The sequence below is a fragment of the Plecotus auritus genome (assembly GCF_963455305.1).
Source record: "Plecotus auritus genome assembly, chromosome: X".
Taxonomy (NCBI): domain Eukaryota; kingdom Metazoa; phylum Chordata; class Mammalia; order Chiroptera; family Vespertilionidae; genus Plecotus; species Plecotus auritus.
The window spans coordinates 63,014,241-63,158,419 of record NC_137784.1 but is presented as its reverse complement, the minus strand read 5'-3'; positions in this window follow the sequence as shown (position 1 = coordinate 63,158,419).

Here is a 144,179-nt window from a genome sequence, read left to right as displayed (position 1 = left end):
ATGATATCAAGCTCATTATCCTTGTCAAGCTTTGGATAACCAAGAAGGGCAATGCCAGTTCTAAACCTAGACAGGTCAGTTCATTAGCCCTGTCACTTAGTTGTTCTAGGAGAAGAAAAATCTCTGAATTAAATCTAATTTTATGACTTAAAAGTGATTGTTATGCCTCACATCTACCTCTTCTTTCAACAAATAAATTGGTCACTGGTCATAATGACCTTCTAAATATGACAACTTGAAAGAGTTCAATCTTTTCAACCAACTTCATTGTTGGTGTCTGACCAATTGAGAAAATCGCATCATCCTCTTCAATTGTAAAGAATGTTCAGTCTGTCTTATGAATTAATGGCTTGAAATCAGTTTCAATAAATTATATTTACATTTTAATTAACCATTTCAAGAAGACTAAAATGTTGCGTGTCTTTCCACAGCCTTTTACCGACCTACAGAATTTGATCTAAAGTAAGTTTTATGTTGAAAAAAAGGGAAGTATTTTTACCAGAACTCCATCCCTAAGGTTCACCATTTATGAAATGAACATAATAGCAGTGATTAGCACATGTGTGAAAAACTTAAGATGGTGTTTAGTGCCAAGTAAGCATTCAATAAATGCTGGTATATTATTATATACTAGTGGCCCAGAGCACGGATTCATGCATATTGAAAGGAAATTAATTAGGATAAATATTTTAATATTGCTATTCACCATTTATCTATAATATGTGTCAGATATGAATGAAAATTAGTAAAATGTATATGAAAATAATATATAAATTGATTAATAAACAATAACAACATGATATATAACAACAAAGACATGATAAAAAAACAATAAAACATGATATAAAACAACATTGATAAAAACAATGACTGATAAATTGATTAAACTTATTCTAATATCTCCCTCTGTACCACATTAAGAGTAAAAACACTTTGAGGGTGCCTGACTAATTTTCCTTCTGATGAAATATTTACAACTTTAACTTTAACATCACATGCTCTTCAAACACAAGAGAAAGCAACACATAACTGATCATGTACGAAAACAGGTTCAGGAAGGAATATTCCTATGCTGTCTAGAATTTATCCTTGTGATTTCTTTTATTTTTAATAAATCTTTATTGTTCTGATTATTACAATTGTTCCTCTTTCTTCCCCCAATAGCTCCCCTCCACCCGGTTCCCACCCCAACCTCTGCCCTTACCCCCCCCCACTATCCTCATCCATAGGTGTAAGATTTTTGTCCAGTCCCTTCCCGCACCCCCCACACCCTTTTCCCCCCGAGAATTGTCAATCCACTCCCTTTCTATGCCCCTGATTCTATTATATTCACCAGTTTATTCTGTTCATCAGATTTTTTATTCACTTGATTTTTAGATTTACTTGTTGATAAATAAGTATTTGTTTTTCATAATTTTTATCTTTACCTTTTTCTTCTTCCTTTTCTTAAAAAATACCTTTCAGCATTTCATATAATACTGGTTTGGTGGTGATGAACTCCTTTAGCTTTTTCTTATCTGTGAAGCTCTTTATCTGACCTTCAATTCTGAATGATAGTTTTGCTGGGTAGAGTAATCTTGGTTGTAGGTTCTTGTTATTCATCACTTTGAATATTTCTTGCCACTCCCTTCTGGCCTGCATAGTTTCTGTTGAGAAATCAGCTAACAATCGTATGGGTGCTCCCTTGTAGGTAACTAACTGTTTTTCCCTTGCTGCTTTTAATATTCTCTCTTTGTCTTTTGATCTTAGCATTTTAATTATGATGTGTATTGGTGTGGTCATCTTTGGATTCCTTTTGTTTGGGGTTCTCTGCACTTCCTGGACTTGTAAGTCTATTTCTTTCACCAGGTGGGGGAAGTTTTCTGTGATTATTTCTTCAAATAGGTTTTCAGTATCTTGCTCTCTCTCTTCTTCTGGCACCCCCATAATTCAGATGTTGGTACGCTTTAAGTTGTCCCAGAGGTTCCTTACACTACATATTTTTTTTATTCGTTTTTCTTTTCTGGTTGGGTGTTTTTTGCTTCTTTGTATTTCAAATCTTTGACTTGATTCTTGCAATCCTCTAGTCTGCTGTTAGATCTCTGTATATTACTTTTTATTTCAGTCAGTGTATGCTTAATTTCTAGTTGGTCCTTTTTCATATCCTTGAGGGTCTCGCTAAATTTATCAGCCTCTTCTAGAAAATTCTTGAAAAACCTTCTAACCGTGGTTTTGAACTCTATATCCAGTCATTTGCTTTCCTCCATTTCTTTCATTTGTTACCTGTTTCTTTGTCTTCGCATTTTGGCTACTTCCCTGAGTTGATAGAGTGGCTTTGTGTGCTAGGTGTCCTATAGGGCCCAGTGGCTCAGCCTCCCCAGTTACCTGAGGTGGACACTCTTGGTGCACCCCTTTGTGGGCTGTGTGCACCGTCTTGTTGTAGTTAAGCCTTGATTGTTGTTGGTATCACTGGGAGGAATTGACCTCCATGCCAAATGGCTATGAGGATCAGCTGTGTCTACGCTGGGAGAACTTCTGTGCTGGAGACACCCTTATGAGTCAAGACTTGCAAAAGCCTCTGTGCTCAGCCTGGATGGGGCAGAGTCTCAGGGCAGAGCAGACAGCAATGGCTTCCTGTGAGCCCTTTCCTAAGAGGCCCCTGGGTCTCAGTGTCCCATGGTAATCACTGCAAGCACATCTGAGAGAAAGCCACCCTTGAGTTTTGCCCACTGCCAGACTGTCCAGTTTCTCCCTGAATGAGTCTGGGTCCCCAGAGTCTCACCCAGAACTGGAGTTCAGAGTAGTCGGGAGCTTTTGTCTCCCTCCCAATTGAGAAAGCCAGCCGCATACTCAGTTGCCAGACCTCTCCACGCGCGCCTCTGTACCTCTGCCTTCTGAAGCTCCTCTGAGTCTCAGTTTGCTTTTCTCTTTCCTTCTAGTTGTAGAATTTCCACTCAGCCAGCCTTCCTGTGGTTCTGGATGATGTCCGTTTTGTCTTTTAATTGTAGTTTTGAAATTGTTGTGCAAGGCAGCAGTTTAGGTGTTTACCTATGCCGCCATCTTGGTTTCTCCCCTGTCCTTGTGATTTCTTAATAGTCATCGCAAATGCTGGCATCATGAGAAACTGTCTTCAAATTAAGTTAAATGGGAGGCCAGTGTCAGGCGGGGACAAATCAATTCTTGGAATCAGAACAACCTCTCCTTCCACAGATCCTGTTAATATTTCAGCTTCAATTATGTTAGGTCGCAATCTTTTGATAATAAAACTAGTACCATTACAAAGGCCACATTTACTATTAAGATTTCTCAGTAGCAGATGATTGCACCCACTTTCAATTTTAATTTATGACATGGCATTCCTGAAGGAGTAATACTATTAAGAAATTTGATGGGAAAATGTTCCTTTGTGGCATCATCTGTTGAATTGATGGAATACTCAAATAGGTATGAAAATCTCCATCGAGTCTATCCAAAATTTCTTCATTTAATTTATGAATATGCTCATTTTTAGACAAAGAATCACAACTTTAGATATATTTTTAATATTATCTGTAGATATATTATTTCCAAAGGTAGCTTCAATAATAGATCCGTTACAAATAATTTCACAGGGGATTTCAATAATATCCATTATGAGAGCTTTATATGTATTGCACATGCAAGAATCAATGTCTATTTTTAAATTACCAGTGCATGTCATACGTACCGGCCAGTCGGTTGGTTGGATGGTAGGTCACTTAGCCTTTTATATATATAGATTATAATCTTGGAAAACAAGCAGTTATAATATATTTGAAATCTTGTATGACTAGATGAGAAAAACATACTTATATAGTCATTTAATCAATTTAGTACCTATACATTCAATACTCACTACAGTTTAAATCAGTTTTGGGAAATATGTAGCACATTAGCTATTACCTGTCACCCACCCAACTACTCCCCTAAATATCTGGATGTTCATAGAATTCTTTTCTATAAGCAAAGACACGATCTATAGCTCCCTCTCAACTGAGTATGCCACTATTACCTATTTAGATGTGGCAAACAAAACGAAATCCATTTGCAATTTCTGGCTGAAATGATCACATGTTAGTACCGAAAATGTAACAAAATGCAAGGTAGATGGCTAGCTAGCAAATATTAATGATCCATTATAAAGGATGTTAATGATTCATTAATGTATCTATTACAAGACTTCCAGGTACTCACTAATATAAATATTTTAAAGCCTACCAGTGGAAGAAAGTTTATGATTGAACAAAAGGAAAAAAAATGAGAAGATAAAAGAGAAAAAATAGCAAATAAATTACTGAGGGATTCAAAGAGAAGCCATGAAAAATTTCTTGGAAATGAATTTGTCATTTCACTGTGATTGTTCTAATTGGATTGAGATAAAGTGTGTAGAAGTATTTCAAAGAAATTCACATATTCATATTTTATTACCCAGCAAAAATATTCTAGCTGTGTTTTATGATATTCTTGTCATATCATTGGAACCAGCATATGTCTATTGTATGTTGCTTTATTTTTATTATATTTTTCATGTCAGTCTTCTGAATTTTAGTGCATCTTGCAAGCTAAAACATTAATATAGAAATATATTTGAAGTAATATATTTAATGTGAAGAAATATTGTATTCAACAATCTTTATATATTAAAAGATATGCAATACAAAATATTTAAAATTTGCTCTTGCCAAGTTATACAAAATATAAGGATATTTTTAGCTTTCTTCTGTTTCTTGCATGTATTACAAATATTATTCTAAATTAAAGTTTTCTGAATATGTGAGAAGTATAAAAAATATCAAGGAGTGAGGCAGGGCATGTTGAGGAAAATATCTATTTTATAATTTTGAGTCAGGGTAGTATAATGATTTACTTTAATAAATATTTTAATTTTTATTTCATTGCTTATATTTCCAATGTCAACATGATTTTTTAAGAGAATCATAGTGGTTTTTTTTCTGTTAGAAAAGACTGATTATACCTTCTTTCAAATATAAACTACATAATGTTAGAATTGAAAAGCACCTCAGAAATCATCGGCCCAACTGTCTCATCTTATATCATAAAAGCTTAATATGTAAATTGTCCCCTTGGGCGGTTGTTCACCTGGGAGGTCGACCAGGAAACCAGGAGCTCCACTGCTTGCTATGACATACGCAGACCACCATGGCAGCACGGAGCATGGCAGACATTGGTGATGTGGCGCTGGCAGTGGGCAGCAGTGGAGGTGCTGCCAGCCTTGATGGGTTCCAATGAGAGTGGAACTGCAGTAGGATGGTGGTGCAGGTGAACAGGCAGTGCCAGGCTTAGGCGGGTGCGAGTGGGGGCCTGATCGCCCTGCTGATTGCCCTGCAGATGGCAACCAGCGGTGGTGGCGGGGGGCAGGGCCACTTCCCTGCACCTAGGCACTGAGGGAGCCACGCGGGGGACCCAGCCCTGATAGATTGCCTGCAGGCTGGATTGTGGAGCAGGTGAGGGGGCAGCATCAGGCCAAAGCAGGGTGCCAGTTGGGGCTGTGGGGCTGCAAGACTGGGGGTGCGATCTGGGGCTGAGAGGCTTGGGACACAAGCTGGGGCACAATCTCCACAGGCCACCCGAGGGACCCTATCTGTGCACAAAATCATGCACCAGGCCTCTAGTTTTATATAAATTTATAGACATTTCCCAATATAATAAAGAATTTGTCCTTGTGATTTCTTAATAGTCATTTTAATATAATAAAGACAAGCCCCTGTAGAGGAGACATGATTTGTTGAGAAGAACATGGGCACTGGAGTTAAACAGACTTGGGTAAAATCCAAGCTCTGGCATTTAAAAGTTCAATAATTTGTGCAAGTTATTATAACTTTTTTAGCAAAGAAAGTATGAACTAGGCATGATAATTCCCATCTCAAAAATGGTTATAGAATTTATACAGTAGATTGCATGAAAAGCACCTCATAAATAGTAGGTAGAAAAGTAAGCATTTTTCTATTCTTTTAAAATTAGATTTTGGAAGAAAACAGAACCTAGGGCACCCACTGATGACAAGGAAAAAATTTTAGCTCATTTTCATCATAGTTGTGAGGAATAAAATTGTTTCATGTTTGTTAGGCATTAAAATGGAATGACTATCCTTGCATGGCTAAATTTCCATTAAATTCATCAAATGTTTATTAAATATATACTCTGTGTACAGCACTCTGTGAGGCTACTGTGGGATGGAGGGAATTAATAGCTTTTCAAGAAATGTACAAACTTTATAAGCATATGATTATAAAAATCTTAACTCCTAAGCTAAAGCTTATGCAATGTATTGTTAATGTGGCTCAGTATGAAGTACAATAAAAAAAAAACATCTTTCATTTATATGTAAAATGTGTGAGGTGTATATTATATATGTGCATATATGCATCCATATCATATCATATCTTCTTTGCATATGTATCTAAATCTATTTGAACATATGTATTTTTGTTAGGACATTTTTAAATATTCTAAATCTTTTTTTCACAATGCTTATAGTAGATGAGAAGTTCAATTTATAGTAAAATAATGAAGATTTTTAGTTCATTGGTGTAAGATTGTCTGTCCTAGGCCCTCTTTTTATGGTAGACTAGAAGACCATTGCATGAATTCATGCACAGGTGGTGTCCCCTGGCCTGGCTGGTGATCGGGGCCTTCTTGCCCAGTCCAGATTGGGGCTGATCAGGCCGGACGGCAGTGGGGGAGGGACCGCGGGAGGTTGGCCAGCTGAGGAAGGTTGACTGTGGGAGCGCACTGACCATCAGGGGGCAGCTCCTGCATTGAGCATCTGCCCCCTGGTGGTCAGTGCACATCATAGCTACCAGCCGGTAATCTGGTTGTCTGGTCTTTCTGCCATAACAGTCGCTTAGGCTTTTATACATATAGATCAGACAACCATCTCAATAGTGCTTGTGTTAGAAAGTGTGTGATTATATCAAGTCTTTGAAACATTCTTAACTGTGTGCTCAATAATTTCTAGGACTAATTGCATATCACATATATTATACTAGAGGCCCAGTGCATGAAATTCGTGCATGGAGGGGGTTTCCTCAGCCTGGCCTGCACCCTCTCCAATCTGGGACCCCTCAGGGGTTGGATCAGGCCTAAACTGGCAGTCAGACATCCCTCTTACAATCCAGGATGACTGGCTCCTAACCACTTGCCTGCCTGCTTGCCTGATCACCCCTATCCTCTATGCCTGCCTGTTTGATCACCCCTAACCTCTCTGCCTGCTGGCCGGATCACCCCTAATCCCTCTGCCTGCCTGATCGCCCCCAATTGCCCTCCCTTGCCGGCCTGATTGCCCCTAACTGCCTCTGCCTCAGCCTCCACCTCCATGGCTTTTTCCAGAAGGAAGTCGGACATCTGGAAGATGGCCAGTCGATTCGGTCTAATTATCATATTATCCTTTTATTAGTATAGATAGATTATATAGGATAGGATTGCTTAAATGTGGCTGAGCCTTTTTCAGAAGGAGGAGATGCTCTTGGCAGACAAAAACACATAATCCCTATATCTGGACTGATAGCTAGCCATATGCACTATACTGACAAACAAGTCATTAAAAAATTGCATCACTTTCTTACACCTTACACCAAATAGCTATTGCCCTTAAAACCCCTCCTCAACTCCCACCTTAGGTTCTGCCTTCACAGTTCACCCAGATATGGTTCTGATTGGTCAGTTTCTATGCTAGTCAGCATCTCCGGGACCATCTCCAGGCCTGATCATAGAGGCAGGGCTGATTAGCAGCCACCCCAGGCTGCTGACAAGTGGGCTGAACTGCTTACCTCTGGGAGAGAGATAGAGGCTTGGCTGCTGGCGAGGCCGGGAGAGAGAAGGAGGGTTTAATCACCCTGCTTCTCTATCTGGGCCTCGCCAGCAGCCACTGCCACTGTGGATCAGCCCAACCTCTCTCTCTCTCCAAGAGGTCAGCAGTACAGCCTGCTCTCCTGCTGAGTGCGCAGCCTGGCATTCGGTCAAGCCTGTTCATTGTGGATGTTCCAACCCTGGCTCTTTATATATATAGATGAGCATTTTAATTTATTTTTAAAATTATGGTTGACAAAATATTACATTACTTTTCATACATAGTTATTGTGATATTATTGACTATATTACCTGGGCTGTACATTACATTCTTGTGACTTATTTAGTTTTAACTTTGTACCTCTTATTCCCCTTTACCTTTCTTGCCTATTGCCTTACCTCATCAGTTTGTTTTCTGTATCTGAGTCTCATTCTACTTTGTTTTGATTTTTTGGTTTTTTTTAGCCTCCTTGTATACATGAAATCATGTGATATTTTTCTTTCTCCATTTGACTAATTTTGCTTAGCATGATATTTGTCAAATTGCACAGGAATCAATGGATAATTGTATAAAGTTAGAGTGTCAGAATAGATTGGAACAAACAATAAAAGAAAAAATAAATGACTCATAAAAATAAAAATAAAATATTTCTACTGCAATTCCATTAAAAAGGTGAAAAGACAACCTATAGAATGGGAGAAAATATTTACAAACAATATATCTTGTAAGGATATAATATACAAAATATATTTTTAAAATGCATAAATCACAATAAAAAGAAAAATTACCCAATTAAAAATAAACAAAGATTTGAATAGATATTTCTCCAAAGAAGATATTAAAATGTCCAATAGGCCTACTACAACTTATGTTTGACATCATTAGTCATTAGTGAAATGCCAATCAAAACCACATACAATACCACTTCTTGGCTGCAGTGATGATATAATAAAAAAGGCAGAAAATAACCAGGTTTGGCAAGAATGTGGAGAAATTGGAACACTGATTGTGAGAATGCCACACTTTTCACCTTTCATTTTTAATTATTAAAAAACAGTTTGATAATTTCTTAATAAATTAAATAGTTAACATTTGGCCCAGCACTTCTACTCATAGATATGTACCCAAAAGAATTAAAACATATTTCCACACAAAAATTTATACATGAATGGTCACAGCAGCATTATTTATAATAGTCAAAAGGAGAAAAAAATCAAAATGTTCATAATTAATGAATAAACTACTGATGGATACAGACAGAGTATCTTCGTAGAGTGACAAAAATGTTAATTAGGTAGTGGCAATGGTTGTCCAACTTTGGATTTTTTGAATATACAAAAATCAATTTAATTGTACTTTAAAAGGTTAATTATATGGCATGAGACTTATGTCTATATTAATAAAAGTAACTTGGTGGTTTTCAAAATTTGTTTTAGCAGTAGAAACCTTCTTATTTTTAATAGCATCATACAAAGGACTCTGATAAATGCATGAACAAATAGGAGCTGAACTATGTCTTTTGAAGTGGGAGATGGAGGGTTCATAGCAACTTCTTTTGGCTTTTCTCCTGTTCTCTAGGACAGTATTTTAAACAATTGCATGAAATACAGGGGTCCACATAGTTTGAATACTATTTGGCTAAATGTAATGCAAAGTTTTGTCCACCTTTCAAAATCTGTTTATTTACTTCTTCTTTTTTTTTTTTTTTAGAGAAAAACAGTTTATTAACATGTATACCTCATGTATACATGGGTGATACCAAGGAAAAAATTAATAACTATCAGAGGTGGTTTAGAACTTAAGTTTAAATACTTACCATCTTTAGCTGAAGACAAAAGAAAGGGTGTGGAGGAAGCCAGTTATGGAGAGGTGACCAAGAAAAGTATGGTAAACAAGAGTAGCTTTGCTATGCAGATTTAAGCTGGTGCCTTCTCTATTGATGAGTTTCTTTCTTGTGAGTAATTCTCTTCCTGGTACACAGAGAGACACCCTTGCAAATAAAGGTTTCCTTTAAGTGCAAATTTTTTCTTATAAAAGGGTAACTTCTGTTCAGAACTTCTCCTATGTCTACTATTTCTCAAAATAATCTTTATGCTAAAGAGACATATTTTTGGTTGGAATAGTCTTTTTATTTTTTTCATTTTTATTGAATTTATTGGGGTGACACTAGTTAACAAAATTATACAACTTTCAAGTGCACAATTCTACAACACATAATCTGTACACTGTATTGTATGTTCACTACACCAAGTCAAATCTCTGGCCATCACCATTTATCCCCCCTAAACCCTCTCCACCTCTTCACACCCCCTCCACCCAGCAATCATTACACTGTTGTCTGTGTCCATGTGTTTGTATAAATATAATCTAATTGGACAATTTCAAATTAAGTGACTGATTAATTAAATCTTAAGTTTACTTGGTCAGAAACTGACTAATATAATCAAAAATTACAATAATTTTGTACATGAAAATTAACATTAGCTAAACCACAGTGTAATCTAGCATTGTTGTTAGTTTGAACAATGAACTCTGTTTAACACTGGCCTTCTTCCTATATCATGAAACATTCAATAGGGATATCAATTTTTTCATATATCTTTAATTTCTACTGAAGTCTTAGAAATTATATGTGGAAGACTATGTGAAACTTTTTGTGAAATACATTATGTGATAACTAGAGGCCTGGCGCATGAATTCGTGCACCAGTGGGGTCCCTCGGCCTGGCCTGCAGGCTCGGGCTGAAATTGGCTCTCCAATATCCCCCGAGGGGTCCTGGATTGTGAGAGGGTGCAGGCCAGGCCAAGGGACCCCACTGGTGCATGGTCGGGGCCGGGAAGGGACATGGGAGGTTGGCCACCCAGGGAGGGACCGCGGGAGGGCTCCAGGGCGTGGCTGGCCTATCTTACTCAGTCCCAATCATCTGGACCCCAGCAGCAAGCTAACTTATCAGTCAGAGCGTCTGCCCCCTGGTGGTCAGTGCACATCATAGTGAGCGGTTGAGCAGCCTTAGCATATCATTAGCATATTACAATTTGATTGGTTAAACGGCTGTCTGGACAACCAGACACATAGCATATTAGGCTTTTATTATATAGTATGGAGTTGTAACCAGAATATATTAAAAACTTGTTTCATTAATTAAGAAGAAAATATGTTTAAAAAATAAATGAGCAAAAAATGTGAAGAAGCTTTTTATGACAGAAGTTATACAAATAGGCAATGGACACTAAATAATATTACACACTCAACAGAATGGCTAAAATAAAAAATGTCTGATAATAACAAATGGTAGTTATGATGTGGAGCAACTGGAATTCACACATGCTGCTAGTGGGGATATAGAAAGTGTGCAGCCACTTTAGAAACAAAGCTTTGTGGTTTCTTTAGAGTTAAATCTACTGTACCATTCAGATTATCTACTCAAAGAGAAAAGAAACCATAAGTACACACAATTTCAAATTTGAAATTAGAAGAAAATAATACCACTTATAATAGAACACAGAAAAACCAATGATTGGGTATAAATCTAGCATAATATATAAAGCCTATGTATGAAAAACTACCAAACACTTATAAAAACAATCACAGAATATATATGTAAAGCAATGGAGTGATGTTCCATGTTCATGGATTGGAAGACTCAATATTTTTAAGATTACAATTCTTCCCAACTTGATCTATAGATACAATGCAATCCCAGTCAAAATTCCAGGAGGCACTTTTGTAGATATCAATGCATCAATTACAAAGTTTATATGGAAGAACAAAAGACTTAGAATATTCAGGATAATACTGAAGAAGAAGAACATAGTTGGAGGACGCACACTACTTAATTTCAAGACATAGTATAAGGAAGCAGTAACTCAGTCAGCATGGTACTGAAAAAAAACACACACAGAAAAGAAACACACATACACACACACACACACACACACACAGACTCATATGTATCAATGGAACAGAATAGAGAGCCCAAGAACAGACTCACAGAAATATACTTGACTACTTTTTTACAAAAGAGCAAAGACAATTCAATGGTAAAAATACATTATTTTTAAGAAATGGTGCTGGAACAATTGGATGGCTGTATGCAAATAATAGTAATAGTAATAATAACAATTTAGACACAAACCTTACACCTTTAACAAAAATTAATTCAAAATGGATCATAGACCTGAATATGAAACACAGACCTACAAAAATTCTGGATGATAACATAGGAGAAACAATAGGTGAACTTGAGTGTGGCACATTTTTTAGGCACAATACAAAAAGCATAATTTATGAAAGAAAAAATATAATAGGACTTTATTATAATTAAAAAATTCTGATTTGTGTAAGACAAGCCACTAAATAGAAGAAAGTATTTGCATATTTGAAAAACATCTAATAAAGGACTGTTATCCAAAATATAAAGAAAATATACAGATGGAAAATAAGCATATTTAAATATGCCCCACATAATACATTATTAGGTACTTTAAAATTAAGAGAATAAGGAAATACCATGCAAAACTATTTGAATGGCTAATATTAAACACATACACACACACCTGGCAATACCAGCTTGCTAAAGAGTATGTGGAGTGACAGTTAATCTCAATTATTGCTGTTGGTAATGCAAAATTGTAAAGCCACTTTGGGAAGCAGTTTGGCAGTGTCTTACAAAACTAAGCATAATCTCACCATGTGATCTAACAATAATGCTTCTAGGTATTTACCCAAATGACTTTTATGTCTTCACCCAAACTGACATGTGAATGATTATAGCAGCTTTATTTATAATTGCAGAAAATAACCAACAAAATAAATCTGGAACACATTTAAGATATCCTACAATAGATGATGGATAAATTGTCGAAAACCCATATAATGAAATAGCATTCAGTGATAAAAATAAATGAGCTTTTAAGCCATACAAAGATATGGATGAATCTAAAATGCATATTGTTAAATGAAAAATGCAAGTCTGAAAATGCTACATGACTCCAATTATATTACAATCTATAAAATGTAAAACTATAGAGACAAGATACAGATCAGTTGTTTCCTGGTGTTTGATGGGAGGGAGGATAGAAATGAATACCTGAAGCTCAGGGAATATTTTAGGACAGTAAAACTTTTCATACAAATACTTGTGGAAGGCTCAATGATGACTTTCAGAGGATACCGTATTCATGTTCACATCCCCATAACCTATGAATGATACTTTATGTGGAAAGAGAATTTACTTAGTAAGGGCCTTGTTATATGGAGGTTATTCTAGACAATCTGGATAGACCCAAACAAATCATAATACCCTCATAAGAGAGAAGATAATGTGAAGACAGAAGCAGAGAAGAGATTTCAAGATGCAGTGTTGCTGGTTTTAAAAATGCAGTGAGCAGCCACAAACAGTGGAATGAGAATTGGGGATCTAAATGGTGGAAAGGCAAAGAAAGAAATTCTCCCCTAGAACCTTTGGACAGATGACTTGCTGACATGTTGATTTCAACCCTTTGAAACCCATTTTATACTTTTTATTTTTCATTTTACTTTTCAATTACACTTGACATTAAAAATTACATTAGTTTCAGATATACAGAATTGTTGTTAGACATTTACATAATTTACGAAGTGATTACTCTGATAAGTCTAGTACCCATCTGGCACCAGATGTAGTTATGACAATATTATTGTCCATTTTACCTATGCTGTTCTTTAATATGCATGTGACTATTTTGTAACTTCCTTGATCTCCAGAACTATCTACACTAATAAAAGAGAAACATGCAAATTGACTGTCCCGCCGCTATGCCCACCAGCCAATCAGGAGTGAGTATGCAAATTAACCCAACAAAGATGGAAGCGGCCACGGAGCAGGAGGCTTGGGTTGCCCCAAGCGACAGAGGAAGCCAAGCTTCCCGCCCAACCAGGCTGCTGCTGGAGGACTGGCTGGGGGCCTGGGTCGCTGGAGGAAACACAGGCCTCCAGCTGGCTCTGGCATCTGCTCAAGGAGTGGCTGGGGGCCTGGGTTGCCGGGGGGTGTGGCCAGTTTGAAAATGGCCCTCAGCCCCTTATCCAGGCTGGTCACACCCCATGGGGTGAGGGTCCCTGCTGGGAGGCATGGCCACACCCCCATGGAGTAAGAGTTCTCACTGGGGGGCGTGGCCAGCCTGCAAACAGCCCCCAGCCCTTCACCCAGACTGGCCATGACCCCATGGGGTGAGGGACCCCGCAGGGGGCATGGCCAGCCTGCAAACAGCCATCATCCCCTCACTCAGGCTGGCCAGGCACACCAGCGGGGACCCCCACCCTGAAGGGGGTGTGGCCAGCCTGAAAACGGCCCTCAGCTTCTTACCCAGGCTGGCCAAGCCCCCATGGAGTAAGAGTCCCTGCTGGGGGGCATGGCCACACCCCCATGGACTAAGAGTCCCCACTTGGGGGTGTGGCCAGCCTGCAAACAGCCCTCAGCCCTTCACCCAGACTGGCCATGACCCCATGGGGTGAGGGATCCCGCAGGGGGTATGGCCAGCCTGCAAACAGCCCTCAGCCCCTCACTCAGGCTGGCCAGGCACACCAGTAGGAACCCCCATCCTGACGGGGGTGTGGCCAGCTGGAAAATGGCCCTCAGCCCCTCACCCAGGTTGGCCACACACCCCCAGCAGGGAACCTCACCCCATGGGGGTGTGGCCGGCCTGAAAACAACCACAGGCCCCTCACCCAGGCCGCCCCACACCCCAAGGGAATACCCACCCTGATCCGGGACACACTTCAGGGCAAACCAGCTGGCCCCCACCCATGCACCAGGCCTCTATCTATACTAATAAAAGGGTAGTACTCTAATTAGACTGGGAGACCTTCCAGGAGACCTTCCAGACGTTCTTCTGAACAAAGCCATGGTGGTGGGGCTGAGGTAGAGGCGGTTAGAGGCCAAGAGGGGAGGGAAGTTGTGGGTGATCAGGCTGGTGGGGGGGCATTGTGGGTAAGCAGACCAGCAGGGGGCCAGTTGGGGGCAAGCAGGCCATCAGTGGGGGTCAGTTGGGGGTGATCAGGACATTGAGTGAACAGTTTGGAGTTAACAGGCCAGCAGTGGGGCAGTTGGGGGTGAGAAGGCCAGTGGGGAGGAAAGGTGAAGGCAAGAAGGACAGCAGGGGGGGCAGTTGGGGGTGAGCAGGCTGGTGGCAAGGGGCAGCTGGGGACGAGCACACTGGCATGGGGGGCAGTAGGGGGTGATCAGGCTGGCGGGGGGGGGCACTTGGGGGCAAGAAGGCCAGTGGCGGGGGGCAGTTGGGGGCGAGGAAGACGGCAGGCAGAGTGGTTAAGGGCTATCAGGCAGGCAGGCAGGTAGGTGAGCGGTTAGGAGCCAGCAGTCCCAGATTGCAAGAGGGATGTCCAACTGCCAGTTTAGGCTCGATCCCTGTAAACTGGCAGTAGGACATCTTTCAAGGGGTCCCAGATTGGAGATGGTGCAGGCCAGGCCTAGGGACACACCCACCCCCCCTGCTCAAATTTCATGCACTGGGTGACTAGTAAGAAAATAAATGTGTTGAGTGGTTTTTATTTTAATTTATTCGGTGATTCTTTATTTTTTCTTTTTTAATAATTTTTATTGATTTCAGAGAGGAAGGGAGAGGGAGAGATAGAAACATCAATGATGAGAGAGAATCATTGATTGGCTGCCTCCTGCACACTCCCTATTGGGGATGAAGCCCTGACCAGGTATGTGCCCTGAACAAGAATCAAACCATGACCTCCTGATTCATATATCGATGCTCAACCACTGAGCCATGCTGACTGGGCTGATTTTTCTTTTTTTTTTAAGATTTATTTTATTGTTTAAAGTATTACACATAGTAGTACATATACCTCCATATTTTTCCCCATTGACCTTACCCCAGCCTCCCTTACCCCCTGTTGCATAGCCTCATCTCAACCCCACCAGTGTCTTGTGTCCATTGGTTGTGCTTATACATGCATACAAGTCCTTCAGTTGATCTCTTTCCCCCCCTCCCAACATGCCCCAACTTTCCCACTGTAATTTGACAGACTGTTCGATGCTTTACTGCCTCTGTATCTATCTTTTGTTCATCAGGTTATAATGTTCTTTATTTTCCATAAATGAGTGAGATCATGTGGTATTTTTCTTTCATTGCCTGGCTTATTTCACTTAGCATAATGTTCTCCAGTTCCATCCATGCTGCTGCAAATGGTAAGAATTCCTTCTTTTTTATAGCAGCGTAGTATTCCATTGTGTAGATGTACCATAGTTTTCTAATCCACTCATCTGCTGATGGGCATTTAGGCTATTTCCAAATCTTAGCTATGGTAAATTGTGCTGCTATGAACATAGGGGTGCATATATCCTTTCTGATTGGTGTTTCTAGTTTCTTGGGATATATTCCTAGAAGTGGGATTACTGGGAAAAATGGGAGTTCCATTTTTAGTTTTTTGAGGAAACTCCATACTGTTCTCACAGTGGATGCACCAGTCTGCATTCCCACCAGCAGTGCACGAGGGTTCCTTTTTCTCTGGATCCTCACCAGCACTTGTTTGTTGATTTGTTGATGATTGCCATTCTGACAGGTGTGAGATAGTACCACATTGTCGTTTTGATTTGCATCTCTCAGATAATTAGCGACTTTGAGCAGGTTTTCATATATCTCTAGGCCTTCCTTCTGTCTTCTTTCGAAAAGATTCTAGTTAGGTCCGTTGCCTATTTTTTTATTGGATCATTTATCTTCCTTCTATTAAGTTGTATGAGTTCCCTGTAAATCTTGGAGATTAAACCTTTATCAGTGATAACATTTGCAAATATGTTCTCCCATACAGTGCGTTTTCTTATTGTTTTGTTAATGGTTTCTTTTGCTGTGCAAAAGCTTTTTATTTTGCTGTAGTGCAATTTGTTTATTTTCTCTTTAGTTTCCATTGCCCTAGGAGCGGTATTGGTGAAGAATATCGGCATATGTCTGAGATTTTGCTTCCTGTGGATTCCTCTAGTGTTTTTATGGTTTTCTGTCTTATGTTTAAGTCCTTTATCCTTTTTGTGTATGGTGTAATTTGGTGGTCTAGTTTCATTTTTTTTTTCCATGTATCTGTCCAATTTTCCCAACACCATTTATTGAAGAGACTGTCTTGACTCCAGTGTATGTTCTTGCCTCCTTTGTCAAATATTAATTGAGCATAGTGGTTTGGGTCGATATCTGGGTTCTCTATTCTATTCCATTGGTCTATATGTCTGTTCTTGTGCCAGTACCAGGCTGTTTTGAGAACAGTGGCTTTGTAATACAGCTTGAAATCTGGTATTGAAATCCAACCTACTTTATTCTTCTTTCTCAGGATTGCTGTGGCTATTCGGGTTCTTTTTTTATTCCAGATGAATTTTTGGAGAGTTTTTTCTAGGTTTGTGAAATATGCCGTTGGTATTTTAATGGGGAGTGAATTGAATCTATAGATTGATTTGGGTAGTATGGACATTTTAATGATGTTGTTTCTATCAATCCATGAACATGGTATGTTCTTCCATCTGTTTATGTATTCCTCTATCTCTTTTTTCAGTGTCCTGTAGTTTTCTGAGTACAGGTCTTTTACCTCCTTAGTTAAGTTTATTTATAGATAACTTAATTTTTTTGGAGCGATGGTAAATGGGATTGCTTTTTTAGTCTCTCTTCCTATAAGTTCACTATTGGTGTATAGAAATGCCATAGATTTCTTGGCATTAATTTTGTATCCTGCTACATTGCCATATTTATTTATTAAGTCTGTTAGTTTTTTGATGGAGTCTTTAGGTTTTTTTATGTACAATATCATGTCATCTGCGAATAGGGACAGTTTTACTTCTTCTTTTCCAATTTGGATGCCTTTTTTTTCTTCTTCCTGTCTAATCACAATGGCTAGTACTTCCAGTACTATGTCAAACAGGAGTGGTGAGAGTGGGCATCTCTGTCTTGTTCATGTTCTTAAGGGAAGTCCTTTTAGTTTTTGCCCATTGAGTGTGATGTTGGCTTTGGGTTTGTCATATATGGCTTTTATTATGTTGAGGTATGATCCTTCTATCCCACTTTGCTGAGAGTTTTTTATCAAAAATGGGTGTTGGTTTTGTCAAATGCTTTTTCTGCATCAATTGATATGACTATGTGGTTTTTATCTCTCAATTTGTTTATGTGATGTATCACGTTTATTTATTTGCGGCTATTGTACCATGCTTGCATCCCTGGGATTTATCCTATTTTGTCATGGAGTATGATCTTTTTGATGTATTGCTGGATACGATTTGCTAGAATTTTGTAGAGAATATTGGCATCTATGTTCATGGGGGATATTGGCCTGTAATTATGTTTAATTGTGTTGTCTTTATCTGGTTTTGGTATTAGGGTGATGCTGGCTTCATAGAATGATCTTGGAAGTGTTCCTTCCTCTTGAATTTTGTGGAATAGTCTGAGGAGGATAGGTTTTAGTTCTTCCTTGAATGTTTGGTATAACTCCCCTGTGAATCCCTCTGACCCCGTGGTTTGTTTATTGGAAGCTTTTTGATGACTGCTTCAATTTCTTCTATAGTTTTGGCCTATTGAGATTTTTAATTCTTCCTGATTGAGTTTTGGAAGGTTGTATTTTTCTATGTATATGTCCATTTCCTCCAGGTTGTCCAGTTTGTTGGAATGGAGATGTTCATAGTATTTTTAAACAATCCTTTGTATTTCTGTGGGATGTGTTGTTATTTCTCCTCTTTCATTTATGATTTTGTTTATTTGGATCCTCTCTCTTTGCTTCTTTGTGAGCCTGGCTAAAGGTTCATCAATCTTGTTTATCCTTTCAAAGAACCAGCTCTTGGTTTTGTTGATCTTTTTTATTTATTTATTTATTTATTTTTTGGTCTCTATGTCGTTTATCTCCACTCCGATATTTATTATTTCCTTCCTTCTGCTTACAATGACCTTTTCTTGTTGCTCACTTTCTACTGCTTTGAGTTGTAGGATTAGGTAATTTATTACCATTGTTTCTTGTTTTTTTTGCAGTAGGCTTGTAGAGCTATGAACTTACCTCTCAAGACTGCTATCGCTATGTCCCACAGATTTTGGATTGTTGTGTTTTCATTGTCGTTTGTTGCAATGATGTTTTTTATTTCTTCTTTTATCTCTCTGGTAACCCAGTCATTGTTTATTAGCATGCTGTTTAGTCTCCATGTGTTTGATTTTTTGAATTGTTTTTATTGTAGTTGATTTCCAGTTTTATGCCATTGTGATCTGAGAAGATGCTTGATATGATTTTTATTTTCTTGAATTTGAAGAGACTTTGCCTGTGACTCACTGTATGGTCTACCTTTGAAAATGACACATGTGCACTTGAGAAGAATGTATATTCTGAGGCTTTGGGGTGAAATGTTCTGAAGATGTCAATTAATTCCATCTGATCTAGTGAGTCATTTAGGATTGATGTTTCTTTGCTGATTTTTTTTTTTTTAGAGTATTTTTCCAATGGTGATAGTGAGGTATTAAAGTCCCCTACTATGATTGTATTGCTGTCAATCTCTCTCTTGGTATCCTTCAGAAGTTTTTTTTATGTATTTAGGTGATCCTCTATTGGGTGCATATATGTTTACCCGAGTTATTTCTTCTTGTTGGATTGCTCCCTTTAGTATTATGAAGTGGCCTTCCTTATGTCCTTCACTTTGAGATCTAATTTGTCAAATATAAGTATTGCTACCACAGCCTTTTTTTTTATTTCCATTCACCTGAAAAACCTTTTTCCATCCCTTCACCATTAGTCTCTGTGCATCTTTTCTTCTGAAGTGGGTTTCCTGTACTCAGCAGATATATGGGTCATGTTTTCTTATCCACTCAGTTACCCTATGTCTTTTGATTGGGGCATTTAATTAATTTACATTTAAAGTTATTATTGATTGGTACTTGTTTGTTGCCATTTTTATTCTTTACCTCTGTTTTCCTTCTTCGCTTTCTATTTCTTCTTTTTATAGCAGACCCTTTAGCATTAATTGCATTGCTGGTTTGGTGGTAATAAACTCCCTTATTCCTTTTTCGTCTGTGAAGCTCCTGATTTCACCCTCAACTTTGATTGATAGCATTGCTGGGTACAGTATTCATGGATTCAGACTCTTCCTTTGCATGACTTTGTATATTTTATTCCATTCCCTTCTGGCCTGATGTATTTCTGTTGAGAAATCATTCACTATTCTGATGATGGATCCTTTGTAGGTAACTTTCTGTCTCTCTCTGGCCACTTTTAATATTCTTACTTTGTCGTTGGTGTATGCCAATCCTATCTAATAAAAGAGAAATATGCAAATTGACTGTACCTCCACTACACCAACAATCCACGCCCCCGCCAATCAGGATTGAGTATGCATATTAACCCAACCAAGATCGCGGTTAATTTGCATATCCAGGAGCAGAGTGAAGACTGAAGACAGCATATAAGGAAGCCAAGCACTACAGAAGGTAGTGAAGTTGTGGAGAAGCAAGCAGGGTGGCAGAGAAGAGAGGGAAGCATGCAGGGCGGTGGGGATGGGAGGGAGGCAGGTGGGGTGGTGGAGAAGGGAGGGAAGCAGGCAGGGCGGCAGAGACCACTGCAGGAAGCCCTATTCTGGAGGAATCTCCCTGCAACAGGCCTCTAGTTTAATTATAATGTGCCTTAGCATCAGTCTTTTGGAGTATATTTTTTTGGGGACTCTGTGAGCTTCTTGGATTTGTGTGAGTTTTTTCTTCCTGATATCAGGGAAGTTTTCTGTCAATATTTCTTCAAACACGGTTTCTATTTCTTGCTCAGTTTCTTCTCCTTCTGGCACCCTTATTATGTGGATGTTGTTTTGTTTTGTGTTGTCCCAAAGTTCTCTTAGACTCTCCACCTGCTTTATATTTTTTTTATTCTAGAAGTTTCTCTGCTTAAGTATTTTTTCCTACCTTGTCTTCTAGCTCACTGATGCAGTCCTCTGATTCTTCTAGTCTACTCTTGATGCTTTTTATTGAGTTCTTTATGGCAGTGATGTCATTTTTCATTTCTTCTTGGTTCTTCTTCATTCTCTCTTGGTTCTTACACATATTGTTGAATTTGTCTTCCATTTTTTTCATCCAACATATGACCATTTTTCTGAATTCTTTCTCTGACAGGTTGCTTGCCTCCATTTCATTTACTTCCTTTTCTGGTGTTGCCTCCTTTTCTTTCATATGTGGGCTGTTTCTTTGTCTCCCCATGATCTCTCTTCTCCGGGTGTCTGGTTATGTAGTTCTCTCTCTCCTGCATTAATTTAAAGGCACAAAATACAACACAACAAGGCACTGAACACAAATGTATTCATGATACTAATAATCCCAAATAAAGGTAACCATCAGAGAAAAGATAATTAGGGCATAAGAAAGAAAGAAGAAGATAAAAAAAGAGAGATAAAAAGAGAAAAAAAGGACCTCAAAAATGAAATTGGGAATAGGGAAAAAAGTAAGAGAGAAAAGAAAGATTACAAAAAAGAAGTGGGGAAAAAACTATTTATATGGGGATAAAACTCTAATAGAACAGCCACTAATCCCAACAAATGCCAGCAACAAATACCTAGAGATGAATGCAAACTACAAACCACAATTAATATCAAGCGAGGCGAGGGAAAACAGAAGCAAAAATCAATCAAAAACCAAACAAAATACAATAAGAAAAAGCGAAACAATATCACAAACAATATAAAAAAAAAACAATATAATCAACAATCAAGCAAATAACAGCAAAAGGACAGAGAGAAAAAAATTTGGATAGTGAAGAAAGAGAAGAGAGTGGTGTGTATGGACTTAGAGCAGGGGATTGGAAATTAGATATATAAGTAGGGTGAAATTTTAACAGGGGGTGAAAAGGAGGAATATGGAAAATCTAGAGCAGGAATAGGGTAAGAGAAACAGGTCAACAAAAGGGGAATAGTTAGGAAGAGAGTGTTGGCATAAAGGCAAAGTTGAGATAGAGTAAAATTATGCTAATGGAAAAATGAAAATAGAATGTAGACCAGTGATTACAAAATAAAATAAAGATAAAATAAAATGACACTTTTAAAAAAAGGTAAAATAGTAGTAGTAATAATACTGATTAAAAATAAAAAATGTAATAATTAAAAAGGTAAAATCAAGTGAGGAAAAAAGAAAAAAATTAGTTTTTTAAGTAAAAGATGAAAAAAAAAATAAAAATAAAAATGTGCAGTAGTGAAGGTCATTCACTTCTTCTACTGTTCTGTTTGGCACGCCTGTTTCTTAGTCAGGACAGTATTGAAGATCCCTGCATTCCACTGCTCCTCAGTCTTGTAGGCCACAGTCCTGCTTTTCAAGCAGGCAGTACTTCTTTGTTTCTTTTATTCCTTTATACGTTTTTACACAAGAGTCAATTTGTGTTTCAACCTCTGGGTGGCAGTGTTTCTGGATTGATCTCGGGGTCTATAGGTCCTCTCTAGCTATTGTTTAGATATTGTTTTCCCTGTGGCACTTAATACCAGTTTGGGGGAATGGGCTGCCCCAGAGCTGGTTCTCTGATAGTTATTCCCCACCCTGATCCCCAGGTTCCACAAAAACAACTTTCCCCTGCAGTCTCTTAGGGTGTCCCCAATTGGGTGATCCTATGTATTGGGCTTAGTAATCGGAAGCAAGGATTTAAAGAGGAAAACAAAATGGAGCCAGAGTAAGTACAAGAACTCCGGCGCTGTGCACAAGTCTGTGCAGTCTTTTTTTCCCCTTGGCTCTAAGCTGCCGTCACACACTTAAAATTTTTAGGCTGCCCTTTTGCACCCAGTTCAGCTATGGGTTGCTTTTTAGAGTTCTCTTTTGTTAGCAACCCTGCGGGTCCCCTTCTACATTCGTGGATCACACCAGCTCGAATGGCCATGGACTTTTCTGGGCGGAGACTTCCCCGGATCTTCCAGCTCCCACAGTGTGAGTTTCTCTCTCCTGCCAGGACCACAGACCTCACCTTATCCCAGGCGAAATCTGACCTTTCCGTGAGAGGGTGCAGAGCTCCTCCAAATCTGCGTGCTCGGGCTGCTTGGGGACCCATGTTCCCAGGTTTGCAGCTGTTTGCTCAGTGCCGTTATTGTAAATTCCCGGGATTTTCAGGCTTCAGACAACATCCACTCTCCCCTTCAAGATGGTGTGGTCTCTGAATTCACTCATTTGTCAGCATCGAGGAAAAGCAGCTTCTTTTTCTCAGGCCAACATTAGTGTTACCTTCTTTAACTAAGGTAAGTTCTGGGATGTTTGGGGTAGTAGGGAGAGGTATTATTTCTGAGTGAAACCCAAAAACCTTTCACCACATGCCAGGATTTTAACAATAGTCTCCTAACTGATATTTCTCAGCCCAATAGGGTTTTCTGCCAGTTCATTACGCTATAAAAAAAAAAAAAATCCTTTTTTTTTTCTTTTTAATAGATTTTATTTTTTAGAAGTTTTAGGTTCACAGAAAAATTGGACAGCCAGTGTATAGAACTACCTTATCCTCTTCACCTTTCTTCCTTTATTATTAACAATTTGCCTCTTATTAATATCTGTGTGTTAGTCTATAGTTATAAGACTTAGTATTATAATTATTAGTTATTAGACTTAGTATTACAACTATCTTAGCATAGATCTTTAGTTTATTTTTATTTCCTTAGTTTTTACCTAATATCCTTTCTCTATGGGTTATGGATATTAAAAGATAAACCTAGGCACATTAACATTTTCAATAGGTTATTTGAACAATTTAAATTAGGTAGTGCCAAACCAGAAATGGTTAGGAGTGCTCTACCTATAGGAGGTAGGGGAAAGGTTTGTATAGAGAAAATGTGGAAGCAAAGAACAAAAATTATTTGACTATAGCTCAAGAGCTGTCTTATTTGAGAAGCCTAGTTGGTGTTTGTGATTGGTTGTACTTAAGTTTTAGTTTCTTGGATATTAGTGCATTGGCTTTGACTTGGATTTTGATTTGCTTCCAAAGGCTACCAAGGCATTAGAGCAGCTGTGGGCAAACTACAGCCCACGGGCCGGATCTGGCTGTTCTATCCGGTTCTCTTGCTCTCCCCTCTGCTCCTTTACTTTGAATTTATATTAGTTCACACAAACAGTCCATCCATGCTTTTGTTCTGGCCCTCTGGTCCAGTTTAAGAACCCATTGTGGCCCTCGAGTCAAAAAGTTTGCCCACCCCTGCATTAGAGGGACCTTAGTATGGCCTCCTTGTTTAATTAATTTAACATAGGATCCCATCACAGAATACCACATTAAATTAAGTTATCTTGTTTACTTAGGTTCCATTTGGCTTGTGACAGGTTTTTAGACTTCCATGGTTGTTGTTTTTTGTTTTTCTACTCTTCGTTTTTTATTACCTTTACAGTTCTGTGGGTTGCTGCTGAGGTATTTTGTAGAAATTCCTTAATTTTACTACTTAATATTAAATATTCACTTTTTTCATGTTGAGTTGTATTAAATAAGTCTAAATCTCTGTGTACTGCAATTTTGAATTTTTTCTATAACTCCAAAAGAATGTATTTTTACCTGCAGTTAATATGTGCTCCATAAGTGAATGCATTTCCATTCATTTAAAATTAGCACTGAATGTTTATTAATTTGCCCTTCAAATTGGTTATTGTTATATTGACTTCATCTTGTTATTTCAACATTTAATGACTGTTTTTTAAAATATATTTGTTATTGATTTCAAAGAGAAATGGAGAGGGAGAGTGAAAGAAACATCAGTGATGAGAGAGAATCATTCATCAGCTGCCTCCTACATGCCCCACACTGGGGATTCAGCCTGTAATCCAGGCATATGCCCTGCCTGGAAATCAAACCATCACCTCTTGGTTCATAGGTCCACACTCAAACACAGAGCCACGCTGACCAGGCAATGGCTGATGTTTTTACGTAAAATAATCCTTGCAAACAAGATGTAAACTTTTCTATGTTTATTAAACCACTGTGCACTTTTCTCATGAGCTATATAAGAGTCCTAAACAGTCCTATTTGTTTTACTTCTCCAACTCCTGGAAGTGAGGATCTGAGTCTGTTTTTCTCTTCTGAGTCATTCTGTACTGGATAATCCACAATTTCTCTTTGTAGTGTTGTTGATAATTTAGTTTCCTTGTCCATAATATGATGAATTATGTTCTATTAAAAAGAACTAAGATGTATGGGCTCTTTATATATTTTGGAAATTAACCTCTTATCAGATATATCATTGAAAAATATGTTTTCCCATACAGTGGACTCCCTTTTCATTGTGTTGATGGTTTATTTTGCTTTTTATTTTGATGTAGTTCCATTTGTTTATTTTCCCCTTTGTTTCTCTTGTCCTAGGAGATGTGTCTGCAAAAATATTGCTATGAGATATGTCTGAGATGTTGCTGTCTAAGTTTTCTTCCAGGAGTTTTATGGTTTCATGACTTTAACAACTTAACAAAGGCAGACAAACATTCCAATTAAAAAATGGGCAAAAGAGCTAAATAGACACTTCTTCAAAGAGGACAAACAGATGTCCAAGAGACATATGAAAAAATGATCAGTCACTAATCATCAGAGAGATACAAATTAAAATGACAATGTGGTATCACCTCACACCTGTCAGAATGGCTACCTTCAACAAATCAACAAAAGAAAAGTGCTGACCAGGATGTGTAGAAAAGGGAACCCTAGTACACTGCAAGTGGGAATGTGGACTGGTACAGCCACTATGGAAAACAGGATTGAATTTCCTAATAAAATAAAATAAGGAACTTGCATTTGATCCAGTGATCCCACTTCTAGGAATATATCCTAAGAATCCCGAAATACCAATAAAAAAAAAATATGAAACCCTATGTTCATAGCAGCACAATTTACAATAGCTAAGATCTGGAAACAGCCCAAGTGCCCACCAATAGATGAGAATACAAAAAAGCTGTGGTATATTTACACCATGAAATACTATACAGCAGTTAAAAAAGAAGGATCTCCTACCCTTTGAGACAGCATGGCTGGACCTAGAGAGTACTATGCTAAGTGAAATAAGCCTGTCAGAGAAAGACAGGTATCATATGATCGTGTCTTTCTGTACTGGAATAGGTGGAATCTAATGAACAATATTGATGAACAAAATCGATCCATAGACATGGAATCATGGAACAGACTGATGAATCTCAGAGCGAAGCGGGGGCTTGAGGGGCGGGGAGAGGTTAACCAAAGGACTTGTATATATATATATATATATATATATATATATATATATATATATATATATATATGTGTGTGTGTGTGTGTGTGTGTAACCCATGGACACAGACAATAGTGCTGTAAAGGACTGGGAGGTGGTGCTGGATGGAGGGGGTCAATGGGTCAAAAAGGCGATATCTGTAATACTTTCAACAGGAAAGATATTAAAAAAAAAAAAGAATAATGAACACGTTCATCACAGAAATCGGACAAGGTACTCAGGATATAATATAAAATATAAATCCTCCACAACAAAATTTTATATTTGACTCACATTGATAACTTTAAAGGACTTTAAAATATTTTATTATTTTTAATCTACAAAAATCTTCTGAAGTAGTTATGTCTCATGATAGTCTCATTTTATAGAAAGGTTTATTTGTCAAAGTTCATAGTAAATGTATGTGTATCAGACCTGAAACTGTACCACTTCTTTTCTGATACTTATGCTTTTCCTCTTCTTTTCACTATATAATTTTTCAAGTTTGCAGTTAATAAAATATCATTATATAAGGCAGAATACCACCTAATCCAGGGGTGGGCAAATTTTTTGACTCGAGGGCCACAATGGGTTCTTAAACTGGACCAGAGGGCCAGAACAAAAGCATGGATGGAGTGTTTGTGTGAACTAATATAAATTCAAAGTAAAGGAGCGGAGGGGAGAGCAAGAGAACCCTCCGCTCTTTCGGCTCCGCGGGCTGGATAGAACAGCCGAACAGGCCGGATCCAGCCCGCGGGCCGTAGTTTGCCCACGGCTGACCTAATCTCTCATTTTTATAAAGATAAATTATCAGATGAATAATAGGTGTGACATTATTTGTATTAATAAGAGTTATTTTTAGAAACTTATATTTTATTGTTATTTCTATTAATTTTAGAATAGTACATAGTAGTTCTTAGTGGCATGTTTTTATAAATGATATTTGGTTATATGGGAGATAAAGTTCATATTTCAAGTTACTCAGATATAAAATTGAAAATGCCAAAATTAACTTTAGTGGTCTCCTACTTTAGAAAAGAAATTAATCAAGAACACAAAAACAGATAGCAGCCTTAAAATATTTTGGATATTATTAAAAGGCACCCTTTAGCCTTCAGACTCAAGTGTTTCCACAGTTGTCTACATAGTCAACCTACCTTCTATTTCTTCTCAGTACTTTCCAGTCTGGATATTATTATAGATATTACTTTAAAAACAAAATGAATTTAAACAAAATTCTATCTTCTCTTTGCTTCTACACCAAAACATGTATTCCTGATTTCACTGTTTCTTCATTTGATACATTTTGCCTACACCAACTCCTTCTCCTCATTCATTCTTCTGGGTTCAGTTCTAAGACTTTTTTAAGACTTTAAAAAATATATATATTTATTTCAGAGAGGAAGGGATAGGGATAGAGCAATAGAATAATCCATGATGAGTGAGAATCATTGATCGGCTGCCTCCTGCATCCCCTCCACTAGGGATCAAACCTGCAACCCAAGCATGTGTCCTGACTGGGAATGAAACTAAGACCTCCTGGTTCATAGTTCATTGCTCAACCATTGAGCCACTCTGGTTGAATTTAACTCACTCCTAAGGTTCGAAATAGCATCTTCAAGTTGACAATTTCTGAGAACTCCTAATTTATATCTTTAACCCCAACCTGTCTATTTGCCTTCATATATCCAGTTACATAAATCCAACTGCATTATTTGATATATCCCCTCAGATATCTTATAGACATTTTAAATTTACCAGGCCCAAACCAAAGCTAGTGTCCCCATCCTAGTCTAATCAGAGTAGGTCTGTCACCTCAAGAAAGAAAAAAAAATAATAATACTATTGGATGAAATTACAAAATTTCAACATATAACTAAAAATTCAAATTTTGCAAACTTTTTATCTGCCATCCTTACTTAATCTGATAGCCTCCAGTACATCAGTACCTTCCTGATTAGTTTGCTGGAAATATTAGCTAATGTTATTTTCTGTGTGAAATTAGTAAAGTGTGTCAACTTTTGAAAGATCAGCATAACTCAGTGAACCAATATTTTTCCAAATGCCCAATGTGTAGTATTATAGAGTCATGCATGAGCAAACTATACACTCACTCAAAGGGCAAAACAGATCAATAGTTTTTTTTATCTAATAGAGTATAAAAAATTGATTTTTTGCCTGGCTGGTAGCTTAGTTGGTTGGAGCATCATCTTGTACACCAAAAGGTCCCAGGTTCAATTCTTGGTCAAGGTACATACCTAGGTTGGGGGTTCAATTCCAGGTTAAGGATATACAGGAGGCAGCTGATCAAAGTTTCTCTCTCACATGGATGTTTCCTCTCTCTCTCTCTCTCTCTCTCTCTCTCTCTCTCTCTCTCTCTCTCTATATATATATATATATATATATATATATATATATATATATAATCTCCTTTCCTCTTTCTCTAAAAATCAATAAAAACATATCCTCAGGTGAGGAAAAAAAGAACAACAATGTTTATTTATTTAAGAGTCCATATTGCAACTAATTTTAAACAAATTACCACTTGCATCTTTTCCAATTATGTATCTTTATGAATTTGTTTTTCTTTATATACTTCAACTGAAACAAAATATTTCAATGAATTGAATGCAGAAACAGCTATGAGAATTTAATAAGAATTTAAGTCTATTCTATTACATGAGACATTAAAGGTATTTGCAAAAATGGGAAATTATTATACTCTTCTCTTTATTTTTTAATTTTATAAAACAATTATTTTTATGAAATATGTTATTTTGCTAATACAAACTGGGGTTGTTATTGTTATATTTAAAAAATTAATATGTATACTTGTATATTTTAAATTATTCAGAACCTTTTTAGATGTAATTGATTAAGGATTGAGATGAGATCACACTGAATTCAATAGATGGGTCCTTCAGACAATGACTGATGTCTTTATAAGAAAAGGAGAGGGGCCGAAACTGGTTTGGCTCAGTGGATAGAGCGTCAGCCTGCGGACTGAAGGGTCCCGGGTTCGATTCTGGTCAAGGGCATGTACCTTGGTTGCGGGCACATCCCCAGTGGGGGGTGTGCAGGAGGCAGCTGATCGATGTTTCTCTCTTATCGATGTTTCTAGCTCTCTATCTCTCTCCCTTCCTCTCTCTGTAAAATATCAATAAAATATATTAAAAAAAAAAAAAAGGAGAGGGCACACAGAGACACGGAGAAGCAGGTTATGTGAAAATCGATGAAGGCAGAGATTGGAATGATGTGTTTATCCAGGGTACAGCAAGGATTGCTTAGGGCTACTGAAACTAGAAGAGGCAAGAAACAATTGTTCCCTAGAGGCATCAGAGGAGACAAGGCATTTCGGGAAACTTAATTTCAGATTTCTCACCTCCAGTACTGTGAGAGAATAAATTTGTACTATTCTATTTTATTTTTTAAAATATATTTTTATTGATTTCAGAGAGGAAGGGATAGGGAGAGAGAGATAGAAGCATCAATGATGAGAGAGAATCATCAATCAGCTGGCTCCTGCTCGCCCCACACTGGGGATCGAGCCCATAACCCGGGCATCTGCCCTGACCAGGAATCAAACCATTACCTCCTGATTCATAGGTCAATGCTCAACCACTGAGCCACACCAGCTGGTCAATATTCTATTGTTTTAAGCCACCAAGTTTGTGGTAATTGTGTTGAAACCCAGGAAGCTAATCCAGTCCTTCAGTTTAGATTTTTGTGATCCAAGTTATGCATTTTTGTTTGGGAAGTTATTTAAGTCATATTTTCTTCATTCTCCTCAATTCATTCTCAGTACACAGAATTTTGATTTTTTTCTATTCCTAATAATGCTTACTCATCTAACTTAAATGATGCTGATGAGGTCTTTTTACTGCAAAGTTACTTTTATTTCTTTGTAATGTATATTTTGTAGGGAGATACATTGAGACAATGAAAATATTTTGTTCCTTATTAAAATTTTCCCCATTAGTTTTAGAAATTTTTGCCTGAAATAATTACCATGATGGCTATTAAAAAGGAGACTTTTACTTCCAACTTTTATCCTACATTTTTATTAGTTACCCTACTACTATAAGGACAATATTTTTCTTCTTTGATTAATTTATTGATTAATTTGTTTATATCAGTTTTGGCTCATAGAGTCCCATTCTGTTCAATTAGTTATAATTTGTATTATCATTATTTATTTTGATACTTAAGTTGTCTCTAATTTGTTCAATGAAGCCCCTTCAAACTGGTTTTTCACTTACTTGCTTTTTGGCACATACACACAAAATAAAGTTTCAGGCTCTTCTTGTGTTTATCCTGTTCCATTCTTGGAATCAGCCATTTTTGTAAAATCAAAACAAAATGAAAAACCCTCTATCTTAGTAGGCAATGGTATTTAGAAACCAAAATCTGAGTAGAGTTCTGCTCATTGATATGAGGTAGGACTGTTCCGATACAGAACTGGAAATATGTTTGCATGTGACTTACACACACCTCTAATCTATCACTGTATGTATATAGAAAACTATGAATTCACAAAAATAACTTTAATTCCAATACAAAATCACATTGTTCAGTCTAATATTCTGTCTTTCCATATCTGAAACTTCCTTTTCTGATAGTAAGTAATATGGCAACTGTTACCCTAACTATAATCACTTATTGTCTTAATCTACCCTCTATGTAAGCAATCTCAAATTGCTGCTTTCAATCTTCACTCCCTTCTCCCCCATTATCACTTCCCAGCAAGCATATGCCTGCCTCCTTGCCTACTTGGGCACCAAAATTCCATGCTGAGCCATTCTTCATTCTGCATGGATCCCAACATTCTATGTTAAGTCACCATGGCCACCTCATCTCTCAAAATTGCACAGATGCTAATCTTACTTGACCTCACCTAATGATGAATGCCTCTTAATAATGTGTTTATTCAGGAAGAAAGGTAGATAAACTTTTGTATTTTAAAGAATTGTTCAAATTCTCCTCTCTGAATTTTATCTCATCAAGGTTCTGTGATGGATTGAGTCTTTGCTTAACTTTTTTACTCAACACTCAATCTTGTTCTATAATAGTTATTATTTTTTAACATTGCACCTATATAAATATAACAATTATTATTTTTAGAAAATTCAATATTAACCTGATTTTAAAAACTGTGCATATACTCACAACCAGTTTGTATATAACCGCTGAATTTGAGCAAATGATAATTCAGTAGCCCAGTCAAAATTATCAACTTGGTATGCCAGAGCCATGGATTAATTGTTGGTTTATATAAAGATGTCCTTGCAATCTAACCAGATTAACAATTTAAGAAAAAGTCTTGCACAGAATACTATAATTCTTTTATATGCCTGAATCTTTGAGAGATGATGAGTTCCTAGTGTTCTGTAAAAAATGTGCTTAGCTACTAACAACATAAAAAGATAAAGCTCAGTACCTATAGAAGAGAGAAATGTTTGTAGTTGCAGAATCCCAGGCATGAGAGAGATTAATAAATTGAGTCTAGGTCACAGAAAGATTTAGGAGCATCAAAATATTCTTTAGCAACATCAAGAGACTATTAAGTATGGGTGTTCTTTGTTTTTAAGTGGTAAGGGTTAAGCAATTGCCCATGTGGTAATAGCAAGTAATATTATGATTGCTCTGTCCAGATTATTTGTATATGTTTCCCTTTGCTTTTTGTCCTCAGGGCTGGCTCTCTTGGTACATTATTAAAATCCTCCCAAAATTGAATACAATTTCCCTTTCTCTCCTCTCAAACAATAACAGTAAGAATAGCAGCAGCTGCTCCAAATAAATATTAGTATAATTAGTAATATTGAATAAATTGTGGAACAGGGGTATAAAAAACTAATCACTTTATATTTTCTGTATCTAGATCCTCCACAAGGCTGGGTGTTATAGAAAATGTGCATCAATTTTGGACCCCAAAATATAAAAATTTAATCTAGCATCTTCCACTTATTTTCTGCAGACTTTTGGAAAGTTACCTGATCTCTCTGGATCTTGATTTTCTCATCTAAAAATGCAATGGACAAACACTCCTTCTTACATAGTGTTATTATGCAATTAAATGACATATTGCATTCAAAGTGCTGGGCATTGTGCCCAAGTTGCATTAGGTTGGAACTTGGGCTTTGAATATACCCAAAGGCCCTTAAAAAAGAAAGTAAGCCAGGATCATTTTTGGCTGTAGTTAGAACTATTACTGACACAGAACTGTACTCCCACAGTGATGGCCAACAATACAAATTTTAATCTCCAGACACTCTACAGAATGAATTTCTATCCAGCTTAAAATCAGTATATAAAGTGTCCAAAAACACTGTGTGTGTGTGTGTGTGTGTGTGTATGTGTGTGTGTAGGGGATAAGGATGTGATGATAATAAAGGGTCAAAGGATAGACAGAAAGATGCTAGGCTTTTCTGATTTGTCTTGGTTCTTCAGTGCTAGGTATATAAAAATGTCATACTTATTTCCAGGATGATACATCACAGATGATATAGGAAAATTCCCACAATTATAGGAAAAAGAGACTAATGCTCATTGGGAGAAAACTATCAATTTTATAAACTGTAATACTGGACTAGAAGCAGAAGCTCAATTAGTTAAACTTTATGTATCCAATAGAAGTTAGGGAGAAGACTGTCCACAGACCAGTACACAAGTTATGACTTCAGATCCCTGTGATTGAGGCCATGATCTCATTCAAGATTCTTAAATACTAATGAAGAAATAACTCTTAATACACTACCAAGTTTTGCTCTAATTAACTCAGAAATTGTGCAGAGATAAACTTATAAAAGGTAAAATTTTTTTGTACCTGTGTTAGGGTATGACTAGGAAAAAATATGTTTTTTATTGAAATTTTAAATGAAAATGCAAATGCTACTTATAAATAACCTATGAAACTCTAATGGGTTCTAGGAAAATGATATAGTTCTATGGAATCCAGTTTTGGGGAAATAACCCTCTGCTTTAGAGTGCTCACTAAATAGTTACTGTAGCTTCTAGAGCTACCTTATTTAAAACCAAATTTACACTCAGAAAATAGTTCTAGTACAGAAGTTCATTGGTTATTATGCATTGAAATCCATTTCTTATCTACACTTATGTATAGCAGTGAAATTTAAAGCAGTCTTGCCATCACTTCTTTTCAAGTTATTGACCACTTATTTTAATATTATAGGAAATTACATATTAAAAATAAGTAAACTTTTTTTTTTAAATATATTTTATTGATATTTTACAGAGAGGAAGGGAGAGGGATAGAGAGCTAGAAACATCGATGAGAGAGAAACATCGATCAGCTGCCTCCTGCACACCTCCCACTGGGGATGTGCCCGCAACCAAGGTACATGCCCTTGACCGGAATCGAACCCGGGACCCTTCAATCCGCAGGCCGACGCTCTATCCACTGAGCCAAACCGGTTTTGGCAAAAAATAAGTAAACTTTTTACATATATAGGGAAATTTAAGTGTATACTTTTCCAAATGTATATAAGTACGAATGGACACTTATAAATACATAATTTTTAATATATTTTTATTGATTTCAGAGAGGAAGGGAAAAGGAGAGAGATAGAAACATCAATGATGAGAGAGAATAATTGATTGGCTGCCTCCATCATGCCACTTACTGGGAATCCAGCCCGCAACCTGGGCATATGCCCTTGACCGGAATCGAACCCGGGACCATTCAGTTGGCAGGCCGCTGCTTTATCCACTAAGCAAAACTGGCTAGGGCATAAATACATAATTTTATGAATTTATGCTTTATTACCTTAAATGGTACAATGAAAAAAAGTGTTTCATCTATATGTCATATTTTGAAGTTAAATCACCAACACTGATTTTACTTACATCAAAAAGATCTCATTCTGGTAATAGCTCAATTAGCTTGACATGACTAAGAAAAATTCTCAGGCCTTAAAAAAATTCCATTGAGAAACACTTTGTGGGGAAAAGCATAGATTTATAAACAACCAAATGCTTTCAAGAAAGAAAATCATGTCCGAAACATATTGAACATATTTGAAGATGCTATTGGATTGGTATATACATTTTGAAGGGATATTACATGACTTTCAAAAGCATTTATCAGATTTACACATCAGAGGTTAATGTCAAAGGTATGCAATCATGAAATAGAAGAGAAATTAACTATTGAATTAAAAAGTGGCTAAAGGGCAGGAAATAAAGAAAAACAATAAGTTGAAACTTTGAGCTAAAAATAGCTTATCATTTGATACTGGCGCAAGAAGAAAAAAATGATCTCAGAAAGTTTTGCTTTCTGAGAGTTTTTACAACATATTTCCTAAGCACAAAATGTGTTACATTAAATTGTAAGAATGGGAAAGCATTTACTTTTAAACAGGTTCATATACCAAGTATCTTTGACATATTCTATGATTTCAGATTTGATTTTTTTAAGAATTTATTTTACCTGTATTAATGCAGTTCCAGTGATGTGATTATATATATATATATATATATATATATATATATATATATTCCAAATGAGATTTTATTAAAAATAACCCTAATGACTTTCCAGAAGCCAGTCATCTTGTCTTTCTTCTTCACTGCACTGTTGCCCTCAGATGACTTTTTAATCCTAGCATTTTCATGATGTTGAATTATTTGCAAAGACACACTGGATCTATACCCAAATTTGCCTCTTTATTTATAAAGTGAGGGTTTGGACTAGATGATCTTTACAATATTGAAGAGGATTGGAACATCACTCTAAGATATGCTACTTTGGTATAGTTGTTATTTTGAGCTGAAGACACTTGTGAAGCAGCAAAAGCAGGAAGGGCTCTCTGGCTTCCCATTTCTATATAAAACAAGACATAAATTTTCCCATGACAAAAGTGTTTTTCTATCAGGAAGAGGAGAACATTCCTACCACCAGAGCTGAGGAATTGATGCCAAAATAAATCTGTACAAACAAATATACTAAAATAATACTTACTCACCATTAGATTCCTCTATATATTTCCCCATCACTTTCTCACAATTTTCCACCCTTAGCCCAAATCCCATTTTCCTTTGTCTGATCACAGCTTCACACTTTATCATTATTTGTTGAAATGGTATAAATTTGTCAAACCTATCTGCTTCTTTGGATCTAAATTTCTTTTCCATAAAGGTTCTTAGCTCAGGTCAAAATATTGAAATCAAATACAATTTTCTTTTCTCCAGTTAATCTGTCTTTTGTCAGTTTAACTTTAGGCCCAGTCACAAAACCTAAGAGGATAAAGGAAAAATCTTTCTTTCCCTACAGTTCCTTCTAAGTCTCAAGCAAGTTACCAATTTTTAGTTGTAGTGAGAATTTATAATCAAATGCAAAGGAATTAAAACTATTTTACCAAATTATAAAATAATTAGACCAAGAAAGTTACAGAAAACTTTGCTGGATGTGGACCAAGGCAGGAAATGTTTTCTTCCACCGTATCATGGGAAACATATTTCAAGGATACACGCATAGGAAGATGTGATTTATTGGAGTGAAAAGAAAGGACTGCCTCCAAGTGCCCAATGTCTCATCCACGATCAGGTGACTCAGCTCCACATCTCTGAGGATGAAGTCTAGCCTTTGGGGCCTAAAGCCTGCACTTGTCCTCACCAAGCCCAGGGGGAGTGCCAGGACCTAGAGTTTTTATGCCATTAGCATGGCATCTAAGGCTCTGGTATTTCAGCACAGTCTCTGTTCTCATCCCACTTGCTTTCCTGCTGCTATCTATGGTCCTGCAGCTGCCACATCCAGGCCGGAAGGGTTGTTAGGAGAAAGGTTGCAGGAGGGAACCTCAGGCCTTTGTTAAGCTTTGATTATATTTCCTTGGGCTTGGGAGAGAGGAAACTTTCTTTCAAACTAAAAAATCTTCTTCCTAATTATTTGCAGGCTTGCACTGGGTCCTCCCCCTATCCAATCTCTTTCCAGGATCTTCTGGGACTTTGTACCCTTATCTTATGCAATGCTTTCCCCAGATTTACCCAGGCTAGACTCTTCCCCATTATGGTTACCATTTTGGCTTCTACTGCACATGCTTTAGCAGAGGAATTTCCCTCTGGCTGGTTCTTGCTTCCTCCAGGAGTCTGTGGGAATGGACTGGTTGTTCCCCTGGGAGGTTGGAAAGCAGGTCTTTCCTGTCCACTAGGATGCTTTGAGTGACTGTGAAGTTGCTGCTTCCTAGTTAGTCCTGCTTAATTAGGTGTCTAGTTCCCTTCTTTTTTATTATCACCTAATTAGTTGCCTAACAAACATGAGTATCAAAAACAAACAAAAAATTATGTTGCTTTATTTCATAAGCTAATTTTCTTTAAAATTAAGATTTTCTTTGTAACTAATTATATCAGAAATATTGTATATTTCTTGAGAAAACTGAACAAAATAATTTCTGTAAATATTAATAGACATCGTTTTATAACATGTGACCTCATGAACGGTGGATTATATAAAAGTTCTCATCCACATGGCATTTATTTCTCATATAATAATTATTAAATAAATATATTTATTCAGATGTTGCTTTAATTCCTTGACTAAAATTACATGAGAGCCTAGTGCTTTCTTTGTAAGAAAAGTTTGTTAGATTCTAATTAAGGTTCTGCAGAGATCAGGATTTATTTTTCCTAAATGAATCAGTAAATTTATTATTTTATCTGTACTCCATACAGCAAAATTTTCTTGAAAATATATGCACACATATTTCATAGAGGTACAGATAAAAAAGAGACTATACTTTAGAGAGGAAAGATAAGGAATGACTTATTATAAATATTAAATATTTGTGAATATTAAAATTATAAATAAGGTTCATAATTTATAAGAGACCTTACCAGTATACTAATCAGAAAGTGATTATCGTATATATTTTAGACATTGTTTCTCAGCCTTTAACATGAGTTAGAATCATCTAGACCCTGACCTCAGTTTTTGATCTTGTAAGATTGTAGTGGGGGCCAAGATTTTGCATTTCTAAAAATTTCCTAGGTGATGTTGGTGTTGCTGGTCTGAGGACCACACTTTGATAACCACTCATCTAGGACAATTATTTCAAACTTCAACAACAAAACTATTTAATTTAGAATCTTAAGAAAAGTAGAATCCTAGTCCCCACACCTAGGAGAGACTGACTCAGTAGATCTGCAGTGGATCCCAAATTTCTATATTATCAAAATACTTCTCTCATGATTCTGACAATCAGTTAGTTTTGAGTGTTTTCCTTTTATTCCTTTATGTTACCTGATCTTGATACTTCTTTGGACTTCACATAAAGTAAATGTTTCTTCCTAAAGTGTATTGAAAATCAAGTGAAATAGAAACTTGATTCATCTAAGCCTATAGGGAGACTTTGTGATAAAGTAGCATCTGGAAGCTCAGAAAACAAATATTGCAGTATGTGGATTTCTGCATAGTTTGAAAAAACAAATGAAATGCTTTATATCATTGATCAGACTAATTGAAAAATAATTAGTTGTTATTTGTTTTTTGCATAAAGGAAAAACTATAATGGTAGATTAAGAAATATCACATGGAGAAGGCCAAAGACACTTAAGGTGATTACAATGTACTGATGATAATAGAAAATCAGGGCAGTGAAATCCTATTATAAATTGCTTCCCTATACACTATGGATTTAGTAGATCAAGGTATGTCCCAGGTATACAGAGGTATAATTCATTTTTCTCACACTTATATGGAGAGCCTTTTACAAAGAATAAAGCAAAGCAATCATAAGCTTTGGGGGACTTCTTTAAATCATTTTTAAAGACTTCGTTAGGTTTTATATTTAAGCTTACTGTAAAAGAGGGCTCTCTGAAAATAAAGAAGTTGCTAACTTCTAAGAAGGCAGTTTTCAAAGATTAGGTAGTTACAGGGGTAATTTCTACAGCTAACAAAGGTAAGATTATATCTAATTTCCAGGAACCATTTAGAAGAAGAGTGAACAACTAATGATATGACTAGGAAAGGAAATGTTTACAATTTATGAAGAACTAGAGGCCCGGTGCATGAAATTTGTGCCTGGGGAGGGGTGTCCCTCAGCCCGGCCTGAACCCTCTCCAATCCAGGACTCCTGCGGAATCAAGCCTAAACCAGCAGTTGGACATCCCTTTCACAATCCAGGACCACTGGCTCTTAACTGCTCACCTGCCTGCCTACCTGATGCCCCTAACTGCTCCCCTGCCATCCTGGTCACCCTTAACAGCCTCTGCCTGCCTGTCTGATCACCCTCTAACTGCTCCCCTGTGGGCCTGATTGCCCCCTAACTGCTCCCCTGCCAATATACTGTTGGGTACTGTTGGGCCTCTCTCTGTGGGGAGATAGCTGTCATGACCCGCCCACCCGCCACATTGTTGCTGACCGGTGGTCTGGGCCTCCCTCTGTGGGGTGATGGATCCAGGCCTAGGCTCCGCCCTTGATCCCCACCCACAGGGAGGCCCTGCCCACCCTGCTGGGGCTCTGCCATTTGTCCCCACTCACAGGGAGGCCCTGCCCACCTGACCTGGGTTCTGCCATTGACCCCCGCCAGCCTGATTTCTCCCCAAACTGCTTGCTCCCCTGCACTGGCCTGATCATGCCTGATCTTGCCCCTAACTGCTTGCTCCTGGTGCCCCTAATTGCTTGCTCCCCCACGCTAGCCTTATCTCACTGATCTCGCCCCTAATTGCTTACTCCCCTGCTGGCCTGATCGCCCCTAACCATCTCTTCCTTGGCCCCCACCACCATGCCTAACCACTTCTGCCTCAGCCCTGCCACTGTGGCTTTGTGAGGGAGGAAGTTGGACATATGGAAGATGTCCAGTCCAGGCGGTCTATTTAGCATATTACCCTTTTCTTAGTATAGATAGGGAATGGCTCTCCACAAATTAGGAACAGAGTCATGAATATTTTGTGTTTGATACTTCAAAATATAGTGATTTTATTGTTTGTTTTTCTCTCTTTTCTTCATTTCTTCTATCTCTCTTTCCAAACCCCACAAACATTCACAAATGATTTCCTTGCAATATTAGAAAGGTAAATTAAGATTATACGTGGAATTACCTCAAATAGTTTACACTGATCTAATAACTAAAGATGAATTAACTGGGGTTGATAGAAGTTTTGTTTTGTTTTTAAGTCTCACTTTTTTACTTTTATTAGGCTCAGATATTTACTAAAGGTATTCAGAGATTCTTCACCATCTTGGTCCCTTTGCCCTGCTCTGACTCCCCTTTGTCATAACTGGATATCTCTGTGTCTAGCTTTTCTGTACCAATGGAAAATTAATGCTTGTGGCCTTGTCTTTTGATTCTGATACATATTTTTATATTTTATTTATTTTATTTTAATATCAAGTAAAATTTATTATTTTGGGTGTTGAAGTAGTTTTGACAAATCATAGAAACATGTAACTACCACCACAATCAAGATACAGAACATTTGTCACCCCTAAGGAACTAAATTATAATCTTTTGCATCAATCCCCCGCCTCTTGGCATCCATCTCTATAGTTTTGTCTTTACAAGAATCTATATATATAAAAGCCTAAGTGACCATCACAACCGAATGGATGACTGAACAGGCTGTGTGGGGAGACTAGGCCAGCAGGGGGGTTAGTGAGAGATGACCAAATGACTGAGCAGCAGGCTGCATGGGCAACCAGGCCAGCAGGGGGGTTAGTGAGGGGTGACCAAACAACTGACCAGCAGGCTGCATGGGGTGACCAGGCCCACAGGGGGGGCAGTTGGGGGCAACCAGGCCAGCGCAGGGGGCAGTGAGGGGTGATCAGGTTGGCAGAGGGGGGCAGTGAGGGGTGACCAGGCCAGTGGTGGGCAGTTGGGGCGACCAGGATGGCAGAGGGGCAGTTAGGGGTACCAGGCCAGTGGGGGGGGGCAATTGGGGGCAACTAGGCTGGCAGGGGGGGCAGAAAGATGCCACCAGACCAGTGAGGGGGCAGTTAGGAGTGACCAGGCTGGCAGGGTGGCCAGCTGGGGGTGACCAGGCCAGCAGGGGGGGCAGTTAAGAGTGGTCAGGCAGGCAGGCAGGTGTGCAGTTAGGAGCCAGTGGTCCTGGATTGTGAAAGGGATGTCTGACTGCCAGTATAGGCCCAATCCCGAGGATTGGGCCTAAACCGGCAGTCGGACATTCCACGAGGGGTCCTGGATTGGAGAGGGTGCAGGCTAGGCTGAGGGGAATCCCCCCATACACGAATTTCATGCACCAGGCCTCTAGTGTCATATAAATGGTATTATAGAGCATGTAGTCTTGGAGACTGGCTTCTTTTGCTTAGTGCAGTGCATTTGAGATTCATTCATGTTGTTGCATATAGCAGGAGTTAATTGCTTTTTATTGTTCAATAGCAGACCATTATTGGATATAACAGAGTTTGCTTATTCATTCCCTAGTTGAAATACTTTTTAGTTGTATATTAGTCAGAATTTTCCAGAGAAATGGAACTAACTATATATATATATATATATATTAGAGGCCTGGTGCACGAAATTTGTGCACAGAGGGGTGTGTCCCTCAGCTCATCCTGCACCCTCTCCAATCTGGGACCCCTTGAGGGGTGTCTGACTGCCCATTTAGGATCGATCCTGGTAGGATCAGTCCTAAACGGGCAGTTGGACATCTCTCTCACAATCCAGGACTGCTGGCTCCCAACTGCTCACCTGCCTGCCTTCCTGATAGCCCCTAACCGCTTCTGCCTGCCAGTCTGATCACCCCCTAACCATTCCCCTGCCAGCCTGATTGATGCCTAACTGCTCCCTTGCCAGCCTGATTGCCCCTAACTGCCCTCCCCTGCAGGCCTGGGTCTCCCCCAACTGCCCTTCCCTGCAGGCTGGGTCGCCCCCAACTTCCCTCCTCTGCCGACCTGGTCACCCTTAACTGCCCTCCCCTGCAGGCTTGATCACCCCCAACTGCCCTCCCTTGCAGGCCTGTTCCCTCCCAACTGCCCTCCCCTGTTGGCCATCTTGTGGTGGCCATCTTGTGTCCACATGGGGCAGCCATATTTGACCACATGGGGGCAGCCATCTTGTGTGTTGGAGTGATGGTCAATTTGCATATTACTCTTTTATTAGATAGGATATATACACATGTTAAGTGCCAGATTATTATGATCTCTGAACACATAACAATCTGGCCACTCAGTGTATATCCTATATAATAAAAGGTTAATATGCAAATTGTCCCCTTGACCAGGAGTTCAACCAGCAGGCAGGCCAGCCAACTGCCCATATCCCCTCCCCCTGGCCAGCCTGCTGGACCCCACCCATGCACGAATTCATGCACCAGGCCTCTAATATATATATATATATATATATATATATATATATATATATATATATATATATAATTAGAGTTGCCAGATTATTATGCTTTCAGATCTCTCTCTCTCTCTCTCTCTCTCTCTCTCCATATATATATATATATATATATATATATATATATAGAGAGAGAGAGAGAGAGAGAGAGAGAGAGAGAGAGAGGAAGATTTATTTAAATAATTGGCTCATACCATTATGGAGGGTGACAAGTCTAAATTTTGCAGGGTGGGCCAGCAGGTTGGATTCAGGGAAGACCCCGTATTACAGTTCAAGTTGGAGGCTATCTGCTGGCAGAATTTCTTCTTGCTTGAGAAATGTCAGTCTTTTGTTCTAGTCAGGCCTTCAACTGATTGGATGAGGGCCACCCACATTATGAAAAGCAATCTGCTTTACTCAAATTCCACTGATTTGGTTGTGTGGTGCTTGTCGATGATGACATTTCCATGAGGACAGGTGTGTTGCTTCTCTTTACTCTCAGGTCCTTCCCTATGAGGACAAATACCTCAGGACTGGACAAGACCTCAGTCAGGCCTCAGGACTTCAGATTCAACCTGTGGCCCTCTATAGGCTTAGTCTGCCACCCCTGGGAGCCTCTCAGCTTCCAGTTCATATGACTGGGCTTTTTATTCCTTTCATTTTCTCCCTATTGGAAAGGGAATGTCTATCCTATATTACCTGCCCCATTGCAATTTGAAAGCAGATAACTTGTTTCACAGATCCACAGATGAAGAAAAACTTTGTCTGTGGTTGGTCTCCACCTGCCTGCTTCAGGCAGATGTGTGGTTCCCATCATCCATTCAACATACCTGAGCTGACTACCTGCTCTGTTCCAGATCCTGGGCTGAGCTCTGGGCTCAAAGACATGGTTCTGCTCTCAGGATGCTTACCATTCTATCAAAGGAGTCACACATTAAGTGACCTTTGCTTTAGAGAGTTCCAAGTACTGTGAGGGTAGCCTGCCATGGGGTAGAGTGGGAGACTGAATTAATGGAGTCACTTCCATATGGGGATGGGAGAGGATCCCTGGAATCATGATGCTGGAATTGGGCCTTGAAAGAGGAGTGAATATTCAGCAGGTGCAATAAGAATCTTTGGGTAAAACATTGCCTAGTGAGAAAGCTTCAGAGTAAAAGCAGGAGGAAGGGGTGAAAATAGCTTGGCTGTTGTGGCTAATAATTGGTGCTCAGAGCAGGGGTCAGGTATGTCTGAGAGAATTAATACTGCCATGGTGGCAAACTGGATTTATTATTTATTTATTAGTTTCCAATTATAGTTTATAGTTTATATTCAGTGTCCCTCTGTATTAGTTGCAGGTGTACAACATAATGGTTAGACAATCATATATTTTACATAGGGGTTGCTCAACGAGGCACCATAGATAGTTATTACAATATTATTGACAATATGGTGTACTTTGCATTTCCATGACTATTTTGCAACTACCAATTAAACTTATCCTTCACTTTTTCACCCATCTCTTCAAATCCCCTCCCCTCTGGAAACCATCAGTCTGTTCTCTGTATCTGAATATGTTTCTATTTTTCAAATTAGTTTTTTTTTTAATTTATTGATTTGAGAGAGAGAGAAAGAAAGAAAAAGAAATATTGATTTTCTCATTCATTGATTGATTGCTAGAGGCAAAGACCAAAAAATAGTTAACATGTAAATGCAAGAGGTCCATGGGAAGGCTGATGGACCTTGGGCTATAGCAAGGGCTAAAAGCTATGCACCAATGTTTCTGTAGAGACAATGGTGGCTGAAGGCAATCTCATAACCTGATAATCTTTTATTATTTACCAAACCTTACCATTGATGTCTGTTTGCTTTGCTAAATGGCAAATGTGTATTCCAGTAAATAAAAAGCTGATGGGTCCGGAGATTGAGAGAGCTTCACCATTAGAGTGAAGCCTCTGCCTGGCTTTCTCCCATGCCTTCTAAATTTATATTTTTTGTCTAGTGTATCCATTTATGTGCAGCCCCTTCTCCAGATTCTGAACCCTTGCTGCAAAAGGCTGCAACATTTATGGCTCCTTGAAACAGGGACTGGAGAAGAAGATTCGCTGGAGCAAAAAAAGGGAGTTCACCAGTAAAGGTGGGGATCAACAAACAGGTGGGGAAATTCACTGCGCATAAAGCTCCCACCAAGCTTTGGAAGTCATGATCCAAAGTGGGCTAGGACATCTTTTGTTTCAAGCCAGGCCATAATGGGGAAGAATTCGATTAAAAGGCAAAATTATAAAGAAATTAAAATGTCAAATGGTACTCTCTTAAATCAGGCTTAAGAAAAATGGGTGCCTTTGTTATCTTTAACTATGTGGGGTTTTGTTCAAATTACATTATGCCTCAGTTGTATTGGGGATCAAAAGTCTGTAATAGCTAAAAAGGCCCCGCCAGATCCTCTGCCTTTAGTGTGGAAAGGCTCGGCATCTAGAGAAGATAGAGCTGTCAGCTCTCTAGCAAGAGGACTCTTTGATGCTTTGTTTGAAAATTACCGTCTGATGCCCTGGGACAGGCAGATTTTACTTAAAATAACTTTAAAGTCCAGTCAATGCCATGGAGAGTGGAATACGAAAAGATTCATGAAAATAACTTTGATTTATTGTTTGTCTATATGTTGTTTGTTGATTGTAGTTTTATCTGTCCTTTTTATTTAATGTGTTTATTGTTAGTTTATTAAACATGCCTTTAATTTAATTTAATAAGAAAAGAAACCTAGGTAGCCAGGCCATTTACTGAAGTTCCCCAGAGCAAACAGGATGTGGAGATGGGGAGACACATGGCCCATTAATTACTAAGTCTTTTGGTGATCCTTTAAAATGGACACCCGCTCCTGAGAGTGCTATTAAAGGTCTCATTTTCACCATGTTTTTATTTCCTGGTATGTCATTTAAAGTTTGGCAGAATTTAAAGATATGTCTGGGATTTCTGTACTCATGAAGAGAAAAAAGATAGGTTAAGAGAATGGTGCGCCCTGTCTGATTTTGGATGGCTCTTAAACTGAGCTCCATCTCTTTATGGATACTATAGAATAAACCCAAGACTGTTTTCTTTAAAAGATGGCAAAAATGACACAAGGAAAATATACAGACTGGATATAGGCAACAAGATTAGTGTTTCCATAATAATGGGTAGTTTTTGAATAATAATAGACCACATTCCAAGGTTAATATTAAGGCCACTAAAAATTAGTAAGTTATCTCTGTTACAGAATTTGCCAAAGTAAAGGCCTTATATGGTAATAATTGGCTTTAAAATCTCAAAATTGTTGAAACATGGATAAATAGATGTAACTAAAATGAAGGATTTGTGGTGGAGCTTTTCAGTAATAATTATGGGTATATTAATAGTGGGGGTCCATTAGCATGCTGGGAGACTGGCTGTGCTTTCTGATGGAAGAGGGGGCTGGTCGCATTTCTCACAGCAGAAACAGATGTTATCTCTAAGGAAAGAATGTGGCCGTTTTACATTTTACATTCAAATAGCTACAGGCCTACTGCCAAAGTCTTTGGCAACTTAAAACTTTAGAGTTTGCTGAATTAAATAATAAAACTTATTAAATATCTAGGTATTTTAAAATGACAAAATACTGAAACATTAATCTGAGTTTGCCTCGTTTGAAAAATCTAGAGGACAGAATTAAATCTATTAATTAAATATGTCTTGTATTTTTGAAAATGTGAAGTTATTATTAATCTAAAAAATGCTAGGTATTTAACTTGCCACCTAAAATTTAAGGCTTCTAAGAGTTTAAAGTTCAAATTAAGTTGGGAGAAATTATATAGTTGCAATAACAAAATGCATAAAGTATAGAAATTTATTTTTGAGAAAATAATCTTAATATTCCCTCTGGAGAAATTAGTATTTTGAAATATATTATAGTCTTTATGTGTACTACATGTAGTAAAATTTCAACCTAGGCTATAACATTTTATATGGTCTGATTAAAAAAAGAAGTTTAATTCTATGGTTTGAACCAAATTTTTAATATAAAAATCAGTTTAAATTTAATTAATATCTTTTAGAATAATTACAAAAAGTATGATATCTTTGGATTATATCTATCTATCTATCTATCTATCTATCTATCTATCTATCTAGATTTGATGGTATTTCCAAGTTAAATTTCAAGACTTTAACTGGGAGATAGCCTTGGGACATTTCAAGGGCCCTGAAATCTTTCAAGGATTTATTCTCTCTTCTTAAAAGAAATATATTTAAATTGGGCTGATCTAATATACTTTAAATCACATTAAAAGCTTTATCAAATAAAAATTAATAACTATATTTTATTTATATACATATATTTTAAATGTTATAAAGATCTCAATTTATAAAGGAGGGCAAGACAAAGTGGCTGAGTACTTTTAAGCAAAACTTAATTCAGCAGCGGAATTTCAAGAAACCCTCAGGCAGTCTGCTTTTTAGATAGGCTAGGGCAGTGGTCCGCAAACTCATTAGTCAACAGAGCCAAATATCAACAGTACAACGATTGAAATTTCTTTTGAGAGCCAAAAAATGACTTCTGCGCATGGGCCACGAAGTTTCAATCACACTGGATGTGCCTGCCCACACGTGGTATTTTGTGGAAGATCCACACTCAAGGGGCCAAAGAGCTGCATGTGGCTCGCGAGCCGCAGTTTGCCAACCACTGGGCTAGGGGAAGGGATGGCATCTGTATTTCATATGTCAAATAAATAAGTTTGCTTGCTTTGCTTTATCAATAAAGGTGCATACTTTAATTACTTAATAAATTAGCTTTCTACAATATAATCAAGGTCTCATGTAAACTCAGTTATAAGAGAAGCCAATATTTTTATAGGTAATTGGATCTTAACAAAGGGCAAAGTAAAAATTTGCATATGTATGCAAATTAGCGCTAGCCAAAAAGAATGCTGTTTAAAAGTGCATTTTTTTCTCCAATTTTTTTTATTGATTAAGGTGTTAACATGTGTCCATATTCCCTTATTTCTCCCCCACCCCACTCCCATACATGCCCTCACCCCCCAGTGTCTTGCGTCCATTGGTTATGCTTAAATGTATGCATACAAGTCCTTCGGTTGATCTCTTACCTCCCCTCCCCCACAACCCTACCCAGCCTTCCTGCTGTAATGTGACAGTCTGTTCCATGCTCCTCTGCCTCTGTATCTATCTTTTTGTTCATCAGGTTATAATGTGCTTTATTATCCATAAATAAGTGAGATCATGTGGTATTTTTCTTTCCCTGACTGGCTTATTTCACATAGCATAATGCTCTCCCAGGCCCATCCATGCTGCTGCAAATGGTAAGAATTCCTTCTTTTTTTAAAGCAGCATAGTAGTCCATTGTGTAGATGTGCCACAATTTTCTATTTCAACCATCTGCTGATGAGCACTTAGGCTATTTCCAAATCTTAGCTATGGTGAATTGTGCCGCTATGAACGTAGGGGTGCATATATCTGTTCTGATTGGTGGTTCTAGTTTCTTGGGATATTGTCCTAGAAGTGGGATCACTGGGTCAAATGGGAGTTCCATTTTTAGTTTTTTGAGTAAACTCCATACTGATCTCCACAGTGGCTGCACCAGTCTGCATTCCCACCAGCAGTGCACGAGGGTTCCTTTTTCTCCGCATCCATGCCAGCACTTGTCATTTGTTGACTTATTGATGATAGCCATTCTGACAGGTGTGAGATGGTACCTCATTGTCATTTTGATATCAACTCTCAATGATTAGTGACTTTGAGCATTTTTTCATTATGTCTCTTGGCCTTCCTTAAGTTCTCTTTAGAAAAGTATCTATTTAGGTCCATTGTCCATTTTTTGATTGGGTTGTTTATCTTCCTTTTGTTAAGTTGCATGAGTTCCCTGTAAATGCTGGATATTAAAGCCTTATCAGAGATAACATTGGCAAATATGTCCTCCAATGCAGTGGGCTTTCTTGTTGTTTTGTTGATGGTTTCTTTTGCTGTGCAGAAGCTTTTTATTTTGATGTAGTCCCATTTGTTTATTTTCTCTTTATTTTCTATTGCCCTAGGAGCTGTATCTGTGAAGATATTGCTTCTGTATATGTCTGAAATTTTGCTGCCTGTGGATTCCTCTAGTATTTTTATGGTTTCCTGTCTTACATTTTAAGTCCTTTATCCATTTTGAGTTTATTTTTGTGCATGGTGAACGTTGGTGGTCTCGGTCAGTGGTTGGCAAACTGCAGCTCGTGAGCCACATGTGGCTCTTTGGCCCCTTGAGTGTGGCTCTTCCACAAAATACCACGGCCTGGGTAAGTCTATTTTGAAGAAGTGGCATTAGAAGAAGTTTAAGTTTAAAAAATTTGGCTCTCAAAAGAAATTTCAATCGTTGTACTGTTGATATTTGGCTCTGTTGACTAATGAGTTTGCCTATCACCGGTCTAGGTTCATTTTTTTGCATGTATCTATCCAATTTACCAACACCATTTATTGAAGAGACTGTCTTAACTCCATTGTATGCTATTGCCTCCTTTGTCAAATATTAATTAAGCATAGTGTTTTGGGTCAATTTCTGCATTCTCTATTCTATTCCATTGGTCTATATGTCTGTTCTTATGCCAGTACCAGGCAGTTTTGAGAACAGTGGCTCTGCAATACAGCTTGATATCAGTATTGAGATCCCTCCTGCTTTGCTCTTCTTTCTCAGGATTGCTGCACCTATTCAAGGTCTTTTTTTATTCCAGATGAATTTTTGGAGTTTGTTCTAGGTCTGTGAAATATGCCGTTAGTATTTTATTGGGAAGTGCATGGAATCTATAGAATGCTTTGAGTAGTATGGACATTTTAATGATGTTGATTCTACCAATCCATGAACATGGTATGCTCTTCCATCTATTTATGTCTTCCTCTACCACTTTTTTCAATGTCCAGTAGTTTTCTAAGTACAGGTCTTTTACCACCTTAGTTAAGTTTATTCCTAGGTATCTTAACTTTTTTTTGATGTGATGGTAAATGGGATTGTTTTCTTAGTCTCTCTTTCTGTAAGTTCACTGTTGGTGTAGAAATGCCATAGATTTCTTGGTGTTAATTTTGTATCCTGCTACATTGCCGAATTCATTTATTAAGTCTAGTAATTTTTTGATGAAGTCTTTAGGGTTTTCTATGTACAGTATCATGTTATCTGCAAATAATGACAATTTTACTTATTCTTTTTAAATTTGGATGCACTTTATGTCTTCTTCGTGTCTGATTGCTGTGGCTAGCACTCCCAGGACTATGGTGAGCAGGAGTGATGAAAGCGAGCATCCCTGTCTTGTTCCTGTTCTTAGTAGAAATGGTTTTAGTTTTTGCCCATTGAGTATGATGTTGGCTGTAGGTTTTTCATATACGGCTTTTATTATGTTCAGTTATGATCCCTCTATTCCCACTTTGCTGATGGTTTTTATCAGAAAGGGGTGTTGGATTTTATCAAATTCCTTTTCTGGATCAATTGATATGATTATGTGATTTTTGTCTCTCACTTTGTTTATGTGATGTATCACATTGATTGATTTGTGGATACTGTACCAGCCTTGCATTCCTGGAATAAATCCCACTTTGTCATGGTGTATGATTTTTCTAAAGTAATGCTAGATCCAATTTGCTAGAATTCTGTTGAGGATTTTAGCATCTATGTTCATCAGGGATATTGGCTTGTAATTCTATTTCTTTGTGGTGTCTTTATCTGGTATTGGGATTAGGGTAATGTTGGCTTCATAGAAAGAGTTTGGAAGTGTGCCTTCCTCTTGATATTTTTGAAATAGTGTGAGAAGGATTGGTTTTAGTTCTTCTTTGAATGTTTGGTAAAACTCAGCTGTGAAGCCATCTGGTCCAGGGCTTTTGTTTGCTGGAAGCTTTTTGAATACTCTTTCAATTTCATCAGTAGTTATTGGCCTATTCAGGTTTTTTGAATCTTCCTGGTTGAGTTTTGGAAGCTTGTATTTTTCTAGGAATGTGTCCATTTCCTCAAAGTTGTCCACTTTGTTGGATTAGAGTTGTTCATAGTATTTTTTTACAATCCTTTGTATATCTGTGGGGTCAGTTGTTACATCACCTCATTCATTTCTGATTTTGTTTATTTGGACCCTCTCTCTTTGTTTCTTGGTGAGCCTGGCTAGAGGTTTATTAATATTGTTTATCCTTTCAAAGAACCAGCTCTTGGTTTCATTGATCTTATGTATGTTTTTTTGGTCTCTATGTCATTTATTTCTGCTTTGATCTTTATTACCTCCTTCCTTCTGGTTACTGTGGGCTTCTCTTGTTGCTCTCTTTTTAGTTCTTTAAGTTGCAAGGTTACATAATGTATTACGATTTTTTCTTGTTTTTTTGAGGGAGGCCTGTAGAGCTATGAAATTCTCTCTCAGGACTGCTTTCATTGTGTCCCATAGATTTTGGATTGTTGTGCTTTCATTGTTATTTGTTTCCAGGATGCTTTCAATTTCTTCTTTGATCTCTTTGGTAACCCAATCATTGTTTAATAGCATGCTATTTAGCCTCTAAGTGTTTGATTTTTTTTTTCATTGTTTTTATTGTAGTTGATTTCTAGTTTTAGGCCATTATGGTCTGAGAAGTTGCTTCTTATGATTTCCATTTTCTTGAATTTTAAGAGATTTTGCCTGTGTCCTAATATGTGGTCTATCTTTGAAAATGTTCCATGTGCACTGGAGAAGAATGTATATTCTGTAGCTTTGGGGTGAAATGTTCTAAAGATGTCAATTAAATCCATCTGATCTAATGAGTCATTTAAGATTGCTGTTTCTTAGCTGAGTTTTTGTTTAGATGATTTATCCAGTGGTGTCAGTGGGGTATTAAAGTCCCCTACTATGACTGTATTGCTATCAATCTCTCCCTTGATATCTTCCAGAAGTTGTTTTATGTATTTGGGTGCATATATGTTTACCAGAGTTATATCTTCTTGTTGATTTGCTACCTTTAGTATTATGAAGTGGCCTTCCTTATCTCTTGTTTTGACCTTTACTTTGAGGTCTATTTTATCAGATATAAGAATCACAACCCCAGCTTTTTTCTCATTTCCATTTGCCTGAAAAATGTTTTTCCATCCCTTCACTCTCAGTCTGTTTGAATCCTTTGTTCTGAGTTGCGTCTCTTGCAGACAGCAAATATATAGGTCATGTTTTCTTATCCATTCAGCTACCCTATGTCTTTTGATTGGGGCATTTAATCCATTTACATTTAATGTTATTATTGTTAAGTACTTGTTTGTTGTCATATTTATCCTCAATGTTTGTGTTTCTTCTGGCCTTTCTGTTTCTTCTTTTTACAGCAGTCCCTTTAGCATGTCTTGCATTTCTGGCTTGGTAGTGATGAACTCTCTTAGCCTTTTTTGTCTGTGAAGCTCCTGATTCCACCTTCAATTTTGAATGTTTGCCTTGCTGGGTATAGTATTCTTGGATTCAGTCCCTTGCTTTGCATCACTTTGTATATTTCATTCTATTCACTTCTGGCCTGGTGTGTTTCTTTTGAGAAATGAGTTGATATTCTAATAGGAGATCCCTTGTAGGTACCTTTCTGTCTCTCTCTGGCAGCCTTTAAGATTCTTACTTTGTTGTTGGTGTTTGCAAATTTAATTATGTTGTGTCTTGGTGTTGGTCGTTTAGGGTTCATCTTGTTTGGGACTCTGTGTGTTTCTTGGACTTGCATAGTTATTTTCTTGCTATTAGCAGAGAAATTTTCTGTCATTATTTCTTCAAACAGGTTTTTATTTCTTGCTTCTCTTCCTCTCCTTCTGGTATCCCTATTATTTGAATATTTTTTCATTTTGTGTTGTCCCAAAGCTCCCTTAGGCTCTCCTCTTGCTTTTTAAGTCTTCTTTCCAGTTGCTGCTGTGTTTGTGTGTTTTTCCATACCTTGTCTTGTAATTCGCTGATGCGATCCTCAGCCTCTTCTAGTCCACTTTTTAAGCCTTCCATTGTGTTCTTTATTGCAGCTATGTCATTCTTCATCTCCTCTTGGTTCCTTTTCATGTTGGTGACATTCTTATTCAGCTCCTTATAATTCTCATTGAGTTGTGTGTATTTGTCATCTAGCCTATGGAGCATCCTTATAACCACTACTCTTAATTCTTTCTCTGATATGTTGCTAGCCTCAATTTCATTTAACTCCCTTTCTGGTGATTACTCTTTTTCTTTCCTTTGGGGATTGCTTTTTTGTTTTTCTGTAATGTTTTAATTGTAGATCCGATTGCTTTGCTACCCAGGTTCTTTTGAAGATGGTGCTACTGGTGTGGTCTCTCAGGTCTCCTGGGCTTGGTAATCTAGTGTAGCTCCCTACTTGAGCTATTTGGGTTCTCTTCATGTAGGCCTGTGAGCTGGAAAGGCATAACTGCGGTGTCTAGAAGTCAGCAGCCATGGAGGGGGTTGTTCCAATTTTTGCTGTCAATTGCCCTTGATTGAAATCACGGGTGCCCAGCTGGGACTCACAGTGTCACCCAGGAACTGTCTGTTGGGTGATGGGTCTCAGGGGGACTGCGCTCTGGAAAGGCATAACTGTGGTGTCCAGAGTTCTGTAGTTGTGGGGTGGGGAGACTCAACTTTTGCTGCTACATCTGTGGTGGATAGGCATGTGCTCCCAGTGGCGGCTCACAGGGGCACCCACAGTGAGTTTGTCAGCGAGGAACACTGAAGCACTCTGAAGGGCCCTGGCCCTGAAGCCGCGTAATTGAGGCATCTGTGGGCAGGTATCGAGGATGAGTGAATTCACAATTTCTACTGCCAGAGGGGGAGGGAGGAGTGTGTCCCTGTTTATCCAAGATCGCACCCAGCAAGGGCACACAGTGGTTCCCACCAGCGCCCTGTGGATCAATGGGCTCAGGGTGCCTGTCTGTTGGAAATGCATGACTGTGGTGGTGTATTTGCGTGTGCAGAGCTCTGATGCACTCTGAGGGCCCCTGGCACTGAAGTTGCGCAGCTGGGGTGACTGTGGGCAGTTATTCAGGAAGAGGGAATTCAGAATTTCTACTGTGGGGCAGTGTGCCCTTGTTTGTACAAAAATCACATCCAGCAGGGGCTCACAATGGCTCCCAGGCGCTGACTATGGTGTGGTGTTCCCTGGATTCTTGCATGCTGGAAACGCATGAATGTGGTGTCCAGAGTTCTGCCTCAGGGGAAGGGGAGAGTTGCACTTTCTTCTAGAGGTGGAGGTCCCAGGGCCTGTGGGTCTGTGGGTGGGGCAGCAGCATTTTGGCTGTAGTGGCTGCTGGGTTGCGAGCAATTCCAAGGCCTGTCTGGGTGGTGGTGCTGATGAGTTCCTAGAAAAGGCTGCTCTCCTTTTATAAAAGAGAAATTTTAAAATTTCTTCTGCTAATATTTATGAGGAAAACTAAAAATTATTATTCAAGCATTAAATTTCATCATTAATAATTCACCTAAGTAAAAAGAGCATTATGTTTACTTGATATGTATACATTGCAGTATTGACCAGCATCTGAAGAGCAACCAAGTTTGTTGCTCTATTTAAAAGAAAGAAAAAAGTTTTTAAAAGAAACTTCTTAAATGTGGTCTAGAAATTACTCTGAGAGGAAATCAAGGGAGATTCCCTTCAAATATCTAGAAAACTGTAATTAAAAATCTATGTATTAGGACTCAAAAAGAAAAGTAAGTAATTTGCATTTTGCCTCCCTAACAAAGCTTATGTCAATATACTCAAAGACTGATAGCAGAAGTCCAATTAGTGTCATTTATCGTCCACACTCAAGGACAAATGAAGTTAGAAAATAAGCCTTATTTTAGACTGATTTAAATTGGCAAATTGAAATAAGTGAATATTCAGGGGAATTTAGTTGTACTAGGCAGGAACCTATTCCTGGAGCATTAACTATTTTTTAATGATAGTTCATCTCATAGTAAAAGCTGCTTATCATGCAATGAATTCAGACCAGTCATACTTCTGTGCTAAGAATTGTATTAAAAGCTATCAAGGCTGCATTGCAGGATTTCCAAAAGCCTCTTAATATTATTTAAAACAAAAAAGGGGGGATAGTAGAGTAATCTCCAGTAAGTAAACTACATCAAACCTTAATTACTTTAAATTTTTTCACTTTAATTTTTTTTCTCACTTGTAATGCTGATAGCAAGACACCCATGATGGCAGAATAAGCCAAAAGAAAATAGTTTGACAAAATGAAAAGATCCCAAGTCTAGTTTATGGAAGGAAGGGTGCTTTTATTAACGTTTGGTCGAGGATATGCTTATATATTTCCAGAAAACTCCTCCAAGCCCATGTGGACAATGGATCTGACAGAGGAAATGACCAGACTACTCCAACCACAGATAGAAGTAGCTCCAAGAAACATGCTGATGAGACAGAGGAGAAACAATTTAGAGATGGGAGATGTTAAAGACGCCTTGCTATGCTAGCAGTCATCAGCTGTGCGTCGGTGCAGGTTGCCCTGGACTAAGCCAAAAAGGTCGGACCTACTTTGCCATTGCCCACCGTTTGTCCACCATCCAGAACTGGAATATCATTCCTGTCATGTCACAGGGGACAGTGATTGAAAAGGGAAACAATAAAAAACTGTTGGACAGTGATTGGAAAGGGAACTCAAAGAACTGATGGCCCAGAAAGGAGCTCACTGCAAACTAGTTCCTTTGATGCCTGACAACAATTTAAAAGGACGTGAAAGAACTCAATCCTTTCCATTGAATTTAAAAATCTTAAAAGAACCTGAGCTCTGAATTATTAAAACAAAATGGGGGACATGCTGGAGGAAAGACCAAAAAGTAGTTAACATGTAAATGCAATAGGTCCTTCAGAAGGCTGATGGACCTTGGACTTTAGCAAGGGCTAAAAGCTATGCACTGATTGTTCTGTAAAGACAATGGTGGCTGAAGGCAATCTCCTAACCTGATAATCTTTTATTATTTACCAAACCTTACCATTGATGTCTGTTTGCTTTGCTAAAGAGCAAATGTGTATTCCAGTAAATAAAAAGCTGATGGGTCTGGAGATTCAGAGAGCTTTGCCACTAGAGTGAAGCCTCTGCCTGGCTTTTCCCCATGCCTTCTAAATTTATATTTCTTGTCTAGTGTATCCTTTTATGTTGTAGCCCCTTCTCCAGATTCCTGAACCCTTGCTGCAAAAGGTTGCGGCAATTGGTTCTTATATGTGCCCAATCAGGGACCAGACCCAAAAACTTGGCATTTCTAGAGGACACTGTAACGAACCTGACCAGGGCTGTATCTACTTTGTTGATTCATTTATTTTGCTCTTTAGATTGTACATATAACTGAAATCATATGGTATTTTTCTTTCCCTGACTCACACAATCTCTAGGTTCATCCATGTTGTCACAAATGGTAAAATTTCATTCTTTTTTAAGGCCCAGAAGTATCTCATTGTGTACATGTGCCACAGCTTTTTTTATCCACTCATGTATTGATGAGAAATTGGGTTACTTTCATATCTTGGATATTGTGAATAATACTGCAATAAACAAAGGTGTGCAAATGTTCTTTCAAATTAATGTTTGGGTTTCTTTGGATACACTCCCAGAAGTGGAAAAATTGGATCAAAAGACAGCCCCGTTTTGAATTATTTTATTTTACTATTGATTTTAGGGAAAGAAGAAGGGAGAGAGAAACATTTATTTATTTTTTTGTTCCACCCATGAATGCATACATTGGTTGATTCTTGTAGGTGTCCTGACTGGGAATCAAACCCTCAACTTTGGCACATTGGGCCAACACTCTAACAAATGGAGCTATCTGGCCTGGGTATGCATTTTAAAATTTGAGGACCTCTGTACTGTTTTCCATAGTCACTGCACCAATCTGCATTCCCACACAGTGCACAGGGTTCCATTTTTTCCACATCTTCTCCAATACTTATTGTTTGTGTATTTATTAATCATCATCATTCTGACAGGTGTGAGATAATGTTAATTTCTGTGTTTTTTTAATTGTTTAAAGTTTTACATATGTCTCCTTTTCCCCAGTTGATCCCCCGGGCCATTCCCACCCCAGAGGGCAAGCCCGCACTGCCCCAGTGTCTGCATGGGAGAACATATTTGCCAATGCTATTTCAGATAAAGGTTTAATCTCCAAAATTTACAGAGAAATCATACACTTTAAAAATAGAAAGATAAACAACCCAATCAAAAAATTAACAACAGATGTAAATAGATACTTTTTGAAAGAGGACGTAAGGAAGGCCAAAAGACATATGAAAACATGCTCAAAGTCACTAATCATCCAAGAGATACAAATCATAATGACAATGAGGTACCATCTCACACCTGTCAGAATGGCTATCATCAACAAATCAACAAACCACAAGTGCTGGCAAGGATGTGGAGAAAAGGGAACCCTCGTGCACTGCTGGTGGGAATGCAGACTGGTGTAGCCACTGTGGAAAACAGTATGGAGTTTCCTCAAAAATTTAAAAATGGAACTGCCATTTGACCCAGTAATCCCACTTCTAGGACTATATCCCAAGAAACCAGAAACACCAATCAGAAAGAACATATGTACCCCTATGTTCATAGCAGCACAATTTACAATGGCTAAGATTTGGAAACAGCCTAAATGCCCATCAGCAGATGAATGGATTAAAAAACTGTGGTACATCTATACAATGGAATACTATGCCACTATAAAAAAGAAGGAACTTTTAACATTTGCAACAGCATGGATGGAACTGGAGAGCATTACGCTAGGAGAAATAAGCCAGTCGGAGAAAGATAAATGTCACATGATCTCACTCATATGTGGGGTATAATGATCAACATAAACTGATGAACAAAAATAGATCCAGAGACAAATGGCAGGGGAGGAGGATGGTGTTAGAGATCAACCAAAGGACTTGTATACGTGCATATTAGAATAACCAGTGGACACAGAGATAATGTTAATTTTTTGCTTAATATGCATTTATCTGATAATTAGTGATGTTGAGCATCTTTTCATATGTCTATTGGACATCTCTATGTCCTCTTTGGAGAAGTATTTATTCAAGGCCTCTGCCCATTTTTAACTGGATTGTTTGTTTTTTGCCTATTCAGTTGTATCAGTTCTACATAAATTTTGGATATTAACCCCATATTTAATGTATCATTGGCAAATACTTTGTCTCATTAAGTGAGTTGTCTTTACATTTTGATGATGGTTTCATTTATTTTGCAAAAAGTTTTTAATTTGATATAGTAGCATTTGATTATTTTTGTTTCTAATACCTTACACAGGAAATATATCAGAAAAAAAAATATTGCCAAGGGGCATGTCAGAGATTTTACTACCCATGATTTCTTCTAGTTTTATAGTTTGCATTTTACATTTAAGTATTTAAGCCATTTTAGTTTATTCTTGTATATAGTGTAAGAAGGTGGTCTATTTTTTCTGCATCTATTTGTCCAGTTTTACAAGCACCATTTATTGAATAGATTATCTTTATTCCATTGTAAATTATTGCCCCTTTTAAATAGATTAATTAACCATATAGGCATGAGTTTATTTCAGGGCTCTCTATGTGTCTGTTTTGAATATTAAACATTTATGAGGTGTATCAATGCCAAATATGTTCTCCCATATAGAGGGCTCTGTTTTTATATTGCTGATGGTTTATATTGTTGTGCAGAAGTTTTTATTATGAGGTAGTCCCGTTTGTTTATTTTATCCTTAGTTTTCTTTGCTCTAGGAGATGTATCCATAAACATATTAGTATGTGAGATGTCTGAGATTTTGCTTCCTAAGGTTTCTTTTAGGATTTTTATGGTTTCATGACTTATATTTAAGTATTTTATCCATTTTGAGTTTATTCCTGTGTAGTGTATGTTGGTGGTCTAGTTTAATTTTTTGCATGTATTTGTCAAATTTTCCCAATACCATTTATTGAAGCAACTGTCTTGACTCCATTGTATATTCTGGCCTCCTTTGTCAAAAATTAATTGGGTTTAATGTCTTGGTCGATTTCTAGGATATATGTTCTGTTCCATTGATCTATATGCCTGTTCTTGAGTCAGTACCAGGCTGTTTTGATTACAGGAGCTTTGTAGTATAACTTGAAATCTGGTATTGTGATTCCTCCAAGTTTATTCTACTTTCTCAAGATTGCTGCAGCTATTCAAGGTCTTTTCTGGTTTCATGTACATTTTTGGAGTATTTGTTTTAGATCTGTAAAATATGCTGATGGTAATTTTATCAGGATTGCATTGAAACTATATATTGCCTTGGGAAGAATAGACATTTTAATGATATTAATTCTACTAATCCATGAACGCGGCATATTCTTCCACTATCTCTTTTTAAAACATCCTGTAGTTTTCCAAGTACAAATTTTTTACCTCTTTGGTGAAGATTATTCCAAAGTATCTTAATTTTATTGTTGCAATCATAAATGGGACTGTTTGTTTAGTTTCTCTTTCTGATAATTCATTTTTGGTGGAGAAAATGCCATCGATTTCTGGGTGCCAATTCTGTATCCTGCTACATTGCCAAATTCATTTATTAAATCTCATAGGGTTTTGGTGGAGCCTTTAGGGTTTTTATAAACAATATCTTGTCATCTGTGAATAATGAAAGCTTTACTTCCTCCTTTCAAATTTGCATGACTTTTCTGCCTTCTTCTTATTTGATTGCTGAGGAAAACACTTCCAGTCTTATGTTTAAAAGGAGTGGTGAAAGCAAACAACCCTGTCTTGTCCTATTCTTAGGGGATAGATTTTAGTTTTTGTCCGTTAAGTATGATGTTGGCTGTAGGTTTGTCATATATTGGCTTTATTATTTTGAGATATGATCCTTCTATTTCCACCTTTGCTGAGAGTTTTTTTTTTTTTTTTAATCAAAAATTGGTGTTGAATTTTGTCAAAAACTTTTCTGCATCTATTGATATGGTCATGTGATTTTTGTCTTTCAATTTGTTTATGTGTTGTATCACATTTATTGATTTGCAAATGTTGTACCAGCCTTGCATCCCTGTAATAAATACCATTTGGCCTTGATATATGGCATTTTAAATATATTTCTGGGTCTTATTTGCTGATATTTTGTTGAGGATTTTTTAAAAATATATTTTATTGATTTTTTACAGAGAGGAAGGGAGAGGGATAGAGAGTTAGAAACATTGATGAGAGTGAAACATCAATCAGCTGCCTCCTGCACACCTCCTACTGGAGATGTGCCCGAAACCAAGGTACATGCCCTTGACCGGAATCGGACCTGGGACCTTTCAGTCTGCAGGCCGATGCTCTATCCACTGAGCCAAGCCGGTTAGGGCTTGTTGAGGATTTTAGCATCTATGTTCATCAGGGATATTGGCCTGTAATTCTTTTTCTTTTTAGTGTTTTTATCTGGTTTTGGTATTAGGATAATGCTGACCTCATAAAAGGAGTTTAGAAGTGTTCATTCCTCTATGATTTTTGGAATAGTTTGAGGAATATAGGTGCTTGTTCTTCTTTGAATGTTTGGTAAAACTCTCCTATGAAGCCATATGAACCAGGACTTTTGTTTGCTGGGAGTTTTTTTTGTTTTTGTTTTTGTTTTTGTTTTTTAAATTATTACCTCTTCAATTCCCTCCATTATTATTGGCCTATTCAGATTTTCTGAATCTTCCTGATTCAATGTGGGGAGATTTTATTTTTCTAGGAATTGGTCCATGTCATCCACATTGTCCCGCTTGTTGGCATATAGTTGTTCATAGTATTTTCTTACAATCCTTTGTATTTTTCTGATGTCAATTGTTACTTTACCGCTTTGGTTTATGATTTTATTTATTTAGGTCTTCTCTCTTTGTTTCTTGATGAGTCTGGGTAATAGTTCATCAATCTCATTTATCTTTTCAAAGAACCAGCTCTTGGTGTCATTGATATTTTGTATTGTTTTTTTTTTTTTTTCTCTATTTCATTTATTTCTGCTCTAATGTTTATTATTTTTTTTTCCTTCTACTTATTCGGTGCTTTTCTTGTTGTACTCTTTTTAAAAATATATTTTATTGATTTTTTTTACAGAGAGGAAGAGAGAGGGAGAGGGAGACGGAGTTAGAAACATCGATGAGAGAGAAACATCAATCAGCCCTCCTGCACACTCCTTAGTGGGGATGTGCCCACAACCAAGGTACATGCCCTTGACTGGAATCTAACTTGGGACCCTTCAGTCTGCAGGCTGATGCTCTATCCACTGAGCCATACTTGTTAGGGATTGTTGTACTCTTTCAAATAGTTTATTATTATTATTATTATTATTATTATTATTATTTATTATTTTTGTAGGCCTGTAATCCTCTCAGGACTGCTTTTCCTGTGTCGTAGAGATTTGGGGTTGTTCTGTGATCATTTATTTCCAGGAAGCCTTTTATTTATTTCTTGATCTAATTGCTAACCCATTCATCTTATATAATAAAAGCCTAATATGCTAAGTGTTCAGTTGTCCGGTCATCCCTTCAACCAATCAAAGCATAATATACTGATGATAATGCTAAGGCCACTGAACTGCTCGCTATGATGTGTACTGACTACCAGGGGGCAGATGCTCCGACCAATAGTTTAGCTTGCTACCGGGGTCCTGCCTATTGGAACTGAGTGAGATGGGCCAGACATGCCGTGGAGCCCTCCTGTGGTCCCTCCCTGTCTGGTCAATCTTCTGCGCCCCTCCCTGGCCCCGATCATGCACGAGTGGGGTCCCTCAGCCTGGCCTGAGCCTTCTCTCAATCCAGGAGCCCTCAGGGGAAGTTGGAGAGCCGGTTTCGGCCTGATCCCACAGGCCAGATGAGGGATCCCACTGATGCACGAATTTGTGTACCAGGCCTCTAGTTGTTTAATAACATGCTATTTAGCCTCCATATGTTTGAATGAGTTCAGTGTCTACTAGAATTGCTTTCTAATTTCATTCCATTGTTATCTGAAAAGATGATTAATATGATTTCAATGTTTTTGAACTTGTAGAGACGTGTTTGTGTCCTAAAATGTGGTCTATATTTGAGAATGACCCATATGCACTTGTGAAGAATGTATATTCTGCAGCTTTGGGATAAAATTTTCTATAAATATCAAATCCATCTGATCCATTGTGTCATTTAAAGTCACTAATTCTTTATTAATTTTTTGTCTGGAAGTGAGCAGAGTGCTAAAGTTCCCTACTATGATTATATTGCTGTCAATATCCCCTTTAAAGTCCTCTAGCCTGTATATATATATATATATATATATATATATATATATATATATATATGCCCTTTTTTGGCTGCATATATGTTTACCAGGGTTATATCCTCTTGTTGGATAGATCCCTTCATTGCTATGTATTGTCTCTTGTGATGACCTTCATTTTGATGTCTATTTTGTCAGATAGGAGTATATCTACCCCACCTTTTTTTTTCATTTCCATTTTCAACTTAATTTTTTCTATCCCTTCACTCTCAGCTGTGTGAGTCTTTTTTTTTTTTTTTTTTTCTGAGATGGGGCTCTTGTACACAGTGTATATTTGGGTCATGTTTTCTTATCCATTCACATACCCTGTGTATTTTGGTTGGAGCATTTAATCCATTTACATTTAAGGTTGTTATTGATAGGTACTTATTTATTGCCATTTAAATTTTTTATACCTATTTTTTTCTCTATTTCTTCCTCTCATTACATCACTCCCTTTAGAATTTCTTGCATTGCTGGTTTGGTGGTGATAAACTCCTTTAGCCTTTTTTTTTTTTAATCTGGGAATCTCTTTATTTCACAATTTATTTTGAATGATAGCCTTGCTGGATATAGTAATCTTGGTTTAGGATCCTTGCTTTTCATCACCTTGAATACTTCATGCTATTCCCTTCTGGCCTGTAAAGTTTCTGATGAGTAATCAGGTGTCAACTTTATGGGTGCTCCTTTTTAGGTAACAGTTTGCTTTTCTTTTGATGCCTTTCAGATTCTCTCTTTGTCTTTATTTTTTGCCATTTTAATTATGATGTTTCTGGGCATGGTCCTGTTTGGGTTCTTCTTGCTTGGGACTTTTTGTGCCTCCTGAACTTGTGTGACTTTTTCCTTCACCATGTTAGGGAAGTTTTCTGCCATTATTTCTTCAAACACACTTTATTTCCTTTGCTTTGTTTCTCTTCTGGCACACATATTATGTGAATATTGTTAAGTTTCATGTTGTTCCACAGCTCACTTAAGCCGTCTTCTTGTTTTTTCATTTTTTTTTCTTTTTGGTTCTCTGATTGAGTGATTCTTTATATCCTGTTTTCTAATTCACTGATCCAATCCTCAACTTCCCATAATCTACTGTGTATTCCTTTCACTGTGTTCTTTATTAGTGCTATGCCATTCTTCACAGTTATTTTATCTTTTCTCATGCTGTTGAGCATCGTTACCATCATTATTCTTGTCCCTGTCTGAAAAAATGTCATATCCATTTAATTTAGCTCATCTCCTGGAGAATTCTCTTGTTCTTTCACTTGGGGTTTATTTTTTTGTTTTTCTATTTTGGCTGCTTGTTTGGGTTTTTGTTTATATATTAGGTATGTCTGCTATACCTCCCAATCTCTAGCGCAGGACAGTGTCAGATGCTATTTATGACTGGCTCTGAGTATCCTGCTTAGAGCTATCAGCAATCCACAGCTTGTCTCATTTTGCAGGTGCTGGGTTCCTTTGGGAAGAACCAAGATGTTCACCAAGGACTGCTCTTCTAGCCCCAGACCCCACATTAGATCAGGCAAAGATTCAAAGCCTCTAGAGACCTCTGTCTGCCTGCAGTCTGGCTGTATTCAGTCTTTATTAGCCTCAGTCTATGGACCACAGGGTGGGGCAAGAGGTTTTCCAACAGGGTGGGGCTATTGCCTCTGTCTGCAAGCTTTTTGTTATTCTTAGTCTCTTAATGGGCCTCAGAAACTCCACAGGGTGGGGAAAGGGATTTTCCAATAAGGTAGGGTAATTGTTTCCCATCTGAGTAAAAGTTGTCTTGATTGTAAAGGTCTGTGAGAGAAAGATTTCCTCCTCCTCCTGAGGGAATGACACAGCACAGGAAATTGGAGTGGCTGCCTTCTGAGCTCTAACCTCAGAGCCTCCAACCCTGGATTCTGCTCATACAGCTCCAGTCCACTCTGCCCTCCCTCTGCCCAAGGTTAGTAGCAGCACATAAAATTTTCTGTGTTGGCCCTTTAAGAGGTTTCCAGCATTTCCAGCCATTTTTCCCTGGAAGATCACAACCCTGCTGCTTTTCACAGCCATATGTTATGTGGGCATCTTTCTCCATTTTGGTGGGCCTAGGGAGTCCAGATAGGGGTTTAAATCCCAGAGTTCTCAGTGGGAACCCCTCCACAGCTGTGATATCACTCCGAAAGCTCATCCACTGTTTTTGGGAGCCAGGCAAGACATTTTACACCTCCGTACTTCCTACCAGTGTCTATGCATTCTCCACTTTCCATCCTTGGTTATCAAGGTTCTCTCTAGTTAGTCTTCAGAATTTTTTTAATGTATTTTAGTTGTACTTCCAGTTTGGTCCTGGGGACATGTCATTATTGCTTCCACTTACTCCACCACCATTTTGGAAACCCTAAAGTATACTCATTTGGTTCTTCATCTCTGATTGGATGTTTTCTGCTACCTTGTCTTCAAAAACACTGATTCAGTCCTCAGATTCATCTAGTCTGATGTTGATTCCTTCTATTGTATTTTTACTTTTTATATTGTATTCTTTTTTCTGCCTGGTTCTTTTTTATGTTTCTATGCCTTTTTTTTCCTTATGTGCTTTTTTTATGCTTGCTAATTCTTTGTTGAAGTTTACACTAAGTTACTTGAGCATAGGGAGGTGAGATTGCTTATTTGAGGTTTTTTTTTTTTCTTTCTTTAAGTAGTACGGTATTCTTATAACTGTTGTTTTGAACTTCACTTCTGGTAGAATGCATGCCTTCATTTTATTTAGTTCTTTTTCTCTGAGGATTTCTCCTATTCTTTAATCTTGGGCATAGTTTTTTATCTCCCTATTTTGGTTGACTCTTTGTATTTGCCTCTATTTATTAGGTAAATCTGCTATGTTTCCCCAAGTCTTGTTATGGTGGACTTATTTAGTAAATGTCCCATGGGACTCAGTGGATCAATATCCCTGGTCACCTGAGCTAGGTGTTCCAGGAATGTTTATTGTATGAGTTCTCTTGTAGTTTAATTTTTATTCCTATTGGCCCTATCTGTGGGTGAGTTTGTCCATCAGGCTGGCTGACTGTGATGATTGATCCTAACAAGAATGTATGAGCTGTTGTGTGGGGACTGACCCCTCAAAGCAAAATTTTCCTAAGCACAATGTGGTGCCTGACAAGATTTCGCTTTGGGTGTGCCACATTGTGAACTAATTGGGTCATCCCTTCATGTGCTCTGAAGCCACCCACAGCTTGTATTGTTTTTGAGGTCTCTTCAGTCAGATTCCAGTGCATGTCAATGTCAGACATTGCTTTGTGATTAATCTTGGGCTACCTGTTAGGAGCTTCAAAGTGATCCATACTTGGTGGCTGCCTCTTCTGGGCCTGGGTTTGAGTGGGAGAGGCTAAGCTATGTATTGTGACTGGCTTTCACCTGTACCAACCCTGGTTCAAGTCAACATATGCTCCAAGACACCCCAAGATCTGCCTACACCTGCTGGCTGCCTGTTAGGCTCAGCCACTGAAAGATCCTCTGGCAGTTCACAAGTTGTGTGAGGCAGGTTCTGAGTCAACATTGGTGTTTTTCAGATTGATACATATTCACACCACACCAGTGTTGTGTCTAAGGTCACTCAGCAAATTCTCAGGGTACAGCAATGCCAGCTACCACCCACCTGGGGCCTGCAGAACTTTGTGGTGTTGCAGGTATCAGGGAGTCATTGGGGTGAAAACAGAAGAGTTCATCTGGCTAAATCAGATTATGTCTTATCTAGATGAAGGAAGGGCTCTGCAAAAAACTGGGGTGCCAGTTGGGTCCCATAGATTAAATTGGCATTTGCCCTAAGTACACTATACTTATTCTCTCCCTGTGCTTTTCTAACACACCCTGAATCTGTTCAGGCCTCCTCAAGAGACTTCCAAGAAAGCCTGTACCACAAGCTCAGGCTGGCCACAGGTAGCTGATTCCTTTGCAGGACTGGAGCTTGGCAGGAAGTGGTTGCAGGAAGTCAAGAGAATGGGCTAGTGAATTTCACCAAGCTGATGTTGTTTGGAAGGGAGTGCTCAACCCAGGAAAGATGGCATCCATGATCATGGTGGGAAAGAGACACAGCACAGGAACATTGGTGGCTCGTTTTTCATATGTCTTCCTGAAGTCACATAACCCAATCTCTTTCTATATAATTCCAATCCACTCTGAGCCACCTTTTGTCCACCTGATTCTAGGGTGAGTGCCTAAAAATGAGGTTTTGTGTATTGGCCTTTAAAAAGGATGCCTGGGTTTCTAGAAGACTCTTTTGTCAACTGGGCAGACAAAACCCTTGCTGATTTTCATAGTCAGATGATATGTCGGCTCCTCTTTCCAACACTGGTGCTCTGGGCTGGGGAGTCCAGCATGGGGTTGACACTCCTAACTCCTCAGCATGATGTCTTACAGCTGAGATATTGCTCCAGATTCTCAACTGCCATACATGGGTGCAGGGCCAGCCTGTTTTACATCTGCACCCTTCCTACTAGTCTCAGCATGGTTTTGTCTGTTTATACTTAGTTATAAGACTTCTGTTTAGCCTGTCTTCAGTTGGATATTTAGATTTATTATTCTACTAGAGTCCCTGTGCACAAAATTCGTGCACTCGGGGGGGGGGGTGGCGGGGATCCTTCAGCCCAGCCTGCACCCTCTCGCAGTCTGGGAGCCCTCACTCCTTACCACTTGCCTGCTCGCTGCTCCTTACCACTTGGCTTGGTGCTCCTTAACACTGTCACAGAGGCGAGAGAGGCTCCTGTCACCACCACTGGGCTTTCTAGCCATGAGCTCGGCTTCTGGCTGAGCAGTGCTCCCCTTGTGGGATAGCACTGACCACCAGGGGGTAGCTCTTGCATTGAGTGTCTGCCCCCTATTGGTCAGTGTGCATCATAGCAACTAGTCCTTCCTCCGGTCGTTCCGCTGTTTGGTTTATTTGCATATTAGGCTTTTATTATATAGGACTAGAGGCCCAGTGCATGAAATTCATGCACGGTGGGGGGAGGTCCCTCAGCCCAGCCTTCACCCTCTCCAATCCAGGAGCCCTCTAGACTGCCAGTTTAGGCCCGATCCTTCAGGGATCACTGGCTCCTAACTGCTCACCTGCCTGCCTGCCTGATCACCCCTAACCTCTCTACCTGCCTGCCTGATGCCCCTAACTGCTCCCTTGCCTGCCTGATTGCCCCTAACTGCCTCTGCCTGTCAGCCTAATCATCCCTAACTGCCCTCCCTTCTGGCCTGGTTGCCCCTAACTGCCTCTGCCTTGGCCCCTGCCACCATGGCTTTGTCTGGAAGGATGTCCAGATGGATGTCCAGAAGATGTTGGGTCTAATTAGAATATTACTTTTTTATTAGTATAGATAATGTAGTTGTAATTCCAATTTGGTCTGGGGATGATATGAATGTAACTTTCACCTACTCTGCCACCATCTTGGATCTCTCCATAGTAGTTTTTAAAAGTGCTCTAAAATATATTAATTTTTGGTTTTATTTTTTAATGCAACTATTCTAATAAGCCTTTGTAGAGGAGGGAAAATATTTTTCTTCTACCCATTTTTGGTTCTTAACCTATGCAATCTAATTAAACTGGTTTGGGGCCCAGGACAGGCAATACCAAAATAGCACATCATAGTTAATTGATTAGTTTAAATTAAATTTACTTGACAAGCAACCAATGCAAGAAGGGCACATTGACTTCCTCTCATCTTCTTGAATGTAGAAAATAAATATATGCTTTGAAATATTCCTTCCTTGCTCCAGGGTGCCTGAGAAAGAACCTTTATTGCTGAAGTTAAGGAACACAGGGCCAAAAAGTTTACATAAACAAACTTTGTTACTCCTTTACTGAATTATTATCCAAGCACAAACTTCATTTTGATTCTTCATTAACAAATACCCAAATTGTAAATTTATTTTTCTTGTTATTTCTTCACAAACTTATTGTTTTTTGTTTGAGAATAGGGAAGAAGGAGACTGCAGGAAGGTAGGGAGGGAAAGAGTGTGAGAGAGTGAGGGAACCATAGAGGAGAGTGTAGACATGTGTGGTGTGTGTGTGTATGAGCTAGGGACAGTTAGATTCTGCAGGTCCACCAAGGGGTTGCCAAACCGGGCAGTCTTAGATGGCAGAGCCCCGTGCACAAAGCGGACACTTCTGGGCAGCCAGTGCGTGCACAGAGATCAAGCCATCTTGAGAAACAGAGCTGCTTGAGACTAGGACCCTGGCCTCAGCACCACCCAGTCATGTCCCAGATGCGAACCAGGACCCTGCAGCCACTGGGGACAGAGAACTGCGACCACACCTTCAGACCAACAGACAACAAGAATCCAGACTTCCCGGCTGCAGATTTCTGTGAGTCAAAGAGCCTATCCCCCTCCCCACAGGATCACAGATAGTGCCATAGTAACTGATAGACCCACCCCTAGCTCGGGCTGCAGCACCCCTACAGGAATTTGAGCTTGGGAGCACATGCAGGGACCAGGACCACAGCAAACCTAAGGGAATTTGAGTTTGGGAGCGCGTGCACAGAGACTGGAATCTGCTCCCTGCAACGCAATCGGGTGACCAAACCCGAAGCCCACGCAGGGCATCAGTGCCACCTGACTTCGATTCTGGGCAAGCGCGCATGGAAGTATGATTTCCACAGTGCACACGGAAGTCTGTTTTCAGCAGCACACACAGAAGTCTGTTTTCCACAGCACAGGCACTCCACAGTGCTACTGTGCAACCCAGTCCCCCATGGTGACCTGGACCCAGATTTTCCCAGAAAGAGGCAGAACTGAGCACCACTGACTTAACTCGGTTTCTTACCATGTGCGCCTGGGATCCCTGACTAACAGGGCATTCACACTAAGAACCAGTGACTCCAATTCTTGGTGCATGCACACACAGGGACCCTGATTCTCAGCGAGAAGCCACACGAGGCAACAGAGACTCTGATACTCGATTCTTGATGTAGACAAAGAGAAACTCTGACTCCTGGCACACGCTAGGGGACTCATTTTCGGCACACGCCAACAGCGCAGTGCAGGTGGGATCCATGATTCTAGGTGCACACACGAGACCACACTGAACACTGGTAACACTGACCCTGGGTGAGCCTGGTTCCCACCAACCCACGGCCGCCACACGTCCTAGTGTCAGAGCACTTCAGTGACACTCGGGTGGTATGAAGCTCCCATAGCACAGGGCCCAGGTCCATGCAACTCGAAGTTTGAACCTTCTGGTGATAGTCAGAATGGGGAGACAACACAATCCCCAGAGGAAAGAAAATAAGGAGTCACCAAGAAAGGAAATTAGTGAAATTGAAGCATGCAACATGACTGAAAAAGAATTCAGAGTAATGATCGTGGAATTCATACATCGGATGGATGAGAAAATCAACAACTTATTCAAGAATCAGAAGGAATTGAAAAGTGATATAGCTACAATAAAAAACACCATGGAAAGTTTCAACAGTAGACTAGAAGAAGCAGAGGACCAAATTAGTGAGTTAGAAGATCAGGTACAGAAACAAGCCCAATCTGAACAGCAACTGGAGAAAAAAATGAAAAAGCAGGAGGAAAGCCTAAGGGAGCTTTGGGACAACATGAAACAACATAACATTCGTATAACAGAGCTGCCAGAAGGACAAGAAGAGCAGCAAGGATTAGAAAATCTATTTGAAGAAATAATGACAAAAAACTTCCCAGATATAGGGAAGAAAAAAGTTACACAAGTACAGAAAGCCAAAGTAGGATCAATCCCAAAACACCCACATCAAGACACATCATAATTTCAAAGACAAATATTAACGACAAAGAGAGAATCTTAAAGGCGGCAAGAGAGAGACAGAGGGTTAACTACAAAGGATCCCCCATCAGATTATCAAATGATTTCTCAACAGAAACACATCAAGCTAGAAGGGAATGGAAGGAGGTATACAAAGTGTTGCAAAGCAAAGGACTGAATCCAAGACTACTCTATCCAGCAAGACAATCAATCAAAATTGAAGGGGAAATCAGGAGCTTTGCAGACAAAAAAAAAAAAAGGCTAAGGGAGTTTATCACCACCAAACCAGCAATGCAAAAAATGCTAAATGGAATACTGTAAAAAGAAGACATAAAAAGGTAAGGAGGAACACAGACACAAAAATAGATATGACTACAAACAAGTACCTTTCAGTAATAACTTTAAACGTAAAAGGACTAAATGCTCCAATCAAAAGACATCGAGTGGCTGAATGGAGAAAAAAACACGACCCATATATATGCTGTCTACAAGAGACCTAAATCAGAACAAGGGACTCACACAGATTGAAAGTGAAGGGAAGGAATAATATCTTTCAGGCAAATGGAAATGAAAATAAAGCTTGGGTAGCAATACTTATATCTGACAAAATAGACCTCAAAGTGAAGGCCATAAGAAAAGATAAGGAAGGCCACTTCATAATAATAAAGTGATCAATACAACTACAGGATATAACCCTGATAAACATATGCACCCAACACAGGAGCACACAAATAAATAACAAAACTCCTGGAAGATATCAAGGAAGAGATCGACAACAAGACACTCATACTAGGGGACTTTAATACACCACTGACATCACTGGAAAAATCTTCTAGTAAAAAAATCAGCAAAGGCACAGCAATCCTAAATGACTCACTAGATCAGATGGACTTAACTGACATCTTCAGAACATTGCATCCCAAAGTCACAGAATATACGTTCTTCTCAAGTGCACAAGGGACATTTTCAAAAATAGACCACATATTGGGTAACAACCAAAGTCTCCCCAAATTCAAAAAGATTGAAATCATATCAAGCATTTTCTCAGACCACAATGCCATAAAATTAGAAATAAACTACAATAAAAACAATCCCAAAACTCAAACACTTGGAAGCTGAATAGCATGCTATTAAATAATGACTGGGTTACCAATGAGATCAAAGAAGAAATTAAAAGCATCCTGGAAACTAATGACAATGAAAACACAACAATCCAAAATCTATGGGACACAATGAAAGCAGTCCTGAGAGGGAAGTTCATAGCTCTACAGGCCTACCTCAAAAAGCAAGAAAAAAATGGTAGTAAAACATCTAACTCTATAACTAAAAGAATTAGAAAGAGAGCAACAAGAAAATTCCAGAGTGAGCAGAAGGAAGGCGATGATAAAGATCAGAGTGGAAATAAATGACATAGAGACCAAAAAAAAAAAAAAAAAACAACAATACAAAAGATCAATGAAACCAAGAGCTGATTCTTTGAAAGGATAAACAAGATTGATGAACCTCTAGCCAGGCTCACCAAGAAGCAAAGAGAGAGGACCCAAATAAACAAAATCAGTAATGAGAGAGGCAAAATAACAACAGACCCCACAGAAATATAAAGGATTGCTAAAAAATACTGTAAACAACTCTACTCCAACAAACTAAACAACCTGGAAGAAACTGACATATTCCTAGAAAAATACAACCTTCCAAATCTCAATCAGGAAGATTCTGAAAATCTCAATAGGCTGATAACTATGGATGAAATTGAAGCAGTCATCAAAAAGCTTCCAGCAAACAAAAGCCCGGGGCCAGATGGCTTCAGAGGGGAGTTATACCAAATATTCAAGGAAGAACTAAAACCTATTCTCCTCAGACTACTTAAAAAAATTCAAGAAGAAGGAACACTTCCATGCTCCTTCTATGAAGATAGCATCACCCTAATATCAAAACCAGATAAAGACAACACAATGAAAGATAATTATAAGCCAATCTCCCTCATGAACATAGATGCAAAAATCCTCAACAAAATTCTAGCAAATCAGATCCAGTAATACATCAGAAAGATAATACACCATGACAAAGTAGGATTTATCCCAGGGATGCAAGGATGGTACAATATCCACAAATCAATAAATGTGATACATAAAATAAACAAATTGAGAGATAAAAATCACATAATCATTTCAATTGACCCAGAAAAAGCATGTGACAAAAACCAAAACCCCTTCTTGATAAAAACTCTCAGCAAGGTGGGAATAGAAGGATCATACCTCAACATAATAAAAGCAATATATGACAAACCCACAGCCAACATCATACTCAATGGGCAAAAACTAAAACCATTTCCCCTAAGAACAAGAACAAGACAGGGATGCCCACTCTCAACACTCCTGTTCAACATAGTACTGGAAGTACTAGCCATTGCTATCAGACAAGAAGAAGAAATAAAAGGCATCCAAATTGGAAAAGAAGTAAAACTGTCCTTATTCGCAGATGACATGATATTGTACATAGAAAACCCTAAAGACTCCATCAAAAAATTTTTAGACTTAATAAATGAATTCGGCAATGTAGCAGGATACAAAAGTAATGCCAAGACATCTATGGCATTTCTTTACACCAATTGTGAGCTTACAGAAAGAGAGACTAAAAAAGCAATCCCATTTACCATCACATTAAAAAAATTAAGATACCGCCGAAACCGGTTTGGCTCAGTGGATAGAGCATTGGCCTGCAGACTGAAGGGTCCCGGGTTCGATTCCGGTCAGGGGCATGTACCTTGGTTGCGGGCACATCCCCAGTAGGGGGTGCACAGGAGGCAGCTGATCGATGTTTCTCTCTCATCGATGTTTCTAGCTCTCTATCCCTCTCCCTTCGTCTCTGTAAAATATCAATAAAATATATATAAAAAAATTAAGATACCTAGGAATAAACTTAACTAAGGAGGTAAAAGACCTATATGCGAAAAACTACAGGACACTGAAAAAAGAGATAGAGGAAGACATAAACAGATGGAAGAACGTACCATATTCATGCATTGGTTGAATCAACATCATCAAAATGTCCAAACTACCCAAAGCAATCTACAGATTCAATGCAATCCCTATTAAAACACCAACGGCATATTTCACAGACCTGCAATGAACTTTCCAAAAATTCATCTGGAATAAAAAAAGACCCCGAATAGCTGCAGCAATCCTGAGAAAGAAGAACAAAGTAGGTGGGATCTCAATACCAGATATCAAGCTGTATTACAAAGCCACTGTTCTTAACACAGCCTGGTACTGGCACAAGAACAGACATATAGACCAATGGAATAGAATAGAGAACCCAGAAATTGAACCAAATCACTATGCCCAATTAATATTTAACAAAGGAGGCATGAACATAAAATGGAGTCAAGACAGTCTCTTCAAAAAATGGTGTTGGGAAAATTGGACAGATACATGCAAAAAAATGAAACTAGACCACCAACTTACACCATACACAAAAATAAACTGAAAATGGATAAAGGACTTAAACATAAGACAGGAAACCATAAAAATACCAGTGGAATCCACAGGTAGCGAAATCTGAGAAATATGCCGAAGGAAATTCTTCACCGATACTGCTCCTAGGGCAATGGAAACTAAAGAGAAAATAAACAAATGGGACTACATCAAAATAAAAAGCTTTTGCACAGCAAAAGAAACCATCAACAAAACAACAAGAAAGCCCACTGCATGGGAGAACATATTTGCCAATGTCATCAGCGATAAGGGTTTAATCTCCAACATTTACAGGGAACTCATACAACTTAACAAAAGGAAGATAAACAATCCAATCAAAAAATGGACAAAGGACCTAAATAGACACTTTTTGAAAGAAGACAGAAGGAAGGCCAAGAGACATATGAAAACATGCTCAAAGTCACTAATTATCTGAGAGATGCAAATCAAAACAACCATGAGGTATCATCTCACACCTATCAGAATGGCTATCATCAACAAATGAATAAATGACAAGTGTTGGCGAGGATGTGGAGAAAAAGGCACTCTTTTGCACTGCTGGTGGGAATGCAGACTGGTGCAGCCACTGTGGAGAACAGTATGGAGTTTCCTCAAAAAACTATAAATGGATCTCCCATTTGACCCAGTGATCCCACGTATAGGAATATATCCCAAAAAACTAGAAACACCAATCAGAAAGGATATATCCACCCTTATGTTCATAGCAGCACAATTTACCATAGCTAAGATTTGGAAACAGCCTAAGTGCCCATCAGCAGATGAGTGGATTAAAAAACTATGGTACATCTACACTATGGAATACTACACTGTAGTAAAAAAGAAGGAGTTCTTACCATTTGCAATAGCATGGATGGACCTGGAGAGCATTATGCTAAGTGAAATAAGCCAATCAGAGAAAGATAAATACCACATGATCTCACTCATTTGTGGAATATAATGAACAACATAAACTGATGAACAGGAACAGATCCAGAGACAGAGAAGCATCAATCAGACTGCCAAACCTCAGAGGGAAGGTAGGGGAGACTGGGGATAAGGGGGAGGGATCAACCAAAGGACTTGAATGCATGAATATAAGTCTAACCAATGGACACAAACACCAATGGGGTGAGGGCATGAGTGAGGGTGTGTTGAGGTTTTAATGGAGGGATGAGGACACATATGTAATACTTTAATCAATAAAGAAATTAAAAAAATAAAAAAATAAAAAGTATAGAAAGCTGTATGGTTCATCATTTTTTTTTGAGAATCATCTATGATTTCCTGTTTACACATATTAAATTGTTTTTTCTCATGTTAATCTGGCCTTGTGTCAATTTTAGTATTAATTCAGCCTTAAGAATTTGAGAAGGGTAGATAGGAAAATTAACCCTTATTCCTGAACTGGCAAAAGACAGATTAACAAGAAAAAAGCAAACTGACATTTACTAACAGGCACTTCACTCATACACATTGGAGCACCCAGTGATATGTAACATAAATGGGTAGTTAAAACTTGGGCTTATGCCATTTTAAGTTAGATAGAGTAAAAGTGGTTTCAGGCATCTGGGCAGCAGAGGAAAGTTATGAGAAGGTGATAAGGAAAAAAAGTATAATAAACAAGGATTGTTTAATAAGGTTTGTTATAGTTTTAAGTCTCCTGCCTTTTCCATTGATAAAGGTTAAAAGCGTCTTCTTGAATCAGTTGCCAGGTTTAGTATTTTAATTCTGTATGAATAAGGAGATAAAATAAATGCAAGAGCCAATTTGAAAAATAAAAAAAATCCTACATTATAACACACATCTCTATTAAAATCTAAGACTAGAAAACAGTCTTTCAAGTAAATATGGAAAACAAATATATGTATCTCCTCTCATTGCTTATACATCAATAAAATGAGAATTTAGGAATGCAAAGATACATTATAAGATGAAAGATAATATATTTTAGAAAATAGAAAATCTCAGGAAAGTGGTAGCACCTTTAGTAGAATAGCAATGAAAAGCTACAACAGAAAGCTAATGAAAATAGGGATAATATTTGCTCAGTAGAACCTTAACTCAAAACTTGAAAGTTCTGGAATAGAGGACACAATATGAGACAAGGGACAGATAAGAGTAGAGATGAGTTAAAAATTTCCAACTCCTACTCTCACAATGCCATAGTCAGTTGCTAAAATTTAGGTATTCTTTAAATAAAGTAAACAGAATAACCTCAGAAATTCAAAGGGCAGGAGTGAGGCATAAGCCAGAAAACAAGAGGATTATCTTGAATTCTCAATACAGACTTGTAGCACAGACCTTTGTACGCTGTCCTTGCAAGAATACTGACAATGAAGCAGTTATCTATCAGAACCAACATCCCCAAACACACCCCAGAAAATCAAAGATATCTTCTCTAGATAAAATACAAATAACCCTGGGGGGAAAAATACAACTCCACACGGTGAGGGTTTTTTTTTTTTTTTTTTTATCTCTTATTAATCAGTCTAAAACTGATTAATCAAGAAATGGCTGAATAGAACACACTATATAAAGTTTATTAGCTGGGTAGGCTAATCTACTATAACAAATACATAGCAGCAATTCATTTGGCTTAGGAATAAGAAGTCTATTTTTCTCTTACATAGCAATCAAAGATAAGTATTCCAGCATAGGAGGCCACTTTGCTTCATTTAGCCATCCAGGACCCAAATGAAGTCGGCTTTTATACAGGCTTTGAAAAACTTTCTAGTTGTTGCTATTTCTGGCTATATTGTCAGAAAAAGAAAAATATGGAAGAGGTATGATTTTTTCTTAAGGCACTGGCCTAGAAATGGCAGGTATTAATTATTCTCACATTCCATTAGCTATAACATAGTCACATGGCCATATCAAACTGCAAGGGAAATGGAGATATGCAAAACCTTAGTAGGCAGTCATGTATCAAATTTAACTCCAACAGCCTAGGTGAGAAATGCATTTTGGTAGACAGCTAGTAGTCTCTCCCTCATGAAAGTAAAAGAAGATGGAATGAGTAATTGAAGAAAACAATGGATAACCATATGGTGACAAGAATAAGATGTTGTGTACTAATGCCAGTACTGGTCGTAAAAGAGAAACAAAAAACATTGCATTTGGCAAGAGCTGGATAGAATCAAATAACAGATTTGGTCAGTATATTTGGGTTGTATATCTATATAATTAAGCTATTAAAAAAGATGAACATTATTAAAAATCCCTGAAAAAATACAATGATATGTTTCCACCTCATGTTCATAAATATTTAAACATCCTATATAATAAAAGCCTAATATGCTAAGTGTGCAGTCATCTGGTCGACCGTTCAACCAATCAAACTGTAATCCTATATAATAGAAGGCTAATATGCAAATTTTCTCCTCAACTGGGAGTTTGACCAGGGGGCGGGGTTGACTGGCCAACTGCCCACAGCCCCTTCCCCTGGCCAGCCTGGCCCCAATTGGGGCAAGCTGGCCAGACCCCACCCATGCATGAATTCATGCATTGAGCCTCTAGTATGCTAATGATATGCTAAGGCTGCTCAACCACTTGCTATGATGTTCACTGACCACCAGGGGGCAGACAGTTGACTGGTCGACCAGTAGCTATGACGTGCACTGACCACCAGGGCGCAGATGCTCCAACCTGTAGGTTTGTTTGCTGCTGGGGTCTGCCCAATCAGGACTGAGCAAGACAGGCTGGACATGCCCTACAGCCCTCCTGCAGTCCCTCCCCAGCTGGCTAACCTCCCACATCCCTCCCCGGACCCGATTGTGCACGGGTGGGGTCCCTTGGCCTGGCCTGCATAATCTGGGACTTCTCAGGGAATGTCAGAAAGCTGATTTCAGCTCAATCCCTCAGGCCAGGCTGAGGGACCCCATTAGTCCCTTTATAAAAGCTGAATAGAGAGTAGTATGAAATTAGACTGTGGTATCTTGCTTTTATGCTGCTTTTTTAAAGATTAGTGCTCAATGTAGGTTTCTCATACATTATCTTATTTGCACTCCACAGAAACAACATGGAGTAGGTATTGCAAGTATTGTGAATCACATTTGATATATTAGGAGTTTAGGTTTAAGAGCTTTGATAATTTACTTAATACCACATTTATGAAGACTAGGTACAAATGACTTTGTTTAAATTCCAGGTCTATGGTTTTCTTTCCTATACTTTGTTTTTACTCATTGTCACGTCATCCCAATAAATAGAAAATGCCACTTACAATAGTGTTGCCAGGTTTAGCAAATAAAAACACAAGACAGTTCAGCTAAATTTAAATGTCAGATAAATAACTTTTTTTTGTAAAAATATGTCCCAAATATTGAATAGAAAACACTTATACTAAAATTTATTTGTTGTTTATTTGATATCCAAATTTAACTAAGTGTCTTGTATTTCATTTGACAACCCAAGCCTACAACTATGTGGTTGCTTTTATTCCCAAACACTTATTTGCCATCAAATAGAAGCAGCTCTCCTAAATGAGAACTAAGCATTGATATGAACACTTTTGTTACTGTAGACAGCCAACCTAAAAAATTGACCAAACTTTATTATTCCCACTCCCAATTTAGATAGCAGAATTTCCAAAAAAATGAAATATTCTTAGCACATTAGCATAAAGATACCAGCTATGCTTACATAGTAACAACATTAAGTGAAGATTCTATTTGCCAGGTTAATATTTCATTTTCAGTTTAAACTATAAGATATGGCTGTCCATATTGATCACATTTGCTGAGTAAATGTCCAATTATTACTTTTATGTTGTGTATTTTACTGGGCCACATGTAGTATGTTTCACAATAGTTATTTATTATATCACTTTATATTATTAAAATAAAATAAAATAATTTAATGTACTTTTCTACAACAAATGGTATTTATACTATTGGAGGGGAGGGTGTCATTGCTAAAATGTTAACATATTTCCCATTTGCATTATGCTTAATTTTGAGGAAAGTGTTATTATTATTATTTTCTTTTGCTAGCATTCAAAATCAGAAAAGTTAATATTGTATGGGTAAGAGAACTATCTATATATATAAAAGGCTAAGCCATCTGCTGACCAGCCAGTAGCTATGATACACACTGACCACCAGATGGCAGACACTCAATGCAGGAGCTGCTGAGAGACAGCAACTTTGCAGAGTGCCCTCTCACACTCGAAGACCCCTCAGGGGATGTTGGACTGCTGGCCCAATCCCTGTAGGCTAGGCCAAAGGACTCCACCTGCCAGAGGGATCCCACTCACTTCACAGATGCCCTTCGAGCCCCAGCACTGCCCTAGGTGCGTCAGGCCAGGGAGGGACCCTCAGGAAGTTGGCTTCAGGGCATGTATGGCCCATCTCACTCAGTCCCACCCCACTGGTCACCTTCTAATTAATTTCCTTTCAATGTGCATGAATCTGTGCACTGGGCCTCTAGTCATTTATAAGAAAAGAGGTGTTTTATATTTCTGGCTTTGAGGGGAAAAGACTTGGCCTTCTATAGGAATTTTAATGTTTTGGGGCAGTCTGGCATGCCATGCAGGAGGGCCTTCTGCTACTTTTCACTAGTTATCTCAGCTCTGGAGTTCTTTTCTGGGTCAAGACCAGACAATTGGTCCATGACCTAGGTCCTGACATTTTCATTATATCACTGAACCTATCATCATAGTTAATTGCATTGATTTTCTTTAGTTGTGTTACATTGCCCAGATTTTTAAATGTTCCTTTAAATGATCTCTATATGACAGTTGAATAATTGATTTTTTTAGCTCAGTGAAGTAAATTATACAAATAAGTCACATGTTGATAAAAGTAAACCTGATAGTTGGACTGTATTATTCATATTAAAACTTGCTTTGTCTGATAGTTTTTGTGAAATGAGGATTTGTTAGAGTCAAGGAGTCAGTGATTACACTTGAAGTAGAAGTCTGACTTCTATTTTTGTTGTTTATTTTAATGAGTGGTGAGATTAATTTCACATGGAGATACCTACTATAGTGACATTTCAAACACTTCCCTTTTTAAAAATGAATGTAAAACTGTATCCAGGTTTTAGCATTTAAAACATATTCTCAGAAGATAACTTGGGATATTTCTTGTCAGTTGTTGTCGCATAAATATAGTACAAGCACCTATATGAGTAAACAAGATAGAAGGACTATCTTTATCCATCAAAAAGATTCGGTTCACTAGTAAATAATTAGGAGCCTTCAAAAAATTGATATTGAATCCAAAATGATAAAAACAATAACAAACAAACAAAAAGATAACAACCATTCAACCTGCCAATGGGCAGCAAACCTCCAGGATAGAATGGGAGAGTAGATGGGATAGCCTTAGTGTCTGCTATATATACTGTGCTGAGAGTACTCTAAGCTTTATCTCAGTTAGTCCTACAACAATTTTATCCTTGTTTATATCGCTACTATCTTCATTTTACAAAGGATGGAACTGAGGCTCAGAAATTTTAAGAAAGTTGCCCTAAGTCACACAGCAAGAACAAGTCACCTTAATTCCAATTTCTATACTAAACTGTCTCTAAGAGGCCCAAGAGGATGAGTGACTTGCTCGTGGTCACCCAATAAACATACAGGACACAATCAGACACAAAAGCATTCTCATTTCTGGTGTGTCACCACATTGTGCCTTTCAGTTCTCTTGCTGAGCTCTGTCTTACAAATGCAAATCTTGAAGGACAAGTTAGCCTAAAACAAAATAGTAAGTCTGTTCATCTAGCAGTGGTTCTCAACCTTTCTAATGCCGCGACCCTTTAATACAGTTCCTCAAGTTGTGGTGACCCCCAACCATAAAATTATTTTCGTTGCTGCTTCATAACTGTAATTTTGCTACTGTTATGAATCGTAATGTAAATATCTGTGTTTTCCGATGGTCTTAGGCGACCCTGCTAGCGGTTCTCAACCTGTAGGTCGCTATGGAATTTCTTTTCCATTAAGAAAGAATTAGAATATACTTTGAATACATAGAAAAGAAAGGATAGGGAATACAAACACACCCCAAACAAAAACAAAACCATAATGTCGTCCTAATTGGACATGGTTTCCCATTTCATCCTGGTTCTTTTAACTAAAATTGACACATGAATTCAAAAGTAAAACCATTGACAGATGAAAGGTTTTCAGTACGAGAAATCTAATTCTGAACAACAAATTTGTTGGTGTGTGTGTGTGTGTGTGTGTGTGTGTGTGTGTGTGTGTGTGACTTAATTTTGTCAACTATATAGCAAAATTTGACTAGGTATTTTGTCACAAAAAGAAATTATTCAGGGAAAATGAAAAGATTACAGTCCTCTCTGTACAAACTTGGTGAGCCATATGTACAAACTGAACTGAACAAAGATGGTGGATCATGAAGTTAAAGGGAGGGGCTGTTGCAACCACAGAACTCAGTTGTAAATATAAAATTCTTCCTGTAGGACTCTCACAATGACATGGAATATGAGAGTTCCTCCCACAGCCCCTTTGGATTGCTATCCAGTTTCAGGTCTCTGTCATAATTTTTAATATTTTCCTCCTGTGGATCAAAATATTTCTCTGAAGCCTTGGTCCCTTTATGTCAGGAAGGACTGCTACTGGGTGTTATTTCCCACATCAGAAGGAAGGAGCATGACTCATAAATCAGCGTCTGTTCAGGGTCAACAAGCAACAAATGTAAAACTTTAAAATAAGAATAGAGAACATCATTAATAGCAACATAACAAACTTAATGTAAGTGGTGATTCTAAACCAGGAGCTCAAACATGTAGGTAGTGAAGTAAAAGCCTTTGTTTCCTTAGACAGATTGAAGTTCTTGATGACTGTTCCAATAACTGGAAAAATTTTCCCCCTTTTACAATAGGTTAGGAAATGTAAGCAAGGGTATTTTATTTCAAAAAGGAGAGAGGAAAATAAATAAAAACAGTAAGAAAAAGAAATGTACAGCTTGGTTCAGTCATTTTGGGAAAGGTGTCTCCTTCAGAAGCAACTTGCTCTAAATTTTGACAGTTTCAGTTTCAGCTCACCAGACCATATGCACTTTCAATCAGAGTTTGATGTCTTATTTAGATGTGACACATGAATTCAAGAGTCTACTCCCTGCAGTTTAGCAGCACAGGGGTTAATCAACAGTACCGGTTAGCGGCCCTTCCAGTGAGGTTGGAGGGGATCTTTTCTGAACTTTTTCTTTTAGTATACAATTTTTTCAGGTGGTAGAATATAGGGTTTGGGTTTTTCATCTCCACTGAGCACACTATGAAAATATTTCTCTATCAAAGTGTGGTTATTTTCTATAGAAATTATTGTATTTTTACAATATTGAAGTATGTTTCCCATTATTGACTGTAAATCCAAAGAAACAGGACCCAGATGCATGGGCACTGTGTAATTTTCTTAAAAGGTAAAGGTTATAAGCCCCATAAAGTGTAGATCTGAGATTTAAAAGGATGAACAGCAATGAATTTGGCCAAGGAATTTGGAGGGACTCTATAAATTTTGGCAATTGAATTTTAATAATACCATTAATACATTAGACTACACCTTATGATTGAGAGTAATAAGCACAGAAAAAAATGTTGTAAAACTGTCCAAACAACACAATTTTTTAATCACTTGACTAGTAAAATTAATCTGTTGATCTCTATGGAGGTCAAGAAGAGTTCCCCAAGTAGGTATAATTTTTTCCAACATATGGTTGCTACCCTTTTCTATGAGGAGACCTTGAAAGAAGAAGGAAAAGTAAATCATCCACATACTGCAACAAAGTAGAACTTTAGGAAAAGTGTTATCATTCAAATTAAGATTTGTGAGGAATAAGAAGGTTTCTCAGTAAAATCCCAAGGTATTACTGTCTGGGTAATTTTCTTTTTCCTTCAAAAGTGAAGGCAAAAAGACATTGTCTAGCTTTATTAACTTGACTACTTCAGAATGTACTGTATAAATCAATTACATTAAAGAACCGACTTATAGTTGGGATAGATGCTAGCAGTGCATGAGGGTTAGAAAAACAAGGTGTTGAGGGACAACCATACTGCTTACTGCTCAGAAGTCCTGGACTACCACCCAGTATGGCTTTCTCACAGGTAAAATGGAAGTGTTACATGAACTAGTGAATAAAGTAATAAGGCCCTGAATTATGTAATCTTTTATTATGGGCTTTATACCTTGAAGGGCCTCTTTACTTATAAGATACTTACTAATTCTGGGATGGGGTTTTTGAAGAATCTATTTAAATATTAATAGGAGGCACACTATGGAATCTGCCAATATCAGTTGAAGGTTTTGTCCATAAAGAAGATGGCAGTTGATCCAATATGGACAATTGAGCAGTGCTCTCAGATTTAGCTGCAGTGGGTCATTAATGGAACAAATGAAATATGATGGAAGGTTATTTATTTCACCTTATTAGCTAGTCTGACAGTTATTATCAAATTATATAATTATTTCCCTCTTTTGGGAGAAAAAGGTCTATCATGATACTTCTTTAGGAAGTCTCAGCCTAATCTATACTAATAAAAGGATAATATGCTAATTAGGGCGAATGTCTTCTGGACGACCATTTGGACGTCCTTCTGGACAAAGCCACAGTGGTTGTCTGAGGCTCAGGCAAGCCACGGATGGCGACTGCCACTGCCCAGGGTAGGCCCAAGGCTCAGGCAAGCTGCAGATGGCAGCTGGTGCTGCCCAGGGCTGGCCTGAGGCTCAGGCAGCTGCATCCAGCTGTGAGGTCCGAGGCTCAGGCCGCCATGGTGGCCGCCAGTGGCAGCAGTAGCAGGGTGATGGGGGTGGTGCTTTCCCCTGATTGGCCAGATCACCTCCAGTAGAGGGAGGCCAGACTGTGGCTTAGGCTGGGGACTGAGGCAGAGGTGGTTAGAGGTGATCAGGCCGGCAGAGGGGCAAGGTAAGGGCGATCAGGCCAGCAGGGGGCCAAGGTAGTGGCGATATGGCCAGCAGGGGGGCAAGGTATGGGCAATTAGGCTGGCAGGGGGACAAGGTAGGGGTGATCAGGCCAGCAGGCAGGCAGAGGCAGTTAGGGGCAATCAGGCAGGCAGGCAGAGGGGTTAGGGGTGATCAGGCAGGCAGGCAGAGGGGTTAGGGATGATCAGGCAGGCAGGCAGGCAGGTGAGTGGTTAGTTACAAATGGTCCCAGATTGTGAGAGGGATGTCCCTGTAAGATTGGACCTAAACCGGCAGTCAGACATCCCTTGAGGGGTCCCAGATTGGAGAGGGTGCAGACTGGGCTGAGGGACCCTCCCCCCGTGCACAAATTTCCTGCACCAGGCCTCTAATTTATATATATAAAAACCTAAGTGACCAAAAGACTGAATGATTGGTCGACTTGTTGCTATGATGCACACTGACCACCAGGGGCCAGACGCTCAACACAGGAGCTGCCCCCTGGTGGTCAGTGTGCTCCCACAGCCAACCTCCCTTGGCTAGCCAACTTCCTGCAGTCCCTCCCCCTGGCCGGGCGGCCCCAATCAGCCCCGATAGGGACTGGGCGAGATGGCCCTAATTGGCCCTGATTGCCAGCCAGGCCAAGGGACCCCACCTGTGCACGAATTTGTGCACCAGGCCTCTAGGATTGAATAAGGGCAGATGTACTAAGGAGAAAAGTGTGTTTATCTAATAAAGGACCTAACCAAAAAGAAATAGGCTCATAGAAAGAAACTTATTAAAGTTCATTAGAGACCCATACTATTTGAACTATCTTAGTAATCCAAGGCAGGGGCTGTTTTAGAGCATTGGAGTTGAACACTGAGAGTGTAGCCTTAGTGCCAATACAGACAGAGGTAGATTAATTACCAACTTGAAGAAAAGTTTCTCTAAGTTTATTAAAATGAAGGATTGGGAAAAGTGTCTCTAGTTCCTTGGAACCCCATCATTGGGGATTAGGAGGACATTGGAAAGGCAGATTAGAAGACTGAGGGCACCTGAAGTGTTTAAATTTGTGACAGTTCCTTTTTCAATATCCTGGCTCTTTGCAATGATAGCAGAAACAGGAGACTTGGTTTTATATAGGGACCTTTATTTGCAAAGGCTGAAAATAAAAAATAAAAAATCTTGACAATCTTACTTCTAGGTGGCTCATTGAGAGTATGAGCAAGCTGATTAGCCAAATTAACCAAATTTAGAGTGGACATGATTTCCCATTTCATCCTGGTTCTTTTAACTAAAAAGAAAAAATACCTTTGTTTAGCCTATTAACAAATGAAGAGTTTAAAAGTTACCCAAATGGCATTAACATCTAAAGGAAAACTAGAATTTAAAAAATAAAAATTAGCCGAAACCGGTTTGGCTCAGTGGATAGAGCGTCGGCCTGCGGACTGAAGGGTCCCAGGTTTGATTCCGGTCAAGGGCATGTACCTTGGTTGCGGGCACATCCCCAGTGGCGGGTGTACAGGAGGCAGCTGGTCGATGTTTCTCTCTCATCAGATGTTTCTAGCTCTCTATCCCTCTCCCTTCCTCTCTGTAAAAAAATCAATAAAATATATTAAAATAAATAAATAAATAAATAAATAAATAAAAATTATCTTAGGTTTATTGTATTACTCATACACAGATTTGTCGGACTTTTATGATCTAGTCTGAATTTTGCTCAAATTAGCAGGCTTTGGAAAATATAATTTAATTACTCAGTGAAGATCTTGAGCAAGTTCTTTAATGCTTTACCGTAAATTAGAGGTTTCTTTTTTAATTCCCCTTTTGGATTTAATAATTTTCCAAAAAGGAATTCTCATCTAATGTTGAGCCTGGTCTTTACCAACTATAATATGAATAAGCTGATATAAATCAGAAAACCCAGGCTGATAGGTCTGAAAAACTTTATCAAATTCCTCAGCAAACTTGTAAGGACCCTCAGTTACCTTCCCAAATTCTTTAACTATGGTTCAGGATTAAGTTTTAATTTGGGGAACATATAAAACTTGAGGTCTGTTGGGATTCTTAGAGGACTTAAATTTAAATGCATAGGACTGATAGATTCAGAGGAAGAAGTGGTGAGAGAGAATTCAGGAGAAAATGGCAATGGAAGTGGAGGCAAGGAAGCAGGTAGAAGAGGACAAGATGACATCAGAGGTGGAGCTTGAAAGAAAGCTATACAGGAAAAAGAGCTTTAGGTCTCTGAAGAAGGGGATTGAGGTAACATAGTCAGAAGTGAGCAGAGTGGGCCTGGGACAGTGATGGATCCTGAGACAATGGAGTTAAGGGCAAAGGAAGGATAAGGCACAACTGAATGTGAAAAGTTCAAGGCTTTGGCAGTCATATGTTTTTAAAACTTCAGTAGCCTGTGTTAATTCTAAAACTTTATTTTGCAAAAATAAAACTTCATATTGTTGGTATCATTTGGAAGCCTCAAAATACCACTAAAATATGTATTTTATTATTATTTTTTTCAAATATTAGTGCTATTATTGTTCAATTTGGTTTTAATAAAACTAAATTGAGAATTTCAAATGTCTCCCACAGTGGCCATTGATATTTTGAATTACTTTTGGTGAGATCTGTCTGCTTAGTTAACTATGCACATAAGAAGTGACTTTGGCTTTTAAACATAAATTCAGCTAAATTCCCTTGGGGAGGAACTGTCTTAAAATATTTAGACAACTGAGTCCCACTATTCAGAAACTTTTCTCAAGAGCAAGGGCCCAAAACAGTCTACAATAGCTTGAGCAACCTGCAGATCATATACTACCTAGCTCCATTTACAACATTCCAATCCTGAAAGGGGTCTGGCTGATGACTGAAACAGCACAGAATTAAAAATGCAACCCAGTCCTGAGGGAGTTAGGTCATCAGCTGACACAGCATAGTTCTAATAGAATAACCTGCTGTCAAAAGAGCCAACCAATGGCTGAGACACCATCTGGTGTTTGACAGAATCAGATAGAAGCCTAGCATCATTTCTGTGGAAACAACCTAGTTCCAGATGGAATTTGACTAAAATCTATTGCATTCCCATGAAGCAGTTTGATTCACCTAGAGCACCAGGACAAAGTATCTACCAAACTAACAAACAAACAGACAAACAAGACCTTTTAACAACAACAACAAAACAAACAAACAAACAGCCTCTACACAGTTACCAAATAAAGGGCAGAGAGCTTTGGAACCCTAAAAGCAGAAGCTAGATTCCAGGATAAAACCCACCCTATTTATGCATTGAGCTGGAGAGCAAACAGTGAGACAATTTGGCTCTATGAGGTGCTGATACCTGGTTGCTCACCTGCTCTGTAGTTATTGGAGGGCAGTGGAGGCAGGAGGGTTTTTCTCTTGATTCCTGAACAAGTTCCAAAAATGCAAACCATAAAACAAAAAGTAACTGGATATTCTATTACCAAAAGGACTTACTCAGGGAAAGATAAAGGATTGCAATTTGGTAGTTGTAAGCATGGTGACTCACATGAATGAACCAAAGTAGGCAAAGATGTAGAAAGTACTTTATAGAGGGAAAGATGAAGTTAAGGGGAGGGACTGTTACAACCATAGAGCTCTGTTGTAAGCAGAGTTTTTCCTGGAGGGTTCTATCGATGGCATTGAGTGAGAGAGCTCCTCCCATAGGCCCTTTTGATTTCTGTCCAGGTTAAGGTCTCTATCATAAATTTTAACAATATTATTTTACAAGGCATAATGATGCTTTAAAATTCTTCTTAACAATCTCTGCTAATTCAAAAGAAACACCATAAAAATGCTGACAAACTAAGTCACAGAGCTAAGTATTTATTTACAATACATATGCTGATACACATGACAATGGGTTAATATCTAAAATACATAACAAGCTCCTACAAAATAATTGGAAAATGACAGACAACATAATTTTAAAAATAATAGGCAAAATTATTGCATTTTAAGAAGAATACTTTCAGATATCCAACAAAAATATGAACGGATGATAGAACTCATCAGGGAAATTTAAATTAAAATCACAGTGAGAAGCTATTGAACAATCACCAGAATAACTAAACTGAAAAAAAGACTGATAATACGAAGTGTTGATAATGATGTGAAGTAATTTAACCACTCTTACTCTGTTGGTTTGGAGTGTAAGGTGGAAAATCTCCTCAGAATACTGTTTGTCAGGGTCTACTGAAGTTGAGCATATGTATATCTTATGATCCAATGCATTTCTAGGTTTAAACCCAATAGGTATGCATGTATATGTGTAATAACATTTATGTAAAAGAATGTTATATTGATACTATTGACAGTTGATAAAAATTCAATATAATACCTAATTTCTACCAACAAAGAATGGATATATAAATGATAATACAGTGCATAGTATACATCAATAAAAATAAATTAACTATTGATATTTACAACAACATGGATAAATCTCAGTGGACAAAATTTCAGATAAAAGAAGCCAAAAATGAGAGTATCTACCATATGATTTTTTATTTAAAGTTTAAAAATTGAATAAGAAATTATGTGGCAGTGATTGAAAGCAGGATAGTGCTTAATTTTATGTGAGTATGGGAGAGTGATTAGAAGGTAACATGAAGGAAGTTTCTGTGGTATTGAATGTTTCCTTATATGGATGGTAGTTTCATAGGTATGTTCATTTTATAAACATTTATTAAGCTGTATCCTCATCACTTGTGTACTTTCCTGAATGTATGTTTCCCTTAAAAGAATTCTAGAACAAATTTGTTCACAGGAATGATAAGAGAAAATAAAAAATCAGGCTATGAAGATAACAAAAGGTTAATTAGAACAGTCATTATAAGCTCATGAACATTCATATGAAGATTCTGTAAATCTACCCTTCAACTATATTACAGATATTATCAAGGCATTATTGAAGTAGCCTAAAACTGCCCATGAGACTCAGGTTATTCTCACACTAGGGCAATTTTTCAGTCAATTGCTGTTATATGAAATTGGTCTGTTAGATTCAATATTTTGTGCAGCAGTAAAAACAACCCTAAGAGTATGTAAAATTTTAACTACATATTTGCACACTTCTAGCACATCAAGCTAGGTAATAGATGTGAAATTTTCCTCGGACTCAGTTGTTCTGATATATGATTCTGTTACAAGATAATGGTCATAGAAATTATATCTGATAAATGTATACAATTCACCTGTTTAGTAAGGTCTTTCTAGAAATGAAAATATTTTTATGATCTTCTAAGATGTGGGCTTCTAAATTTATTTATATAAGAGCTTGAAAGATTAGTCATATTTCTATAACTATTTTATGGCAACTCTAGTTTTCAAGGACCAATGCAGAGAAAATTATTCTATGCTTTTATTTTTTAAAGCTATTATCTGTTTTTGACTGAAGGGTTCATCAACAAGCAGGGCACAGATGCTATTAAAATTTCTAGCCCAGAAAGAAAGTGCCCTGTATATAATTGTATTCCACAAAATACATAATTAAGTGTTTTACATGTCCCTTTACTTTGTTTTGACAATTGAAAAGTTTAATGATAGAATATTGTTAAGGACCCCCATGCACTCAACCTTTCTCCACCCTTAAGACCAGACTTTAAAATTAATTGGAATGTAACATATATTTTACTTTGTACATTTAAACAGAAATTTGATTCTACTAATAGTTAAGTCACATATGAGAATCATACAAAGTATAATTACCTTTGAAGCAACTAAATTAATTAGATTGGAAGGATATGAGAGATGTGAGTTGTTCTGACTACATGAATCTATATCAAGCTAGATATGATGAATGTTTGAATATACTAGTATATTGTAATAGGATATTTGTCTAAGATGAGAATTCTCCAATAATCTTTTCAAATATAAAAGATTCTCCCCCCACCCCTCAAATCAATGGACCTATTACCTGGCCTTTGACAAGTAAGATATCTAAGAGTAAGGTCATGTATCACTGAACAATGGAGATATGTTCTTAGAAATGTGTCATTATTTAATTTGGTCCTTGTGCAAATATAGGGTACACTTTATACAAACCTAGATGGTATTTATCTGATATTATTTCTTCACTACAGGCATGAATTTCATGCACGGGGGTGTGTGTCCCTCAGCCCAGCTTGCACCCTCTCCAATCTGGGAACCCTTGAGGAATGTCCAACTGCCCGTTTAGGCCCAATCCCGGTAGGATCGGGTTAAATGGGCAGCCAGACATTCCTCTCACAATCCAGGACTGCTGGCTCCCAACTGCTTGCCTGCCTGCCTTCCTGATTGCCCCTAACTGCTTCTGCCTTCCAGCCTGATCACCCCCTAACCACTCCCCTGCCAGCCTGTTTGACCCTAACTGCCCTCTCCTGCACGCCTGGTCACCCCTAACTGCCCTCCTCTGCAGGCTTGATCAACCCCAACTGCCCTCCCTTGCAGGCCTGGTCCCTCCTAACTGCCCTCTCCTGCTGGCCTGATCGCCCACAACTGCTCTCCCTTGCAGACCTGGTCCCTCCCAACTGCCCTCTCTGCTGGCCTGATCGCCCAAAACTGCCCTCCCTTGCAGACCTGGTGCCTCCCAACTGCCCTCTCCTGCTGGCCATCTTGTGGCGGCCATCTTGTGTTCACATGGGGGCGGCCATCTTGTGTCCACATGGGGGCAGCCATCTTGTGTGTTGGAGTGATGGTCAGTTTGTATATTACTCTTTTATTAGATAGGATTCTAGTTAAACATTTTAGAAACTTGCTGCTCCTTATACTTTCCACATACTATACCTGTGTGTGTGTGTGTGTGTGTGTGTGTGTGTGTGTGTGTGTGTAAGATCAGCTAGAAAAATATTGCAAATATTAATGACAGAGCTAGTTTTGTCTGTTTGGTTTATGCAGTAGTCTGTTATTGTGGCAAGCAACCAAGAGGGGGAAATATATATATATATTTTAAAAATATATATTTTTATTGATTTTTTACAGAGAGGAAGGGAAAGAGATAGTTAGAAACATTGATGAGAGAGAAACATCGATCAGCTGCCTCCTGCACACCTCATACTGGGGATGTGCTCACGATCAAGGTACATGCAGTTGACCTGAATTGAATCTGGGACCTTTCAGTTTGCAGGCCGACACTCTATCCACTGAGCAAAACTGGCCAGGGCTATATATTTTTTAAATTACTGTTTGTAGCAGTTGTTTTTCAATAGTTAGTCTACTGGTGAGCTAAGTTCCCTAGGACTCTGGAAGATAAAATATATATTTTTTTAGTTTTATATATTTATATATTGTAGTTATTGTCATTGTAGTGATATTTATCACATTGCATAATTACCAGTATAGTACAACTAGAGGCCCTGTGCACGAATTTGTGCATTGGTGGGGTCTGGCTTGCCCACCCTGATCAGGGCCGATATGGTGGGGCTGGCTGGGGGGAGGGTCTGAGGGAGGTTGGCAGGCCGACCCCACCCTGATTGGGCTGGATGGCTGGCTGCAGTACTCATCAAAGTTATTGTCTATACTCATTATACTGTTCATTAGATCACTATGACATACTTAATACTTATTGCAAGTTTGTAACCTTAAACAGTATGAAAATACACCTCTCCCAAGAAGACATACTAACAGCTATAGTTATATAAAAAGATGTTCAGCCTCCCTAGCAATTAGGGTCATGCAAATCAAAACTACAATGAGATACCACCTCACACCTGTTAGAGTGGCTATTATCAATAAGACAAGCAATAACAAGTGTTGAAAAGGTTAGGGGTGAAAGGGAACCCTCATTACCTGCTGGGGAGAATGAAGACTGGTACAATCACTATGAAAAGCAGTCTGACAATCCCTCAAAAAATGAAGAATAGAGCTGCCATATGACTCAGCAAACCCTCTTCTGGGTATATACCTGAAAAACTCGAAGTTATGTATTTACAAAGATATATGCATCCCCTATGTTCATTGCAGCATTATTCATGGTGGCCAAGACATGGAAACAACCAAAGTGTCCAATGATAGAGGACTGGATAAAGCAGATGTGATGCATATACCAAATGGAATACTACTCAGGCATAAGAAAGGATTAAATACTGCCATTTGCAGCAACATGGATGGACCTTGAGAACATTATGCCAAGTGAAATAAGTCAGTCAGAAAAAGCTAAGAACCATATGCTTTCACTCATCTGTAGGATATAAAAGTGAAACTCATGAATACAAACAGCAGTGTGTTGGTTGCCAGAGGGAGGGGCGGGGGGAGAGAAGGGGTCCTAAAATATGGTGATAGTAAAAAATTTGACTTTGGATGGTGGGCATACAGTGCAATATACAGATCTTGTAACATAGAAACCCACATCTGAAATCTATATGATTGTGTTGACCAATGTCACCCCAATAAATTTAATTAAAAAAAAAAAACAATATCAGTTTTATCTTCCACCCACATCACTTGGCAACCACAATTTGACTGTTTTTCACAAGTTTAACTTTTAGATTCCATATAAGTGATATCATATACTTGGTAGTACTTGTCTTTTCCTGTTAGACTTACCTCACTTAGCATAATTTGCTTAAGGTCCATCTATGTTGTAACAGATGACAGGATACATTCATTTCTCATGGCTGAAATAATATTCCACTGTTTATATACCATATCTTTATTTCCATTCATTCTTTGATAAGTACTTATGTTGTTGCCATATCTCGGCTATCCTATATAATAAAAGCCTAATATGCTAAGTGTCCAGTCATCTGGTCATCCATTCAACCAATCAAAGCATAATATACTAATGATATGCTAAGGCCTCTCAACCACTCGCTGTGCACTGACCACCAGGGGGCAGACGCTCTGATTTGTAGGTTAGCTTGCTGCTGAGGTCTGGCTGATCAGGACTGAGCAAGATGGGCCTACATGCCCTGGAGCCCTCCTACAGTCCCTCCCCAGCTAGCCAACCTCCCATATCCCTCCTCAGCCATGATTGTGCACCAGTTGTGGTCCCTCTGCCTGGCCTGTGCCCCCTCACAATCAGGGACCTCTTGGGGGATGTCAGAGAGCTGGTTTTGGCCTGATCTCGCTCAATGCAGGAGTTTCCCCCTGGTGGTCAGTGCGCTCCCACAGGAGCAGCGCTAATCAGCCAGAAGCCAGGCTCATGGCTGGCGAGCGCAGTGGCAGTGGTAGGAGCCTCTCACGTCTCCGCAGCAGTCAGACATCCCCCGAGGGCTCCTGGACTGGGAGAGGGTACAGGCGAGGCTGAGGGACCCTCCCTGCTCCGTGTGCATGGATTTCATGCACCCGGTCTCTAATTGTTCATAATGATACAATAAACATAATGTTGTTTCTTGTCTTCTGTACGTTAACCATTCTAATGGATGTGAGGTGATATCTTTTTTTAAAAAAATCTTTATTGTTGAAAGTATTACATATGTACCTTTTTCCCCCTCCATTGACCTCTTCTAGCCCTCCTCTATCCCTGACCCAGGCTTTCACCACTCTATTGTCTGTGTCCATGGGTTATGCATATATGTATACAAGTTCTTTGGTTGATCTCTTCCAACCTACATGCTCTCCCCCACCTTCCCTCCAAGATTCTGCAGTAAATTCCATACTTCTATGTCTCTGGATCTATTTTGTTCATCAGTTTATTTTGTTCATTATATTCCACATATGAGTGAGATCATGTGATACCTGTCTTTCTCTGACTGGCTTATTTCATTTAGCATAATACTCTGCAGGTCCCTCAATGATGTACAAAAGGGTTAGAGATCCTGCTTTCTTACTGTTGCATAATATTTTATGGTGTAAATGTACCACAGGTTTTTATCCACTCATCTACTGATGGGCATGGGGGCTGTTTCCTTATCTTAACTATTGTAAAGTTCATTGCTATGAACATAGAGGTGCATACATTCTTTCTGATAGGTGTTTCAGGTCTCTTAGGATATATTCCTGGGATCACTGGGTAAAATGGCAGTTCCATTTTTTTTTTTTTTTTATGAATCTCCACACTGTTTTCCATAATGGCTGTAGGAGTCTGCATTCCCACCATCAGTGTAATAGGGTTCCCTTTTCTCCACATCCTTGCCAGCACTTGTCATTTGTTGATTTGTTGATGATAGCCATTCTGAGAGGTGTGAGGTGATAACCTCATTGTAGTTTTAAATTTGCATCTATCTGAAGATCAGTGACTTTGAACATGATTTCATATGTTTCGTGGCCATCTGTTTGTCCTCTTTGGAGAAGCATGTATTTAGGACACTTGCCCATTTTTAATTGGAATTTTTTGTCTTTTGTTAAGTTGTATGAGTTCCTTATATATTTTGGATATTAACTCTTTATCAGATGTATCATTGCCAAATAACTTCTCCCATACAGTGGGCTCCCATTTCATTTTGTTGAGGGTTTCTTTTGCTGTGTAGAAGCTTTTTATTTTGATACTAGGGGCCTGGTGCATGAAATTCGTGCACTGGGGAGTGGTCCCTAGCCCAGTCTGCCCCCTCTCACATACTGGGAGCCCTCAGGGGATGTCCTACTGATGGCTTAGGCCCGCTCCCCATTGGGAGCAGACCTAAGTCACAGTCTGATCTCCCTTTGCAGGAGGCAACTGGGCTGATCAGGGGAAGGCGCCAGCCCATCACCCCGCTGCTGCAGCCACTGCCAGTCACTGCAGCTGCCAAGGTATTTTCATCAACATGGACTGCAGTCCCTTCACCATGAAAAAATGACAACTTTCTTTAGGCATTTTCAAGATGTTTCTTTCATAGGATATGACATTTTTTTTCTTTATCTTTCTTTTTATCCTCCCCTGAGGATATGTTTCCATTGATTTTCCCCCTTCCTTCCGATCCCAGGCTCAGCCCCTGTCCAAGCCTAAAGCCTCTGCCCCAGGCTTTAGGCTTGGGAAGGGGGCTCCCCCCGCCCCTCCAATCACAGGCTTGGCTGCTTCCCAAGCCTAAAGCCTCCATCCCAGGCTTTAGGCTTGAAAAGGGGCCCCGCCCCACCCCTGCCCCTCCGATGGCCGGCTGGGAGTGACCTGGGTGCCGAGGAGGTTCCCAGGACCCAGGTATGTATACAAATTAACCACCATCTTTGTTGGGTTAATTTGCATACTCACTCTGATTAGCTGTGGGTGTAGCTGAGGTACAATTTACATGTTTCTCTATTATTAGGTAAGATAGTCCCATTTGTTTATTTTCTCCTTAGTTTCCTTTGCTCTAGGAGATGTATCTGTAAACATATTTCTATGAGAGATTTCTATGAGAGATGTCTGAGATTTTGTTGCCTATGGTTTCTTCTAGGATTTTTATGGTTTCATGACTTACATTTAAATCTTCTATCCATTTTGAGTTTATTCTTATGTATGGTGTAAGTTGGTGGACTAGTTTCACTTTTTTGCATGTACCTGTCCAATTTCCCCAATACCATTTGTTAAAGAGCCTGTCTTGACTTTAGTGTATGTTCTTGCCTCCTTTGTCAAACATTAATTGAGCATAATAGCTTGGATCAATTTCTGGGGTCTCTGTTCTGTTCCACTGGTCTTTATGTCTGTTCATGTTCCAATTCCAGGCTGTTTTAATTACGGTGGCTTTGTAGTATAACTTGATATCTGGTATTCTGATTTCTGCAACTTTGTTCTTCTTTCTCAAGTTTGCTGTAGCTATTTGGTGTCCTTTCTGGTTCCATATAAATTTTTGGAGTCTGTTCTAGATCTGTGAAATATACTGTTGATATTTTAATAGGGATTGCATTGAATCTGTAGATTGCTTTAAGTAGTATGGACATTTTAATCATGTTAATTCTACCAATCCATGAACATGGTATATTCTTCCACATGTTTATATCTTCTACCTCTTTTTTCAACATCCTGTAGTTTTCTGAGTACAAATCTTTTACCTCCTTGGTTAAGTTTATTCCTAGGTATCTTACTTTTTTTTTGTTGCAATGGTAAATGTTATTGTTTGTTTAGTTTCTCTTTCTGAGAATTCATTATTGGTGGATAAAAATGTCATTGAGCCCTAACCGGTTTGGCTCAGTGGATAGAGCGTCGGCCTGCAGACTGAGGGGTCCCAGGTTCGATTCCGGTCAAGGGCATGTACCTTGGTTGCGGGCCCATCCCCAGTGGGAGGTGTGCAGGAGGCAGCTGATCGATGTTTCTCTCTCATCGATGTTTCTGGCTCTCTATCCCTCTCCCTTCCTCTCTGTAAAAATCAATAAAATATATTTAAAAAAAATGTCATTGATTTCTGGGTGTTAATTTTGCATCCTGCTACATTGTGGAATTCATTTATTAAATCTAGTAGCTTTTTTGCTGGAGTTTTTAGGGTTTTCTATATACACTATCATGATATATGCCAATAAGAGTTTTCCTTCTTCCTTTCCATTTTGGATGCCTTTTTTATGTTCTTCTTGTGTGATTGCTGTGGCTAGGACTTACAGTACTATGTTGAATAAGAGTGGTGAAAGCAGTCAATTCAATATTTCTTTGTCTCTGTATCTACTTCTGTTCACCAGTTTATGATGTGGAGGTCAATGTGGGAAAAAAGAGACATATGTACTATTTTTTGTAATACTTTAAACAATAAAAAATAAAATAAAATAAAAACAAAAACAAAAAAGAGCAGTGAAAGCAGACATCCATATCTTGTTCCTGTTCTTAGGGGAAAAGGTTTTATTTTCTGCCCATTGAGTTGAGGTGATATGTTATTATGGTCTTGATTTGCATTTTTCTGATGATTAATGATATTAAACATCTTTTTACATACCTTTTAGCCATTTTGATGTCATATTTGAAATGATGTCTATTTAGTTCTGCCTATTTGTAATGGATTATTTAATTTGTTATTATTAAGTTTCATGACTTCTTCACATATTATGGCTAGTAAACCCTTATTTAATATATGGTTTGCAAATTTTCCCATTCTGTAGGTTGTCTTTTAATTCATTTTTGTTTCTTTTGCTGTGCAGACATTTTTCAGTTTATGTAATCCCATTTGTTGATTTTTGCTTTTGTTCTTTGTGTTTATGGCATCATATCCAAAAAATCATTGCCAAAATCAAAATAGATGACATTCGCCACTATTTTTTTTCTTCTAGAAGTTTTATGGTTTAAGGTGTGAAGTTTAAATCTTTAATACATTTTGAGTTAATTTTTCTGAGTGGTGTGAGAATGGGGTCCAATTTCATTGTTTCTCCAGTTTTTCCAGCACCATTTGTTGTTTAAGATACTATCTTCCCCATTGGGTATTTTTGGTTCCCTTATTTAATATTAGTTGCCCCACATATGCCAGCATTTTATTCTGGGGTCTCTATTTTGTTCCATTTGTCTATGTAAATATGTGTGTTAATGCCATACTGTTTTTATTACTATGGCTTTATAGTATACTTTGAAATGAGGACGTGTGATACCTCCAGCTTTGTTCTTCCTTCTTAGAACTTCTTTGGATATTCAGGATTTTTTGTGGTTCCCACAAATTTTAGGATTATTTCCTTCTATTTCTGAAAAGAATTCTTTTGTACTTTGATGGGGATTGTGTTGAATCTACAGATGGTTTTGAGTAGTCTGGACATATGCATGTGTTTTCTTGCTTTCTTTCAGCATAGTCTTTCCCATAGATTCCATTGCACAGATTTTTCACTTTCTTTGTTAACTTTATTCCTAAGTTGTTGTGTGTGTGTTTCATACTGTTGTGAATGATGTAGATTTCTTTATTTCTTTCTCAAATGTTTCATTATTGGTGTAAAATAATGTAACTGATTTCTGCATGTTAATTTTGTTTCCTGCAACTTCACTGAAATTATTAATCACAAAGATCTTAGAGAAAAGCTTTCAATTTTTCTCCATTAGGTATAATAGTAACTGTGGGTTTGTCATAAATTGTCTTTATTATGTTGAGGTATATTTCATTTATACCAAGTCTGTTAATATTGTTGTGTGTTTTTTTATGAAAGAATATTATATTGATGAGCTATGTTACATTAATTAATTTACATATGTTGACCATCCTTGCATTCCTGGGATAAATCCCACTTAATCATCAGATTTATATGTGTTCTTGAATTTGATTTGATAATATTTTGTTGACAATTTTTGTATCTATGTTCATTAGAGATATTGATGTGCAGTTTTCTTTTCTGGTAGTATATTTATCTGGTTATGGTATCAAAGTAATGCTGGCCTGTAGGATGAATTGGAAAGGTCCACTAAAATATTTCAGAAGAGTTTGAAGATGGTTGAGGCTTATTTTTCTTTTTTGTGCCTTATATCAAATGCTTTTATCCCTATTTTTTTCTTTATTGATTAAGGTATTACATATGTGTCCTTATCCACCAATTCCCTACCCACCATTCCACACATGCCCTCACCCCTATGGTGTCTGAGTCCATTGTTTAGACTTATGTGCATGCATACATGTCCTTTGGTTGATCTCTCCACCTTACACCCATCCTCACTTACCTTCCCTCTGAGATTTGATGGTCTGATCAATGCCTCTCAGTCTCTGTATCTGTTTTTGTTCATCAGTTTATGTTGTTCATTATATTCCATAAATGAGTGAGAACATGTGGTATTTATCTTTCTCTGACTGGCTTATTTCACTTAGCATAATGCTCTCCAGTTCCATCCATGCTATTGCAAATGGTAAGAATTCCTGCTTTTTTTACAACAGCATAGTATTCCATTGTGTAGATGTACCACAGTTTTCTAATCCACTCATCTGCTGCTGGGCATTAGGCTGGTTCCAAATTTTAGCTATGGTGAATTGTGCTGCTATGAACATAGGGGTATATACTAGTATATCCTTTCCTATTGGTGTTTCTAGTTTCTTTTTTAAATTTATTTATTATTATTTTGTTATTATCTAAAGTTTTACATGTTTCCTTTTCCCCAAATTGACCCCCCTCAGCCACTCCCACATCGGGCAAGACCCCACCACCCCAGTGTCTGTGTCCATCAGTTATGCTAATATGCATGCATACAAGTACTTTGGTTGCTCTCTTAACCCCTATCCCCTATCATTTGTCTCTGGATATATTCTTATTCATCAAATTATGTTGATCATTATATCCCACATATGAGTGAGATTATGTGATATTTATCTTTCTCTTACTGGCTTATTTCACTTAGCATAATGCTCTCCAGTTCCATCCATGCTGTTTCAAATGGTAGAAGTTCCTTCTTTTTTATAGAGGCATAGTATTCCATTGTGTAGATGAGCCACAGTTTTTTTTTCTTCTTTATTGATTTCAGTATTACATATGTGTCCTTATCCTCCCTTTGCCCTCCCACACCCCAATCATGCACTCACCCTCACCCCCTGTTGTCTGTGTCTATTGGTTATGCTTATATGCATGCATACAAGTCCTTTGATTGATCGCTCCCCCTTAAACCCCCCTTGCCTACTTTCCCTCTGAGGTTTGAGTATCTGATCAATGCTTCTCTGTCTCTGGATCTATTTTTGTTCAACAGTTTATGTTGTTCATTATAATCAACAAATGAGTGAGATCATGTGATATTTATCTTTCTCTGAGTGACTTATTTTGCTTATCATAATGCTCTCCAGCTATATTCATGCTGTTGCAAGTGGTAGGAGTTCCTTCCTTTTTACAGCAGCATAGTGTACCATTGTGTAGATGTACCACCGTTTTTTAATCCACTCATCTGCTGATGGGCAATTAGGCTGCTTCCAAATTTTAGCAATTATAAATTGTATTGCTATGAAAATAGGGGTGCATATATCCCTTCTGATTGGTGTTTCTGGTTTCTTAAGATATAGTCTGAGAAGTGGAATTACTGGGTCAAATGGGGGGTTGCATTTTTAACTTTCTGAGGAAACTCCATGATGACTTCCACTGTGGCTGCAACAGTCTGCATTCCCACCAGCAGTGCAGGAGGGTTCCTTTTTCTCCACATCCTGGCCAGCACTTGTCTTTTGTTGATGTGTTGATGATAGCCATTCTGACAGGTGTGAGATAGTATCTCATTGTTGTTTTGATTTGCATCTCTCAGATTTTTTTGATTGGCTCATTTATCTTCCATTTGTTAAGTTGTACGACTTCTCTATAAATTTTGCATTGGCAAATATGTTCTCCCATGCAGTGGGCTTTCTTGTTGTTTTGTTGATGATTTATTTTGCTGTGCAGAAACTTTCTATTTTGATGTAGTCCCATTTGATTATTTTCTCCTTAGTCTCCATTGCCCTAGGAACTGTGTCTGTAAAGATATTGCAATGGCATATGTCTGCTATTTTACTGCCTATGGAGTCTTGTAGGATTTTTTTGGTTTCCCATCTTAAACTTCAGTCCTTTAGCCATTTTGAGTTTGTTTTTGTGTATGGTGTAAGTTGGTGACCTAGTTTCATTTTTTTGCATATATCTGACCAAATTTCCTAATACCATTTATTAAAGAGACTGTCTTGACTCCATTATATGTTCATACCTCCTTTGTCAAAAATTAATTGAGCATAATGGCTTGGGTTGATTTCTGGGTTCTTGTTCTGTTCCATTAGTTTATATGCCTATCCTTGTGCCAGTACCAGACAGTTTCGAAAACTGTGGCTTGGTAATATAGCTTGATACCTGGTATTGTGATCCCTCTAACTTTGTTCTTCTTTCTCAGGATTGCTGTGACTATTCGGGTCTTTTTTTTTATTTCCAGATGGATTTTTGGAGAGTTTGTTCTATATCTTTGAAATATGCCATTGATATTTTAATGGGGATTGCATTGAATCTGAAGACTGCTTTTGGTAGAATGGACATTTTATTGATGTTGATTCTACCAATCCATGAATATGTTATGTTCTTCCATTTGCTTATGTCTTCCTCTATCTCTTTTATGAATGTTATGTAGTTTTCCGAGTACAGGTCTTTTATGTCCTCAGTTAAGTTTACTCCTAGTTATCTTAATTTTTTTGGTGCAATAGTAAATGTGATTGGTTTTTTTTTTTCATTTCTCTTACTGTGAGTTCATTATTGGTGTATAAAAAGGCCATAGATTTCTGGGTGCTAATTTTTTATCCTGCTACATTGACGAATTCATTTATTAGGTCTTTATTTTTTTCAGAGATTCATTGGGGTTTTGTATGCATAGTATCATGTCATCTGCCAATAAGGACAGTTTTCCTCCTATTTTCCAATTTGGATTCCTTTTATTTCTTCTTCTTGTCTGATTGCTATGGCTAGCACATCCATTACTATATTGAACAGGAGTGGTGAAAGTGGGCATCCCTGTCTTATTCCTGTTCTTAAGGGAAATGAGTTTAGTTTTTGCCCATTGAGTATGATGTTGGCTATAGGTTTCTCATATAAGGAGTTTATTATGTTGAGGTATGATTCCTCTATTCCCACTTTGCTGAGAGTTTTTATCAAGAAAAAGTTTTGGATTTTGTCAAATGCTTTTTCAGTATCGATTGGTATAATTATATGATTTTTGACTCTCAATTTGTTTATGTGATTTATGACATTTATTGATTTGCTGATATTGTACCATCCTTGCATCCCCAGAATAAATCCTACTTGGTCATGTTGTATGATCTTTCTAATGTAATGCTGAATCCGATTTGCTAGAATTTTGTTGAGGATTTTAGCATCCACTAGAATCTTCATCAAGGACATTAACCATCAAGGACGTTGTTTTCATTGGCCTGTAGTTCCCTTCTTTGGGGGTGTCTTTATCTGGTTTTGGGATTAGGGTAATGCTGGTTTCATAGAAAGAGCTTGGAAATGTGCCTTCTTCAAATTTTTGGAATAGTCTGAGGAGGATAGCTATTCTGCTTTGAATGCTTGGTAGAACTACCCTGTAAAGACTTCTGGACCAGGGCTTTTGTTTGCTGAAAGATTTTTGAATGCTGCTTCAATTTCTTTGGTAGTTATCAGCCTATTTAGGTTTTTTTATTTTTCTTGATTGAGTTTTGGGGTATTGTATTTTTCTAAGAATATGTCCATTTCATTTTGATTGTCCATTTTGAATATGTCCATTTCATTTTGATTGTCCATTTTGTTGGAATAGAGATGGTCATAGTATTTTCTCATAATCATTTGTATTCCTGGAGGATCTGTTGTTATTTAACCTCTTTCATTTCTGATTTTGCTTATTTGGGTCCTCTCTCTTTGCTTCTTGGTGAGCCTGGCTAGATGTTCATCAATCTTGTTTATCCTTTCAAAGACCAAGCTCTTGGTTGTGTTGATCTTTTGTGTTTTTGTTTGTTTGTTTGTTTGTTTGTTTGTTTGTTTGTTTTGGTCTCTATGTCGTTAATCTGTGCGCTGATCTTCATTATTTCCTTCCTTCTACTTAGACTGGACTTTTCTTGTTCTCTTTCTAACTCTGAGTTGTAGGGTTAGATAATTTATTACCATTTTTTCTTCTTTTTTTGAAGTAGGCATATAGAGCTTTGGACTTCCCTCTCAAGACTGCTTTCACTGTGTCCTATTGATTTTGGATTGTTGTGATTTCATTGTAATTTGTTTCCATGATGCTTTTTATTTCTTCTTTGATCTCTTTGGTAACCTAATCATTGCCTAATAGCATCCTGTTTAGCCTCCAGGTGTTTGATTTTTTTTCAAACAATAAAAATATATTGTCATTGATTTCTAGTTTTATGCTATTGTGATCTGAGATTATGCTTGATATGATATATATATTCTGGAATTTGAAGAGACTTTGCCTGTGTCCCAATATGGTCCATCTTTGAAAGTGACCCTTGTGCACTTGAGAAGAATGTATATTCTGTGGCTTTGGGGTGAAATGTTCTGAAGAAGTCATTTAATTCCATCTGATCTGCTGAGTATTTTATATTGATGTTTCTTTGTTGATTTTTTGTTTAGATGATTTTTCCAGTGATGTTAGTGGGGTATTAAAATCCCCTAATATGTCTGTATTGCTGTCAATCTCTCCCTTGATATCCTCCAGAAGAGTTTATTATTATTATTATTATTATTATTATTTGTGTATGTGTGTGTGTGTGTGTGTGTGTGTGTGTGTGTGTTTGGGTGCTCCTATATTGGGTGCATATATGTTTACCAGAGTTATATCTTCTTGTTGAGTTGCTCCCTTTAGTATTATGAAGTGGTCTTCCTTATCTCTTGTTAAGGCCTTCATTTTGAGGTCTAATTTGTCAGATATAAGTATTGCTACCCCAGCTTTATTTTTTCATTTCCATTCATCTGAAAAATCGTTTCCATCCCTTCACCATCAGTATGTGTGAGTACTTTGTGCTGAGGTGGGTTTCCTGTAGACAGCAGATATATGGGTCATGTTGTCTTATCCACTCAGCTACCCTATGTCTTTTGATTTGGGCATTTAATCCATTAACGTTTAAAGTTATTATTGATAGGTACTTGATTGTCACCATTTTTATTCTTTATGCCTGTGTTCCTTCCTCCCTTCTTATTACTTCTTTTTACAGCAGATCCTTTAGCATTTCTTGCATTGCTGGTTTGGTTGTAATAAACTCCCTTAGTCATTTTTTGTCTGTGAAGCTCCAGATTTCACCCTCAATTTTGATTGATAGCCTTGCTGGGTACAGTATTCTTGGATTCAGACTCTTCCATGCATGACTTTGTGTATTTCATTCCATTCACTTCTGGCCTAATGTGTTTCTGTCGAGAAATCAGTCAATAGTCTGATAGGAAATCTTTGTAGGTAACTTTCTGTCTCTCTCTCTCTCTCACAGCCTTTAAAATTCATACTTTGTTGTTGGTGTTTGCCAATTTAATTATAATGTGTCTTGGTGTCAGTCTTTGGGGGTTCATCTTATTTGGGACTCTGTGAGTTTCTTGGACTTGTGTTAGTTTTTTCTTCCCGATATCAGGGAAGTTTTCTGTCAATATTTATTCAAATAAGTTTTTGATTCCTTGCTCAGTTTTCTCTCCTTCTGGTACCCCTGTTATTCAGATTTTGTTTTGTTTTGTGTTGTCCCAAAGTTCCCTTAGGTTCTTCTCCTGTTTATTTTATTTTATTTTTTTTCTAGATACTGCTCTACTTGGTATTTTTTCCTATTTTGTCTTCTCGCTCACTGATGCAGTCCTCTGCTTCTTCTAGTCTAATGTTGATGCTTTCTATTGAATTATTTAATGCAGGGATGTCACTCTTCATTTCTTCTTGGTTCTTCTTCATTTCCTCTTGGTTCTTACACATGTTGTTGAATTTGTCTTCCATCCTTTTCAGTGTCCTTATGACCATTGCTCTGAATTCTTTCTCTGACATATTGTTTTCCCCCATTTTGTTTACTTCCTTTTCCCATGATTCCTCAATTTCTTTCTTATGTAGGCTGTCTCTTTGTCTCGCCATCATCACTCCTCTCAGGGTGTCTTGTTATGTAACTCTCTCTCTCCTGCATTGACTTAAAGGCACAAAATACAACACAGGAAGACACAAGGCACACAACACCAAAAACAAATGTATTCATGATATGAATAACCCTCAAAAAAGCTGAGCACCAGAGAAAAGTGAATTAGGAGATAGAAAAGAGTGTAAAAATGATATTTAGAAAAAGAAAAAAATGTAAGAGAGAAAAGAAAGAGAAGAAAAAAGGAGAAATATATGTATTAGGGGGAGAAAACTCCCAAAAAACAGCAACTAATCCAAAAATGCACACTACAAACACCCAGAGATGAATGCAAACAATAAACTACAACTAATCCAAAAAATGCAAACAACAAACACCCAGAAGAATCTGAGAAGGGCGAACTTATTTTCATAAGGTAAGGTCAAGGAATTGAATGAATTGGGAAATAGCCACAATTCAGTAGAGAGGAGGTAGAAAGAGAACGTGTGTATAAGAAGAAACTTAAAAAAGAAAATACAAAAAAAGAAAAATATATATTAAAATCTACACTAATAAAAGAGAAATATGCAAATTGACTGTACCCCTGTGATTCCCACCAGCCAATCAGGAGTGCATATGGAAATTAACCCAACAAAGGTGGCGGGTTAATTTGCATATGCAGGTATGGAGCAGCTGGGCAGAGCAGGGTGCCTGCTATGAGAAGGAGGGCAGAGGGGGGCGGGAGCTACAGAAGCGGTGCTCCAGCTGGAGCAAAGACTAAATGCTCCGGCCACAGTGAACACTGAAGGCTCTGGCTGAAGCAAACACTGAAGCCTCCAGCCCAGAGAGAACACTGAAGGCTCTGGCTGCAGCAAAGGCTTCGGCCACAGCGAATGCGGAAGGCGGTGGCCGGAGCAAAGGCTTGGGTCCTGGGTGCTGGAGGAAAACCTGTTCCCACAGCCAGTGGAAGGAAGGCCTATTCTTGCACGAATCTTCATGCAACGAGCCTCTAGTATATATATATATAAAAGAAAATTTATACACACACACACACATATAATTTTCCTCTTTCTTTAATCTATCTATGTATTTGTTTACTATTGGAAAAGGAGAATAGAGAATAGAGAGGCCTGAGTTGGTGATTGGAATTAATTAAGCTATTAGTAGAAGACGAGAACAAGCGAGGAGAGGAAAAACAGAAGCAAAAAAAACCAAACTAACCAACAATCAAACAAACAACAACAATAAGTAAGAAAGAAAGAAAAAAGGAAAAAGTAAAGACAGGAAGAAAAATAATTTTTCGATAGTGAAGAAAGAGAAGAGAGAAGTGTGGACATGGAGCAGGGGAGAGGGAATTAGATATATGAGTAAGATCAATTTTTAACAGGGAGTAAAAAGAAAAGATAGATAAAAACTAAAGCAGGAACTGGGTAAGGAAAGAGGATGATAAAGGGGAAAAGTGAGGAAGACTGTTGGCATAAAGGAAAAATTGAGATAGAGTAAAATAATGCTAAAAGAAAAATAAACATAAAATATAGAACACTAATCCTAAAATAAAATAAAATAAAATAAAGAAAAAATAAAATAAAACTTTAAAAAAGGCAAAATAATAGTAGTGATAATAATAATGAAAAACAATAATATAAAAAAGTAAAATCAAGTGAGAAAAAAATTTGGTTTCTTAAGTAAAAGATAAAAAATAAAAAAGTGAAGTTCTTTCACTTCCTCTACTGTTCTGCTTGGCATGTCTGTTTCCTGTCAGGTAGTCAGCACAGTGTTGAAGTTCCCTTTGATCCACCGCTCCTCTGTGTCTTAAGCCACAACCCTGTTTTCAAGCAGGTGGGATCTCTCTGCTCCCTTTGTTTCTCAGCCTGCCTTCAGTTTTATTTACAAAAGAGTCAATTTCTGATACAACCCCTGGGTGTCAGTGTTTCTGTTTTATTTTTTATTTTTTTTTAAATAAATCTTTATTCAGATTATTACAATTATTTCTCCTTTTTCCCCCCATAGCTCCCCTCCACCCCTTTCCCACCCCACCTTCTGCCCTTACCTCCCCCCCACTGTCCTCATCCATAGGTGTATGATTTTTGTCCATTCTCTTCATGAACCCCCCATACCCCTTTCCCCCTGAGAATTATCAGTCCACTCCATTTCTATGCCCCTGATTCTATTATATTCACCAGATTATTCTGCTCCTCAGGTTTTTAATTCACTTGATTTTTAGGTTCGCTTGTTGATAGATATGTATTTGTTGTTCATAATTTTTATCTTTACTTTTTTCTTCTTCCTCTTCTTTAAGAATACCTTCCAGCATTTCATATAATACTGGTTTGGTGGTGATGAACTCCTTCAGCTTTTTCTTATTTGTGAAGCTCTTTATCTGCCCTTCAATTCTGAATGATAGCTTTGCTGGGTAGAGTAATCTTGGTTGTAGGTTCTTGCTATTCATCACTTTGAAAATTTCTTGCCACTCCCGTCTGGCCTGCATAGTTTCTGTTGAGAAGTCAGCTGACAGTCGTATGGGTGCTCCCTTGTAGGTAATTAACTGTTTTTCTCTTGCTGCTTTTAATATTCTCTCTTTGTCTTTTGCTCTTGGCATTTTAATTATGATGTGTCTTGGTGTGGTCCTCTTTGGATTCCTTTTGTTTGGGGTTCTGTGCGCTTCCTGGACTTGTAAGTCTATTTCTTTCACCAGGTGGGGGAAGTTTTCTGTGATTATTTCTTCAAATAGGTTTTCAGTATCTTGCTCTCTCTCTTCTTCTGGCACCCCCATAATTCTGATGTTGGTACGCTTGAAGTTGTCCCAGAGTCTTCTTACATTATCTTCAACTTTTTGGATTTTTTTTTTTTGCTTTTTGCTTTTTCGGTTGAGTGTTTTTTGCTTCTTTGTATTTCACTTCTTTGACTTGATTCTTGTGTTCCTCTATTCTGTTTCTGGGTCTCTGTATGATATTTTTTATTTCAGTCAGTGTATGTTTAATTTCTAGTTGGTCCTTTTGCATATCTTCGAGGGTCTCGTTATATTTATCGGCCTTTTCTAGGATATTCTTAAAAAGTCTTATAACGGTGGTTTTGAATTCTATATCCAGTCGTTTGTTTTCCTCCATTTCTTTCGTTTGTGATCTGATTCTTTGATCCCACATTTTCACTGATTCCCTGAGTTGGTATGGTAGATATTTGTGCTAGGTTTCCAATATGGCCCAGTGGGTCTGCTTCCCCAGTTAACCTGAGGTGGACACTCTTGGTGCACCCCTTTGTGGACTGTGTGTACAGCCTTGTTGTAATTAAGTCTTTATTGTTGTTGGTATCACTGGGAAGAATTGACCTCCGGGTCAGTTGGCTGTAAGGATCAGCTGTGTCTATGCTGGGAGAAGCCCGGTGCTGGAGACAGCCCTATAGGATTAGACTTGCCAAATTGCAATAGCTTCTGTGCTCAGCTTGGATGGGGTGGAGCCTCAGTCTTGGCTTCCTGTCAGCCCCACCCCTGCGCGCACGTGCACTTTCAGTCCTCCGCCTTCCCCAGCTCGAGTCTCCGCCTGAGAGTCCAGACTCCCCCCACAAGAGCGTGGGTCCCCAGGGGCTCGCCTGGAACCGGGGTTCACTGCAGTCAGAACTGGGGCACAGTGCCGTCAGGAGCCTCTGACTCCCCTCCACCAGGGAAAGCCCGCGGCAACCTCCGCAGCCCTTGTGCGCACAGGTGCGCGCGTGCGTGCACTTTCAGTCCTCCGCCTTCCCCGGCTCCCGAGTCTCCGCCCGAGAGTCCAGACTCCCCCCACAAGAGTGTGGGTCCCCAGGGGCTCACCTGGGACCGGGGTTCACTGCAGTCAGAACTGGGGCTCAGTGCAGTCAGAATCCTCTGACTCCCCTCCACTAGGGAAAGCCTGTGGCAACCCCCGCAGCCTTTGTGCGCACTGGCCCGCGTGCGCCTTCAGACTTCTGCCTTTCCCAGCTCGAGTCTCCGCCCGAGAGTCCAGACTCCCCCCGTAAGAGCGTGGGTCCCCAGGGGTTCGCCCGGAACTGGGGTTCAGTGCAGTCAGAACTGAGGTTCAGTGCAGTCGGAGGCTTCCTTCCCCCTTCCGCCAGAGGAAGTCAGCCAGGCTCTCAGCCGCCCTTCCTCTCTGCGCGCACAAAGCCCCTTTGCTGTACCTCCAATTCTCTGTGAGCTTTTCTCCTTCCTTCTAGTTGTAGAATTTTCACTCAGCCTGCTTTCCTGTGGTTCTGGATGGTGTCCGTTCTGTCTTTTAGTTGTAGTTTTGAAATTGTTGTGCGAGGCAGCAGTTTAGGTGTTTACCTATGCTGCCATCTTGGTTTCTCTCCAGTGTTTCTGTTTTAATATTTGGAGCTAAAAGGCCCCTCTACACAGTATTTATTTAGTTAGTTAGTTAGTTATTTTATTTTTGCTATTCAAAATATTTTATTTTATTTTTTTGCATTTTAATTTCTTTATTGATTAAGGTATTACATATTGGTCCTCGTCCCCCATTACCTTCCCACCCTCCCCCACTCATGCCCTCACCCCCCTGTTGTCTGTGTCCCCTGGTTAGGCTTATATGTATGCATATAAGTCCTTTGGTTGATGTACACAGTATTTAGATTCTTCTTTCCCTGCAGCACTTAATACTGTGTTGGAGGGACGGACTGCCCCAGAGCTGTTTTCCTGTTTGTTTCTCCCCACTCTGATCACCAGTTTCCACAAAATCAACTTTTCCCTGCAGTTTCAGTGAGTGTTTTTAATTGGAAGATCCTATGTACTTGACTTAGCAAGCAAAAGCAAGGAGTTAAAAAGGAAAAAAGCCAAAGAAAGCACACCAACTGGCACCTTTTTGCCCTGGCACTGTGCAACCGGTATAGAAATTCAGGCTGCTATTCCGGGCCCAGCACAGCTGTGGACTAATATCTAGAGTCCCCTTCTGCCAGCAGCCCTGCAGACACACTTGCACATTCGAAGGCTACACTGACCCCAACGGCTGCAGATTTTGTGGGGCGCAGTCTTATTCTGAGACTCTAGTCCCCACTGCATGTGTTGCTCCCTCCAGCCTTGATCCCAGATCTCACCTTTCTCTAGGTGATATCTGATCATTCTGTCCATGGATTGCCTCACCAGCAGTGTTTAATATGCCAATTCCGGGTGGGTGTTGTTCAATTCAACTGTTCCTTCTATCTGCTCTGTGAGAAGGTGAAGGTCCTGACCGTCGCGTATTCAGCGCCGCCTTGTTTCCCCTTGGACAGACTTTTTAGAAGCCCTTGGTCAGGGAGGCTGGAGTCCCAGTGTTCTTGGCTTCATAGCTGAGGCAACTGGTCCATGGGCATTGTGGTTTTACATTCCCAGGAGGTATCCTAGGTCTCCCCGGTTGAAGGTAAAGCTGGGCTTCCTATCACAGCCGGTTTCCCCTTAAAGATGGTGTGGTCTCAGCCTCTAGTTTCTTGAGATATATTCCTAGAAGGGAGATCACTGGGTCAAATGGGAGTTCCATTTTTAGTTGTTCTTTTTTCTTATATGGGACATTCCTTATGGTAGATACAGCAGCCATTGCATACAAAACAGCCAGCCAAAGCAGCTCCGACTGCTGGTCAGCAACACATTTTATACTAACGTAGACAAAAGAGGCTTCTTGCCAAATGACATCAGTGTTACATAAGATAAAGGTGAACCTATGCAGTGGGTACAGGAAAACTGCTATCATTGCCTTTGTACATGTGTGTGGCAAATGAGCCTTTTAACATCCAGTGTACTCTGGTCAGGTTCCCAACAGTTATTTAGCTAACCCAGCTGTTTTCTTTTATTTTTTAATTTATTTTTTATTGTCTAAAGTTTTACATATGTCTCCTTTTTCCCCAATTGACCACCTACCCAAGCATTCCCACCTCGGGCAAGCCCCAACTGCCCCAGTGTCTGTGTTCCATTGGTTATGCTAATATGCATGCATACAAGTCCTTTCATTGCTCTCTAACCACCCCCTCCCCTGCCATTTGTCTCTGGATCAATTCTTGTTCATCAAATTATGTTGATCATTATATCCCAGATATGTGTGAGATCATGTGATATTTATCTTTCTGTAACTGGCTTATTTCACTTAGCATAATGCTCTCCATCTCCATCAATGCTGTTTCAAATGGTAGGAGTTCCTTCTTTTTTATCGCAGCATAGTATTCCATTGTGTAGATGTACCACGGTTTTTTAACCCACTCACCTGCTAATGAGCACTTATGTGGTTTCCAAATCTTATATGTTGTAAATTGTGCTGCTATGAACATAGGGGTGCATATATCCTTTCTCATTGGTGTTTCTGATTTCTTGGGATATACGCCTAGAAGTGGGATTACTGGGTCAAATGGGAGTTCCATTTTTAACTTTTTGAGGAAACTCCATACTGTCTTCCACAGTGGCTGTACCAATCTGCATTACCACCATCAGTGCACGAGGGTTCCTTTTTCTCCACATCCTTGCCAGCACTTTTCATTTGTTGATTTCTTGATGATAGCCATTGTGACAGGTGTGAGATGGTATCTCATTGTTGTTTTGATTTGCATCTCTCAGATGATTAGTGACTATGTGCATTTTTTCATATGTATCTCGACCTTCTGTATATCCTCTCTCCAAAAGTGTCTATTTAGATCCTTTGCCCATTTTTGATTGGATCGTTTATCTTCCATTTTTTAAGTTGTATGAGTTCTCTGTAAATTTTGGAGATTAAAGCCTTATCTGAAATAGCATTGGCAAATATGTTCTCCCACACAGTGGGCTTTATTGTTGTATTGTTGATGGTTTCTTTTGCTGTGCAGAAGCTTTTTATTTTGATGTAGTCCCATTTGTTTATTTACTCCTTAGTCTTCATTGCCCTAGGAGCTGTGTCTGTAAAGATATTGCTATGGCATATGTCTGCTATTGTGCTGCCTATGGAGTCTTGTAGGATATTTATGGTTTCCCGTCTTATATTTAATTCTTTTAGTCATTTTGAGTTTATTTTTGTGTATGGTGTAAGTTGGTGACCTAGTTTCATTTTTTTTTTTTTTTGCATGTATCTGACCAAATTTTCCAACACCATTTATTGAAGAGACTGTCCTGACTCCATTGTATGCTCTTGCCTCCTTTGTCAAATATCAATTGAGTATAATGGCTTGGGATGATTTCTGGATTCTCTGTTCTGTTCCGTTTGTCTATATGTCTGTTCTTGTGCCAGTACCAGGCAGTTTTGAGAACCGAGGCTTGGTAATATAACTTGATTTCCGGTATTGTGATCCCTCCAACTTTGTTCTTCTTTCTCAGGATTGCTGTGGCTATTCGGGGTCTTTTTTTTTATTCCAGATGAATTTTTGGAGAGTTTGTTCTAGATCTTTGAAATATGCTGTTGGTATGTTAATGAAGAATGCATTCAATCTGTAGATTGCTTTGGGTATCATGGACATTTTAATGATGTTGATTCTATCAATCCATGAACGTGGTATGTTCTTCCATTTTTTTTTATGTCTTCCTCTATCTTTTTTCAATGTCCTGTAGTTTTCTGAGTACTGATCTTTTACCTCCTAAGTTAAGTTTATTCCTAGGTATCTTAATTTTTTTTGGTGCAATGGTAAATGGGAATTTTTTTTTTTTTCATTTATCTTTCTGTGAGCTGACTGTTGGTATATAAGAAGGCCATAGATTTCTGGGTGTTAATTTTGTATTCTGCTACATTGCCAAATTAATTTATTATTTCTAGTAATTTTTTGATGGTGTCTTTGGGGTTTTCTATGTATAATATCATGTCATCTGTGAATAAGGAGAGTTTTACTTCTTTTTTTCCAGTTTGGATGCCTTTTATTTCTTCTTCTTGTCTGATCACAATGGCTAGCACTTCCAGTACTATATCGAACAGGCGTGGTGAAAGTGGGCATCCCTGTCTTGTTCCTGTTCTTAGGGGAAATGAGCTTAGTTTTTTGCCTATTGAGTATGATGTTGGCTGTAGCTTCATTCATAGAAGGCTTTTATTATGTTGAGGTATAATCCCTCTATTCCCACTTTGCTGAGAGTTTTTACCAAGAAATGGTTTTGGATTTTGTCTAATGCTTTTTCTGCTACAATTGGTATGATTATGTGATTTTTATCTCTCAATTTGTTTATGTAATGTATCACATTTATTGATTTGTTGATATTGTACCATCCTTGCATCCCTGAATAAATCCCTCTTGGTCATGATGTATGATATTTCTAATGTAATGCTGAATCAGATTTGCTAGAATTTTGTTGAGGATTTTAGCATCTATGTTCATCAAGGATATTGGCCTGTAGTTCTCTTTTTTTTGTGGTGTTGTTCTCTGGTTTTGGAATTAGGTTAATTCTGGCTTAATCAAAAAAGTTTGGAAGTGTGTCTTCCTCTTGAATTTTTTGGAATTGTCTGCGGAGGATAGGTTTTAGTTCTTCTTTGAATGCTTGGTAGAGCTCCCCTGTAAAGCTGTCCAGACCAGGTCTTTTGTTTGCTGGAAGATTTTTGATCACTGCTTCAATTTCTTTGGTAGTTATCCGCCTATTCTTGTTTTTTTATTCTTCTTGGTTGAGTTTTGGGAGCTTGTATTTTTCTTAGAATATGTCCATTTCATTTTAATTTTTTTGAGAAAACTCCTACTGTTTTCCACAGTGCTGCACCAGTCTGATTCTCACCAGGAGTGCATAAAGGTTCCTTTTTCTCTGCATCCTCACCAGCACTTGTCATTTGTTGATTTGTTAATGATAGCCACTCTGACAGGTGTGATGGTATCTCATTGTCAATTTTATTTGCATCTCTGTGATAATTAGTGTCTTTGAGCATATTTTCACATGTCTCTTGGCCTTCCTTATGTCGTCTTTGGAAAAGTATCTATTTAGGTCTGTTGCCCATTTTTTGATTGGGTTGTTTATCTTCCTTTTGTTAAATTGTATGCGTTCCCTGTAAATGTTGGAGATTAAAACCTTATCAGAGATAACATTGGCAAATACGTTTTCCCATGCATTGGGCTTTCTTGTTGTTTTGTTGATGGTTTCTTTTGCTGTATAGAAGCATTAATTTTGATGTAAGGTTTCATAGAATTTATTAGTGGAGCTATCTTATACCAGTGTATTCTGTGTTAGAAATATTTTTATTAATTCTTCAATCTCTACTCATTATTAGTCTGTTCAGGTTTTCTAGTTTTTCCTCATTCAGTATTGGTAGGTTGCATGTTTCTAGAAATGTATTCCTTTCTTCCAGTTTATGTAATTTGAAGGTATCAGATTTTTCATAGTGATATCTTATGATCTCCTGTGTTTCCATTGTATCAGTTTTAATATATCTTCTTTAATTTCTAACTATATTTGTTTGAGTATTTTTAAAAATTAGTTAGCTGAGCTAAAATTGTCAACTTTAGTGTTAATTTTTTGGAAAAAAAAAACTGCTCTAAGTGTTTTAGACTTTTATTGTTATTTTATCTCTATTTCATTTATTTTTATTCTGATCTTTATTATTTATTTTTTTTCTACTAACGTTGGGCTTATTTTTTTTTTTTATAAAGAATTTAGGTATAAAATTATGATGTTTATTTGTGTTAGTGCCACCATCATGGCTTCCTTGGCTCTGCAGCCTCCATGAGGTCCAATATTTTGGACCTTCTTCTGCATAGGTGGATGAATTTCTTGGTTGTCCCAATGTGCTTTGCAGAGGAGTCCTTGTTCTGAAATGGATGTCTGACAGTTGTAAATCAAAGGGAGAGATAAAGGGAATGACTCAGGTAGTTATAGTCCTTGGAAAAATGTTCTTATAATTAAAAAAAATATATATTGATTTTTTTTAGAGTAAGAGAGAGAAAGTAATGGAGAGAAACATAGATCTGAGAAAGCAAAGCATGGATTGGCTGCCTCTTGCATGCCCCCTACTGGGAATTGAGCCAGAAATCTGGTCAAGTGCCTTGACTGGAATCAATCCAGCAACCTTTCTGTGCTTGGCATTATGCCCAACCAACTGAGCAACACCAGCTAGAGTCTTATAGGTTTTAAATGTTAATCAAATCTTGGAGATAGCATGCAGGTTTTTCACTTAAGGGAAATCATTAAAAAATGTAGCTATTCCAATAACCTTTCTTATTTTTAAAGTAGAGCCCAGTGCACAAAATGCATGCATGGGTATGGTTCCTAGGCCTGGATGGCAATCAGGGCCAATCAGGGACTTCCTTCCATTGGCTGCCAGCTGCCAGACAGGGCCTTCCTTTCTTTGACTGCCAGCTACAAGCTGGGGTCTTCCTTCCACTGGCTGCTGGCTACAGGCCAGGGCCTTCCTTCATTTCATGTCACACGTCATAGCGAGTGGTCAAACTCTCAGTTGGTCTAACTCCCGAGGGAACAATTTGCATATTAGCCTTTTATTGAATAGGATTTTGAGTCATAGATTTGCATCTCACTCATCTTAATGCATATTATTGCTGAATAATTCATAAAGGAGATATGAATATGTGGACTTTAAGCAGGCAGAATTCTGCATTTGAGTTTTTATTGGAGTGGGTATGTGAACCAATTAAAAATTTGATTAGTTGTTCTCTAGGCAAACTCTTGACAATATTTTGAAATGGTTTGTATTTGGTAGATTTCTTCACACTTAATAGCCCTTTTCTTTTTAAATTTTTTTTCAGAAGATAAAATAACAAAGAGAGAGGACCCAAATAAACAAAATCAGAAATGAAAGAGGTGAAGTAACAACCGACCTCACAGAAATACAAAGGATTATGAAAAAATACTATGAACAACTTTATTCCAACAAAATGGATAACCTAGACAAAACTGACATATTCATAGAAAAATACAAGCTCCAAAAACTAAATGAGGAAGAATAAAAAACCTGAAAAGGCCTATAACCACCCAAGAAATTGAAGCAGTGATTAAAATCTTCCCGCAAACAAAAGCCCTGGTCCAGAAGGCTTTACGGGGGAGTTCTACCAAACATTCAAAGAAGAACTAAAACCTATCCTCCTCAGACTATTCCAAAAAATTCAAGAGGAAGGAACACTTCTAAACCTTTTTATGAGGCCAGCGTTATGCTAATTCCAAAACCAGAGAAAGACACCACAAAAAAAAAAAAGCCCAGATCTGGACATCTTCACAGGGAAGTTTTACCAAACATTCAAAGAAGAACTAACACCTATACTCCTCAAACTGTTTCAAAAAATCCAAGAGAAAGGAACACTTCTAAACCCTTTTTTATGAGGCCAGCATTATGCTAATTCCAAAACAAAATAAAGACACTACAAAGAAAGAGAATTACAAGACAATATCCCTTATGAGCATAGATGCTAAAATCCTCAGCTACATATTAGCAAATTGTATCTAGCAATATATTAAAAAGATCATACACCATAAACAAGTTGGATTTATTTCAAGAATGTAAGGCTGGTATAATATTTACAAATCAATAAACATGATATATCACATAAACAAATTGAAAGACAAAAATCACATGATCATATCAATAGAGGCCAAAAAAAAAGTATTTGACAAAAGCCAACACCCATTTTTGATAAAAACTCTTAGAAAGTGGGAAAAGAGGGAGCATATCTCCACATAATAAACTATATATATATGACAAATCTATAGCCAACATCATACTCAATGGGCAATAACTAAAAGCATTTCCCCTAAGAACAGGAATAAAACAGGGATGTCCACTCTCACCACTCCTGTTTGATAGAGTATTGGAAGTCCTAGCCACAGTGATCAGACAAGAAGCAGAAATAAAAGGCATCGAAACTTGAAAGGAGGAAGTAAAACTGTCATTATTTACAGCAAGGAGGAAGACCCCAGCTGGTAGCTGGCAGTCAGAGGAAAGAAAGCCCAATATCAGTAATATGTTGCTGATATTGTACATAAAAACCCTAAAGACTCCACCAAAAAAACTACTAGATTTAATAAATGCATTTAGCAATGTAGCAGGATCCAAAATAAACACCGAAAAATTGATGATTTTTTTATACACCAATAATGAACTCACAGAAAGAGAAACTAAACAAGGAATCCCATTTACCATTGCAACAAAAAAATTAAGATACATAGGAATAAACTTAACAAAGGGGGCAAAAGACCTGTTCTCTGAAAACTGTAATATGGTGAAAAAAGAAATAGAAGAAGATATAAACAAGTGGAAGTATCTGCAGTGTTCATGGATTGGTAGAATCAACATAATTAAACTGTTCATACTACCCAAGGCAATATACAGATTCAATGGAATCCCTATTAAAATACCAATGACATATTTCACAGAGCTAAAACATATAAAGACCCTGAATAGCTGAAGCAATTTGGAGAAAGGAAAACTAAGTTGGAGGACTCACGATACCAGATTTCAAGTTATACTACAAAGCTACCATAAACAAAACAGCCTGATACCGTCGCAAGATCAGGCACACAGATCAATGGAACAGAACAGAGAACCCAGAAATCAACCCAAGCCATTATGCTCAGTTAATATTTGACAAAGGAGACAAAAGCATACAATGGAGTGAAGACAGTCTCTTCAATAAACGGTGTTGGGAAAATTGGTCAGATACGTGAAAAAAAATGAAACTAGACCACTAACTTACACCATACATAAGAATAAACACAAAATGGACAAAAGACTTAATGCAATTCGTGAAACCATAAAAATCTTAGAGGAAACCTAAGGCAGCAAAATCCCAGACATCTCTCATAGCAATATATTTACAGATACATCTTCTAAGGCAAAAGAAACTAAGGAAAAATAAGCAAATGGGACTACATCAAAATAAAAAGCTTCTGCACAGCAAAAGAAACCACCACATACAAATGACCAGCACATACAGATGACCAACAAAACAACAAGAAAGCACACTGTATGGGAGAACATATTTGGCAATGATACATCTGATAAAGGGTTAATATCCAATATATATAAGGAATTCTTACAACTTAACAAAAGGAAGATAAACAATCCAATTAAAAAATGGTCAAAGGAGCTAAATAGACACTTCTCCAAAGAGGAGATACAGATGGCCATGAGACATGAAACAATGCTCAAAGTCACTAATCATCCGAGAGATGCAAAGCAAAACAACAATGAGGTACCTTCTCACACTTGTCAGAATGGCTATCATCAACAAATCAACAAATGCTGGTGAGGATGGGGAGAAAAGGGAACACTAGTACACTGCTGGTGGGATGCAGACTGGTACAACTGTTATGGAAAAATAGTATGGAGTTTCCTCAAAATTAAATATGGAACTGCCATTTGACCCAGTGATCCCACTTCTAGGGTCAGATCCTACGAAACCTGAAGCACCAATCAGAAAGAATGTTTGTACCTCTATGCTCATAGCAGTACAATTTATAATAGGTAAGATCTGGTAACAACCCAAGTGCCCATGAATTGATGAGTGGATAAAAAAGCTGTGGTACATTTATAGAAATACTATGCAGTGGTAAAAAAGAATATCTTACCCTTTGAGACAGCATGAAGGGACCTGGAGAATACCATGCTAAGTGAAATAAGTCAGTCAGAAAAATAAAAGCATCACAGGGTTACGCTCATATGTGGAATCTAAGTAACAAAATAAACTGATGAATGGAGTGGATCTGGAGACATGGAAGCATGGAACACAGTGGGGAATCTCAGAGGGAAGGTGCCGGAGGGTGGGTGGGTAGGAGGTAACTACCAAAGACCTTGTATGCAAATATGCATAACCCATGGTCAAAGACAATAGGGTGCTGAAGGCCTGGGGGTGGGGTTTGGTGGGGGTCAATGTGGGAAAAAGGGGGACATATGTAATACTTTCAACAATAAAGATTTAAAAAAATAAAATAAAATAAAATAATGGATTCTACAACCTTCTTCAAAATGTCTCTGATAATGTTTTTATATGTTATTTTTTTATTTTATTGGGGTTACATTAGTCAACATGAACAAATAGGTTTCATGTTTGGATTACTAATTTTTTTAAATTTAAGTTTATCTGGCATAAAATATTATATTAGTTATATTACTTTCTGGTATACAAAAATGAACTCAAATTGGATTGATGACTTAAATGTAAGGCCTGAAACCATAAAACGACCAGAAGAAAACATAAGTAGCAAACTATTTCTTCTCAGTCTGAGTAATATCTTTAAGGATATATCTTGTTATGTGGGAAAAATAAAAGCAAAAATAAATAAATGGGAGTTCATTAAACTAAAAGTTTCTGCACAGTGAAGGAAACCACCAATAAAACAAAAAGACAACCTAATGAGTGGGAGTATATATTTGAAAATTACATACCAATAAAGAATTAATATCCAAAATACACTGAGTGGCCAGATTATTATGATCTTTGAACGCATAATAATCTGGCCACTCAGTATATATATATATATTAGAGGGCCAGTTGGTGCATGAATTTGTGTGCATGGGTGGGGTCCAGCCAGCCTGGCCAGGGGGAGGGGACATGGGCAGTTGGCCAGCCTGCCTGCTGGTCTGACTCCTGGTCGAGGGGACAATTTGCATATTAGCCTTTTATTATATAGGATATACACTGAGTGGCCAGATTACTATGCATTCAGCGATCATAATAATCTGGCCACTCAGTTTATATAAGGAACTCAAACAACTCATCAACAAATAATTAACTAATCCAATAAAAAATGGGCAGAGGACATGAAGAGCCATTTCTCCAATGAAGACATACAGATGGCCAACTGTCTTATAAAAGGATGCTCAACATCACTAATTATCGGGAAAATGCAAATCAGAACCACAATGTGATATCACCTCACACCAATTAGAATGGCTATTATCAAAAAGTGAACAAATAACATGTGTAGGTGAGGATATGGAGAAAAGAAATCCTGTGCACTGTTGGTGGGAAAGCAAATTGGTACATCCACTAGTATAAACTTATTTTTTAATCTTCATTTCTTTAGAAAGCTTCATAACATATTTATTATATTATCACTTTCATATTAGTTAAATTAATTTTCAAATATGGATTTTTTTCTTTTTTAAGAGTGAGCATCATAACTATCTCTATTACATGAGTTTTTATTATTTTTATTGAGATGCAACTGACATATAATATATAAGTTTAATGTATACAACATATTTATTTTAATACATTTATATATTGCAATTTGATCAGTACCATAACATTAGGTAACAACTGTATCACATCACATAATTATGTTGGGTTTTTTGTGTGTGAACAATTAAGATCATTTCTTAAGAAATTAGAAATTTATAATACAGTATTGTTGACTATAATCATTGGATCTCTAGGACTTATTTATCTACTAGTTGCAAGTTTGTATGCTCCAACCAATTGAGCCACCCAGCAATGGCTTCTGATTTTTACCCCTTATTAGCATTTCTACTCTGTTTTTATGAGTTTGGCTTTTTTGATTCCACATTCAGGTGATAACATGCAATATTTGTCTTTCTCTAATTTATCTAATTTAGCATAATGTCCTCAAGGTCCAACAATATTGCTGGAAATGGCAAAATGTCCTTTCTCATGGCTGAATAATATTCCATTATAACTAGATATCTAAATCTACATCCATATCTATCTATATATCTTCTTTATCTATTCATTGTTTGACTGACACTTAGGTTTTTTTCTGTATCATGGTTATTGTGAATAATGCTGAAATAAACATGGAAATGGTTATATCTCTACTAGAGGTCCGGTGCATGAAATTCATGCACAGGGGTTGTCCCTCAGCCCGGCCTGCACCCTCTCACAATCCTGGACGGCTGGCTCCTAACTGCTCGCCTGCCTGCCTGCCTGATTGCACCTAACCACTCTGCCTGCCTGCTTCATCACCCCTAACCCCTCTGCCTGCCTGCCTCATCACCCCTAATCCCTCTGTCTGCCTGCCTCATTGCCCCTAACCACTCTGCATGCCTGCCTGATTGCCTCTAAACCCTCTACCTGCATGCTTCATCACCCCTAGCCCCTCTGCCTGCCTGCCTCATTGCCCCTAACCATTCCCCTACCTGCCTGATTTCCCCTAATCACTCACTGGCCTTTCTGATCACCCCTAACCGCCTCTGCCTGCCTCCCTGATTGCCCCTAACCTTCTCTGCCTCACCCCCCGCCTCCAGGGCTTCATCAGGAAGGACGTCCAGAATGACATTTGGAAGGTTATTCGGCTGTCCCAGTCTAATTAGCATATTATGCTTTTATTATTATAGATATTATCCTGTTTTTATTTCCTTTTGATATATAGTATACTCAAAGTGTAAATGTTCCATCATGTGGTAGTTCTACATTTAGTTTTTTTCAGGAACCTCCACAATGTTTTCCATAGTGGCTGAGACAATTTACATTTCACCAACAGTGTACAGGGTTCTTTTTACTCCACATCCACACTAACACATGTTATCTCTTGTCCTTTTGAGAATAGCTATTTTAACATATGTGAACTGACATATCATTGTGATTTTCATTTGCATTGGCCTGATGATTAGTGATGTTGAGCATGTTTTAATGTATTGTTGACCTTTGGATATCATCTTTGGAAAAATGACTATTCAGGTCCTCTGCTCATTTTTTAATTGGATTGCATATTTTTTGTTTTTATTTATTTTTTTATATTGAGATGTTTGAGTTTCTGTGTATTTGGATATTTACCCCTTATTAGTTATTTGGTTTATAAATATTTTCTCTCATTCCATAGGTTGCCTTTATATTTTATTGACTAGAGGCCCAGTGCATGACATTCATGCACTTGCGGGGGTTGGGGGGTCCTCAGCTCGGCCTGCACCCTCTCGCAGTCCAGGACTTCTCAGGGGATGTCAGACATCCCTCTCACAGTCCAGGGCTCTCGCAGTCTGGGACTCCTTGCTCCTTACCACCCACCTGCAGCCATGAGCCTGGCTTTTATCTGAGGGGTGCTCCCCCTGTGGGAGTGCAGTGACCACCAGGAGCAGCTCCTGCATTGAGCATCTGCCCCTTGGTGGTCTGTGCACATCATAGTGACGGTTGTTCTGCCATTCAGTCAATTTGCATATTAGCCTTTTATTATATAGGATGGTTTTCTTTTCTGTTCAAAAACCATTTGGTTTGATGTAGACCCACTTACTGATTTTTGCTTTTGTTCCATGCACTCTTCTTTTTCCCTCACTCAAGGACATGCTTATTGATTTTAGAAAGAGGAATGGAGAGAGAGAAAGAGAGAGAGACAGAGAGAAACAGAGAGAGAGAGAGGAACATCAATGTGAGAGAGAAACATCAATGTGTTGCTTCCCATATGTGCCCTGACTGGGGATCAAACCCACAACCTAGGTATGTGCTCTGACCAAAATCAAACCCATGACCTATTGGTATACAGGGCAACACTCCAACCAACTGAGGCACCCAGCAAGGGATTGTGTTGTTGGTATCATATCTAAAATATATATTGTCAAGACCAATGTTATGAGATAATAGAAAATATATATTGATCTTTATCCCTTGTTCCTGGCACAGAGCACCTGACACCCCTGTAATTTGCTAAGCAATAAGAGCACCAGGAATATTTTGACTGCAGTTTCTGTAACAGGGCTCCTGAGACCCCTGTAATTTCCTGAGCAATAGGAGCATTTTTTGTTCTCATGAGGAGATTCTCAGTAGGCTCTCAGTGACTCTTGGTTGGGGGCTGGTCACGAAAAACTCCTAACCATAAATAGTAGTTTATAATTTTCAGTAGCCCCTTCTCCAGTGAGGGTAGAGGAGCTAGAATTATAGTTAATGACTAATTATGCTTATGTGATAAAGCCTTCATTAAAAATCTCAAAAGTATAGTATTCTGAGAGTTCCTAGGTGAATGAACACATACACATACTGGGCGGGTGATGGATCTCAACTGCATGGAACAGAAGGTCCAGAGTTTGTGATTCCCTCAGACATTTCTTCATGTGGATATTCATCTGTATCTTTTACCATGTCCATTAAGAAATTGGTATTTCTGTGAGTTCTATGAGCCAATCCAGCAACTAAATGAATCCAAGGAGGTGAAGGTTATACAAACCTCTGATTTTTAGCCAAGTTGGACAGAAATCATGGGTAACTTGGCGATCTACTAGTACTACTTGCAATTGGCAACTAAAACTGAGCCTTTAACTGTGATATCTGGCATTGTTTTCAAGTAAATTGCATCAGAACTGAGGTAAATTGTAGAATAGCCTATCGTCACAAAATAATGTTGTGTGGGGAAATAAACCCACACATCTGGTTTCAAAATTATTGTGAATGTGATAATAGTATGAGAGTAAAGGAGAAACATAGAAAGAATACTGAACTGAGGTTTTCTAACTTAAATGACAAGATGCTCTTTCCCTATGTTATCTTCTAGGAGTTTTATAGTATCAGGTGTTATGTTCAGGTGCTTAATACAATTTGAGTTAATTTTGGTGAGTGTTTAAGATAAGGGTTCAATTTAATTTTTCTGCATATAGATATCCAGTTTTCCCAGTATCATTTATGGAAGACACTATCTTTTCCACATCGAGTGTTCCTGATTCCCTTGTCAAATGCTATTTGATTGTATATGCGAGGGGTTATTTCTGGGCTCTTTATTTTCTTTCTTTGGATGATGTGTCTATTTTCATACCTATATTATACCATTTTAATTACTGTATACCTGTAGTGTAATTTGAAGTAAGAAAGTGTGACGCCTTCAACTTTGTTCTTCTTTATTAGAATTGCTTTGGCTATTCAAGGTCTTTTTTGTTCCGTAGAAATTTTAGGACTACTTTTTCATTTTTGTAAAAAATGACCATTCAAATTAATATGGATTGCAGTGAATTTATAGATTACTTTGGATAATATGAACATTTAAATATTATTTTTTCTTATCCATGAACACAAAATATATTTCTGTTTGTTTATATCTTCTTCAATTTCTGTCATAAAAAAATCTTGGAGTTTTATCCGGGCCAGTGTGGCTCAATGGTTGAATGTTGACCCATGAGCCAGGAAGTCATGGTTCAATTCCTGGTCATGAACTATCCCCATTTGGGGGCATGAAGGAGGCAGCTAATTGATGTTTCTCTCTCATTGAAGTTTATATCTCTCTGTCTCTCTCCCTTTCTCTCTCTAAAATCAATAAAAATGTAAAATTAGGGGATGTAGCCTCCTTTATTTTTTAGAACTATTTTTTTAATTTTGTGGTTTTCTTTGTAGAGATCTTTTACATTCTCGGTTAAATTTATTCCTAAGTATTTTGTTATTTTGATAGCATTGCAAATAAAATAGTTTTCTATTTTCACAACTAATTCTGAAAATTAATGTTACAGCTTAAAAATTACTGAATTTGTTGGTTAGTTTCAAAAATTTTTTATTGTTGTTTTTAAGTAGTTAGGACTTTCTCTTATGTACGGTTATATCCTCTGCAAATAATGACAATTTTACTTATTTCTTTATGGTTTGGATTTTTTTTCTTTTTTGTCTTGCATAATTGCTCCAGCTAGGTCTTCCAGTAACATATTCAATAAGATTGCTGAGAGTGGACACTCTTCCTTGTACCTTGTCTTAGACAAAAATTTTAATATTTCATCATTAAGTATGATTTTATCTGTAGGTTTGTTCTGTCTGGCTTTTATTACATTAAGGTATGTTTCTTCTATACTCTGTTGAGAATTTTTATCATGAAAAGATGTTTTATTTTGAAAAAGACATTTTTATGCACCAATTGAGATGATTATATAATTTTATATTTTATTCTATTAATGTACTGCATCACATTTACTGATTTGCATATTTTGAACAATCCTGCATCCCAGGAATAAATCTCACTTGAAATTGGTGTATAATCTTTTTAATGTACTGTTGAATTTAGTTTGCTAATATCTTTTGAGAACTTTGCATCTATATTTATCAGGGACATTGGTACATAGTTTTATTTTCTTGTAGTGTTCATATCTGATTTTGGAATAAGTAATAACTGCTTCATAAAATGATTTTCAAAATGTAACAAAACTCATCAATTTTTTGAAAGAGTTTGAGAAGAATTGGCATTAATTCTTTTTTAAATGTTTGATGAAATTTTCCAGTAAAATCAGTTGGTATTAGACTTTTCTGTGTTAGGAGGTTTTTTATTACTTATCAAATCTCCTTATTCAGTATTGCCTCGTTCAGATTTTCTATTTCTTCCCAATTCAGTCTTGGCAAGGTTGTATGTTTCTAGGAATTTATTCCATTTATCATCTTTGTTGGCATATAGTTGTTCATAGTAGTCTCTTATTCTATGTATTTCTATAGTACAATTTGTATATCTTTTTTATTTCTGACTTTATTAATTAGAGTCTTCTCTCTATAATAACGTTAGACTAGATAAAGGTTTGTAAATTTTGTTTGTCTTTTTGGAAAATCAGCTCTTACTTTTGTTGATCTGTTCTACTGTTTCCTGTTCTCAAGTTTTTTTTTATTTCTGCTCTGATATTTACTATTTCCTTTATTCTGCTAAATATGAGCTCAGCTGTCTCTTTTTTTCTCCTTTTTTGAGGTATAAAGTTCTATTGTGATTTAATGTAATTTTATGTTATTGAAAACAGACTGAGCACCTGCACACAAACACACACACACACATACACACATACACACACACACAGACACAATTGCTACTTGCTGGAAAGGTTTGAAAAATGGTTGTTGACTGAACAGTAGTAAAATTATGTGATATAAATAGATAATTTTATATGTGATAAAATTAAAGAGGATATATGCAGTAAAGGTACATATTTTTAAAAGCTTCTGATTCATATATGTAATATTATAAACAATGTGTTAATAAAATAACAAAAGTTTGGATTAAAAACTGGGGAAAAACCAAGCATATGTCAACCAAAGTAAATTGTTGTATCAATACCCATATCAGAGAAAATTAAACTTAAGGCAAAGTGCATTAATAGGAATAAAAATAGATAAAATTAAAAATTTAAAACACCCAAAATACATAATATTAATTATTACCTGTACTCAATAGTAAAATTATAGTCTTTAGCTATTTCTTAAGAAGTGAGAAATGAAGAGTGAAGTCAGTAAGATGGAAGACAAAGAAGCTCCATTTAATTGCATTCCATAGAATATCAAGTAAACAACAACAAAGTGACTTTAATAGCTATGCACACATTTAGAGACAAGTCAAAGATTGGTAGCAATAAAGAAAATTCTTAATGAAAAAAATCTACATTCAAAATAATAGTAAATTTTATTTACCATCTCCTTAGCTCAAAATTGGGCAGTTAGGAGAAAGCTCCCTAAACCCCTGATCCTCCATAGTAATGGAAGAGGAAAAGTAGTTCTTACTTGTAATGTTCTGGCCTTTCTGGGGTTGCTAGAGGAACTGGTTTTTCTCTAACTTGTCTTGGGAATCAGAGAGAAATAAGGGGATAGTTTGAATATCAGGTTGAGATCATTGAAAATAGTGATGAGTACCAATAGTACATTAAAGCAGCAGTGGGACTGCAGACATTAGGCACTTGGTTTAAGAGATTACAGTCAAAGGAATGCAATTGAACATCTAAGACTTTGAAAAAAAAAAGCAGGAGTGAGAGTTTTATAAAATTTAAAAGCAGATATGAATACAAGGTAATTGAGAAAATAACACACACAAAGCACCATTGAAGGCTCTCGCTAGTTTAGCTCAGTGGTTAGAGTGTCAACCCTCAGACTGAAGGGTCAATGATTCAATTCCAGTCAAGGGTACATACCTTGGTTGCAGGCTCGATCACTGGCCCCTGTTGGGGTGCATGCAGGAAGCAACTAACTGATGTGTCTCTCTCACATTGATGTCCCTCTCTCTGCGTCTATACCCTCTCTTCCACTCTCTCTAAAAAAATATCAATGGAAAAAATATACTGGTGAGGATTAACAACAAAAAGATACATTGAAGACATAAACCTAAATGAGGGCTGATTATATGTGTGTAAATATATATATGTATATATATAATGATGATTATTGAAAGTCTTCCATAAGATGAAGCCAGTCCACATAGACTAGGAGAGGTAAAGGTCTTTCTCAAACTCCAATTTTCAAAAGATATCCACAGGCATCAAACAAGAGAAATATGGCCTACTAAAAGGAACATAATTGAGCTCTATAAATTGACCCTGAAGAAACAAAGAATTCTGAATTACTAGACAAAAACTAAAATGTCTTAAATATCTCAATAAGCTAAAGGAAAGTTCAGGAAAATACATGAACAAAATAATAATATCAACAAAAAGACAAAAATTATAAAAAATAACAGAAATTCTTGAGCAAAAATGTAATAACTTAATTGAAAATTCACTACAAGAAATCATAAGCAGACTTGAATAGGCAGAAGAAAAAGTTGCTGAACTTGAAACAGTGTGTTTGAACTTATCAAGTCTAAAAAAAAGAAAAAAAAAAGAAATATGGACACAGCATAGGGGACTTATGGAATACCATCAAATAGACCAACATATAGACATAATGAAAAGGAGCAGACAGATAGCATATATGAAGAAATAGTGACCAAATTGTCTCAATTTGAGGAAAGAAATAAACAGAAATGCAAGAATTTCAACCAAATTGAACTACGAATAATGCAAAGGTACCCACACTAAGATATTTTAATCAAATTGTGGAAATTCAAAGACAAAGAGAGAATCTTCAAAACAGCAATAGGAAAGCAAATCATATACAGGAATCCTTTAAGAAATATAGGTAGAATTCTCAGCAGGAACTTTTTAGACCAGCAGACAGTGGGATGATATATTTAAAGCTTATAAATAAAAAAAAAAAATTAAAAACCTGTCAAATAAGACTTCTGTATCTGGCAAAAATTACCTTTAAAAGTTAAGGAGATATAAAGACATTATCAGATTAACAAAAACTGAGGGAGTTTATTAACACTAGATTTGACATACAAGAAATTATAAAGAAGAACTTCAAGTTGAAAGTAAAAGAATGCTATGTAGTAACTTGAAGCAGTATAAAATTAAAATATATTTTAAAAACCACAGGGACAAATATAAAATCAGTATTATTATAATTTTGGTTAATAACTTGACTCTTCATTTTTTACAGGATTTAAAAGGCAAATGCATAAAAATAAATATATGTTAAAAGATACACAATATATAATGATGTAATGTGTCATATCAATAAAATAAAATATGGGTAGTAAAGCTGTAAATGAATAGAGTTTTGCATGTAATTAAAGTTAAGTTAATATCAATATAAAATAGATTTTTGTCTTCAGGATGTTATCATGGTAACCACAAAGAAAATATTTTTAAACATATATGAAAGAAATTAGGAAAAAATGTCAGAAAGTGCCACAATAAAAAAAAAAAATCAGCTAAAAGTAAAGCAAGGCAGTAAGGTAAGAACTGAGGAACAAAAAAAAAATGATAAGCTATACAGATAAAAAAATAATGAAATGGTAGTAGTTACTCCTTCTTTATTGGTAATGACTTTAATGTAAATTAAAAGCAGATATGAATACTGTCCCAATCAAAAGAAGAATGGCAGAAAGAAAAAGCAAACAGTATCCAACTATACTCTCTACAAGAGACTCTCTTTAAATCTAAATCTAAAGAAACAAATAGGTTTACAGTGAAAGGATAAGAAAAGATATCCCAGATAATAGTATCAAAAAGATAGCAGGAGTGTTCATACTAATATTGAACAGAAAACAAACAAAACAAAACAAAAACAAACAAACAAAAAACCCAGAAGAGAAAAAGAAGAACATAACATTATGAGGAATGGTCAATTTATTAAAAAGATACAAGAATTAAAAATTAAAATATGTATGTATCAAAATCAGAGCTCCTAAGTATATGATACAAATATTAACAGAATTGAAGGGAGAAACAGATAGCTCAATCATACTAGAAGGAAACTTCTAAATTTTCATTCATTATTGATTGAACAATCAGAGAGGATATTAATTAAAAATTAGAGGGCTTAAAGGACACTACAGAATATTTGAATCTTACAGATTTGCACAGAATACTACACCGATCTATAACAAAATATACATTTGTTTTCTCAAATGGACATAGAATAATATTTCTAAAAATAGATCATATATTAGGTCACAAGAGAAGTCAATAAAATTTAAAAGACTGAAATCATATAAAGAAGTATATCAATTAACAATGAAAACTATAAATTTGCAACACAGAAAACTGGAAAATTCACAAATATTAACACATTACCAACACACCCAACACAATAGGTCAAAGAATAAATAATGAGATACATTAGAAAATATTTTGAAATAAAATGAAAAACTTATGGGATGTAGTGGAAGTAATGCTCAGAGTAAAAATTATAATTGTAAATGCTTACATTAAAAAAAGAATCCAGGTATACAAAATGGCGGCTGATGGGACAGCAGGCTGCAAGATAGTGTGTGAGTGAGAGAGCAAAAGGAGAGTACTTGCACATGTGGGGATTGTCTGTATTTGTGAGTGAGGAACAGCTATATTCCACAAGACTGTTGGGGACTGGCAGACCAGGCTCGCCTGGCCAGGCAGCCTCTGCTAATGCTGAAATCTCTCCTGGAGTGCTGGCTCTACCCCAGAGATCACACCATCTTGAAGAGGAGAGCAGCTGTGATTAGAAGCCCAGCCTTACCTTAAACCAGGGAGATCTCAGATACCTCCCAAAAAAAACCTATAACCACAATGCCCAGGGACCAGCTGCCTCAGCTGCAAACCCACAAACACTGAGACTCCAGCCTCCCCAGCTGCAGGCACCTAAAAAGTTTGTCCAGGGGGAGACAAGATGGTGCCGAATATGCGGACAGGTCCTGCTCCTTCTCACAAAGCAGATAGAAGGAACAGCTGAATCGAGTAACATCCACCCAGAATTGACGAATGAAACACAGCTGGTGAGCCAATCCATGGATGGAAAGTTCAGAGATCTTCTAGAGAGAGGTGAGATCTGGGATCCAGGCTGGAGGGAGAAATGCCCGCAGTGGGGACTAGATTCTCAGAGGGAGACTGTGCTCCACCAAACCCGCGGCCCTTGGGGTCAGTGTAGCCCTTGAATGTGGAAGGGGGTCCACAGGGCTGCTGGCAGAGGGGGACTCTAGATCTAAGATCACAGTCTTGGGAAACTATGCACAGAAAGGCAGCCTGAAGTTCTATACCTGCCAGGCAGTGCCAGGGGAAAAAGATGCAAGTTGGCGCAGTTCCTTTGTCTTTTTGTTTTGTTTTGTTTTACCTCCTTGCTTTTGCTTGCTAAGTCCAGTACATAGGATCTTCCAATTAAAAACACTCACCGAGATTTGCAGGGGAAAGTTGTTTTTGTGGAAATGGGAATCAGAATAAGGAGAGATGAGCAGGAAACCAGCTCTGGGTCATTCGGTCCCTCCAACCCAGTATTAAGTTCAGCAGCGATAGAAGAAGAATCTAAATGCTAGGTAGAAGGGCCATGTAGTCCTGGCAATTAATACAGAAACACAACCGCCTTGTAGTTGTGTCAGAAATTGACTCTTGTATAAATACAACTGAAGGCAGGCAGAGAAACACAGTGAGTAGAGAGATTTCACATGCTTGAAAACAAGGTTGTGGCTTATGACACAGAGGAGCAGTGGATCGCAGAGAACTTCAACACTGTGCTGACTACCTGACAGGAAACACATATGCCAGGCAGAACAGTAGAGGAAGTGAATGACCTTCACTACTTCACTTTTTTATTTTATCTTTTAATTAATAAACTAAATTTTTTTCTCACTTGATTTTACTTTTTTATTATTATATTTTATTTTAATTATTACTATTATTATTTTATTTTTTTAAACTTTTATTTTAATTTCTTTTTTCTTTATTTTATTTTATTTTGGGATTAGTGTTCTACATTCTATTTTTATTATCTTTTAACATTATTTTACTCTATCTCAATTTTTCCTTTATATCAACACTCTCTTCCTCAATTTTCCCCTTTTTTCATCCTCTTTCTCTTACACAGTTCCTGCTTTAGTTTTTCTCTATCCTTTCTTTTTACTCCCTCTTAAAAATTGATCTTACTCATATATCTAATTTCCTCTCCCCAGCTCCAAATTCATGCATACTTCTCTCTTCTCTTTCTTCACTAGCCAATTTTTTTTCCTTTTTTTCTTCTGTTTTTCCTTTCTTCGCTTGTTCTCTTCTTATGCTAATATCTTAATTAAATCCAATCACCAACCCAGGCCTATCTACTCTCTATTCTCCTTTTCAATAATAGATGAATTCATAGATAGATAGATTAAAGAAAGAAGAAAATATCATATATATATATATATATATATATATATATATATATCGATATATATATTGATAGATCTCTCTCTCTCTCTCTCTCTCTATATATATATATATATATATATGTATATATATATATATATATATATATATATATATATATATATATTATCTCCATGGCAGGTGGCCAGGGCGGCACCGCTCCTGGTCATACTTGCCCCGCTTGCACCCAGTCAGTCGCAATGAGGAGAGGGTTGCACCATCACAGTGGCACTCGCCAGCTGTGAGCCAGGTGTTTGGCGCCTGCTGGTTAGCTGAGCGGTGCTCCCATTGTCGGAGCGCAATGACCCACAGGGGGCAGTTCTTGCATTGAGCATCTGCCCCTTGATGGTCAGTGTGAAACATAGTGACCAATCGACTGGTTGCTTATATATATATATTTTAATGTATATATATTTCTTTTCTATTTTTTTGTATGTTGTTTTTTACTTTTATATTATACATTCATTCTCTTTCTACTTCCTCTATACTGAATTGTGCCTATTTCCCCATTCATTCAATTCCTTGACCTTATCTACTGGAAATAAGCTCTGTCACCTGAGATTCATGTGGGTTTTTATTGTTTGGGTGTTTGTTGTTTGCATTTTTTTGGATTAGTTGTTGCTTTATTGGAATTTTATCTCCATATACATATATTTTCTCCCTTTTTTTCTTCTTTCTTTTCTCTCTTACATGTTTTCCCTTTTTCTCAATATCAATTTTGCACTCTTTTCTATCCCCTAATTCTCTTTTCTCTGGTGGTAACCTTTATTTGGGGCTATTGATATCATGAGTATATTTGTGTTTGGCGCCCTGTGTGTCATGTCTTGTCATGTTATATTTTGTGTCTTTAAGTCAATGCTGGAGGGAGAGAGCTACATAACCAGACACCCTAAGAGGAGTGAACATGGGGAGACAAAGAAACAGCCCTATATGAAAGAAATGGAGGAATTACGGGAAAAGGAAGTAAACAAAATGGAGGCAAGCATTATGTCAGAAAAAGAATTCAGAGAAATGGTCATAATGATGCTGAAAAGAATGGAAGATTAATTCAACAATATGCGTAAGAAACAAGAGAAAATGAAGAACCGAGAAGAAATGAAAAATGACATCACTGCAATAAAGAACACAATAGAAAGCATCAACAGTAGACTAGAAGAAGCAGAGGACTGCATCAGTGAGCTAGAAGACAAGGTAGGAAAAAGTACCCAAGCATAGCAACTGCAACAAAAAATTAAAAAGCAAGAGGAGAGCTAAAGGGAACTTTGGGACACCATGAAATGAAACAACATATGCATAATAGTGGTGCCAGAAGGAAAGGAAACTAAGCAAGGAATAGAAAAACCTGTTTGAAGAAATAATGACAGAAAACTTCCCTGATATTGGGAAGAAGAGAAAATTCATACAAGTCCAAGAAGCTAAATGACTTCCATACAAGATGAACCCAAAATGACTGACACTAAGACACATTATGATTAAATTGGCAAACACCAATGACAAAGTAAGAAACTTAAAGGTTGCCTGAGAGAGACAGAAGGTTACCTACAAAAGATATCCCATTATAATATCTATTGATTTCTCAACATAAACACATAAAGACTGAAGGAAATGAATGAAATATACAAAGTCATGCAAAGCAATGGTTTGAATCCAAGAATACTATGCCCAGCAAAGCTATCATTCAAAGTTGAGGGTGAAATCAGGACCTTCACAGACAAAAAAGGACAAAGGGAGTTTATTATCACCAAATGAGCAATGCAAGAAAAGCTAAAGAGTCTGCTGTAAAAAGAAGAAATAGGAAAGGAAGAAGTAACACAGGCATAAAGAATAAAAATGGTGGGAGAAAAAGATGGCAGCTGGCAGGATGGAGGTGAGGGAGAGGAATTGAGTGAGTGAGGGTAAGAAAGGAGAGTGTGTGGATGTGCGTGGTGTGTGTGTGAGTGAGTGAGGGAAAGTTAAATCTTGCAGGAGCAGCAGGGGCTTGCAGACAGGCTCTCCTTGACAAGGGAGTCTACCACCGCTGCGGGAACTCCCTGGACGGTGGGACTCCAGCATGGAGCCCACACCATCTTGAAGGGGAGAATGGCCTTTTTTAGGAACTCATCAACACCACCAACCAGGCAGGCCTTGGAACTGCCTGGCAACCTAGCAGCCACTCCAGCCAAAATCCTGATACCCCAGCTGCAGACCCGCGGACCCTGGGACCTCCACCTCTAAAGATGCACCGCTTGGCAGCAGTAAGAACAACCTCCCACTCCCCAGCGGCAGAACTCCGGATTCGCAAGTATCTAGATTCACACGTTTCCAGCAGGATTCGCGCGTTTCAAGCCGCACAGGGCACTCCACTCTTTAGGCAGCGCTTGGGAGCCACTGAGAGCCCCTGAGGGTGTGATTCTGCACAGACAAGGGAGCGCAGCCCCACAGGAGAAATTCTAAATTCCCTCTTCCTGGATAACTGCCCACATTCACACCAGTGGCTCAACTCCTCAGAGTGCATCAGAACTCTGCGCTCGACAAGCGCACCCCCACAGAGGCGAAGTTCCAACAGGCAGGCACCCTGTGCCCATCTACCCACAAGGCGCTAGTGGGAGCCACTGTGAGCTCTCCCTGGGTGCGATCTTGAACAAGCGAGGGTGCACTCAACCCCAACAGAAGTTTTGAATTCACTAGTCCTGGATACTGGCCCACAGGTGCCTCAATTGCATGGCAGCACTGCCAGAGCCCTTCAGAATCCTTCAGTGTGCCTCGCAGGCAGCTGGCAAACATACTGCGGGTGATCCTGTGAGCCACCACTGGGAGTAAGTGCCTGTCCACCATGGGTGCGACAGTAAAACCTGGGTCTGCCCACACCAATACTGCAGAACTCTGGGCACCACAGTCATGCCTTTCCAGAGAGCAGGCCACCTGAGCCAAATCACCCCAACAGATGGTTCCTGGGTGCCACTGTGAGTCCCTGCTGGGCACACGTGATTTCATCTAAGGGTGCAAGACAGCAAAAATTGGGACACTCCCCTCCACGCGGCTGACTTCTAGACACCGCAGTTGTACCTCTCAAGCTTGCAGACCTACATCAAGAGAACCAAAATAGCTCAAGTAGGGAGCTACACTAGATTAACAAGCCCAGGAAACCTGAGAGATTACGCCAGTAGCACCATCCCCAGAATAACCTGGGTAGCAAAGCAATTGGATCTACAATTAAAACATTACAGGAAAACATGGGAAGACAAAAAAGCAATCCCCAAAGGAAAGAAAAAGAGGAACCACCAGAAAGGGAGTTAAATGAATTCAAGGCTAGCAGCTTATCAGAGATAGAATTAAGAGTAATGGTTATGAGGAGAAAAATGGCGGCGGAATAGACAGACGTGTTCCGAGCCTTGTCCTGGAGCAGAAAGAAAGAACAGCTGAGGGTCGCACTAGGAGTGTTTGTTGACAAGTTGGGGGACAGCTGAACTCCAGAAGAAGGTGGGAGACTGCTAGATGGGGTTCCCCTGACCTGGCAGCTCCCACTGCGGCTGGGTCCCCTCCCGGAGCTGCGGGCTTGGACGGGGAGTCTCCGCCATCTGGAACCGGAAAGTGGAGCTTATCAGAAGCCTGAGAATCCACAACTGCGGCACCCACGGAACAGCTACGAGCCCCAGAACAACGCCCCCCAATTGGCGCAAACACACCGGTTCAGAGGAGCTCTACACACCACCACGGAAAGGTCAGATTTCGCCTGGGATAAGGTGAGGTCTCTGGTCCCAGCGCGAGAGAGGAACACACGTTTTGCGGGAGCTGGAGGACCAGGGAAGTCTGTGCCTAGAAAAATCCGTGGCTGTTGGGGCTGGCGTGATCTGTGAATATGGAAGGGGGTCCTCAGAGCTGCTAACAGAAGGGCTCTCTAAAAAGCAACCCATTTTGATCTGACGTGCAGGGACACCCTAAGAATTTCAGGGGTGTGCTAGACTTACACGCAGCCACGGAGTGCGCACACTTGGGCTTTTTCCTCTTGAAATTCTTGCTTCTGATTACTAAGCCCAATACATAGGATCACCCAGTTGGGGACACCCTGGGAGACTGCAGGGGAAAATTGTTTTTCTGGAACCTAGGGATTGGAGCGGGGAGTGACCTTCGGAGAGCCAGCTCTGAGGCAGCCCACTCCCACAAACCTGTAGTGAGTGCCACAGGGAAAAAAGGCTCTAAGGCTCTTCCCTAGAGAGGCCATAGATAAACCCGGAAGTCAATCCAGAAACACTGCCACCAGGGGCTGAAACACAAATTGACTCTTGTGTAATCAAAAATAAAGGAATACGAATTAAGACACACCTCCTGCTTAAAATCAGGACTGGCTTACATCACTGAAGAGCAGTGGAATGCAGGGAACTGCAATACTGTCCGGACTGAGAAACAGGCGTGCCAAACAGAACAACAGAGGAAGTGAATGACCTTCACTACTCCACATTTTATTTTTATTTTTTATTTTTTTATTTTCATTTTTTGCATCTTTTACTCAAGAAACTAATTCTTTTTTCTCACTTGATTTTACCTTTTTAATTATTACATTTTTATTTTCAATCCGTATTATTACTACTGCTATTTTATCTTTTTTTTTTTTAAGTGTCATTTTATTTTCTCTTCATTTTGTTTTGGGATTAATGTTCTACATTCTATTTTTATCTTTCCTTTAGCATCATTTTACTCTATCTCAAATCTACCTTTATGCCATCACTCTCTTCCTCACTTTTCCCTTTTCGGTGTCCTGTTTATCTTACCCCTTTCCTGCTTTAGATTTTCCCTATTCTTTCTGTTTACCCCCTGTTAAAATTTCGCCCTACTTATATATCTAATCTCCAATCCCCTGCTCCAAGTCCATACACACCTCTCTCTTCGCTGTCTTAACTATCCAAAAAATTGTGTTTCTCTCTGTCCTTTTGTTGTTGTTTGCTTGAATGTAGATTATATCGAATTTTTATGCTTTTTTTGTGAGATTGTTTGGCTTATTCTTCTTTTGTTTATTTTTTTGTTTGTTTAGTGCTTCTGTTTTCCCTTGCCTCACTAAATATTAGTTAGTGTTGTAGTTTGTATTAATCCCCAGGTACTTGTTGCTGGCATTTGCTGGGATAAGTGATTGTTCTATTGTAGTTTTATCTCCAATATATATAGGCTGTTTCCCTTTCTCTCTTAGTCTCTTTCTTGTCTCTCTTACTTTTTTTTCTTCTTTTTTTCCCTCTTCCCAATTTCATTTTGACACCCCTTTTTTTTCTTCTTCTTTCTTTCTTTTTCCTCTTCTTCTTTCTCTCCTATCCCCTAATTTGCCTTTCTCTGGTGGTCACCTTTATTGGAGGTTATTAATACCGTGAATACATTTCTGTTCAGTGCCTTGTGTGTTGTACCTGGTAGTGCTGTATTTTGTGCCTTTAAATCGACACAGAAGAGAGAGAACTACATAACCAGACACCCAGAGAAGAGAGACCATAGAGAGACAAAGACACAGCCCGCTTATGAAAGAAAAGCAGGCATCACCAGAAAAGGAAGTAAACGAAATGGAAGCAAGCAACCTTCCAGAAAAAGAATTCAGAGAAATGGTCATAAGGTGGCTGAAAAGAATGGAAGACAAATTCGACAATATGAGCAAGAACCAAGAGGAAATGAAGAAGAGCCAAGAAGAAATGAAAAATGACATCGCTGCTGTAAAGAACTCAATAGAAAGCATCAAGAGTAGACTAGAAGAAGCAGAGGACTGCATCAGTGAGCTAGAAGACAAGATGGGAAAAAATACCCAAGTAGAGCAACTTCTAGAAAAAAAAATTAAAAGGCAGGAGGAGAGCTGAAGGGAACTTTGGGACAACAGGAAACAAAACAACATCCACATAATAGGGGTTCCAGAAGGAAAGGAAGCTGAGCAAGGAATAGAAAACCTCTTTGAAGAAATAATGACAGAAAATTTCCCTGATATAGAGAAGAAAAAACCCACACAAATCCAAGAAGCTCACAGAGTCCCAAGCAAAATGAACCCCAAAAGACCGACACCAAGGCACATTATAATTAAATTGGCAAACACCAACGACAAAGTAAGAATCTTAAAAGCGGCCAGAGAGAGACAGAAAGTTACATACAAAGGAACCCCCATCAGACTAGCAACTGATTTCTCAACAGAAACTCATCAGGCCAGAAGGGAATGGAATGAAATATACAAAGTCATGCAAAGGAAGGGTCTGAGTCCAAGAATACTGTACACAGCAAGGCTGTCAATCAAAACTGAAGTTGAAATCAAGAGCTTCACAGACAAAGAAGGACTAAGGGAATTTATTACCACCAAACAAGCAATGCAAGAAATGCTAAAGGGTCTGCTGTAAAAAAAAAAAAAGAGAAATAGGATGCGAAGAAGGAACACAAGGGTAAAGAATAAGAATGGCGACAAATAAGTACCTATCAATAATAACTGTATATGTAAATGGATTAAATGCCTCAATCAAAAGACATAGGGTAATGGATTGGATAAGAAAACATGACCCATATATCTGCTGTCTACAAGAAACCCACCTCAGAAAAAAAGACGCACAAAGACTGAGGGTGAAGGGATGGAAAAAGGTTTTCCAGGCAAATGGAACTGAAAAAAAAGCTGGGGTAGCAATACTTATATCTGACAAATTAGATCTCAAACTGAAGGACATAACAAGAGATAAGGAAGGCCACTTCATAATACTAAAGGGAGCAATCCAACAAGAAGAAATAACTCTGGTAAACATATATGCACCCTATACAGGAGCACCCAAATACATAAAAAAAACTCCTGGAGGATATCAAGGGAGAGATTGACAGCAATACAATCATAGTAGGAGACTTTAATACCCCACTATCACCATTGGACATGTCCTCTAAACAAAAAATCAGCTAAGAAACATCAATCCTAAATGACTCACTAGACCAGATGGAATTAATTGACATCTTCAGAACATTTCACCCAAAAGCCACAGAATATACATTCTTCTCAAGTGCACATGGGTCATTTTCAAAGATAGACCATATGTTGGGACATAGGCAAAGTCTCTTCAAATTCAAGAAGATAGAAATCATATCAAGCATCTTCTCAGACCACAGTGGCATAAAACTGGAAATCAACTACAATAAAAACAACCCAAAGAAATCAAACACATGGAGGCTGAACAGCATGCTATTAAACCATGACTGGGTTACCAGAGAGATCAAAGAAGAAATAAAAAACATCATGGCAACAAATGACAATGAAAACACTACAATCCAAAATCTATGGGACACAGCGAAAGCAGTCTTGAGAGGGAAGTTCATAGCTCTACAAGCCTACTGCAAAAAACAAGAAACAATGGTAATAAATTACCTAACCCAACAACTCAAAGAGTTAGAAAAAGAGCAACAAGAAAAGCCCAGTGTAAGCAGAAGGAAGGAAATAATAAAGATCAGAGCAGAGATTAACGACATAGAGACCAAAGAAACAATAGAAAAGATCAACAAAACCAAGAGCTGGTTCATTGAAAGGATAAACAAGATTGATGAACCTCTAGCCAGGCTCACAAAGAAGCAAAGAGAGAGGACCCAAAAAAACAAAATCAGAAATGAAAGAGGTGAAATAACAACAGATGCCGCCGAAATACAAAGGATTGTTAAAAAATACTACGAACAGCTGAAACCGGTTTGGCTCAGTGGATAGAGTGTCGGCCTGTGGACTGGAGGGTCCCGGGTTCGATTCCGGTCAAGGGCATGTACCTTGGTTGCGGGCACATCCCCAGTGGGGGGTGTGCAGGAGGCAGCTGATCGATGTTTCTCTCTCATCGATGTTTCTAGCTCTCTATCCCTCTCCCTTCCTCTCTGTAGAATATCAATAAAATATATTTTAAAAAAAATACTACGAACAACTCTATTCCAACAAACTGGACAACCTGGAGGAAATGGACATATTCCTAGAAAAATATAACCTTCCAAAACTCAATCAGGAAGAATCTAAAAAGCTCAAAATGCCAGTAACTATGGAAGAAATTGAAGCAGTCATCAAAGAGCTTCCGGCAAACAAAAGCCCGGGGCCAGACAGCTTCACAGGAGAGTTTTACCAAAAATTCAAGGAAGAACTAAAACCTATCCTCCTCAGACTATTCCAAAAAATTCAAGAGGAAGGAACACTTCCAAGCTCCTTCTATGAATCCAGCATCACCCTAATACCAAAACCAGATAAAGACAACAAAATGAAAGAGAATTACAAGCCAATATCCCTCATGAATGTAGATGCCAAAATCCTCAACAAAATTCTAGCAAATTGGATCCAGCAGTACATCAGAAAGATCATGAACCATGACCAAGTAGGGTTTATCCCAGGAATGCAAGGATGGTACAATATCCAAAAATCAATAAATGTAATACATCACATAAACAAATTGAAATAAAAATCACATAGTCATATCAATTGATGCAGAAAAAGCATTTGACAAAATCCAACACCCTTTCTTGATAAAAACTCTCAACAAGGTGGGAATAGAAGGATCATACCTCAACATAATAAAAGCTATATATGATAAACCCACAGCTAACATCATACTTAATGGGCAAAAACTAAAACCATTTCCCCTAAGAACAGGAACAAGACAAGGATGCCCACTCTCACCACTCCTGTTTGACATAGTACTGGAAGTATTAGCCATTGCAATTAGACAAGAAGAAGAAATAAAAGACATCCAAATTGGAAAAGAAGAAGTAAAGCTGTCCTTATTTGCAGATGACATGATATTGTACATAAAAAACACGAAAGACTCCATCAAAAAACTAACAGACTTAATAAATGAATTCGACAATGTAGCAGGATACAAAATTAACGCCAAGAAATCTATGGCATTTCTATACACCAACAGTGAACTTACAGAAAGAGAGACTAAAAAAGCAATCCCATTTTCCATCGCACCAAAAAATTAAGATACTTAGGAATAAACCTAACCAAGGAGGTAAAAGACCTATATGTGGAAAACTACAGGACACTGAAAAAAGAGATAGAGGAAGACGTAAATAGATGGAAGAACATACCATGTTCATGGATTGGTAGAATCAACATCATCAAAATGTCCATACTACCCAAAGCAATCTATAGATTCAATGCACTTCCCATTAAAATACCAACAGCATATTTCACAGACCTAGAAAGAACTCTCCAAAAATTCATCTGGAATAAAAAAAGACCCGGAATAGCCACAGCAATCCTGAGAAAGAAGAATAAAGTAGGAGGGATCTCAATACCAGATTTCAAGCTGTATTACAAATCCACTGTCCTCAAAACAGCCTGGTACTGGCACAAGAACAGACATATAGATCAATGGAATAGAATAGAGAATCCAGATATCGACCCAAACCAATATGCGCAATTAATATTTGACAAAGGAGGCATGAGCATACAATGGAGTCAAGACAGTCTCTTCAATAAATGGTGTTGGGAAAATTGGACAGATACATGCAAAAAAATGAAACTAGATCACCAACTTACACCATACACAAAAATAAACTCAAAATGGATACAGGACTTAAATATAAGACGGGAAACCATAAAAATACTAGAGGAATCCACAGGCAGCAATATCTCAGACATATGCCAAAAGAAATTTTTCACTGATACTGCCCCTAGGGCAATGGAAGCCAAAGAGAAAATAAACAAATGGGACTACATCAAAATAAAAAGCTTTTGCACAGCAAAAGAAACCATCAACAAAACAACAAGAAACCCCACTGTATGGGAGAACATATTTGCAAATGGTATCACTGATAAAGGTTTAATTTCCAACATCTACAGGCAGCTTATACAACTTAATAAAAGGAAGATAAAGGATCCAATAAAAAAATGGGCAACAGACCTAAATAGAATCTTTTCAAAAGAAGACAGAAGGAAGGCCAAGAGACACATGAAAACATGCTCAAAGTCACTAATTATCCGAGAGATGCAAATCAAAACAACAATGCGATACCATCTCACACCTGTCAGAATGGCTATCATCAACAAATCAACAAACGACAAGTGTTGGCGAGGATGCGGAGTAAAAGGAACCCTCGTGCACTGCTGGTGGGAATGCAGACTGGTGCAGCCACTGTGGAGAACAGTATGGAGTTTCCTCAAAAAACTGAAAATGGAACTCCCATTTGACCCAGTAATCCCACTCCTCGGAATATATCCTAAGAAACCAGAAACACCAATCAGAAAGGATATATGCACCCCTATGTTCATAGCAGCACAATTTACAATAGCTAAGATTTGGAAACAGCCTAGGTGCCCGTCAGCAGATGACTGGATCAGAAAACTATGGTACATTTACACAATGGAATACTATGCTGACATAAAAAAGAAGGAATTACTACTATTTGTAGGCATCTGGATGGAATTAGAGAACATTATGCTAAGTGAAATAAGCCAGTCAATGAAAGAAAAATACCACATGATCTCACTCATTTAGGGATAATGAAAAACATTATAAACTGATGAACAAAAAGATAGTTACAGAGGCAGTAAAGCATCAAACAGACTGTCTAATTACAGCGGTAAGGTTAGGGAGAGGTGGGGGAAATAAGAGATCAACTGAAGGACTTGTATGCATGCATATAAGAGTAACCAACGGATGCAAAACATTGGGGGGTGAGGGCATGTATGGGAGTGGGATGGGGGGGGGCAATGGTAAGATATGTACACATATAATACCTTAATAAAAATTTGAAAACAAATAGGAACAAAAAAAAATTAGGAGTTATAGATAAAAAAAAAAGAGTAATGGTTATAAGGATGTTTAATTGGATGGATGACAAATACACACAACTCAATGACAAATACACACAATTCAATGAGTACTATAAGGAGCTGAATGAGAATGTCACCAACATGAAAAGAAACCAAGAGGAGATGAAGAACGACATAGCTGCAATAAAGAACACAAAGGAAGGCCTAAACAGTTAATTAGAAGAGGCTGAGGACTGCATCAGCAAATTAGAAGACAAGGTATGAAAAAACACACAAACACAGCAGCAACTGGAAAGAAGACTTAAAAAGCAAGAGGAGAGCCTAAGGGAGCTTTGGGACAACACAAAACACAACAATCTTTGCTTAATAGGGATACCAGAAGGAGAGGAAGAGAAGCAAGGAGTAGAAAACCTGTTTCAAAAAATAATGACAGAAAACTTCCCTGATATTGGCAAGAAAAAACTATGCAAGTTTAAGAAGTACAGAGTCCCAAACAAGTTGAACCCCAAAAGACCGACCCAAGACACATCATAGTTAGATTGGGGAACACCAACGAAAAAGTAAGAATCTTAAAGGCTGCCAGAGAGACAGAAAGTTGGTCTCCTATCAGAATATCAACTGATTTCTCAACAGAAACACACCAGCCCAGAAAGGAATGGAATGAAATATACAAAGTGATGCAAAGCAAGGGACTTAATCCAAAAATACTATACCCGGCAAAACTATCATTCAAAATTGAAGGTCGAATCAGGAGCTTCACAGACAAAAAAGGGCTAAGAGAGTTTATCACTACCAAGACAGCAATGCAGGAAATGATAAAGGGACTGCTGTAAAAAGAAGAAAGAGAAAGGCAATAAAAACACAAACACTAAGGAAAAATATGACAACAAACATGTACTTGTCAATAATAACATTAAATGTAAATGGATTTAATGCACCAATCAAAAGACATACGGTAGCTGAATGGATAAGCAAACATGACCCATATGTTTGCTGTCTACAAGAGACCCACCTCAGAGCAAAGGATTCACACAAACTGAGAGCAAAGGGATGGGAAAATATTTATCAGGCAAATGGAAATGAGAAAAAAACTGGGGTTGCGATACTTATATCAGATAAAATAGACATCAAAGTAAAGACTACAATAATAGATAAGGAAAGCCACTACATAATACTAAAGGGAGCAATTCAACAAGAAGATATAACTCTGGTAAACATATATGCACCCAATGCAGGAGCACCCAAATACATAAAAAAACTCCTGGAAGATATCAAGGGAGAGATCAACAACAATACCATAAGAGTAGGAGACTTTAGTCCACCACTGACATCACTGGAAAAATCTTCTGGACAAAAAATCAGGAAAGAAACAGCAATTCCAAATGACACACTAGATCAGATGAACCTAATAAACATCTTCAGAGCATTTAACCCCAAAGCTACCGAATATACGTTCTTCTCAAGTGCACATGGGACATTTTCAAAAATAGACCACATATGGGGTCACAAGCAAAATATCCCCAAATTCAAAAAGTCTGAAATCATATCAAGCATTTTCTCAGACCACAATGGTATAATATTAGAAATAAACTACAATAAAAACATTCCAAAAAACTTGAAACACTTGGAAGCTGAATAGCATGGTACTAAACAATGATTGGGTTATCAATGAGGTCAAAGAAGAAATTAAAAATATCGTGGAGACTAATGACAATAAAAACACATCATTGCAAATCCTATGGGACATAATGAAAGCAGTCCTGAGAAGGAAGTTCATAGCTCTACAGGCCTACCTCAAAAAACAAGAAAAAATGGTAATAAATCATCTAACTCAACAACTCAAAGAATTAGAAAGAGAACAACAAGAAAAGCCCACAGTGAACAGAAGTAAGGAAATAATAAAGATCAGAGCAGAAATCAATGACATAGAGACCAAAGAAACAATACAAAGGATCAATGAAACCAAGCGCTGGTTCTTCGAAAGGATAAACAAGATTGATGAACCTCTAGCCAGGCTCACCAAGAAGCAAAGAGAGAGGGCCCAAATAAACAAAATCAGAAATGAAAGAGGTGATATAACAACAGACCCCACAGAAATACAAAGGATTGCTAAAAAATACTATGAACAACTCTATTCTAACAAACTAGACAACCTGGAGAAAATAGTCACATTCCTAGAAAAATACAACCTTCTAAAACTTAGGAAGATTCTAAAAATCTCAATAGGCTGATAAATATGGAAGAAATTAAAGCAGTCATCAAAAAGCTTCCAGCAAACAAAAGCCCGGGGCCAGACGGCTTCATGGGGGAGTTTTAACAAACATTCAAGGAAGAACTAAAAACTATCCTCCTCAGACTATTCCACAAAATTCAAGAGGAAGGAACACTTCCAAGCTCCTTCTATGAAGCCAGCATCACACTAATACCAAAACCAGATAAAGAAAATGCAAAGAAAGAGAATTACAGGCCAATATCCCTCATGAACATAGATGCTAAAATCCTCAACAAAATTCTAGCAAATCAAATCCAGCAGTACATCAGAAAGATTACACACCATGACCAAGTAGGATTTATCCCAGGGATGCAAGGATGGTACATTATTCGCAAATCAATAAATGTGATACATCACATAAACAAATAGAGAGATAAAAATCATATAGTCATATCAATTGATGCAGAAAAAGCATTTGACAAAATCCAACACCCTTTCTTAATAAAAACTCTCAACAAGGTGGGAATAGAAGGATCATACCTCAACAAAATGAAAGCCATATATGACAAACCTACAGCCAACATCATACTCAATGGGCAAAAACTAAAACCATTTCCCCTAAGAACAGGAACAAGACAGTGATGCCCACTCTGACCACTCCTGTTCAACATAGTGCTGGAAGTACTAGTCATTGTGATCAGACAATAAGAAGAAATAAAAGGCATCCAAATAAAAAAAGAAGTAAAACCGTCCTTATTCGCAGATGACATGATACTGTACATAGAAAACCCTAAAGACTTCATAAAAAAATATTACACTTAATAAATGAATTCAGCAATGTAGCAGGATACAAAATTAAAGCCAAGAAATCTATGGCATTTCTATACACCAATAATGAACTTATAGAAAGAGAGACTAAAAAAGCAATCCCATTTACCATCGCACCAAAAAAATTAAGATACCTAGGAATAAACTTAACTAAGGAGGTAAAATACCTATATGTGGAAAACTACACAACACTGCAAAAAGAGATAGAGGAAGACATAAACAAATGGAAGAACATACCATATGCATGAATTGGTAGAATCAACATCATCAAAATATACATACTACCCAAAGCAATCTATAAATTCAATGCACTTCCCATTAAATACCAACAGCATATTTCACAGACTTAGAACGAACCTTCAAAAATTCATCTGGAATAAAAAAAGACCCTGAATAGCTGCAGCAATCCTGAGAAAGAAGAACAAAGTAGGGAGGAATCTCAATACCAGATATCAAGCTGTATTACAAAGCCACTGTTCTTAAAACAGCCTGGTACTGGCACAAGAACAGACATATAGATCAATGGAATAGAATAGAGAACCCGGAAATCAACCCAAATCACTATGCCCAATTAATATTTGACAAAGGAGGCATGAACATAGAATGGAGTCAAGACAGTCTCTTCAACAAATCGTGTTGGGAAAATTGGACAGATACATGCAAAAAAGTGAATCTAGATCACCAACTTTCACCATACACAAAATAAACTCAAAATAAATAAAGGACTTAAACATAAGACAGGAAACCATAAAAATACTAGAGGAATCCACAGGCAGAAAAATCTCAGACATATGGAGAAAGAACTTCTTCACTGATACTGCTCCTAGGGCAAAGGAAACTAAAGAGAAAATAAACAAATGGGACTACATAAAAATAAAAAGCTTTTGCACAGCAAAGGAAACCATCAATAAAACAACAAGAAAGCCCACTGCCTGGGAGAACATATTTGCCAATGTCTTCAGCGATAAGGGTTTAATCTCCAACATTTACAGAGAACTCACACAACTTAACAAAAAGAAGATAAACAACCCAATCAAAAAATGGACAAAGGACCTAAATAGACACTTTTCAAAAGAAGACAGAAGGAAGGCCAAGAGACATATGAAAACCTGCTCAAAGTCACTAATCATCAGAGAGATGCAAATCAAAACAACAATGCCGTACCATCTTAACCTGTCAGAATGGCTATCATCAACAAATCAACAATGGACAAGTGTTGGCGAGGATGCGGAGAAAAAGGAACTCTTTTGCACTGCTGGTGGGAATGCAGACTGGTGCAGCCACTGTGGAGAACAATATGGAGTTTCCTCAAAAAACTAAAAATGGAACTCCCATTTGACCCAGTGATCCCACTTCTAGGAATATATCCCAAGAAACTAGAAACACCAATCAGAAAGGATAAATGCACCTCTATGTTCACAGCAGCACAATTCACCATAGCTAAGATTTGGAAACAGCCTAAGTGCCCGTCAGCAGATGAGTGGATTAAAAAAACTGTGGTACATCTACACAATGGAATATTAAGCTGCAATAAAAAAGGAGTTCCTACCATTTGCAACAACATGGAAGGGGATGGAGAGCATTATGCTAAGTGATATAAGCCAGGCAGAGAAAGATAAATATCACATGATTTCACTCATTTGTGGAATATAACGAACAGCATAGACTGATGAACAAGAACAGATCCAGAGACTGAGAAACGTTGATCAGAACCTCAAACCTCAGGGAAGGAGGGGGTCGGTGGGAGTAAGGGGGAGTGATCAACCAAGGGACTTGTGTGCATGCAAGTCAGCCTAATTAATGAACACAGACAACAGGGGAGTGGGACATGTGTGGGAGTTGGGGGGTAATGGGGGAATAAGGACAGATATGTAAAAAAAAAATAAAAAAAAATAAATAAAAATAAAATAGAAAAGAAATTGTTAGGTAACCAGAACCCCAAGAATGCCTGAGAACTCTTTTCTTGACATGCTAGTAGTCATCAGCTCTATGGTAATATTACCTGGGAAAATGGGGAAGTATTTTGGACTTACGCTCCTGACCCTCCATGGGTAAGACCCCTTACGTGGGCTGATCCCCAGCCTTATGTAGTCACCAATAATACCAAATACCTTGGTCATCCAGGAGGACCATGGGTGGGGCAAGGAAGTATGGTTACACAGGGGTCGCCACCCAGCTTCCCTTTTGTATGACACAAAATCAAACCACTGCTCCTATGTGTGTAAAATTAAAGAGAGGTTTCTGGCTTGCGTGGACACCAAAGGAAGGGACTATCACTACTTGCTCTTGGGAGAGGTGCAGAAAATGTAACTAAGACCTTGTCTATACAAAAAGAAATTGACAACCAGTTTGAAATGGAATTGCCATGGCCTAGAGCAGTGGTCGGCAAACTCATTAGTCAACAGAGCCAAATATCAAGAGTACAACGATTGAAATTTCTTTTGAGAGCCAAATTTTTTAAAATTAAACTTCTTCTAACGCCACTTCTTCAACATAGACTCTCCCAGGCCATGGTATTTTGTAGA